This window comes from Neovison vison, chromosome 10 (assembly GCF_020171115.1).
Source record: "Neovison vison isolate M4711 chromosome 10, ASM_NN_V1, whole genome shotgun sequence".
NCBI lineage: Eukaryota > Metazoa > Chordata > Mammalia > Carnivora > Mustelidae > Neogale > Neogale vison.
The window spans coordinates 33,765,611-33,909,789 of NC_058100.1; the positions used below are offsets into that span (position 1 = coordinate 33,765,611).

Genomic DNA, 144,179 nt, shown 5'->3' on the forward strand with positions numbered 1-144,179 from the left:
ATGTCTTTAGCTAAAGCTGGCCCGGTGGCGTGTGCAACGTTAGTGTCAGTGGTTTGAGGAGCAGATAGCCCCTGTGAAACTGCACTGAGTCCCAACTGAGTATGTTGAACTTCCGGCCTATAATAGGATGGGCACGTTACCAGTGTACTACTTGGAAATGTGTTTTAGTCCTACTGTATTTCATTCTTGCAAAATTTCAATATCACTCAATAGGGCTCCTGGATGGAGGTGGGAGTCAGTGGAGGGCAGTCACCCATGCAAGGCAGGAATGGTCCTACAATGCCACTTACGATTACAAGAGCCAGAATTGAAAGGGTAAAGGAGAGTTTCTTTCAAGGCTGGCATTGGGTTTCCTTCTCAGAAACACTACAAGCCGGTGAGCCTGTGGAATTATCTTGCACTTCTCTGTTTTCCCCTGTTTCATCATTAATGAATATATATTGGATTGTGAACCGTGAACAGGAAAGCATTTCTACCCCCAAAGCATATTATTTGCACGAGGGTGGTATTGTCTTGCTTATGTGTCATGGAACCTGTGACCTGTCACATGTGATTATCATGTCAGCTTATTAACATGTCAGGGAAGGCAACTCCTGGTTTCCACCTCAGAGGGGAAGCTTCTTAGGGTGGGGGCACATTCTGCTAGCCAGATGAGGCCCAGTTCTGCGAGCTTCCTGTGCCAAGGAAACCCTGGACAGTAATCAATACCAAACCTAACTATGAATAGGACCACCCAAGGGCACATGGCTGTAAACCAAACCTCCTTGCTCCTTCCTACCTTGTTCTGATCTCTTGGCAATTTTCCTTGCTAGTCCCAGCTTTGCTCCCACTTATTTGTGGAAGAATCCAGAAACAGGAGTTATTTTTTAAAAGGGTGGGGCCGAAAGAAGGGTTGGAAAGGCACTCTCAGATGCTGGAAGGGTCATGAGGAAGAGGGTTCTGGTTACTGACATCACCCAGAGCTTCAGATTTTTAATAAATACTGATTGATGGATGGAAGTCAAAGTGAAAGCCAAGAAAGATCTACACATGTTCAGAGATTTTGAGTTAGAAATGCTCTCCTCCCAACTCTTCCCAAAAGGAAATCACATGGGGAAAGGAAAGTAGTGATTAAGGAACTAAACAGGCCACAGCGTTCTCTGGGGCCTTCTAAGTTCCCAGGCCAGACCTGCTGCCTGCTTGCTGGGACGGGCATATGCTCCCAGCCACAGCTTCCCTTCTCCTGACATCTTTTTGCCAGATGGTGGTTCTTGAATTCTAGAGGTACTTGGCCCTCCTGGTTCCTGCAACCTGAGCCGAAAGAACTTTGATCCACCAATTTCCCCCTCCCTCCACCCCTCTAGCGAGCAAGGCCTGGCGCCCGGACTGCAAGGAAAGGCCAGGCGGCCACCTTGGGCATTCTGAGAAGGCGTCTCCTACCCACCTTTGTGTGCCCAGAGTAGAGCAGTGGCGCTGGTTCTGAGGGTCCCTGAGAACCTTTTCCAGCTAGGCACAAGCCCGTGCTTTTCACCGTTTATTGGGTGACCAGAGCTCTCCAGTTGGTCTTTTGAATCTCCCTGTAGGGTTATCCGCATAGCTTTCAATTACAATCCAGCAAATCCAGAATCTCAGCAAATTACAAATGTTGTGTAAACATAATCAGGGTGTGGATCCAGCCCACTAGTAATTGTTAATAGGAAAAAAAAAAAAAAAGGAAAAGAAAAAACCTAAAAAGGTCTAAAAAAGCAACACCAAAAAAGCAATTCTACCCGGCCTCTGCCTTGGGGATTTATTTGCTTTCCTGGGGACCCTCCCAGAGCTTTCCTCCAGCCCACCCTGCTGTCCGGACTCCCCGCGGTGATTTTGGCTGAGGCTGAGGGACTCTGGGACTTGGCCGCGGAGGCCAAGGGGTGCCTGCCTGCCGGGGTGCTGAAGGGCCCCTTGAGCCTTCGGAGCCTTCCATCCGCTCTCCCGCGCCTCCGCAGGGTTCCAGGAAAAAACGCTCGGGTCGGTGAAAGGGGATCCTGCCGCTTGCCTCCAGACCCTGTCCCAACACTGGCTTCTCCCTTTCCCTGGACACCTTGTTAAGTCTGACCCTGAATTCGTTTTCGGGCTTGGAAGACATTCTGCCCACCTCTCCCTCCCCAAGGTCCTCAAAGGCCACCCCAATTGCTGGAGGAGGACCCCCAGGCTGGGCCTTGAGAGCCTTGGTGGGAGAGCTGCGGGGCCACGGCTGAGCTCACCCCGAAGTCTATACCTCTTCACCCAGAAGAGGTATTTGAATTCTCAGCCCCAGCAGCTGAGGATTTGGGGGAAGAGTGCATAGAAAAATTTATATAACTTACACACAGATACATATTCGGTCGACAAATGTTAAGCAAATGTGTCTGATGTTTTTGTTGAAACAGCGTCGTAGTTGGTATTGGTAGGACTGGTTGACATTATTACACGAATGACAAGTGGATAATGTTAAGGGAGTGCCTGATCCCTCCCGAGAACACGGCGAGTGCAGCGCAGACCTCCGACTGTGCTTCCGCGGAGGGCCCAGCTCCGATCTCTCCTCCCGGTCGCTGCCTCCCGGCCACTAACCAGACTGCCTGGCGGCCCTGCAGGGACCAGGCCGCTGTCTCCCGAAGGCGGGCTTCCCGGACGGACGGAGACCCTGGGTCTCCAGCGGAAGCGCGGCGCGTCCTGGGGGTGTCCGAAGCCCCTGGTCTCTGCCCCAGACCTTTGTCACAAAGGGCAGTTCGGTCAGTGTCGGGACAAAAAGAAACGTTAAATTCGACTGTCAGCGAGGGTGGAGGAGCAGGGCGAGGCTCGGGCCGGGTGCGGGTCTGAGCGGGGTCCGCGAGCCTGCAGGAGGCTGACCCGGCTGCGGAAAGCCGCGCTGCCTCGCTCGGCCTGCACGGAAGGGAGGGCCCCTCGGCCCTTTCAGCCCAGCCCGTCCGGCGGGACCCCTGGGGAGGACCTCTCTGTGCGACTGAGTCGCGTCCCTTCGAGCGAGCGGGTGGCACCGCCACGTGTGCCGCCCAGCGGAGGCTCGCGCGCGGCGGTGCGGGCGATCCCCGCGGAAGGCGTCCGCCTCGGTGCGGGCCCACGCGGGCGCGCGTCCGCCGCCCAGCAGAACCCAGCAGCACCCCGCTAGCCCCGCCGCTCGGCTCGCACCGGCCCAGACGCGGACAGATGTTTACTGCCTCGAGCCCCGACCGCTGGGGAGACGGAGCGGCGGGCGCGGCGCACCGCGCGGCGCTGGCGGGGCTTTGGGCTCCCGGTCGGGGGTGCGAGCGAGCGGGGGCGGGGGGGGGGGGCGAGGGGATGGAAATAGGGGGGGGAGTGGGTGGACTAATGATGAAAAAGTCTCCTCCATCCCGGCTCCTTAATTAAATGCATGGAAAGAACCGCGCGAGCACATCTGGTTTCAATCTGCAACCCTTTGATGGCATCAAATGTTCTTTTCCCAGATCGGGGCTGGGAGTTCTGGGCTAACTATGGCCGTTTGGAGCCCAGAAACCATTTACACACACTCGGACCTTCTTTCTCTCCAGTCGAGCCTCTCGGCTATAGGAGGGAAAAGAAGGGGGGAGAAAAAAAGTCTAGTAATCAAGCCAGCGGGAAAGTATGTGTGTGTGTGTGTTTGAAGAACATAAAATGCCACAAATAAGCACTTAATATTTTACTTACTCGTCATATAGTAACTCATTTCTAATGAGACTATTAAAGCTGTTACCAAATTCCAACAGGTCATGAAAAAATCCCTCAGCACCTCTCTGTTCCTTGTCAAGTTAGGGCTCGGCAGACGGGCGGCAGGGCATCATCCCTAGACCTGGGAGCTCCTCTCTCCCTCCCTGTCCCTCCTCCTACGGCCCCTCCCCCGCCCGCCCAGGCACCCGGGTCGGACGCTGTGCTCAGGACCCTGGCCTGGCCACTCGCTCCAGGAATGCCCCCGACTCCTGCGCATCTGGGCAACGCGACCCTCCCGGCTCAGCGTTGTCGCCTGGGGAAGCGACCTTGGCCGCACGGAAGAGGTTACGAAATTGGCCAGGGTGGGAGGAGGAGGGAGCAATTATGCCCCACTCCTCGAGTTCTTTCCTCCAGCTAAATAAATAGGTAAATTTCCTACTGCCCTGGCCCCGGGATTCCGAGCGGCGCGAGAGACTCGAATCGATTCGGCACCTTCCAGATCTCCCCTAAGCCGCCTTTGGTTCGCGGAAGAAGCGTGGGAGAGCCTCCCGTTATTACCGCTGCTGTTACTTTATTACATTATTTAATAGGCTGTCTCTACGGAGCCAACGGAGCCTTAATTTGCTTGCTCTCGCCTTCGTTCTCTCTCAGACACTCCCCCACCCCCCAAAACTGTTAGAACTACAGGAAACGCTAAAGAAAAAAAGGGCAGAGAGAAGAAAATTTGATTGAGATAGTTGTGGATTTTTTCCAACAAGTTTCCCCGCAGCTGTTATCAAAACATGCAAATGAGTTTTTCCAACAGGATCTTAAACAAATCTGGAGGAGTTAATGCCCAAGCAAAATAATCAGCCCGTTTGAAGTGACTGTGGGTTTCAGTTTGTCTTGTCTCCCCGCGATACTATTGCAGGGAATGATAATTAGACCTTTACTTTAAAAATCCAAAGGGGCTCTCTCGCTTTCTCTTCCCTCCCTTTTCGCTCCCTCCTCCCTCTCTAGCTCCCTCCCTCTCTCTTTCTCTCTGGCTCTGATGTTGGCAAAGGGGGTTTTCTTAATCAGACTGTTTTTTGGTCCGAAGGAAAGGAGGAAGAAGGAGATTGTGATGGAGAAAGGGGGTCTGTAAAACGTCAGGCACCGCACAAAGGCTTTGCCACGTAATTACAGGCTCCTATTAAGTGGAGATCTGCCCTCCCAGGGGTCTCCAATTTTCTTGTATTCCCTACAAAGCCTCCTCTGCATGCCAGTTTGTGCCTTTTGAAGTGCCAGAGAGCTTCTTGATCCAACTGAGAAGGAAAAAGGAGCTCAGCGAGAAGAGGGGGAGAGCGAGCGAGAAGGGAAAGGGGGGAAACCCACCACCACCCTCCTTCGGACTCTTGAAGCCCTTTTTTTTTTTTCTTCTTACGAAAAGTAAAGTGAGAATCCTGCTCTCCAATACATCTGCAAGACATCACCCTCTCCTCCTGAAACTTTAGTCACTCCTGAGAATCCACAGGAGTGCAGAGAGGGGGAACACGTTTTCTTGAAGATGTTTTAAAGCTGGAACAAGCCTTCTTCTGTTGGTGCTTGAACTCTTGCCTGGGAATAACTTTTTTAACCTTGAAAAAAAAAAAACCACTTTGATTCTTCTCTCCCACCCCTTCCTCTCTCTTCTTCTGTTTGCCTAACTCCCCCGCCCTGCTGGCCTCCCCTTTCCTTTCTCCCCCTTATTATTATTTTTAGTGTGTGCGTGTGGACGCTTTTGGAGAGCTAGAAGGAATTTTTTTTTTTCTCCTGACTTGAACATAGGGTGACTTTTTAATTTTATTTTTTGGTGTGGATTATCTCCTTGGACCGCGCCGGACTTGGCCTCAGGAAAGCAACCAAGGCTGTCGAAGGCTGTTGGTGCAGAACGCTTGCTCTGCAGAAGGGGGTCCCCCGCCCTCTTTCCTTTTTTTTTTTTTTTTTTTGTCCTTAGCCTCCTTCTCTCTCTCTCTCTCTCTCTCTCTCTCTCCCCTGCTCTCGCTCTCGCTCTCTCCACTCCCCCCTCTCTCTTCCCCACTCGGCTCCTCTCCCCCCTCGCGCCCACAGCGTTTGGTGTTGATTCGAGCGGGAAGAGGGGGGTGGGTGGGATCGGAGGGGGAGACCATGACCTCCAGCTACGGGCACGTTCTGGAGCGGCAACCGGCGCTGGGCGGCCGCTTGGACAGCCCCGGCAACCTCGACACCCTGCAGGCGAAAAAGAACTTCTCCGTCAGTCACCTGCTAGACCTGGAGGAAGCCGGGGACATGGTGGCGGCGCAGGCGGACGAGAGCGTGGGCGAGGCCGGCCGAAGCCTACTGGAGTCGCCGGGACTCACCAGCGGCAGCGACACCCCACAGCAGGACAGTGAGTGAGGGACGCATGCCCGCGGGAGTGTGTGTCCGGGACCGGCGTCCGGGGTCCCGGCTGGGCGCCTGGAACCCTCCCAGACCAGGGAGAGAAAGTCGGGGGCGAGGAGAGGTGGTGTCAGTGGCCAGAGGAAGGGCCAGGCACAGACGGGGGAGGAAAGGATGATGAAAAGGGATCTGCCGAGGGTGCAGCCGGGGCGGGCGCTACAGGGAGGTCCCGAGGCCCTGAGGTCGAGCTTAGGGACTCGGTCCGCTGAGGACGCTCGCCGAAGCCGACTGGGCTGCCGCTCAGCCCCGGGCGAGCCCCGCGGCCAGGTCCTCCTGCATGCGGGGCAGCCGTACTGGCAGGAAAGGAGGGGTGGAAAGTCGGGGAGCCTGCCCTGTTTGTGAAGGCAGCGGATTAACGATGCCGAGTTGGGTTGGGAGGGCTTCTCCCAGGTCTCGAGTGTGTGTTCGGGGGCAGGCGGGGCGGAGAGGCGGAGGGCACCGCGCACAGCGCCGAGACCCTCGCGGCTCCTGCGGCACAGCGCGCTCGGGGCCCGGATGGCCGGGGCGTGCGGGAGGGGCCGCGCGGGAGCGCCCAGCCCCAACCCCGGATCCGCTCTCCGTCCTCTGCTGTCGCCGCGCTCCACCTGCACATGGGTTTGAGACCCCCAGCAGAATCAAAGGTCCGTGCCCCGGGAAAACTCGGGCAAAGCAAAGGGGGCGTCCTTTGGGGTGAAACCCGGGCTCCTGCCCCGCTCCGTCCCGCGCAGGAGAGATGCGCAGGGAAAGCGAGGGCTCCAGTGCCGAGCCTGGTGTCACTTTCCACGAGCTCTCCCTGTTGGCCCTAAGTCCTCCCAGAAAAGTCCACGCAGTCTCCCTTTCCCATCCTTCCGGACTGATACCGTGCCCCCGCGGAAATCTCGACTGGCGTTGTTAACCGCGCCTTAAAAGGTGGCGGCAAGTGTATCCATACGTTCTGGAGTCTGTTACAGACCTGTCACCCGAATCAGCCCAGGTGACATGGGCCTTGGTATTTCCTCCTTGAGACTGCAGGAGTCTGCACTTGGCTGGAAGTTTTTTAAATGAGGCAAATTCTTTTCCATTTCATTATTTGTAGACTGTTATTTTGTCTTCAAATTTGGAACCTGTGAAAACAGGAGATCCCCTAGGCATGCCTTCATTCCAATAATAATAATAATAATAAATTGCCAATATCAGACTCTCAGGAAATAGTAAGGGAAGGAAACGGGACCCAGAAACAGCTGGAAGCAAGGCCCTAGCAAAGCCGTGGGAGCCCAGCAGCAAGCCTCAATGAAAGGAGAGGCAAGGAGACCCCCTCTCTCCCCAGGCCGCCTGCCCCTTGCCCACTTCCCCAGGTCCAGGCCTACAATCCCCTCAGGTTTTGTTTTGTTTCCTTTTGTTTTTAAAGCCAAAATCGAACTGGAGTCAATCCCCCTGTAGGTATTCCCAGAGGCAGAGGGCGATGGGGAATTTGGACAGGGTCATCTGGCCTGGCCTGGCCTGTCACTAGAGAAAGGCGGCTGAGGAATGAAGACCTGGTGTTCCCAAGTCCCCGCGTAATGGCTGAGCACAGACGCAGAAGCTTCCTTGTTGGAGATTTTGGTGCTGAGAGGGGGTGGGGGAGAGGAGGGTGGTTCGTGCAGCACGCGCTGTCCACAGCGTGAGTTAATTGTTTGCCTAGACACTTTGAACTCCGGGAAAATGCACCGCGAAATAATGTGATTGTTTTTAAACGCTTTTACTAGGGAAAATTTAAATGTGCAAAGCAGGGGGAGAATACTGTTCCGAATCTCCAAGTGCCTATCGCCCAGCTTCACTGATTTCTGCACTTTCTGCCGGTCTGGTTTCGCCATGGCTATTTATTAATCACGACACTTACCACTGTTGGGAGAACTGGAGGCCGGACCCACAACCGAAAACAGGGTCGTGAGGAAACGTAAAAGACCAGGGTGGGGCGGGAGGGACCAGCCATTGTTGCTTTACCCCTAAAACAAGCGGGGGGTGCGAAAAGCAGGCTCACGGGGGCCACAGCAAGCCCGGCGGGCGCCGGGCCTGATGCGCGCGGGATGCCGACCGTTCCTGCCTTGGCTCCGAGGAGACGCCTCGGAGAAGGGAGCTCGGGTTCACGGTGGCCTTCTAGTGCGGACCGAAGGAGATGGGCTTGGAGGCCGGCTGGCGGGCACCCTGGAAGCTGAGGCGGAGGTGGCCGGCGGTGGCGGGGAGGCAGCCCAGGGTTGACTCCCGTGAAACCCAGGCCTGGCGTGGCTAAGGTCGCGCCGTGCACGTGGCGTCCGCCGGTATGCGCGAGGACACGAAAAGGGCCGAGGGCGAAGTTGGGGACCATGTGTTCGAAGGGAAGGGGATGAAACCTCCGGGTACCTGCCTGATGCAGCCTTAAGTGCTTGCATCTCCGAGTTTCAAGGAGTAAGGAGGCCTGCCTAGTGGGGAGTGGGCCGGGGAAGGAAATTGAGGTTAGGATACCAGCCAGGAAAAGGATAGTTAAGGAAGGATGGTCGACAGACCCTTCAGAAGGAGGTAGCAGAAATGCAGACCCAGGTGGTGGGGACAAAGTGACTGACCGACACTTGGGAAACACGATAGGCCTTGCTTTCAGGCCTTGCTTTCGTGTGATGGCGGGGGCCTCTTCTAACAAAGGGTTGTTGCTTTAAAGAAACGATGTTTTCTCCACCTCCTCACTCATCTCTGAGATGAGGATAGGAAGGTCTGGTAAGTGGGGCACAGGGTGTCCAGGAGGAGCCTTGTCCTTAGCCCTTGCCCCCCCCCATCAGGTGTTGCGGAGGGGTCTGTTGTGAACTACTTGAGTGAGGACGGGCGGGCCCTGCTAGGCTTCCAATCTGCAGTGGACAGTAAGGCTCAGTCTGTGAGTCAGAGAGGAGAGTTGTTTTCAGTCTTCGGGACTAACTTGGGGCTCTGAACCGGAAGGGGACAGAGAGCCACATTGAGAGTCAGGTGCCCCTGTGGCCTGCTGGAGTCTATGGGGGGGGACCATAATCTCCTTTGGAAAACATGGGAAACACATAAAAGACATGGTTTACTCTTCCAACTCTATGGAAACGTTCTTCTTAAATTTTCTTTTCAGCCGAAATTAATGAGACATATTCCATCTACACTCATGCTGCAGAGTTTCCAGTTACCACCTGGCGTGATCTTAGCATGATCCGGATGGGAGCTTCTGTCTGCTCTCCCTCACTGCTTACCACAATTCTCTTTCCCCCTTGGTTCATGCTCATTCCACTTTCCTCTCTGTAGAACGATCCCTTTTCCCTTTTACTGATTTTCCCAGCCCAGTAAATGTCTCAGACTTCTGGGTTCAGATGCCTTAAGTGTTTAAAAGAAATGGTTCTTTAACTGTTAGGAATCCTGTGGCTAATGGGGGAGTATGGGGTGTGAAGGGGGGTAGAACAGGGGAAGCCTGGGAGAGGAAAGAGGAACAGGTCATAAAAATAGGCAGACCTACTCCTAAGAGGACGGTGCATCCGCTGTCATTTCTTAATCTGAACTTCTGCAAACTCTTAAAAAAAAAAAAAGCTCCTGCTTTCCACGTTCCCAACCTCTAAATTAGTGAAACCAGATTGTCCTAATAAGACCTTTTGTTGGAAACACATGTAGTCATAAAAAGGTAGACGGAAAGTCAATTAGACACGCGTGCACACACGCACACACTCCCAAACCAGTGCTAAGTGTGCACCAGGGCACAGCTGGGCCCAGGGCCTCTGGTGGGATGCGAATGCAGAACGGCGGCGCGGGAAATCGATTTGTCACAAAGGGAGAGGTGTAAACGCGGCGCGAAGGAATCCACGGCCCACAGTCCTCCCACCACACTCTGGGGGCCCAGCTCCGCGAGCTCTCCCCCACCCCGCCCCCCAGAGGTAAGCCCAGGGAGCTGGAACATCTCTAGGGGGCTCCCTAGTGGGAATACACGACAGAGTATCAGTTTCCCTGGATTTTCAGCATTTCTAACACCCAGGGCACCCTTAATTTCTGCGGCACCACCCGGGGCCCTGGAATCGGTGCTGGCACTCTGAATTTGGGCTTCAGTTATCTTGATTCAAAGGGGAGCCCACGATCTATATCATTTTAAGGGTAGCCTGGAAGTTTTTTCTCTTTACAGGAGGCAATGAAATCCAGAATGGAGGTAGGTCACTGAGTCCCCCACGGTCACCTGTCAAGTTCAGAGAAGAAGAGGTAAATCTTGTTTATATCACAGGCAGGAGCAGGGCACTGGATGGCCTCCTCTTAATATTTTGGGAAAACATGGACTGTCTGGCGACTCCCACCTGCACTGGGTAGAAGGGCTGCTTGGAGTGGGATCTGGGCTGTATAGTCAGAGGCCCCAGGCAGCCAATACTCGCTAGGGCTGCAGATCGCCCAACTCTAGAACAGTGAGCCCCTGCCTCCCCTGTTCATTTCTCCCAGGGAGCCCTTTCCAAGACTCCGGAGCGCCTCTGCCGCTCCTCAGATGTCACGCAGCCCTGCATTTTGGCAGAGTGGCTTTAAAGATCCCCCACATGCTTAGGTCAGAACATAGGGGCATCAGGTGGGCAGGCGTGGATCACAGGGAGCCCCGCAGAGCCTTCCTCCTCCCAGGGGCATCATTTTAGATTTCACTGCAGGAGCGAATAAATCATCTCCAACCCAACAAGATGTCACACACACCCCTCCCCTGCGGAAAAAATCACAGTATCTTCAGAACCAAAGATACCTTCCTATCCGACTGGCTCCGATCCACTCTGATCCGAGGGCGCTCCCCCCCACCAGAGATCCTTTCCCACTTTTAAACGGTATCTGTAGATTTTCAGCCAGAGGTCCATTTGATTAAGATGTGTTTCTTTTACAATCCCGCTTCTGTAATACCCTACTTACCTGCTCCCTCCTTCAGCAGGGCCCACCGCCCCCAAAGCAAGCCACTAGCTCCAGGAGAACTCAGCTCCTTCACAGGAGGGGGGCCCAGGGGACTTGGGGACTGGGGTGTTGCAAATCTGTGCGTGTCCACGTGTGCACGGCCATCCCTGCATGTCTCCTGCTCCTGGTGGTGCCAGCTTTCAAGGGTTCTGAGAAAATCTGTTTATTTTTTATTCTTTGAGAGATGGAGTTAGAAGAAGCCATAGGAAGTACTTTTTTTTTTTTTTTTTTTTAAATCAGGGAGCATTCTTTATTGAGGAGATGAGGCTTGCTTTTTGCTTCTTCTTCTTCTTCTTCTTCTTCTTCTTCTTTGCAGAGGGTGAAAGAGTTTCTTGGGGAAGAACTCTACCCCGAAGAAAGAGTAAAACTTGGGTGTTCAGCTTCCTCTATTCAAACCAATTCGTAAGGTCATTCAAGAGGATTCTTGCAGTATTCCTCTGAGCAAGAGATTAGACATTTACAGGAAATACTCGGGTAAGGGGCTAACTTCCTATGTCCACTGGGTGTGCAAACATTTACAGGACTACCTGTGAGTCCATGCCATTGTAATCTGATTAGTCTCAGCTTCCAATTCTGTTTTAATTTGATGCAGGGCCCAGTACCACCAGCCCCAGGCTTGGTGTCTTTTAACTCCCTTTTCAAGGATACAAAGAGGATGTCTATGTCAACAGCATTAATATTTATCCACGAGAATTTGGATTCTTGTACATTTAAATCGCTTGATGAGCAGACTAACAATACTCAATTAAAAATTAACTGAAATAGAAAAACAATTTCGACAAACTGCCACAATCTCCTTTTCTCTGAATGCCCTTTCTTATTAAATCGATAAATACGGAGATACATTGCCCAGACATCTGAGGAGAGACAGTCAGTGTTGTTTGGGGGTTAGCAGGTTTGTTTTCCACCTGTAGAAGTTTTTGAGTAAGATGTCTCTACTGTGGTCCGAATATGAGAAGATTCTTGGTGTGGTCATTTGTCTAACTTAGTGAGGCAGGCTTACAGAAGTAGTTGTACAGAAAACTGTGAACTATTGGTTTTAGGTTTCCACTTAAAATCACTACATTGCACTTGTCCTGGAACCACTTTTCTTGAAAAAATATTGGGAAGAGGAGTACAGGGGTGATAGTCACTTCAGGGCAAGGTGGGGGAACAGGCACAAACAGTGGTTGGTGGAGGAAATTTTGTAAAAGAAAATAAAGAAAACTTGTCAGAACAAATCCATCGCACACAAGAGTGACTTCTCAGGAGAGTCCAAGAACAATCAGAATCTTACGGATTCTGCTGCTCCTGTAAGGCTCCCAGATATAGGGACGAAGTCAGGCCCAGGATTCGTCCTCGCGTAAGGGATGGCCCAGCCCTTCTGCCGCGCCTCGGAACGAGAGCGCTCGAATCCCGGAGAACGGATTTTCCCGAGGCTGATTTTTGCCGCTGTCGATTTCCCCAGACTAGACTTCAAATGAGGAATGGATTTGAAAAATGCGTACTAATGTGGATCCCCAAGATTCGAGTTATTAGAAAGAGCAAGGGCCGGCCCGCTGGTTCCTATCTTGCGTGCGTGGAGCTGTCTGCGCGCGGCTGGACGTGTCCCTCGCGGGCGCGCGAGGAGCGACTGTGCCGGAACGTCCGGGCCGGGGCGGACCGCGCTCGGCCCGACGGAAGGTTCAGGCGGACCCTCGCCGTTGCGGGGTGGAGACAGGAGGGAGGACGGAGAGTTAATCCCGAACTGCAGTGTGGAGCAGACGTTGGATTGGACGGCAGCGCAGACGCTGGTGTCCCGCATCCCGCATCCCGCGTCCCGCATCCCGCATCCCGCATCCCGCATCCCGCATCCCGCATCCCGGCTGGGACACAGGTGCCGGCTCCCTCCCCGCTGCGGCTCTCGTCTCCCCGTGTCTTCCCGCGTCCGAGGAGCGTGTGGAGCGCGGCGCCCGCAGGGTGAGCGCGCGGCGAGCCGGGCCCCAGCGCCCCCGCTCTGCCTCCTCCTGCCGAGAGGGGGCGCCTCCTCCCCCGGGTCGGGGCCGCCCCGACCGCGCCCGCAGAGAGCCCGGGGCCCCGCGCCCTGCAGGGCCCCTACGCGAGCAGCCAACGACGGGGCGCGCGGGAGCCGCGAGGACCCTGCGGGGCCGCGTACGCGCCTGCGCCGCGCGCGTCTGGGCAGGAGCCCGGCGACCCCTGGTCGGGCCCGGCCTGCGGTGCCGCGACTGCGGGTGAGCCCCACCGCGAGGGGCGCTGCCAGGGCTCCCCGGTGGGACTGGCGACGCCGGGTCCGCGGGTGCCAGCGACGGCGCGTGGGAAGGGCAGGGCCCATCTCCGCGCAGGTGGGCGAGCCTCGTGTGCAGGGGACCCGGGGCTTGAAGAAGGGGCAGCGGACTGCGGAGCCGGCGCCGGAGTGTGAGGGCCCTGCGGGGACACCGCCTCTTCCCGGGGGGGGGGGGGGGGGCAGACACTGGCCGTCCTAGAATTGGGCCCTGCGGTTGGAGGAACCCTCTTTCCCTCGAAGGAAGGGCAGTACTTACCCCAGGTCTTGTGTGTGTGTCCCCAGATCGAACTCGTGGCTTCTACCCATCCTCCCTTTTGGGGCAAGAGTTTCAGGTGACTCACAGGACATAGGAGGAAAATTCTTAACCCCCTTCGGTAAATCTTGGGATTTTCTACTTCTCTCCTACCACACCCTGAATCTGGAGATCACCAAGTCAAGGCAACCGTGGGAGCAACCAAGGGGCAGAAGGAACACTGTCTTCTTCGCAGAGATGGTGGGTCATGCGGACCTTCCGGATAATCTGAGCTGGGGTGTTTCCGAGCAACAGAAGGGCCAGGCCAGGGCTGCAAGGGAAATTGCATTCCCACAGACGTTCATTCACCCCACTCACTTAATTTCTCATCATCAGTCATGTCATTATATTTTAGAGGACCTCACAGTGCTGGAAGGTGGTGTAGTTATAAATAAGCATAAAAACAGATGGGCGCTCTCCCAGTACTCTAAATGTATATGGGGAGGCCAGAGCTTCTTAAAGAAGATTCAGATACACAACTTAAGGGCCAAGGAGCCCAACTCAATCAAAATTTGAGTCAGGATATGCTAAGTTGAATCAGCTTGACTATGGGGCAAAGTGAAAGTCCTAGCCAGCACTTCGGTTGTATCTAGACAACCCCATTTGCTCAAGTTTCCACTGTATTTATGCACACAGATTCATGCTAGTGTGCAACAGGCTTGGAAGATATGGCCCAGGCTTGGTGGGTGGTGGGGAATCGGGTCCAGCTTCCTGCCTTTGTCAACCATCCTTCTTTGCACTCCTTGTGGCCTGGCTGGTTGTCCCAGAGGTGTCTGCTGCCAGGAAAACTGGTGCCTAGAGACCATGGAAGCCTCCTAAATGGTGTTTTCTAAAATCCTCAGAAAAGGAGAGAGCTGTTGAGCTCAATGAAACCAAGTATTTTCAAGTATTTTTCCTCTCTGATAATTCATTTTATAATAGCCCACTAAGAGACTTCTTGGAAGCAGAGGTTTGGGGAGCTGGTTACTGCTTCTTTCTAAGGTAACTCAGGAATACATGTAAGTTGAAAATTTCAATGGAAATAGGTATTGAGTCTAACCCTTTATACCCGAGTACTGACATGCAGCCATTCATCCAGAGCGGGAGGTGACTCTCAGGGATTATGCACACTGTGACTCTCACTCCATTTTCTACCAGGCCTACTTCCCTAAATCCTGGTCTGGATCACAGCAGTCCTCTACCACTGGGATGGCTGCTAAACTGTTGCCCTGGCTCAGTGAATGAGTCAGTGGGAGAATCACCTCCCCGTGTCTAGGGGATCCCCTTTCAAATCCAGCATAAGCACTGGGCCCCCTCTGCTCCCCTTCTGACTTTATACCATTTGCCTAGAAGCTCTCCTGCAGGCTCACCTTTTCTTTCTTTCCTTTTTTTTTTTTTTTTTAAGATTTTATGTATTTATTTGACAGACAGAGATCACAAGCAGGCAGAGAGGCAGGCAGAGAGAGAGAGGGGGAAGCAGGCTCCCCACTGAGCAGAGAGCCCGATGTGGGGCTCAATCCCAGGACCCTGGGATCATGACCTGAGCTGAAGGCAGAGACTTTAACCCACCGAACCACCCAGGCGCCCCACAGGCTCACCTTCTCAACAATACTCACCACCTGCATACTGAAGACCCCCAGGTTACGGCCACGCGCCCCGCCTTGGGACTGCAGGTCCATGTGCCGCACCGATTCAACATTTCCATGTGAACTTGGCAGAAGTGCTTCAGACTCCAAAACAACAAAGCGTGGCACCAAAGATCTCCCTTTGCCCAATCGGATCCTCTTACAGCTTTGCCTGTTTTTCTCTACCACAACATGGGGATACAAACCTCAGAAATTTCAGACTCATCCTGACTCCTTCCTTTCCGCCTCTGTCCAGTCCATGTCCAAATCTCAACAAGTTTACCTTCTAAGATCACCTGACTCCATCTCCTCTTAAAAATCTATAATATCTTCCCTGCATGGCTCTACCAGCCTCCTAACTAACGGGGTCTCCCTGAGTCCTTGCTTGCCCTCCCATCTGTAGGTGGCGCACAGGGTGGATATAATAGATCCTCAAGGAAAATTTGCTGAAGGAGAAAAGGGCATGTGAGTACATTCTTTTACAAACATATTTTTAAAAAATCATGGCCCTCTCCTTTAGAACTCACAATTGCTTTATATTTTTAAAATTTTTAAATTTAAATTTAATTATCATATACTATATTATTAGTTTCAGAGGTGGAATTTAATGAATCATCAGTTGCATACAACACCCCAGTGCTCATTTCATCAAGTGCCCTCCTTAATGCCCTTCAGCCAGTTACCCCCTCCTCCTCTCCACTCACCTTCTCTTGGGCAACCCTCAGTTGTTCCCTATAGTTAAAAGTCTCTCATGGTTTACCTCCCTCTCTGTTTTCATTTTATTTTATTATACCTCAGGACCAAATTTTTCCTGTTTGATTTTTTTTTTCTTAATTACCTTTCATAGTCTATATTTCCATCATGTCCCAGCAACCTGCCCATTCACACAGAGACCAGAACTGTTCCCTTACTTTTCCCTAGTATGCAAGTTAGGCTAGAACATTTGCCCATGTCCTCTAGTCCCCTTTCTGCTGCTCTGACTTCTCTTAGGAGATGTCCTTGCTCCGTACGTCGTCTTCTTGGCAAACCCAGCCATGCCACCTTTCAAGGTTCTGCTCCTTGTGACACGTTTCTTGACTGCTTCATTTTAGACCAAGCAAACCCCTTCCCTCAATGCTTTACTGTAGAAATAATCAGTGCTTTTTACAAGTATTGCTTAATTATTTTCTAAGTATGATATGGTTGTTAATATACCTAGAGGATTTTCTTAAGATGAGAGACTTTGAGGGGACAGGTAGGGGAAAGGCATAGTCCCACTATATATAGGAAAGCTGCAGTAAGCAAATTAAGTAGGTCGTTGTCTTCTTCTTTTTTAAAGAGTGTGGTTCTGCTGTTTTTGCAATTTCTAGCCGTGAGTAGTTTTTCTTAATATAAGCATAATGCTGAAGTGCAATACATGCTCATTTTAGAAAATGTATTATTTTACATTAAAAAAGTTTAAATTAGAAAGTAAAATCACCCATATTTCACCACCCCGAAATAGACACAGTTTGTAGTTTGGTATTAAAATATTTCCTTTTTATTTTTTATACAGTTTTTATATTAACATTTTCCATTACTGATTTTTCTTAAATTAACAGAGGAATTTTCATCCCATATTCAAAGATTGAGTTTCACCACAAATTAAGAAAATACACAAACATATAACCCATTTGCTCTCATCAGAAAATTACACACACACACACACAAACAACAAACAACAGCTCCGCAAGGATTGTGGGAGCTGTGATGTCACTCCCATTTCCCAGAGTTCCGGCTTCCGGTGGGCCGGCTCCCAGCAGTAAAGACCTTCAGAGTAAACAGCTTCTTTTTCTTTTCTGCTTGTTCTAGCTGGGAACCTTCCCTAGACATGAGCACATGTCTCCTTTTGAAATTGGAAAAGCCTGCATAATACTTAAAGGACATTCCAGGACCACAGTTGGAGAGCTACTGCTCAAAAAATTAGTTTTTACATGGTTTAGTAAGGAACTGCTCCATAAAACCGTTGAGGAGAAAGATGTCTTAAGGGAGTGTACATTTTCTGTTTTCGTAGATCTCTGGATCTTGACTTTTCATTTTATAAGATTTTTTTTTCTTTTTTAATGTCATAAAACTTACACAATGCTTTTGTTAAAAAGGAGAAGGAAAATGACATTTATTTATAACTTGTAGAGTGATGATCAGGTAGACTAGTGACACTAAACAGTAGAGTATTTTGGTAGGAGAAGCACTTCTAAAAATACAATGCATTTATTAGTATATGAAAGTCTACATTGCCACAGCCCTTATTTAAAGTGATAATTGCAGAGAAAATATAAATTGTTATTATGAAGTGTATTCAAAAATCATTCCCAGGCAAGTTGATGTTAAAATATTTGCCTGATGAATGCAAATATTTTCTTTAGGGAAAGTATTATTTAGTGATATAAAATTATGTAGAACAAAATCTTTAAATTATGAATTAGATATATCTTAGAAATTAATCTTTCTCTCACGGGGAAGGGTGAGCAGAGAATCGTGATTTTCAAGGATTAAAAAACCACATTTGTGCAATAAAAGTTTCTGCAGTTCCCTGCACTGCCTGTTTCTGAGGGAAGAAAGAACGCGAACCACCCAGAGAGCTCTTTGCCAGTAACCAGATGTGCTCTTCAGCAGCTCTGCTCAAGTTTGAGGAAAGACCACGGGATGAATCCTCAACACATTTAAGAAATAAAATGTAATTTAGTTCATTAATCATGAAACTGAAATCTGCAGTTTTGCTACACATATTTCAAAGGCTGAATCCCTCCTGACAAGAGAAACGGAACATAATATCACCGCACACTTGACTGTTAAGAGTCTGTTCTTAGTTTTCCTCAGGGAAGAGGAGATTTTTCTGGGTGTGATCATTTTTACTCAGAATATGTGGAGCACTATTTAAATTTATGCCTTTCTTATCCCCTTTCATCCCGACATTCTCCTTCCTCAGGGTGGTAAGAATATCTTTTTTCTGCTCTGTTTTGGATTTTTTTGGTTTGGAGAATCAGAGCTACCTTGAATAGCCAGGAAATTCCAGCTGTATCTGGGTAGGCCTTAAAGTCAATCATTTTAACTGACTGACTATATGTACTCAGACTGCTAGAGGATTTAATTCTTTTCCCTGATTACTTGTATAAATAATGCCCTACTTTGTCTTAAAGAATTAATAACATTAATAATATAAGTAATGAAGTGACATAAAATAAGAAACTGCTTCACAAACTCCAAGAACATTTACCAACACTATTGTGTTTTATAAAACCAGTTCGAAGAAACAGGTGGGGGTAGTGCAATTATTTTCATTTTACAGAGAAGAAAACTGGCTTGGAGAGTTTTGGGGACCTACCGTTAAGTGACTCAAGTATTTCCTTCCTGATCCTGTTTTATTTATTTTTTTCATTTTATCCTATCATCGTTGCCGTCAACCAAATTCTTGTGGATGCGATATAGTCTAGTGAAGCAATGCTGAATTAGGAGTAGAGAGACCAGTACACCACTTCACAACATACTACCATGCTGCACAATCTCTTTTATTTCCTTTGGCTCCTAGTCTTTGTTATAAAGTGGGCAGGGAACTGCTAAACCTGTCTTCCTCGAGGGAACACAGCAGGCCAAAAGGGTACTGCGTTTGCAAAAATACTTGAGGAATAAAGGGCCAATTTATTATTACACCACAGGAATCAAATGGAGATTTTTCTCAATTATGTTATCAAGCAAAAATTGAAAGGTAAGAATGTGTTTCAATAAATATATCCCCAGCCATCAAAAAGCAAGAATCTTTCATTTAGATTTAAGGCATCAGGGATTTTGAAGCATTTTACTTTGTATTTACAGAATTCTGTGTTAAGTTATGATTCTACAATTTACTTACTGGTTGACTTTAGATAACTCTCTGGGTCTTGATTTCCTTACCTGAAAACCTGGCACGTTAATAGCTATTACACGGGTTTGTTGCTTGGAATAATGAGGTAATGTGGACAAGACGTGGAACACCCTACTTCTGTCCCACTGAAGGCGTGCAAGGACATGTCTGCTCTTGTCCTGCTCCCACCTCAAGAATCTCTGAGATATGTCTCTGACAAATGTCACTTACTCCAGGCTCAGATGTATATTCGGTGTGGTTTCCCAGTCAATGTTGGAGGCCATGTTAATGTCATTAAAACTAGGAATACTCCCATACTCCAAAAGCCATGCTTTTAAGCCTGTCACTTACCAAGTGACTAAGTAGACAGATGTTTTTGATCTACAGTCAGGAACTGATGCCTTATGATCTCTAGTGACGCACATCTAAGTCACACCATGAGTGCCTGGCAGAGCTGGGAGTCTGGCTCAGAGGATCCCTCCCGTGCCCCTCCTTCAGGCCACCCTTCTCCTCGTTAGCGTGAACCGGTCATCCGAATCTTCTTGAACTCTGAGATGGCACCAGCCTTTCATGCTTCCACTGGCTTCATCCATCAGTGCAGACTGTGCAGGACCGAAGAAGACAGATGCCTTCCTCCAAACCTGACCCTGAATTTAATGGAGAGTATAGGACACTGGCTTCGGACCTCAGGGGTCGAGACCTCTTACCCCAGCCCTCCCGCAGCTGCTGTGTCTCCCAGAGACCAGCTGTGCCGGGTTTTCTCTGTGGTGTCGTGTCTGACAGCACCGTTCACCGCTCCCCTCAGACTTCTGTGGGGTCTAGTTAGACACGAATAATACTCGCCATGTTCTCTGTGATTGTGCATACAGTTGCCATTCTTGTGCCAACCTGGCTTTCCTAACCAGCAGAGGAAGATAAACATTCTGTTCCCCAGTTGGATATGTGACCTGCTCTCCCGTGTGTTGCTTTGAAATCTGGTCAACCTAGAAGATATACACACCACATTTCTGTATCATAAAGCATCCGAGACTCTCTGTTTTGCTGCCAGGCAATTGATGATTGAATCTCCTTGGCATCCTTTGGTAACAGGTGCGCCTCAGCTGTGGTACATGCGGAGAAAAAGGGTCACTGTGGGTGAGGCGACTGGACGAGCCCGTCACGTGGCTCTGCGTGGGGCCGGAGAGGCAGTTGCCGAGAGCTTTCTGCAAAGAGAGGCAGAGCTCTGAGCTTGCGTGGTGGTGGGCTGGAGACGAGGAACCGGCCTGTCGCAGCACCAGGTCTGACACACGGAGGAGGACGCGTGTGCTTGCTGAAACACTGGCTCTGCTTACGGGGTTACAGTCTCTGACTGGGGTGTGAGGAGCTGGATCGCCGTTCTCCTTTAGAGAGCAGGCACCTGTCCCTGTGCAGGAAAACCTTCCTTTGGTCCTTGTTGACTTTGTTTCCTCCTTCTCTGTGTCTCCTGTACGGTTCATGTCGAATGATCTAGAGGCAACAGACAAAGAGAAGTAACAGGTCATGGGATTCTTTCTCTACCAAGCTTATGGTCGAATCCTGTAGATCTTCAAGTGTGATGCCTGGTTTGTCTTCATCAGAATGAACTGAAATGTCTTGAAATGCAGATTCTGGGACCCCATCCATACCCAGCAAATCAGAATCTCCCCAAAACGTGCATTTTTACCCCAAATGATTTTCATATGCTGTCAAGTCTGTAGATATAGACGTAGACCACATTTTTTCATAGCAATTGGCATCGAATGATGTATTTTTGCCTGCTGTCCACTGGCCCGCTGTGTGGCCCGCTGTCATGCAACTCTCCCCTTACAAGCGTTGGTTTTCTCTCTTCAGCAGGTGGTGTATAAAGTTTTGAAGAGAAGGGCACACCGAAGGAGTCTTTAATACTTCAGTGCATGGTGGTGCTTTCCTATTGTAAATGACTTAAGCAGTCACTGACTGCGCAATGCATGGCGCGTTCACTCGCTGCAGGCACTGTTCTAAGTGCTTCACCTGAGGGGGGAGAAAAAGGAAAAGGCATTTAAGGCGATTACTGAAAGTTGTAAAAATCCTAACTGACTAATTTTAGGTGATTGTTATCTTAGCTCTTATTCTGGAAGAGAAAACGTGTACCAAAGAGAGGGCAGTCTATCACACAGATACTATTGTTTGCAATTTAACTTCAGTTTTAAGTATGTTTTCAGATGAAAAGTATGCCACATTTAGAAGTTACGATTCAGTATTTTGTGTATCTCTCTCTCTCTCTGTTTTTTTTTTTGTTTTTTTTTTTAAAGATTTTATTTATTTACTTGACAGACAGAGATCACCAGCAGGCAGAGAGAGAGAGGAGAAAGCAGGCTCCCCGCCGAGCAGAGAGCCCGATGTGGGGCTCGATCCCAGGACCCTGGGATCATGACCTGAGCTGAAGGCAGAGGCTTTAACCCACTGAGCCACCCAGGCGCCCCTCTCTCTCTGTTTTTTAACAAAGTCTTTCCTTCCTGTCTGATGGTTGATAAAGCACAGTTTTTCTATTTGTGCAATTTTGCTTACCTTTTTTTTTTTTTAAGATTTTATTTATTTGACAGAGAGAGACACAGCGAGAGAGGGAACACAAGCAAGGGGAGTGGGAGAGAGAGAACAGGCTTCCTGCCCAAGTAATAAGCCTGATGCTGGGGCTCGATCCCAGGACCCTGGGATCATGACCTGAGCCAAAGGCAGACATTTAAAGACTGAGCCACCCAGGGGCCCCTGCTTACTTATTTTATACACAGTTGGAAAAGCCCAGGTGTTTTTTTGTTTTTTGTTTTTTGTTTTTTGTTTTTTGCCAGCACATGGAATTTTATCAAAAACCATTCAATGAGTAGGATGGATCTCAGGATTTTCTAAACAAAACTCTAAAGCATGAGTTTATAAGTTCAGCATAACTTCATCAACTCATACTATGGAGGGAAAAGGTGGCTGGATATCACGTGGTGACTGAAGGACTGAACAGACTATTCATCGTCATGCGGGGACACCCCCGAGGACTTGCAGAAACTCTTGGGTGGATAAGGTCCTGAATTACCAAGTAGAAGCCAAGTCCAGACTCCACCTTGGGTCCCATTAGTTATAGACCAGTGGCTCCCAAACATTAGCACACATCAGAATCACCTGGGGGGGGCTGTAAAAACATGGATTCCTGGACTCCACTCCAAGAATTTTGATTCAGTAGCTTTTGGGTGGGGTCACTAAGTTTGCATTTACTGTCTTTTTCAGATACTGGCTGTGAGAAGGTTTTATTCGAAATTTTAGCATAACTTTTCCCCCTTGCCATGTTTAAAGACAAATTTATCCCACTAGTGGGGTACTAGGTTGGCACATACTCAAGTTACATCTGAAATATCTTCTTTTAAGGTATGCTCCAAGGTTTTTGTCCTAAATGGATTTTCTATTAAATATTAAGCTTTTTTTCCTAATGAAGTATATGCAATTCATAGATTGTTGTCCAAAGTGTGTGTGTGTGCAGGGGGAGGGGGAAGGATAGAAATAGCCTCTTAAATGACAGACCATTTAACTCATCAAACATCATTTGGAAAAGCACGGTCAGCAGACTGTAGAAAGCTCAGAGGAAGAGAACAAGAATGGAGATGGCAGAGATGAGAAGGGCCAAAAGCAAGGGGAAGGTCTTCTCGGGAGCTGTGTCTGCAGCAGAGACCACTGCTGAGTAACAGGCTCAGAGCCCGTCTGGGATCCTTTGGTGACATGAACTTCGCTCTCGTGGTTTATGACATCACTGGAACCCCCTTGGTGGAATTACAACTTCATAATTCACAGTTAGCTGTTGTTTATTTTATATTTAATCATTTGTGGAGCGCACTGGCAGCATACCCAGGGGAACTGTGTGGTTATGCTCCTGCAAATCTTGTTGTTGCATAATTAAGTACGTCAGAAGTAATTCACCAAGTGTCATAACATCCCATATTTCAGACTCGCAGATGCTGGCCTTGCTCGTGATTGTCCTGAAAGTTATCCCATCTGACTCACCTTCTCGATGAGTTTTCCTTTTGGAGGAACAGTTACCAAAGACAGCTGGGCTTCTGGGCTTAAATGCAGTTTTCTGCTTCCATAGAAACACAAACCCAAATGTGATATTGACTTTGATAATGTAACTGTAAAATGCAGTTTTATTTCTATTATCCCATAAGGATAAAAGATGAATCAATCAAATAACAAAGACAGTTTCTGGGTTCTACATTCTCCTAGGGAGTGGAGAGTAGTCCCAGTATTTCTTTGTGTTTGGCCCTTGGCTGCTCAGAAATGACCCCACTCATCTAGTGCCTTTGGGACTTTCAGAGGGAGAAGGGAGAAAGGGAAGGAAATTAAAATTTCCTCCATCTTTCCTAAAGGAAAGAAATGAAGATTTATTGACACCCAACATGACCAGGTCATGTGTTGGGTGATTTATACTACTTATGTTATGTTAAATTCTCAAAGTAATGTTGAGTGGTAGGTATTGTCACCCTCAAATTCACAGATAGGGCTTTGAGACTCCGAGGAGCTTAACAACTTGCCTGAAGCCTCAAAGTCGGTCTTGTTGAAACCAGCAGTTATCTCAATGCCTCTGGAACTTGGTATTCCATAATTCTCTCATTTACCTTCCAGTGGATAGATGGCTGGAAGGAGAAGTTGAGCTGAATGGCTTTTCTGCAGCATTTATTCAGTGAGACACAGAACTCCAGGAAATGTAGTCCTGGACTGTGTATTGGGATTGCAAATGAAAAAATGCAAATACCCCATCCGGAAATGATACCTTTGCAAAGAAAATGCCCCGATGGCACTGGATAGTTCAGTGAGTGGCAAAATGGAGGGTAATTACGGGGCTCAGTGAACTCGAATGAAAAAGTGAGTTGGGAGATAATATTAGAGAAGATAGGTGAGCCAGAGAGCTTTTCTGAAGGTGAAGAATTGATTTTGATCATGGTTCTGACCTTGAACATGCCACAAGGCCCTCTAACCTATAGTCTTATGAGACAGGAAGAACAGCAATGTATTTTTGACGAGTCTGTTGAAGATTAAATCAGGTATATGTGGACCTTCCTTACTTTATTTACCTCAAAGTACAAAGCTTCTCAATTGCATCAGTTCTAATACCGATGAGAATATTGGGGGAAAAAAAGACCCCAAATTTCTGCTTAAATTCCCTCCTTCTATGGGAGTGAGTTGTGTTTGTTTGTTTGCTTTTTTAAGTTAAGAATAGGATTTTATTCAAAAGATTCAGATAGTCTGATTTGTTTGGGGCTGGATTTTCATTTTTCAGATGCAATGTTACAAGGGGTAATTAGGTTCCCTGGAAGCCTAATAGACAGACGGACTATAGTGACCATGGAGGCAGCCAGAGTGTTGCTTCTGGAAGGAACTGGCTTAGTGGCTCAACAGTAAGGAAGAAGAGGGTGCCTGGGCCTCTTTTTGGTGTACGACCAGTGCTGGGCAAAATTGAGAACAAGATGAATTTAGTCTCTGCACGGTCTTCTGCAACACCCACCCCTGGCCACTACGGTCCAGGTGCCTATCATCCTACTCATCCCTCTTCTCTAGAGTTCCCAGGGAGGAGGACAAACACAGAGAGCAATAGCTGAGTGGGAAATAAGGCACTGATTTGTCATCATGTGGGCAAACAGGCAATGAGCCCTGGGCCCTCCAAGGCCCCATCTTTTGGGATTTGCTGATGAAACAAAGTTGGAGGCCTAGGTTTAAGTCTGTAATGATTGCAGAACAAACTCCCACTCTACTCTTTCTTTCTCTCGCTCACTTTCTCGTACTCTCAGCAAATTTGTGTTGAGTACTTGCTGTGCGCCCATCACTGTTCTAGGTGCCGGGGATTTGGCAGTGAAAAACTCCACTTGCTTCTGCTCACAACCTTATTTTCTCCTGAGAAAGAAAGGCAATAAGTAAACAAACAACTAGGTAAATAATGCAATTATAAATAATGATAAGTCCTATAAAGGAAATGAACCAGGCTTATTTGAGCAGGGATAGGGAGGAAAGGAAGGTGCTAACTATGTGGAGATCAGAGTAGAGACCACCAGAGCATTTTACCTCCCAGGTAAAATCAGGCAGCGAAGTGAACACATGTGGGGCCAGTAGGCATGAACAAACCTGGGAAGTCTGAGGAACCAATGAAGGACAGTGCGGCTGGAGGACAGCAAGTGATGTCAGAGAGCCACGCAGGGGTCAAGGGATCACAAGAGGGAGAGCTAGACTTACAGCCCAAGAATGACGGCAGTGGGCAGACGTGGGAGTGACTGAAAGTGGGGGGGGGGTCTTGTGATCTGATTTACACAGTGAAGAGAACGACCTGCTCTATCGAGAATGTTAGCAGATTTTCTCAGAAGAGAAAGGGGATGCAGTTCGGAGGTTCTTGCAGTGGGCCAGTGAGGGATTATGGTGATTCGAAGGCTGAGCGGCGGTGGTGGGCACCATCTGGGATGCTAGAGGGCCCAGGAGGCCAGTGAGTCGCCTCGTTTTGTCCATGCAACAGGCCTTGCCCTGGGGACTCACCCAGGGCACTTACTTTTCTTAGTTTCTTCTTTTCTGCATTTCTGTACCCAGGTTTTCTCTCGGACTCGCCGGCCTTCCCCTGGCGGGCTCCCTGGAAGCAGCTGACAGAGGAAAGGGAGTGGCTGGGTGCAGCGGGGTGTGAAATGGGAGCGATTTTTTCCTGAGTTTGTTATTTGAAAAGCCAGAGCCTGTAATTCAGGTACGGCCTATAATTTTCCCCAAAAGGAAGGGTTCTGTTCAATTCTGCAGAAGCGGCCTCTTTCTAATTTAGCAAGACATCGGAAGGCAGCGCCGCTAACAGCTACAATCCAGGGACCTGGAGGCTCCTGCAGCCGAAATGCCTCCAGAAGGGGTTCGTGTTCCCTGGGTCGAAGCCGCTCCCCTCCAGCGCGTCCGCGTCTACGCCGCCACCGGTCAGAGATGCCTCTGGTGTCTTCTCCCCGCGGCAGCCGGGCGACCCGTCCTCCAGGCTGCGGTCGGAGCGCGCTGCCCCCCGCCCGCCACTGCGCTGATAGACGGTCCCTGTGTCCCCTGTGCCGCGCTCCGGAGGACGCTGGGGGAGCCTCGGGCCTGGGCTCTTGCCGTAAGGGCCCGTTGTCCGGCTGCTGAGGCAAGTCCGGCGCTCGCTCACACACGGCTCACCTCGCGTCGTTTTAACTGGCCCCGTGCCGCGGTCCCCAAGCCCGAACACTCCCTCTCTTTTCCCTCTGACCCGACGGTGCCTCAGGCCCTGGCCGGACAGGCAGAAGCGACTTCCGGTCTTGACCGCAGCTCCGCCCCTTCCGGCTTCTGGCCGCACGCGCCTCTCGCGGGCGGACATGCTGCTCCGCCCCTTCCGGCCTCTTGCCGCACGCGCCTCTCGCGGGCGGACATGCTGCGTCACGAGGGTCGGTGCGCTCTCTCCCCTCGCGCCCGCCGGGAGCGCTCCGACCCGCAGGAGGAGCTGCCCCTGCAAGAGTCTGCCCGTCGGAAGACCGTCAGGAGGAAGGTTGAGCAGATCCGTCCGGCTCTTCAAAGAAGACTTCGAACCGCAAATAGTCGAAGCGTTTTCCAGCTCGTCGCACCCGGAGAGCCGAGCGCTGCCTCTGGCTCTCCTTCCCGAGCGCTCTGTGGGCGGCGCTTCTCGTGCGACGGCACGTCGTGGGGCAAACGACAAGTTGCAGTCGGCGGAGACGTGTAGTTGTGCAGTCGGGGACGCCGGCCCGACGCGACGGAGAAACCGGTCTGCACCGACAGCGAACCCGGGCGAGACGCCAGGCGCCGACTCCACAGCGGAGCTCCGAGGCTGTCGGTTTCTCAACTTCTTCACACAGGGGAGCCGAATCCGTATTTTCCCGAGGCGGAGACACTGGCTTTACCGCAGGGTTTATTTGGAGTTTTCTTAGGCTTATCTCTTCCGGCTTCCACTGATGTCTTCATAATGTGCCAAAAAAGAAAAACAGAACAAAACAAAAAGGCAGAGGAAACGGACTCACACGGTCCAGCGTCCGCCGGCTGTGGCCGAAACCACCGGCCTTTGCACCCCCTGATACCGGGGGACCCGCAGGGCCGTGAGGCGGGGAAGGCCGGTCCGAGTCGCTGCGGCGTGCGACGTGCCGTCAAAGGACGACTCAGGTCTGGACAAGCGGCCGAGCGGGGGTCAACTCGGCAGCCCTCCAAAGCCGACTCCCCGCCAGCGGCTGCCCCCGGCGACCTGCAGGACACGTTTGGAGGGAATCGAATTGGGGGATTATAGTACTTGCAGTCAGACTCGGAAGCTTAAAAGATATTTGTTTCAGAAGATGAAAAATAAAGAATTTGGAACCGGAAAAATCTAGATTTGGGGTCTGCCTTCATTTCTGCCTATGTGCAGTGGCCTCCGGGACGTGCTGATACGACGGAGTGATAACGTCTGCTTGTTTGTGGTCGTCGTGGGGTCTTGGGGCTGCGGCGGGGGAGGAGGGATGCGTGGTCCAGGTCTGACAGTACCGCCGTGGAGCCACAAGTGAGGGATGCGTTGCCGGGGGTTCGGAGGCGGGAGTTTTCACACCCCGCGGAGCACCTGGGGAGACGTTCCACGGAAGAAGAGCCACTCGAACGGGACTTCAGTGTCCTGGAATTGCTGATACGGGGCAGAGCGCTGCGAGTTAGCAACGGTGTGAGCACGAGGCATGCACACCGGGAATGCACGCGGGCCTGCTCGGTCGTGGAAGAGCCGCTCCAGGCAGCAGGGCGAGGCCTCTGCGTTTCCTTGCCAGTAGCTGACATTGCTTCACTCCGTCATCCTTAAAAATACCGACTCTCCGCCCCCAGACTGTCAATCTGGCCCCTTTCACCAGCATTAAACACATTTAAAAATGATTTGAAACATTACATTAAAAAAAAAAAAAAAAAAGCTGGTAGAGTTTTAGTCAAGGGTACAAAAAACAAGTTGCTGTTTGTGTCCCAGAGATTTTTTTTAAACACATCGTCTGCCCAGTGGAGGAGAATGGCAGCTTGGAAAACAGACTGGCTTGGGGGACCAGACGCCTAAGAGGGGGGAGGTGGGCAGCTCAGCGTTGCACATCCCAGCTTTTCTTCAGAAGGACTGATGGTGGCCTTGGAGAGGAGGGAAGCAGAAGGGGAAGAAGAGAAGTGGAGAAAAGAGTTTCTCATTCACATAATCCCATGGTTTTCAGCAAGGTCACAAGTCTGAGAGTTCTGTGGTGTGGTGGGGAGTGGGACTAAGGAAAATGTGATTTGCCAAGGTCAGCAGTGTCTGATACTCATTCAAATTCTGGCCTTAGGGGGTAGGTGTTTGATGAGAGCAGGAGGAAGAGGTGGCATGAATAGATGGCATCTGGCATCGGTGGGGGACAGGCGGCGGCTGCAGCTTGCTCACTCAGTTCCATGGGAGGCATTTCCAGAACAAACAGAGTCACCTCTTAATTGCCTGCATATGGATCTCCCACTTGGTGAATTCTTTTCACAATCTGCCATTGGTGTTTCTGAGGCACACACTCTAGACTTCCTTCGTTCTCAGAGAGACTACACTTGGAGACTCCAAGGTCATCTGCAAACTCAACCTAGGTGAGATTTGTTGGAAGTGTAAATGAGAGCAAGGAGACCACGTAATTTTCCAAGCATAAGAAAGGGCTATTACACCACCTTCTGTTTTGGGGAATGGAACGAGTGCTCATCACATATTTTGTAAACAGTTATGCCTTGCTTCTTTCCATTAGTTAGAATAATCAAGAATTGGTTGGCCACTTCCCCATCTCCACCCCAAACCCAACTCATTTAAGTTCTCCTGCTAACAGCAGCCTGTTTTAAGAGTAGCACAAAATAAAACAGAACGCACGATTTCTATGATATTAAGGGCTTTGTAAAAAAAGGTCACCTTGACCATTTGGGGATTGTGTTTCTGTTTTTGTTTTTACAACTCGGAATATTGAGTGGAGAACAATATCAGCACTAAACAGGCAGCTTTCAAACCCTCAGTGCGGAAGCTGGTCCTTAAATAATGAGAAACTTCTGGCATCAAACATTTCCAGTCCAGTGAGGTCATAGTTGGTGAAAACCCTACTGGACACAGGGACTCTGGGTCTACACACTTCCCTCTGCAGAGTCTTACAGGAAATTTCTTGGGATGCTCAGCAGTACCCCACGACTTTGGTGAATTCTTTCTGGCCTTTCTGGTCTGAGTTTTGCTCTGAGGGAGTGGTGGGACCCCCCGGAGCCAAGAACATGGGTTCCGTGGAGCCCCTCATTTCCCTCACCTGCTTGTTCTGTGCTGTTTCTCTGGAGCCTCAACTTTCTTTACTCTGAAACAAGGATCCACTCTGGGATTGTGAGCATAATGTATGTGTTGACCGTGGCTAGCCCTGTGCCTGGCATGTGGCAAATTCCAAATGGAAGTTGTTTTAGAGTAAGTGTTGCGTTCTTACTTTACAAGAGCAGACACTGTGGAGTCCTTTATCACTCAGCCATAAAACCATGTGCATATTTCCTTGAAATATTCGTAAACATCTGGAAACAGTTTAGTCTGAGGACACTTTAGGTAACTAAAGGGACTCATTCTGAAAATGAATATATAGTCTCCGGAGACTCTGGGGTCAAAGAGCAAGTGACCAAATACGTTGACTCGACCCAGAAAGTTTCATGGTGAGAGAAAGGGGGAAAGAGAAGAGGTCAGAGAGAAATAGATTTTGCTTAAAGATAAGCATCAAGAACATTTTGGGTGAGAAGCAACTTGGTGTTTACTGGAGGTACAGCACCTGGGCTGTACCTCTGTGCATTTGTTGAGTGACTTCGAAGTCGGTGGTCGCGCCTCTCTAAAACTTTGTCCTGTTAGGATTACTTTACCTATGAAAAGAGATCTTAGAAGGTAAAATCTAGAGCCCTCTACTAACTTGGAACCCAGAAAGCAGTATCAAATAATGTGAGAAAGGACTAACACTCAAGGTACAATATGGGTCAGGAGCATGTAATGTTACATAGCATTAAAAGATATCTCTGGAAATGGCCTATACTTGTGGCAAAATTAAGGTGTCTGGTTTGTTTTCTGTTTTTCTTAAAAATTGCTTTTATTAACCAATTTGTTTGAAAAAGCAATTCAATTTTTAAATTTGGTCTTAACAAGAACACAAAGTCAGGTATGTTACAAGGGTTCCAACTTTTAGCACAGATTTATGCTCAGGGTTATCTTGTCTTTAAAAATATATTTACCCAGTTAAGTTTTCTTTTAAAAAATATGGGTACCCTTACTTATTTAGCCAAGTAAGGATATTAAATAAACGTCCTACTATTTTCTGTGTATATTCTTTTAGGAAAGAAGGGGCATTATAGCACCAACATAACAAAATGATTATAATCTCAAAATAAAACAAATGGGTGCATTTAACTTAAGAAGAAACTCACTATGACATTCTTACTACCCCTCCATTTTATTCTGGGGTCTTGAAATCTTCGTTCTTTCTTCTGAGAACTGTTGACGGGGATCTCTGCTTTCTGCCTCCTATACTTCACTATGTAATTGCTGATTTCACTAATGAAACTCACTTGATGATTTTGTGGTGACCCAAGTTCAAGTAAAATTTATATTATTCCTCAGCTATACATCTTTTGGTTCCCAGTTCCATGACAACCAAATTATCATCAATGTACAGTAGCAACCAACCGTGGAGTTAAAACCAGATAAAAGACAATCCAAGCTAAAAGTAGACATTTGAGACATGAATTATTGATTTGCAGTTGTACTGAAGTTGTACTGCAAATATTGAATCCGTCAGGATATGTTGTTTCCTCATCTACTGATACCCAATCTCATAGTCCACAATTTCTTAGGGGTAGTAAAGGAAACCTTTACTAATCTTCAGTGTTTCAAGGCACCTAATACCAAAATATGTTTGTACTCTCTACAAACAACAACAACAAAACTTTAAGATTTTTCAGTTGCATCAATTTGAGTTTAGAATGACTCTGTGGATCCCCGTACAGTCCTTAGAACATAGTAGGGACTCCTCAAAGAGCTAGAGGAATGCAGGACTGAATGATGATATTCTCCACCACCACGGGTTAAAGTGTACCTTGGAAAGACAGTTTTAAATTTACTTGATGCAAATGACAAAATATGGTTTACTTGGTAGAAAAAGTTGTAAAACATGGAATCTATGGGAAGAAGAGGGTCCATGATGCTGAAAAGATTGAGAGCATTTATATTTTTTGGTGAAGATATGAGTGGAAATAAAATTGTAGGGGCACCTGGGTGGCTCAGTGGGTTAAAGCCTCTGCTTTCGGCTCAGGTTATGGCCCCAGGGTCCTGGGATCGAGCCCCGCATCGGGCTCTCTGCTCAGCGGGGAGCCTGCTTCCCTTCCTCTCTCTGCCTGCCTCTCTGCCTACTTGTGATCTCTGTCTGTCAAATAAATAAATAAAATCTTAAAAAAACAAAACAAAACTGTACTTTGAGGGAGGTTTTTGCACTTAATCTTTACGTTTATGACCAGAAGTCTATGCTGAGAGGGACATGGGGGTTTTTGTTGTTGTTGCTGTTTTGTTTTGTTTTAACTTTCAGTATTTAGTTCCAGGGTCCTAATGCTCAGCAGCTTAAAAAAAAAAAAAAAAAAAAAAAAAAAAAATTCATTTCTTAGGTATTTATCTTGCTTGCTTTAGGACACCAGGTGGCGATATGGGGCGAAGTGTGGGGAGCTTGGGGCACCGATATTGGATCTTATCCTATGAAAGGGGAAGCAAGCGTATGGTTGGAGATCTGGACAGCAGATTGATCAGCAAGTGTTTGAGAGACAGACAGATAAATAGATCAAAAAAGGGAGAACTTTTTAAAGATTTGGTTACCTTTTGGCTGAAAAAGACAAGGTTGACATTCATCATCTGTAGGAAACACTTGTATCATGAGGTTCTAGAAAATATTCTGCTTGGAAAATTCAGGAACTACCAGAAAGTCTCTAGCTCCTGCTAGCCTTTTTTTTAAAGTGTTTTTTGATATATAAGATGCTCCCTCCTCTCTACCCTTCCATTCGTTCAATTGCAGAGCATCTACAATGTTCCATGCACAGCACTAGAAGTATTGGAAATATAAGGTCTGGTCCCTGACCCCTATGAGCTCATAGTTTACAAGAAGCAGATGTGTGAATCCTAAATCATCAGTATGTTTTGGGTTCTAAAGTGGAGTCAGGATGGGGGCAGGATAAAGAAGGATTGCAAAGAATGGGGTTGTCGTCCAGTGGCCAAGGAAGAACTTCATGGAAGATAGGAACTTTGAGCTGGATAGTGAAAGATGAACACTTGTCCATCGTTTAGAATAGATCAGGGGAGGGAGATTATTATAATGTCCATCAGGCCACCACGAACAGTTCAAGTGTCTGTGGTGTGTATGAGAAAAGTTGGTTGGGTCTTAGCATTTATGCATAATTATACTCAAGGGGCGCCTGGGTGGCTCAGTCGGTTAAGCGTCTGCCTTTAGCTCAGGTCATGATCCCAGGACCCTGGGACTGAGACCCACCTCTGGCTCCCTGCTTAGCCAGGAGCCTGCTTCTCCCTCTCCCTTGACCCTTCCCCCTGCTCACGCTCTCTCTCTAGCATGCTATCTATCCTTCTCTCTCTCTCAGATAAGTAAAGTCTTTTAAAAAATAATCATACTCAAAAGCACAAACAGTAGTTACTATCAGGAGACTAATTTTTGAATTTGAAAATGAGAGAGAACACATGTTTGGCAAAACTTGACTTCCCCACAACCCATCATACATGAGAATTTGTGTAATGAGAGCAATTATAATATAGACTGAGCTCTAGATATGCAGGTGTTTTTTGGGTCAGGATGGATATATATGGGCTACCTAGATTAGGTGCCAGAGAGGTCTTAGAAGTATGATTCCAGGAAGAATACAGATAAAATAAAACTTAGAAAACAGATGGAAATTTCAAAAAATCTCAGAGCCTAGAAAGAGAATAGGAAGTTGACTTGACATGGGTAGTGCTGTCGGCATCAGAACAAAGGAATGCACGACCTGGTCAGAGGCAGCTGCTGGAAAAGCCATGACTGCAGCGAGCTTTTTCCAGGCAGACAAATTGAGGCTAGTGAAGATAATGTGATAAAAAGTTGTTTGCTTGACAACATTTGGGGGTGGGTAATAGCACAAGTCTGGGTTGTGGGTGCCTGTGGAGAAGGTAGGGTGAGCTTTCAGGTGAGAGAGGAATTTTAGTCAGCATTCTTTCTTCAGAGCCGATCCCCACCTGGAAAGTTGTTGGTCAAAGTTTTTGTTGAATGAATAGTGAAATAAAGCAGGTGGGTTGGGTGCCAGCCAGCAAGCAAAGATTGGGTCAAAATGTTTATCAGCCAAACTTGGAGTGAAATAAAAAGCGTCTTTTGGTGACTGCTGATGGGTTTGATCAGGTCGGACACACAGATAGTGGGAAACCGCTTGTTTTTATTGAGTGGGTCCCTCGGATGGAGTCTGACTTCACCGAGAAGAAATTCCCTTCCTCCCTCCCTCCCTCCCTCCCTTCCTCTCATCTTGCCTCTCTCCTTTTTTTCCCTTTTTCATGTTTCTGTCTTTATTTCAGGTACACTGCATTCTGTTTTCCTCAGCCTCCTTCCTTCCTCCTTCTCGCCCTTTCTTTTTCCCTCTCCTTTCTTTGAGTCCTCCCTTGCCCCTCTTTTCTTCTTTCCCCTTCCTCCTTCTCCCTCCCCCTTCCCTCCTGCTCTTGTCGCTCCCCATTCTTGTGTGAATGACAAGTATAGTATTGAAAATAAACAAAGTAAAGGAGCATAGTCCCAAGGGTTTAATGTAAAGTGGGAAAACCTTAACCCTTGTGCCCTGGGTGGTTCACAGAGTTCCAGCAGCAGGTTTCAGGGGCCTGTGGGACGTTCTGTTGAGGGGGGAGGCACAGTGCCTTATTATAACAGTCAAACCTGCCTTATTGCAACATTTCTTCAAGAAATATCTAATGTACAAAAATGTGTATGTGGTACTATGTTAAGCACTCTGAGGGGTATTAAGTTTTTTGTTCTTCAGATAACTTAAGACTTGGTTTATGGGTCTAGAATCTGGACTCTAGATTAGATATATAAACAAATATATATAAAATCAAGTGGAAAGGAACACTACAAGAGGAACAGATTATAGGAAACGGTAGTTATTTTCATCTTGGCAATTCAGAATTGGAGTGGGATCTATTCAGGAAACACGTCTCCAGGAAATACATTTCTATGCATTTCCAGGAAGGAATGTGTGTTTATATTAACAATTGTCCATGGTCAGGAAGTCCTTCCAATGACTGACGCTAATCGTATGGGTTAAGAGCTAATTTCTTATTTTCCCATAGTTTTAACACTTTTGATTAAATTATTATTTTGAAGGGTTTAACTCAAGAGAAGAGTCTTAACATTTCAATAAGTGAAGGTTAGTAAATGCATTGGAACATCCTTCCTTGGTTCACTGCTGAACTGTATAGTAGAATGTGGCTAACTTTTTAGAATGAAATTAAAGGATAACCTTGCATTATTGTGGATTATAACCTTGTATTATAATAAGCATTATAACCATACATTGTTATTAAGCTGTTGTAATACATGTATTTGATGAAAAACTAAAACTTTTTGTTTCAGACTATTAGTTTTCTCTTATTATTTAATAGTCAGATTTGTCCTAGTTGAAGAATCATTTTTTCAAGAGAAGAAATGATAGGCCATAACAAGTAGTGAAGATGGAAATGGATCCAACAGAGAATCTTTGGAAATAAGTGAAAGAAACCCCTAATTCCCACTCCCTCCCTTCTTCTCTCTCTCTCTCTCTCTCTCTCTCACACACACACACACACACCCTACTTTCTTACGTTTTTCTACATCTGGGGCTTTTGAAATTTTTATGTCATCAAGAAGGCTTACCTTCTGCAGAGAGCCCTTGACCCTGAGGTACTTGGGAAATTTTAGGAGGTGGCCTAATCCTATATATATTCCAGGCAAATTTTGACAGCCGTATTGCTTTTCATCATTAAGTGATCCTGGAACTTTTCCTAAATAGTTGAGCACATTAACACCGGCATCTTGATTCAGTTCCAACCCAGCCTTCAATTTATTCCATTCTGGCTAGTCACAGCATTCTTCCTGTTCCTCCTGTGACCTGAGCCATTCCAGGAGACTGATGTGTGTGTTGTTAATACATGTAGAGTTCTCAGGAGACAGAAGCTACAGAAAAGCCAAATACCATGGTTTTGTTATTATTACTAATCACAGGGCCCTGCCTCAGAGGAATGAAGGTGAGAAGAGATGAATTAGCATTGATAAATGACTTGCAAAATAGAGTATGCTGTAGAAAGGCTCTAAATATTACTATAAAGAGTGGAGACAGCATGCAAATGTGATTAAGGAGGTGGGGTCAGAGGGCAAGCGCTGGAATATGGGTGCACTTAGGGTCAGTGTGACCGAATTCTGGAATGATGTAATTTCCTGCACATACCAATCTCAGAGGCAGGCTTTCAGGAAACAGGATATTTGATATGGCGGTTCTGCCTTACTTCGGAAGGGCCCAGGGAAGAATAACAGTTGACTTTCTTGCTGGGCTACAATCCCCTATGCCCCCATCCCCCACACCCACTAAACTCAACAATTAAAATTGTAAATAATTTGAAAATTTGTGTTGCTGGGTAAAACGGGCTCAGCCAGACTCTTAAAGGGAAAATTTTTAGGAATAAGAAGTTCGATAAGACGGAGAGTATGGTGGAGAATGGCTAGTGGGGTTGACAGGTCCATTTGTTACTTGTAATTTCTTGGAAACTGAATTAAAAAGTTGAGAAACTCAGATCTTGAATTGGACTAAATTTCAAGATTAGACAGTGGATCAAGGAAAATATATTTTCCTAGAAATCTGATCTTACTGAAGGTGAGATACAATGGCCAAGCAATGCTCCTGCATCATATGAAACTCAGGGGCACTTTTGCTTGCAAAGTCAAATGGCTGGGAACAATAATTCCATCTTATTTACAAATATGTGATTCCTAGTTTTCATGTTTCCTGCTTGCGAGACGTGGGAATAGTATCATTTACCACACAGAGATTCCATGAGGCAAATGTAGTTTGTTTGTTTGTTTGTTTGAAGAATTTATTGATTTATTTGTCAGAGAGCGAGCGAGCACGAGAGAAAGCACAAGCAGGGGTGGGACAGGCCGAGGGAGGAGCAGACTCGCTTAACTGACTGAGCCACCCAGGCACCCTCCAAACGCAGTGTTAGTTTTCTAAAGCACTCTGCGGTTTTCTGGGAGGAAGGACACTACCACAAAGGAGTTTATTCCATTAATGGGAATTTATGGGTCCAACGTCCAAATTTCAGTACCACGAAGTTTCCATTTCTCGCTTGGGTTTGTTATACTTCAGGTCAGTGCGTGACATGCAGGAGAAAGGCTGGATCCATTTTTATAAAATGAATTTAGGGAAATATAGTGACTTAAGAGAATCTTTGAATTCAAAACTGAAAGCGTTTATAAGTTGTTGAATCAAATCTACTCTGGGATCCAGAGTGCCTACTCCGGTATTCTGGGCGGACAGAATCCAGGCTGCTCAAAGATTTCACAGAGAAAGAACCACATCTCAGGAACAGCTGTTCGCTTCGCAGGGTGCAAATTAGTTTCATCAAGTTTATATGAAAATCTTGTGTGTGCATATGCTTGTGTGTGCGTATAACACATGTGTCCTGTAAGAGGCATATTTTTTATGTAACTGCATTTTCTCTCTCAAAAGCTGGTCACATGGGCTAAGAAGTGCGAGCGCACTGATGGGGAAAATAAGGGAATTGGAACCGCACTTAAAATCTGGGAAACGTGCCCAAAGTGTTTACCAGTGTTTTAAGAAAGCATATTTATACTTCTAGAACCAAGCACATCTTTTTATTGATTCAGGATCTTCTACTATTTCACAATGAAAGCAGATTATACATAAAACTCAACTGATTTTCTTTTTTTTTTTTAAAGATTTTATTCATTTATTTGACAGAGAGAGATCATAGGTAGAGAGACAGGCAGAGAGAGAGAGAGGGAAGCAGGCCCCCCGCTGAGCAGAGAGCCTGATGCGGGACTCAGTCCCAGGACCCCGAGATCACGACCCGAGCCAAAGGCAGCGGCTTAACCCACTGAGCCACCCAGGCACCCCTCGACTGATTTTCTTTTTTCCTTATCCCGTAGAACCAAAGGCCCCGGCCGGGGCTCTAATGAACAGCAGCTGTGCTCCGAGGGTTTCTATAGATAAAAATTAAAGTAGGGGAACATCCGAGGGTTTCGTCATCGTTGTTGGAGTAACAACGGGTGTAGGAGTTCGAAGGTAGCTAAAGGCATCAGCTCTTCTAATTTGTCCTTCAGGCTCTTCATGCAATAGACTAGGAACCTGGCAGAGCCTGAGCATCCGCTGCGCTGCGGGGAGGCTGAGCCCCCAGCAGCCGCGGCCTGGGCTGGCCACGCGGGGCCCTGCAGGGAAGGGTGTCGCTCAGCCCCTCGGATGTCTCTGGAGACCTGGATCTTACAAGACAGCTGCCAGGGGAATGACTACGTTCATTTACTGCGTCTGATGGATTGGCAGAGCTGAGAAGGGGCCCGAGAGGGTCTCCTTGCAAACCTTGTCTTTGCAGACCAAGGAAACCGGGGCAATCAGCACGGGATCAGCTCGCTCATTGCAGAACTGGGGCCGGGAGGTGAGCTTTGTTCCCGCTCAGCGCCTGCTGCCTTCCACGGTGGCTTCCAGGGGCTGCATCATGGTTGTCGGCCCTCGGGGTGACGTGCTGGGTCAGGGTCACGCACCTGTGCATCAGTCACTTGGCCCCGTCCTCTCCCCCTTCTTTCAGCAACACTTTTCTGGAATGTATTTGATGCTAGTGTCGTCTGTCTGTCCAGACATGGTTGGGGGAGGGAACCAGCATCTGTGGCTGGAAAGGTCACTCTTTCCTGCTGGGAATGTGGACATTCCATGTGAGGGTCTCAGCCACAGCTGGGTATAGGAGAGCGTTTTCTTCTTCTGGGTCAGGACCAGAAGCTGCCAGTTGTGCCCGAGTTCTTTTCACTTGGGTATCAGCTCGCAACCAGTGATAGCTTCTGTTCGTGCACATCACCTCAAACTCATTTCTCTGGTCAGCAAGAAATCCACAAAACAAATAAACAAACAGAAATGAGAAACCCATCGGAGGTGTGAATCTGCATCTTCCCGTCCCCGCCGACTATCCTGACCCCATCTTCTCTTTTCACTCCGTTTTCTGGATACACCCTTTTCGGCTCTGTCCTCTGGGACTGTCGCTGAAACCTCAGTTGAACCCAGCACAGGCTTAGACCGACAGGTTGATTTTTCTGGGACCTTCTAGATGTGCAGTGTGGGGGAAATAAAACCTAAACATGCGGTCCTCTAGACTTCGGCCTGATAGGTTTGGCCCTTCAGTGTGCCCCATCGGCAGGGGAGCGCACGTCCAAAACCCGGTGCGAAAGACAGAGATCAACACCTCACACCTGGACCGGTCACTCATTCATGCTACAAGGTAGGCAGGAGCAGAGGAGAGAGTGACACATGAGAAGTCCCAGGGCCATACAGCAGTCAGACAAGCCCGGCATGCTGCTCTGTAGCTATCTGGGAGCTCAGTGGGCGTTAGTCCCACAGTGCGGGCGCGGTGGTAAAGGCACCATGATCCATGACCAGCAGCGACACATCCGCACGAGAGAAAAAGAGGCGACCTTGAATCTCAATATCATATTTTAAGCCTTTGGTTGCCCGTCCGCAGTGTGCTGTTCTCAGAGAGCAGTGAAACGCGGTATTCCTTATGAAGAGATAACACGAGCGGCAGCTGGCAGTCCAGAAGGGATGTGGTTAATGTTTGTCGAGCCATTTGAAATTCTTTCTAAGTAGAAATACTTCCCCCAATGACTCTTAGGAATCCAATTTTCCAGTTTAAAAAGGGCAAAGAACACATTTTGCCATTTTTGCTAGAGATTACTATCTTTATTTACATGCAAATTACTTTAGAAGCTAGGAAAACCTATAAAATTTTAAACGTCCCACACCAGGGGGCTTAAACTAAGAGTCTTTGTCAAATAAAATGAATTCTCCAAGATCTGCTTTGAGCTACTTTCTTTGCATCGAAGCACAGCCTCTCCCAGAGGAAGGAAACAGTAAAGTTCTCACGGAGAGAAAAGGTTTACCACTCAGTAAAAATGCCTGCGCCTCCCCTTTATGAAAGCTTTAATTTAGCTCAGCCCACTCCTCCACGAGTTAACTTAGAGCGCCAATAAAAGGAGATTATTTTTGGACTGAGAATCTGCCTGGCACATTCTTTGAACCTAATAGAGCTAAATAAAGCCATCCAAACCCCTGTGATTTTTAAAGGGGGTCGCCCACCAGTGATAGGCCTGTGATCGGTTTTGCACACGCAGCAGACCACATGTGGGAGAACATGATCTAATCTGGACACATCAGGAACTTTGTATATGAATACAGCCACTTCTTACACACACATTAACTGGAAAAGATACGGAACGTGAACATGCTGGTGTGTGTGAGTGTGAGTGCTCACGTACCCGTGCATACACACACACACACACACACACACAGGGCAAACCACTGAATCTCTTAGACCCTCAGTTACTTTATTGTAAAATGGGAACAGTTGTCTCCCATGAAGGGTTATCATATTGGGTATAAACAAGTTTGTACAATTATATGTATAATATTTAGTTTTGAAGTATAATATTTAAGTTTGATTTTTTTCCTTGCCTGTAACTTTTCTATTTTTGTATTCATTTTTTCCTATTTATTTGTCTCTCATAGTAAATGTAAGGCAAGCTCATCACAGACAATGAGAGTAGGCTATAGAAAAGACAGTAAGGGGAAAATATCCATTATTGCATTGCTTGGAGGTGACCACTCTTAACATTTTGATTTATTTCCTTCCGGTTTTTGGGGTTTTTTTTCTGAATATTATTTTATATAGTTAACAATATAACATATGCGTGACATATTCATGCATATGGACACATGTACACATACATGCATATCACAGGCATTCTTTCATATCATTGAAAGTCTTTATAAACAAACTTTTATCTCTAGATAAATCTCTAGAACAGGGCTGACATCATTTATTGGACACTCTGTACCAAACTATATAAGTAGTTTACATATGTTATTCCATTCTCATGAAATACTGAGGTTTGCATATGGAGATGCGTGTAGCCCATGAGACAAGAGAATAAGTCAGCCTCTGCTAGAGACTCTGGGACTATCTCAACTCATTTAAGTGGCAGCAAGGTAACTCGTGACACGGTGGCAGTGACTTGTAAAGCCCTCGTACTTTGGGAAGTTAAAGCCAAAGTGTTTTGGGTGGCTCGGTTGGTTAAGCAGCTGACTCCTGATTTAGGCTCAAGTCTTGATCTCGGGGCGCTGGGACTGCGTCGCTGTCGGGCTCCACGCTCGGCACAGAGTCTGAGAGTTTCTCTCTCCTTCTCCCTCTGCCCCTTCCCCCACTCCCACTCTCTCTCTCTCTCTCTGTAAACAAATAAACAAAATCCCAAAAAGGGAGAGACAGAAAGATCTCTTGCCACTTATATAAGCACTTGAGAATTTTTTTTTTTTTTTTTTTAAATTTTAAAGCCTGGAGAACAAGGCATCTTTTTGTTTTCTGTTCCTAGGGGGTGCAGTCCTTTAGAGATGGGCCGAGGCCTCGGGGGAACGCGGGAAGCCTTCCTGCCAGACTACATAGGCCCCATTCAGTGTTCGGGAGCGTGTCTCAGCGCCACAGTGGAGGCCTTTGCTTATTAGAATCCACTATGCTTCTGACCCTGGAGCCTCTAAATGGAGCAGCTGAGAGGAGTAAGACCATAGTACTGCTTGAGCGGTCAAACTCCGTCTCGGAATGCCCATGCTCATCAACAGCGCGCATTCAGGGCCCAACCGGGGCCACGTCACTGCTGACTTGCCTCGGCCAAGGCTCCTTCGGCGCTGACCCCGCAGCCACCACAGCTTTCTCGGGAGCTTGCGGGGCCGCCCGCCTCCTGCTGGCCCAGGCGCAGGAGAGAAGGTGCTAGAAGGGCGAGAGTTAGCCGGCACAGGGCACAAGACGGGTGAGGGCGGCGGGGGCGGGGGTCCCTGGAGAAGGGGCTGCTCCTGGCCCTTAACGTTCCTGTCCCCCTCCGAGAGGCCCGCGGGCCCCCAGCCTGCTGCTCCCCGGTGCGCGCCGCGGCCGGTCTGGAACCTTCTGTCAGAGTCACTGACGGCGAAGTCTGCACTTGGGCAGCTCGAGATAAATAGGGCTTTTAACGTCGTGATTTCTTGTTTCACCAACGCCAGTTGCACGAACTCGGTGTGAGGACGGACTCGTCTCTGCCAAGCGAAACACAGTGGGGGTCTGTGGCGCGTTGTGCCGGCGTCGTCAGCCACGGGCTGCCCCACAGAGCGCGGTCTGTGCGGGGCCGGCGCTGCGGCGTCCGGCTGCCAACTTCTGCACAGAAAGGACTTCTCTTGTGGAAAAAGCTTTTCCGTTTCCCGGCAAACATTAATAAGGTTTTGTATATTTTTTTCACTGTTAATTTTTATTCTTGCACAAAACTCTTTGAGAGGGGTGCGCGCTCGGTTGCCTGCAATGAGAAGGCGTCTGTGAGTTTTCCCGCGTGGCCCCTCGTCTCTCGGCCCCGCTCCGCAGCCCGGCCCCGCGCACGGCCCCGCGGCGGTTCGCGGGGAGTCGTCCCGGGCGCGGCGGTGCCGGGACGAGGAGACCAGGGGGTCCGTCCACGGCCAGACGGCGCGACCCCGCGACCCCGTAGACGAAGGGGCTGGAGACGGCCAGGAGGGGAATAGGGGTTCCCGGGGGCTCACACGGACGCGGCCTCGCTTAGACTCGCCTCGGGATTATCTGCCTTTAAAAATGAAGCAAAGTGACCCCAAAACACCATGAAAGCACCGGCTCGCCCCCGGGCACCAGCGGGTGCGTCCGGAGACGTCACACGCACGGGCTTACATTTGGAAAGCCCCAGCCGGGTGAGCAATGGTAACACATCCTCAGGCCGATTTTTGTCCTGATACTGTGTTTCCGGAAGTATTCCTTTCTGATCAATCCGGTGCCTTCAAGGGAGGCTTCCGGGGCCCCGGGACGCGCGGCCGGTCCCCGGTGGAAGGTCGGGGGTGGCTGGGGTTTGTGTCCGCGAGTTTCCAACGCGGCTGCGCGGACTCTCGGCCGGACGGCGGGACGCTGGGCGACCCCTTCGGCGCGCCACGGCCCCGGAAAGGGGTGCCTCGTCCCGTCCTGAATCTGCGCGTCGTTAGTGATTAGATGCGTGGACGCTCCGTCGCTTGAGAGAAAGACGACAGGACGGTTGAAAAGAGCCCCAGGCCGGAGGGACGGGGCGGTGACGCGCGGCGACAGGGACAGGCCGGCGCTCGGAGGATCTCGTCCTTCGGGCGGACCTTCCGGATCCGCGGGCTCCGATGCTGGCCTCGTGCGCGGCGCGAACCGAGCTCCACGCGGCTCCCGGAGGCGGCCTGGGATTCCGGCCCCCGCTGAGGGGTCCGTCACGGCTTCCCTCGCGCCGAGGAATGGCGCCCCGAGGTCCGCGGCGAGAGGCGCGCGGCTTTCCCCACAGCGTCGTCGTTCTCGCCAAGGGTCCCTTGCCAGCCCCGCGGTCCTGCGGCGTCTGCTTCTGCGAACCTCCGGCATCAGGACGACGACTCGCTCCCGCGCGCGACGCGGCGCTGGGGAGAGACTGAGGTGAACGTCCTCCGTGAGGAGGAGCGATTCCGCTCCCGTCGCTCTGCGCGCGGGTTCCAGGCCCTTCCCGCCCCGCCCCCACCCCCTGATCAAAATGCGGGTTTTTCCTTCAAAACTCCGTGCAGTCGCTTCCTCTTTCGCTGGACTCTTTTCTCACGTAGGAAGATGCGGTGGGTTCCCTCCTTTGTGCCACAACGTGACAGTCTGCGCTGCCATTATTTTACTTAGTTCGTTAAGAACTTACTTGTGGCTGTATCTGTGTTTCTTACTAACCTGTGAGATCCTGGCGGGGGGAGGCCGCTGGCCTCGTGTCCGCGCCAGCCCGCAGGCAGGCAGGAAGCACGCGCCGCCTTGAACCGCAAGCAGCAGCAGCAGATCGAAATGGACTCATCATTGCAACTTCATTTCAGCCCAGGGTTTAAAAGCTCAAATTTGTGGCCACTGAGCGTCCTGTCTCCCCTCAGACCAAAGGCTCTGCTTGCTTCGCTCAAGAACTACACATGGTCAGACGGCCCCCCATGGAGTCGGCAGGCGCGTGAGGCGCGTGTGAGGGAAAAGCAGGCCCGCACTCCTGCTAACCAACTAAGGCTCATCGCGAACGGACTGAAGACAGCCTTACCCACTTAATTCCCTAACTGCTTAACCATGTCCTTACATTGAGGTGCTTGCCCAGGTGGACATCAGAAGATTCCAAATTCTGAACTGTTTTCTCGTGTTTCCAGCGTCCTATCACAGGAACACCCTCGGAAGGGTAAAACACTCCAGTTCGAAATTTTATTTCGATAGCACTTAAGGCAAAGACAGTATAATATGGTTCTTCCATAAATGGCAAGCGTAGAATGTTTCAGACAACTCGGGGATTCCAGAAGGCTGAGGCTGTGGCGGCTCAGTGATGTACGACGCGCGCCTAAGGGATGGGCTCTAGAGCTCTGCAGTCCTCTTGTTCCCGCTGGCCTTGTGCATAATCGGATTCGTGCTCCCACGATTCGGGGAGGGTCTGTAACTAGAGGATGGGGAAGAGTAGAGAGCTTGCACGCTGCAACTGCAGTTCCCAATTTGTTGCCAAATCAAATGCTTAGAAGTGTTTCTCTGCACGAAACACCTCTTATAAAAGCCATGTGATTGCAACCCAACCATAGCAAGAAGTTGGTGTCTTTGCCCATTTTAATTTCCGGGTTAAAACTGTACCCAACACATTCTCTCAAATTCCTACCCACTTCTTAGAAGTTCTTCCCCTTTTTAGTAGTTTAGGAAGCAGATTTCTTAACCTCTACATCCTTTCAGGACCTCTGTTTGTGTGAGAGGCAAGTGGAGCCAAGCGTTTCCAAGTTGGGCTCTGTGGCCGGACTGGCAGGAGTCAGGGAGCCCAGCTCTGTGCCGTTGGTCAGGCTGCCCATCGTCTCTCTGCCTCAGCCTCTTCATCTGCATCGTGGGGCTAATAATTACATAACCTCCCAGGGATGCAATATGGAATATTCCACATAATGCACTTAACCTGGCAAACAGCAAGTACTCAGTGATTGTTAATCAAGGAATGTTTATTAAGCACCTACTTGGGAAGCCATATTTATCCAACATTAGATCCTAGAAAGTATGTAAAGGGTTACAAAATGTTGTCACTGCCTTCAGAGTTTACAATGATGATGCCTTACTTATATGCCTAGTATTTTTAGAAAAGTCATCTTATTTGAACCTCACTTACCATCCTTTCTGACATTTTGGACTTTGATTTTCTTTCACTGTTAAGTAAAACAAAACAAAACAAAACAAAAAAACCCTGGAGCTTAGGAAGGATGAGGGACTTTGCTGAGAGATGATGCGTGACAGAGACAGGACTGGCTCTTGGAGCTCTGCCTTCTTGCTGCCATTTCCAGTACACACCAGGGTCTCCATTTAGTAGCTCCTGAGACAAACATGTAGAAAACAAAGATAAGAAGACAGTGCATGACAATGTGCTAAATTGTATAAATCAAGCACTTTGTGCAATTAGGAATAAAAAAAAGACTAATTTGTTCTGGAGAAGCTGAGAAAAGTAAGATAAAATTTTTAAAAATTTTTAAAGATTTAATTTTTTATTTGAAAGAGAGAGGGAGAGAGAGAGAGAGAGAGAGAGAGAACATGAGTGTGAAGGACAGAGGGAGAGAGACCCTCAAGCAGATGCCGTGCTGAATGTGGAGCCCAACATGGGGCTTGTTCCCACAACCCTGAGATCACAAACTGGGCCAAAACCAAGAGTCAGACACACAAGTGCCTGTGCCACCGAGACACCCAAAATTAAAATTTTAATTAAAGGTTAAAGATAATGTATATGCCTACTGATCACTCTTTTTCTGAATGTTACTAGAAGTTGGTTTCCCCTATATATGAAATTAAAGGTTACTTTGCTTAGTTTTGCTAGCCACTATTAAATTATTAATGTTTTTTGTTACAACTATATTGTGCTCTTTTCTTATACCAAAAAGAGATTTGAAATATAGGTGACATAGCGTCTGTGAGGTGTTTTATGATCTTTGGAAGAAAGACTCCGTAGAAATGCAAACTTTCAGCTCAAAAGTTATGAGCACAATTACATTGTCTCTCTCTAATGGAATTCTATTCTCTCCAACTACACTGAAAATAGAGTGGGGAACATAGATTTCTAGTTGTTTTCCTGAGGTTCAACAATCTCTAGGGTGTGGTTAACTCCTGGCTTGAGACCACAGGAACACACTCCAAATACCCGTCGTCTCCAAAGTTTATGTAGGGTGCACGAGATGTAATTGATTCATTGGTCATTGGTCACGGTGGTCATTGCACAGCACCGTATGTATGCAAACATGCCTTCTTGGCTGTACTGTGCTCTTCAAGGAACCCTGAAAGGCAGGATAGACTTCAGAAAGCCAGTGACATACACCTTCCTGTCTTTTGTTTTAAGCTCCCACAAGGGATGATCTTGGCAAAACTCACCTTCGTGATAGTCTTTGTTGAAACAAATAAAATTAAACAGATTTGCATCAACAGATCTTCATCCTCTGTCCAGTAGACTATATACCAAACTTTTCTTAACCCTAAATGTTGGACTTTCTCACTTGGTCTGGATAATATATTGTTTTTCTGGATGTTCTCTTGGAAGAGGCTTCGACTTGGATCTAATGAACAGGCCTAGATTCTGTTGTTCCTGGATCCTTTGTAACATTATTTTCCAGCCCTGTCATGAAACTGCTTTCTAGAGGGACCAATAAAACTTACCTAGTAGCTTGGTCTGGACTTTGAAACAGATACAGCAAATGGTTCTAAAGGTTCACAGGTTACTTGGGTCCGAGTGAGCTGCTGTCACTTTGTAAGCGCTCAGAGTTTAATGGAAGAGTATCCTTCTGAATTTACCTTTAATGCCCTCTCACTCTTTTTTGGGGGGGCGGGGGAGGCACATTTCCTCCTCTGTGTCTGCATTATGCAGCAGTGTGTGACTCCTTTGATAAAGTACTTGTACCAACCGGCACACCGTGGTGGTTGACTTCACTTGGAGCAGTACACTCTGCCTTGTTTTATTTTTTTAAATTTTTTTAATGTATTTCATGGCTTTTTAAAAAACTTTTATTTTATTTTTGTGTGTGTGGTTCCAAAATTCATTGTTTATGCCCCACACCCAGTGCTCCATGCCATCCATGCCCTCCTTGATACCCACCACCAGGCTCATCCTCCCCTTGCCCCCTCCCCTCCAAAACCCTCAGTTTGTTTCTCAGAGTCCACAGTCTCTCATGGTTCGTCTCCTCCTCTGATTTCCCCCAACTTCCTTCTCCTCTCATCTCCCCTTGTCCTCCATGCTATTTGTTATGCTCCACAAATAAGTGAAACCATATGATAATTGACTCTCTCTGCTTGACTTATTTCACTCAGCATAATCTCTTCCAGTCCCGTCCATGTTGAAACAAAAGTTGGGTATTCATCCTTCCTGATGGAGGCATAATACTCCATAGTGTATATGGACCACATCTTCTTGATCTCTTCGTCCGTTGAAGGGCATCTTGGTTCTTTCCATAGTTTGGCGACTGTGGCCATTGCTGCTATGAACACTGGGGTACAGGTGGCCCTTCTGTTCACTACGTCTGTATTTTTGGGGTAAATACTCAGTAGTGCAATTTTAGGGTCATAGGGAAGCTCTATTTCAACTTTCTGAGGAATCTCCACACTGTTTTTCAAAGTGGCTGCACCAACTTGCATTTGTTTAAATCTTAAACATCTGAAATATCTATTTAAGATACTGTGGAGTTTTGGGGTTTTTTTTGGCTTGCAGCTGACTCCAGCTGGCACTGACCTCCCATGAGCCATTGTCTGGGAGCTTCTAACCTAGAAACTGATACGTCAGAGCGAGTTACCAGACATCGCTGGCGTGAGACTAGGCAATGACGATAGGTCTCAGCAGTTTCAGTGGGCTCTCCGGAAAGCCCAAAGCGGCCAGACCTTTCACAATGCCACAGGTTTGTCCTTTTCCCTGTGGGCCATTGGATCTGCTTCTCGTTCTCATGTTCATGGCACTGTTATAGGTCAACCCAGGATTTTCTGAGCTGAGTCACACGTCCACCAGTATGGACACCCACATATACCATGTACACACACATGCACACTGACATTTTATGAGAAATATGTCCTCCATCTTTCAGCGTAAAAGTATTTTAAAATTCCAGAACTTTGCAAAAGTGTTTTTCATCTTTGCTGCCTTCTCGATTGCTTGCATAACTGTCAAATCTGATTATTTTCTTTAAAAACTATTTAAAAGAAAATAAGCATCCATACAGTGTTGAAATGACTCTGATATCCACAAAAATGCCCAGTAATGTTATTTAGCTTTTTTTTAGTTTTTTTTTTTTTTAAGATTTTATTTATTTATTTGAGAGAGAATCAGTGAGAGAGAACATGAGAGAGGAGAAGGTCAGAGGGAGAAGCAGACTCCCCAAGGAGCTGGGAGCCTGATGCGGGACTCGATCCTGGAAGTCCAGGATCATGACCTGAGCCAAAGGCAGCTGCTCAACCAACTGAACCACCCAGGCGCCCCAGTAATGTTATTTAAAACATCAAGAACATTACACATTTGACTATAGAATTCTGTAGCCATTGAATTATATAAACTGTAGTTAATCTGTGTTAAACTAATAGATGATAAAAATGGAGTTAAGTAATAAGTATATTGTTATTTACTCTGCAAGTGTACAGATATATCTATTGGTCAAGTATTTGAAGAAGAATTTGTAAATTAAAATCCAGAAGAGATATTTGAAACAGTCTACTTCAGTGCCCCGTTTGACAGCAATAGAAATGGAAACGCATTTGGCCAAGTTACCTTTTTTTTTAAAGATTTATTTATTTATTTGAGAGAGAGAGAGAGCGAGCATGAGTGGGGGGGCAGAGGGAGAGGAGGGAGAATCTCAAGCAGACTCAGTGCGGAGCACACAGCCGGCCTCACGGCTTGATCTCGAGATCCCGAGATCATGACCTGAGCTGAGACCAAGAGTCGCCTCCTTCACCAAATACACCCCCTAGGCGCCCCCCGCAAAGCTACCTTCTTGAGATGGCAGGACTTGGGGGGGGAATCATGTGACTTTTTAGGGACAGACAGGATGAAACTCACCTTGTTTGACTTCTAATCCACTGGAGTGCCTCCCCTACCCCCGCTATATAAAGTTGTCTTAATGATAAAATTCTTGAAAAAAATTTTAAAACTATTGAATTGTAGAAAATGTGATAAAGGGTATAAAATCACTATTATACAAGTCTGCTGCGGGGCTCTGACAAATTAAAGAAAGTCTTTGATATTAGAAGAATGGGCTCCCTCCAGTCAGGTTAACGTGGAGTGTTACCTGACCCCCACGCACCCCCGGTGGCCAGCAAAGCCAGAGCCCGCTGGTCTTGGGAAGAGCTGGGAACGGTCCTAAAACTAAAATGTCAAGGAAGGAAAGTCAAAATCATAATAAATCAGCCCGAGACTAACAGATCTGTAATAAAGGAAGATGTTTCCTGCTGCTGTCAAAGGAGGTATGATCACTGCCCCTAGGCAACCTTAGTATAGGAGTAACCAAACGAACAAATTGAAGGAGCCCAGCAAAGGTCTGCAGACATGTCTGGAGAGCAAAAAAGGAGCAGATTTCCTCATAAGTAACTCGCTTGGGCTAGATAAAAAATCGTAAATACGTAGTTTAGGATGTCCCCACTTTTGCCTAAATCCACTATCATATATATACTTTCTTTTAACCAATTTATGGCAAACATTTTGTTTGTAAAATCTGATTTTCCAAAATCTCTTCCCCCACCGGCCCTCCTAATTAGGGTATGTCTTATAGGGTCCCCTGAATTCATAGAATCTTCCAGTTTATCCGTAAGATACTCTATTTTAAAGGTATTGGCCTCCGAGTAAGGTCATCAGGTCATCAAGCGCTGCGCTGCTTGAGTTAGAGACACAGAGGAGAGAGAAGCTGCCGACAAAAGTTCTATCAGTGCTTGGGAATGGCTCTGCCGTGGAATGACAGACCAGGCTGCCCCCTTTTGTCCTTCCTCTTGCTTCAACATACTGCTCTCAAAGTCCTTTAATGAAAGTAATTTACAAATTTGAAAAAAGTCTAAAACTAGGAGAAACCTGAAATAAATAAATCACTCACTCAAGGAGGTGGAGGGCAGGATGCCTGCGTTGACCCAGAAGGCACATTGGAAGCAGATGCCAAGGAAGAGAATCTTTTAAGTGGATTGTTCTTACCCTTGGTTATCCTGCTTTTCTGGGTATCTCGTCCTTCCTTCCCTCTTCCTTCCTCACTCCCTCCCTCCCTTCTTTTTCTTCCCTTCTTTCTTCCTTCCTTCCTCCCTCCCTCCCTTCCTTCCTCTTTCTTTCTTCTTTCTTTTAGTAGACTCCAATCCTAGTGTGGAGCCCAGCGTGGGGCTTGAACTCACAACCCCGAGAGCAGACCTGAGCTGAGGCCAAGAGTCAGAGGCTCAACCAACTGAACCACCCAGGCGCCTCTGGTTATCTTTTCTTTTAATCAATAAGATTTGTCATTAGGTCTTTCCTCCATGCTGGCTTCTGCCCATTATGAGTTGAGGCATGACTTCTTCCTGCCAACACTCAGGAAGGGGGAGCTGGAAATGGTGGCCATGACATGAGTCATAGTGACACACAGATTACTCATAGGTTTCCACCCCAGGCAGACAGAATCACCTAATGACAAGGAGTTCTTGAGGGCTGTTCAACAACAGGGACATGATTCAGTAGAATAAGATTATTCCACATGGATTTTTGAGTGTTTTGCCTGAAACCTTTTTTTTTCCCCTCATGTGACCTTAGTGCATCAGCTTCCTTCCTAGTTAAAAGAGTCACACATCCTTGGAGGGGAAATCACTATATAATTAAGGTTTAGGTGTGCTTGGCAGGCAGTCATGTCACTGTAGGCTGGAGAATGAAGTCGCCGGCTTTTGCCCAAGCTCCTTTGCCAGTGAAAGGGAACAGAAAACACAGTGACTAGAAAGGACTAATTACAAGAAAATACAACCTGAAGCTAAACATAATTTTTGGCACATAGAAACGAGTGTGCCAGGACACGTCTAAAATGGTCAGGAGTTCCATAGGTGTCATCATTATCAAAGCCAAACGTTTGTTGGGGGCTGCTACGAAGTACGGGACGCCATTCTCTAGGCTTTGCTCACCTGCCTCCGAGGCTCGCCTTCTAATTTGGGGAGGTAATTACTGATGTAAAGTCTTGCACAGAGAAAGTACATGAAAAACCTGGGTAACACATGCTCCTGGGATTTATGCGTCTTATAAACAATGCAGTAAACCTTCATTTCAGGAAAATTTGTGTGCCAGCGCTTTCCAGAAACTCACCCCAGAAGGGGTTGTCAGATTTGGTGGCTGCATGTGAGTTGATCAGGGTGTGTCGAATAGGCATTTTCTCTGTTCTTTTTTAGATTTTATTTATTTATTTGAGAGAGAGAGCATGAGCAGGGGAGGGGCGAGGGAGAGGGAGAAGCCAACTCCCCAGCAAGCAGGGAGCCCAAGATCATGATTGGAGCTGAAGGCAGACGCTTAACCGACTGAGCCCCCCCAGGTGCCCCCCAGGTAGGCATCTCACCCGGCACCACTGACCTATCCATTCTGTCATTCCAAAGAAGGGTCTCGGTGTGCCAGGATGCTGGGATATGCAGTTAATAAGTCAGAGAAGGTTCACCACGGAGCTCGTAGTCTAGTGTGACGGTCAGCAGCCGTAATCGCATTTGGTCAGAAGTGTTGTTAGAAGGCAGGGGGTTCAGATGCTGGACAGAGGACCACGAGGGGAAGGCTGCTTCTGGTTGGTGATCAGAGAAGGTCCCTGGGATTGCTGACGGGTGACTGAGGCTTGGAGGAGGACAAGGAACCATCGAGATAAAGACTCAATGGCTACAACTAAGGCCTAGGATGTGTTGTGAGGTGGAATCAAGGCCAAAGGAGAACAGAAGGGAAAGACAAAAGGTCACCACGGTCCGCAGCACAACTAGAGTGGGGTGATTGGAGGGACATGTCACAGCATGGCTGAGAGAGGGACGCTGGACTTCAGCGAGATGGAGGAAGCCTCGGCAGACCATCTTCTGACCTACCTCCCGTGCCGCTGTCTCTGCCCTCCTCCCTGGCCCATTACTGGCTCTGACGGCCGCCACCCCTACTGGGGTATTTTTTTGTTACCATCACTTCACTTTTCAAGTACTTGTGACTTCTTTCACCACACCAGTTATAAAGTTCTTGAAGGCAGACTACACGTACGATCATTTCTCTGTATCTTCTCTACCCAGCATGCTTCATGCGCTCAAATGCATGAACCAGGTGTGAAAGTTCAGGATTGATGTGACCACCGTTAGTGACCTCACTTTGGGGATTAGCCTAAGCTGGTTGATGCAGACACTGTCGGCTCACCCGTGGTCAGGAGGTCGAGGCTGGTAGGAGAAAGAAGAGAAATAGTCATTCTCATTTCTGTCTGCTAATTTCAAGTCTCTTAGAAACCTTCTGGTTTCCTCTTTCTCTCCACTGTGTTTATAGGTGAACTTGGTTCTTTTAAAATGGAGTCATGCTGCTTCCAGCTTGGAGACTGATCTCTGTAGGGGGCTCTGGGTGTGGAGGAACAGGCCAGTCACCTGGGCTGTTCCCAAGCATGGGTGACAATAGCCCTCATCCACTCTGTCCCCAGCCAAAGGTGTTCTCAAACGAAGACAAATCGAGACAAAGCAAACCAAAAACACAACAATAACCACAAAAGGACAAGATTCAGCCACTGCCTTAAATAAGCTATGATTGAAAGTTTTCTGTTGGACTAGTTACGGAAAATACAAAACAATCCTACAAACCCGCGGTGCTGGATCTGGAGGAGATCTTAGTCACTGGGTCCAAACTTGTGATTTTGCCATAAGGACGCTGAGGCCCAATGTCACAGATTTGACCAGTAATCCTGCTGGGTCAGAATCTGAGCCTCCTGATCGCCGCCCCCGCACCCCGCCAAAGCCCTTTCTACGTTGTTCCACAGAGAATTTAAAACAAAATAGAAGAAGTGTGTATGTCTGATTGTGACAATTTTAAAGACATGTGTTGTTCCTATCTTGTATTTTACAACCCGGTTTACAGACAAGATTGAAATGCAGAGATGTTATGGTGCGGCCTCTTCCTCCACAAAATACTGAGCTTAAATCGCTCTTTACATTTGGCTCTTCTTATTCCTAAAAGGGAATTTTAGAGGTTTCTGGGTGGCCCAGTCGGTTAAGTGTCCGACTCTCAGCTTTGGCTCAGGCCTTGACCTCGGAGTCCCGGATCAGAGCACAGTGTCGGGGAGTCTGCGGGAGATTCTCCCTCTTCCTCTCCCTTGGCCCCCACTCAGGGGCACGCTGTCTCTCGCTGAAATAAATACACGAACCGGAAGAAGAGAGAGACAGAATTTGATTTCCTTCCACTTAGGCGTCATTGAAAAACAGCAAGCCTCTTCTGCTGCCTGCGCTAGCGGAGTCCGGGCTCCACAGCGGTCCGACGTCAAAGACCGGGAGAACTGCCGCGAGGGGCTGCAGTCCTCTACGGGCCCCTCTTGGACTCTGTCTGGTGTCAGCACAAAATCCCCCTGGTGCCTTCCCCTGTTGCAGGGAGAAGTGAATTCCCGTCCCTGCGGCTTTCTGTGCCGCAGGCTGCTTGTGCTACAGTTACAACTTGAGCTGAAAGAAAAAGAGAGAAACAACTAGAGATGGAGAAGTTAAGGAAGTGAAGTCCTGTCTCTCTTCTCGGGTTTTCAAATGGCCCACGACAGCCTCTCCGTTGCGTTCCTCCGGCGAAGAGTCTTGTTGCGTCACCGCGGCTCCTCCGAGCCCGAGCCTCGCCACTAACTGCGCGTCTCTCCGCTGCTCTCGCTTCCAGCTGTGCTTTTGTAAAACCTGCTTTTCCCCCAGATTTGTCTTTAGAACCTTAAAATTGATTACCCCTCTCCCCCCAAAACTGAATCATTAAAAAATACGACTCAGAGTGGTTACCTCCCATGAAGACACCAATTTCTGCGGCTAATGTCGAGACTGATGTTGTGTCTCTTTCCAAGTGACAACAGTCTCGCTACAGGAGAACGGCCACCGGCAGAAGGCCGGGCCTTACTCATCCAGAGCTCGGTATCCTGCTCGAATACCCGGGCTCTCGTGGGGACCACACACCTGGAATATGGCAAGTTTAGAAAGCTCTTAAAATCTGTCAGAGCTCACTCTTTTCCCAGAGCTTTGCCTTTCTTGGTTTTCTTCTTATCCCGTTGGCATTTACCAAAGGGCTCAGATATTTAGGGGGAAAAAAATCACTGAATAAATATTGAGTAATATGACCCAAGATTCGTGTTTTTACACATGTGGCAACCAAATTAGTCAACCCAAGGCACACAGGCTGGGAAATCACTGAATTTTCATAGCCTGGCTTTAGCCCTTGGCCTTCTTCCATTTCCTGTCTTTTATTTTTTTTCCTTTCTAATTCATTTCTAGTGAGATTACTTGTTAAAAGTGCCCGTGGCTTACCTGTCTTTGAGTGTAGAATCTGCCTGCTTTCTGAACATTTCCCCCAAATCTGAACTGAGAAAGGAAAATTGTCTTGTTAGAAAGCCAGGAGTTGACTAGCAGAAAGAATGTCCCAAATGGGGCTTTTCAGACAAACGTCTGTGCATGACTTCTGTGGTGCAATTTTGGATCAACCACCACATCCCAGATCTTGACTCTTAAAGCTTTTGTTCGTTTGTCAAGCTCCGTAGATCTCACTCCTGGTCCAGTAGCCAAAATCAAACCAACGAAGCCGCGTCACATATGTGGGTGGTTTTCTCACTTTCTCTGCAGTTTTGCTGTGATAGAAATCTTCCCGATTAAATACCAACAAACAGTGAAAAGAAGGAAAAAAAGAAACAACAGCAGTGGCTTTGAGCAGTCAGTCTGTCTCTGAGGAGAAACCGCGCTAGCGGCGGTGGCCATGAAGCCTGCCCTTGCCCGGGGCCTCTCGGGTGCCAGACCGCGTGCCCGCCGCGTGCGCATCGCGCTGTCCGATGGCCCGAGAAAGCAGGTTGTCTTACCTCCGCTTTACTGTTTTGTAAACTGAGGCTCAGAGAAGGAAGGTGGCTTATCCAAGGCCACGCAGTCGTCAGTAGCTGGGCCTGTGGGAGAGCACAGGTCGTCTCGGTTCCCAAGCCGGTTCACCTTCCCTTCTCCTCCCGCCCCCTTGCCAATGGCTGTTCAGTTGGCGCTGATGGAAAGACTCTCATTTTCCGGTTGTTTTGTTTTGTTTTTTGACATCTAGAAATGACTTGAAAGTAGGTAAATAGGTAATTCATCCATAAAGAAATTGGGAGTAGGTTACATATCTGAAGCCAGGATTTCATGTTATTTTTCATACAAGAGAACGTGTTTGTTGGGTAATTGAAGTCCTGTAATAATAATTCCGGTCCATGAGTATTTTACATCTGACCCTCCGTTCGTGGTTACTGAGCACTGAATGCAAACATACATGCTGTACTTCGAGTTTACAGTGAGAGTCACGCGGCAGGTCCCTGCATGAGGGAAACGATGCATCGAGTCCCAGGAGACAGCCAGGGTTCCAGCACGGGGCTGCCTGGGGAGGCTTTACGTGGGCTCTCCTCGGGGTTCCGATCAGGAACCCTTTCAGAAAAACGTCCTAAGAGAGTTAAAGTGGATGAGCTGATCCCCAGCTGTGGCTCTCTGGGAAAGGCTCTGGCCTGGAGGCGGCGAGCGAACCCGTGAGACAGAGTCAAAAGCAGCACAGGACCCACGAGGACACCTCTGGCCCTGCAGGCTTCCGTCTTCCGAAGGGTCGTCCGCTGCGCTGAGAGCGCTGAACTCGGAGCTGTCTCCGCGTGAAACCACGCTAGCTTTACACAGAGCGACTGACTCAGCTTTGGGCGCAATACTATTACAAATAATATTGTACACTTTTAAGAGCATTTTATTCTCCTAAGGATGTATGTCCCCCAAATTACACCTGAAGTGTTTTCATGCTATCTTCTAAGGCTTAGGACTGACACTTGACTAAAAATAAATAGTGTTATTTGCCAAGTTGACTGTAAAGAAAGAAATTTGCACGTCAAGGACCATGACGCGAAGTTCAAGGTCCGGCAGCTGCAATGTGACCAGCGCTGCCCCACAGCCGGGCCTCCGCGTCGGGACTCCGTGGGGGAGGAGCTCAGCTGTGCTGTTGACAAGGCGTGGGTGCTCCGTTAAACTCGGCTTTGGTCATCGTGATGCGCTAGGCTTGGTCTACACTGCAACAGCCATCCCAGTGAAATGACCCCTGTGCCATTTATCGGGCACATATTAAAAGGACACAGACCTAATTGTAATTGGAGCTTAGTGTAACCAAAGAAACTCAAATGAACGCCGCCGCTGTATCTTGCTGCTTTTCATAGGCCTTGCAAGAAAAGCTAAGCAGTTTTTAGTGGCTTTTGCAATTACACTTCCCTTCAATTTTCCAAAGGTTGCAGGGCCCGAACCACACAAATCCCATTAAAGTAAGTAGTTGTTGTGCAATGTAAGTTCCTTTGAACACATTCTTCAATGCCCATAAAATGATCGGCGGGCTGCTCTGTAGATCCGCTCGCCTGCCATGTTTTCAACCGAAAGGAAGAAGGCAGGCTTTGATGTGGTGGTTGGTCTCTGCTACTGAAGCTGGCGTTTTATCTTCTTGCATCAGATTTCTTTCCAAATTGATGTGACTCAGGCATACGAAACACATTTTTCTTCAGATTTTATTCCTAAAATATGTTTTTGCTGTACCTTTAAATTACATTTGGCTGACCTATTTGGAATTTCCAAGGCTTCTCCCACCAGATGCAGAGCAGAAGAGGGTCGGGGTCTTTGGGAGCTAAGGGAAGCCCGCCTGGCGAGTGCGAGGCCTTCCGGAGCTGGGGTCGCCCGTGCTACCCGGTCCCCGGTCAGAGGACGGACCTCCTCACGCCGTCTTCCCCACGCAGCCTTCAGGGCAGCTTTGGCAGCCAGATGCGGGGTCCCCTGGGATTGCAGCCCTGGGGACGCACAGACCTATTGTTCCCTTTACCTTGTACTTGACCGCACGGGGGCCTCCCACTGAGGACTGGGGAGCGACGCTCCCATGCGTTCTCATCCGCATCCATCTCAAGGGCCGTTCCCTTTAACATCTCGTTCTCACCAGTGCTTCTCCTGGTTGGAACCCGTCCTTTCTCTTGGAGCCTCTTTTCTACTATGGAATAAAAGTGAAGGACGAATTTCTTCATTGACGAAGGAATCAGAACCACGCAGCTCCTCCCATCTCTACGAACCTGTCGGAGGGAGAGAGTGAAGGTTCTGTCCTCCACGGGTAACGTTATCCGGAAACTAAAGATACCGTTAACCTAGTAATTTGCTAGAAACTGTTAAAAAGAATAATTGGGAATTCAGAAATTATTCAGCCTTCAAAACTTCAGGGGAATCACCAAAGTTCCAAGTTTCTGGGACTGCATTTATGCCACAACACTACCACGACTGTTTCAAGATTTTATTGTCTCATCATTTATCAAGAGACCCTCAGTCATTTCCACAGGAATACTATAGGAGCGCACAGAGGTGACATGACATTGACGCTGAGAGAACTGAACCATCATTTTTTTAAGTATTTGATTACACAGGAAAATATATGTAGGGATTAAGAGAATGGAGAGATCAGTGTGGATGGAAATTATCTCAGCGTCTTAGAGGAGGTCACATTGGGACGCATCATACAAAACAGGGGTTTTGAACTGTGTCCTGAAATGAACGAAAGTGAAGGGCTAATAAGGATGCAGAGAGAAGATGGAAAACCGGGTTTGCTACTTCATAAAAACCTGCTCCTGTTTAATTGATGAAGTGGAGAGGAGCGGAGGCCAGGGAGAAAGAAACTTCGAGAACATTTGGATCAAAGTCGCTCTTCCAGATGAGAGAGCTGGCAGTTCTGTGACTCTTCTGGTAGGAATGACAACGCGGGACACACAGGGACCCGCGATCTGAGACCCTCTTTGTAGAATTCATGTGGAAAAGCCTGCATTTCCTATAACATCTCCCCAGGGTCGTGGTTTCCTCTGTGTCTCTGACGCTTCACGCGCGTGACCGCGGTCACTTGCCCTTGAGGCTGCAGCGGCCTTAGCAGGGCAGGCGTCCAGCTCCGGCTCCGGCACACCGGGGCCGTGATTTGCGGGAATTCTCACTTCCTTCTTCGGGCCGTCATGTCCCTCCTCTGTAAAATAAGAGGGTGGAAGCCGACAGTGTCTTTGGCTTCCTGTGGTGCCAGTGTTCTGTGACCCATGATTCCACGTGAAAATACACCTGCTCACAGGGCCATTTTGCTTAAATTAGAAATCGTGGCCGGGGCGCCTGGGTGGCTCAGTGGGTTAAGCCTCTGCCTTCGGCTCAGGTCATGATCTCGGGGTCCTGGGGTCGAGTCCCGCATTGGGCTCTCTGCTCAGCAGGGAGCCTGCTTCCTCATCTCTCTCTGCCTGCCTCTCTGCCTACTTGTGATCTCTCTCTGTCAAATAAATAAATAAAATATTTAAAAAAAAAAAGAAAAAGAAATCGTGGCCGTAACTGTACACTGGCAATGTACTCAGTCATCCACAACACGCGTAAAAATACATAATCATTCACAAAACCCAGAAACGCCTGGCATCAGAAATACCACGACTTTGATAAGGTCGCACCCGCGCCCTCTGTGGTTATCCCGCAGCTCGCTGGTCCCGCCCACGCCAGAACCCCAAAGCCTGAGACGCCCCCATGCCCAGTTGGACACCGGTGTCCTTGGGCAGCGTGTGTTGAAACCGACCTGCCCCGTGACTGGTTTTACGGGAAATACGACCCCCTCCAACGACACACGCGACCTTCTCCCCGACCCCCTCCATCGACACACGCGACCTTCTCCCCGGCCCTCAGCGGCGTCCAGAATCTGCGAGAAAGGGCTTCTCCGAGGCGCAGCGAACGGGGCCTCTGTGAAGCTCTGTGACCTGCGCCTCTCTTCCCGGGCGCCCGGGGACTGGGCTGGGTCCCGTCTTCTGGGTTCTTGGAGGAAGAGAGCTTGCGGCTGGCGAGCAAACAGCCGAGCCCGCGGGCTGCCGTGGAGCTGCCCCTGCTGCCGGCGCATCGGCTCGTCCCGTTAGGCCGGCGCGAGGGAGGGCGTTTGCCAGATCCAGGCTCCTCGGACCCGTTATTTGTGTGTCTTTTCTCACCTTCAGCATGGCCCGGGCCGGTGTTTTCACTTGTTAAAAACAACAAGAACATTCACTGGGAAACGTTTGCTGGCCTCGTTTCAGGTCATCCTAGCTATTTACTCTGCGTCATAAACTAGAATTCTCCATTTCCCTTCCTCCCACGGCAGGGAGCTGGTGGTTTCTCGTGGACAGTCGGTGGAATTGGAGAGAACCGAGGAAGGTTTTAAAGAACTACCAAGACGTTATGTAGCAGGTTGTAGGGCTAAGAACAAAACATAAAATATTCTTGTTCTTGATCACGGTTTGGCAGCACAAAAAGAAAAGGCTCATAAAACAGCGTAAAGAATTTAGAATGTGTGGCTCTATCAGAGAAAGACTTCTCTTTGAGGGAAACAAACCAACCGTAGGATTGGCTTAATAAGGGGTTTCCTTCATGTGATAAACGTAATCGTCCAGGGTCTGTCCGGTCGGTCTCAGTCTGGGGCAGGATGGAATCTGCAGGTTTTTTCCAGAGCCCTGTTTCAGAGGAGCACGAACTGCACATTGTGCTGCCGTCAGAAAGGCCCGATGACCTAGAGAGACTGAAGTACAAGCCAGATAAAGCTGTAGACAGAAAGATTGGGGAAAGAGAATGGAAACCACAGGAAAGACTCCAAATATTTAAGTACGAAGGAGAACACAGAGGTAAGGCCCCTGCGGGGCACTGTCTGACCCAGACTTTGGTTCTAGTGTGGATGTGGCTGTGGCTGGTTCTGCTGATAGGTGAACCGTGGTACAATCGGGCTGTGGGCTGGAATGTTCCAGGCCTCGATCGGTCCCCGAATCCGCACTAGTTCAACTGGCTCTCGTGTCAGGATGCTGCGGAAATGACATTCTTACCCAAAGGTCACAGCAGCTTCTTTGACGCAAGGCTCCTGGGAAAACAAAGGGAACAAAGCCAGGGAGGTGGTCGACGGTGAACACGACCCTAAAACAGTGGAGTAAGTGTCAGTCCTTCTTAGCCGGGGGAATGGAATTGGGATTATATGGGTTTTTCAGCAGAAACCCAAAAAGACAAGGACATTTCAAGTTCAACAAGCACGTGCTCTCTCCGGGTGCTTGAAACACCCCGAGGAAACGTGCGGTCTCCGCTCAGCCCTCGGGGAGAAGGGGTCTCTGAGCAAAACCACTTGGAGGCCTCAGTTGTCAGGCACTGAGGGATCCGGGCTGGGGGATCCTGGATATAAGCTACACTTGGAATCCACACCCAAATGTAGATGGTGCGGTCAGTTTGTGACAAGAATAATATTACAGCCCAGGCAGGTACCAGTTCTCTTGAGGATGCGGATTCATGCTAATTGCCTTTACTTATTTTGTAAGTAGGCTCTGGCCCCGCCCGGGAGCCCAGTGCTGGGCTTGAACTCCTGTCCCTGAGATCAGGACCCGAGCTGAGATCAGGAGTCCAGCTTCAGTGACTGAGCGGGGGCTTTCTTGAGTGTGTTGTGTGTCTCTGGCCAGAGGATCAGGAGACGTCCAGTGCTGGGAAAAGGCTCAGGAGCTCCTCCAGCGTGCGGAGACGGGGCCAAGCTCTTCTCTCCGTCGGTCCCCGCTCTCGTCCGTCTGTCTCCGGCCAGGCTGGGAGTCCGTGGGGAGGGCCGCGGGAGTGTAAGTCCAGCTCCCCCGGCGGAGCACGTGTCTCAGGCTCCGCACCCCTGCGCTGGACATCTCTGGGCGCGGCATGGCCCGGCCTCCCCGACGGCTCGCTGGTGGCGGCGGTGCCGCTGGTGTTGGCTCAGCTTCCCGCATCCATCGTTCCTGTGGGTGCCGGCTCGGGCGGGGGAGGGAGGCGCCCAACCCGCCACCCTTTCGCCCCATGCGCGGGCTGGGTGAGCCGCTTGCCAAGGTGTGTTTGGGGGAATCGACAGGAAAACAGGTGAAAATTTGGGGTCACGATTCCCCAGAGGTCCTGGGTGAGACTGTTTCAGAGATCTTGAGGTCCGTTCCGGGCGGGGTCCTCATCCGGGGAGCCTCAGGCCCGTGCTGGCTGGGGGGCGGGTGTGGGGGCGCCTCCCTGATCTGGGCCCAGGCTTCGGCCGCCGCACTTAGCAGAGCACGGAGCCTCGAGCACAGGAGTTAGGAATGACTCGGTGTCCCCTGGAGAAGGCGTGGGGAAACGGGAATCCTCCTCACCAGTTTGAGTCACTCTGCATTCGTTTGGTTTGTTTTTAAGGTTTTATTTATTTGACAGAGATCACAGGCAGGCAGAGAGGCAGGCAGAGAGAGAGGGAGGAGGAGGCAGGCTCCCCGCTGAGCAGAGAGCCCGACGCGGGCCTCGATCCCAGGACCCTGAGATCATGACCTGAGCCAAAGGCAGCGGCTTAACCCACTGAGCCACCCAGGCGCCCCTCTGGGCTCGTGTCTATGTGGTACGTTGACGAGAAGGAGCCAGAGTTGCTGATTGCCTTGGTAGGACACTGTGCTGAGGATCACGAGACAGCACCAGGCAGCTCAGGCCCCCGGCAACGTTCTGTCCTCCGGCATCTCCGCAGAAGCCCCGGGAACGGGCGCGGCAGGGCGGTGTCCCCGGCCGCGGGGGCAGGGCCGGCGTCGGGGAGCGCGCGGTCTCCCTGTCGGCTGGGGCTGGGCCGGGTTTGCAGGCGGCCCGGACGGCAGGACCGCGGGGCTCGCCGGCGCCCGAACTCACGGCCCCGGGGCCCGCCGCGGCCGCACGCTGGGAGGGACGTTGGGCTCCAACAGGGCGCGGCGCAGGGCGCAGGGCGCAGGGCGCGGCGTCTCCCCGTGGGCGCCCCGGAGCGGGTGGCCGGGGCCCCCGCCGCGACCGTCGCTGCTCAGCCTCGGTTTCTCCCGCCGCAGGTGACCCGCTGAACTCGGAGGAGAAGAAGAAGAGGAAGCAGCGGCGGAACCGCACCACGTTCAACAGCAGCCAGCTGCAGGCGCTGGAGCGCGTGTTCGAGCGCACGCACTACCCCGACGCCTTCGTGCGCGAGGACCTGGCGCGGCGCGTCAACCTCACCGAGGCCCGCGTGCAGGTACCGCGGCTGCGGCGGCCGCTCCGGGGGCCGCCGGGGGCGCGACCAGACCCGGCTTCTGGGGGGCAGCGGAGCGTTTTTATTTGCTCTTAAGGTTTTATTCATTGATTTGCGAGAGGGCGGGGGCGGGGGCGGCGGGCGCGGGGGGCGCGGGGGGCGCGGCGGGCGGGGGGAGGCGGCGGCGGAGGGGGAGGCGGGGCCGAACCCCGCGTGGGCCCGACCGCAGGGCCCCGGGATCGTGGCCCCAGTGGACGGCAGACGCTTTGCCGACGGAGCCACGGGCGTCCCGCGCAGGATTTCTACAGACCGGCTGCGAGCCCTTGGGTGGGCGGACCGTGCCCCGCTTCGGGGCGCGCCCCGCGTTGTTTTCCGAGCGACGGACTCGACACCCGCCCCCCGCGCCTCATCTCCTGCTGCTGCTTTCGGGGTGTCCAGACCTGCGGGAGACTTGGGGGTGCGCCCTGCTGGGAGCGGACGCGAGCGCAGCGGGAGCCGCCCTGGGAGCCCGTGTCGGGGCGACTCCGTGCTCTGTGCAGGGGGAAGGCGGCGCGCGGGCCAGCGCAGGGGGCAGCGCGGCCTACGACGTCCACGCGGGGCCGGCTCGGCCGCCCTGACCTCACGCGGCGGGATTAGTGACAAGGACAATCGCTCGTCGCCAGCACTTCTGGAGCCCTCTGTGCCAAGTGCGGTTCTAAGGCCTTTACGTGACCTGGTCTGCTGACTCGTCAGGGCGCTGACGGACACCCCTCGCCTTGCAGATGTGGACACTGAGGCACAGAGAGCTTCGAGCGTCTCCCTGGTGTCGCACAGCCGGCGACCGGCTCGGCTGGGACCTGAGAGCAGACCCAGCTCAGGCTTGCAAGCCCCAGAGGAGACGCGGAGTGAGGCGGCGTCTGCCAGCCGAGGGCTCCTTGTCCGGCTGCGTCGCTATCGCGGCCGCAGGTGACGACCTCGGTGTCCTCCGTAGCGGGCCGCGCTGCGGGCTGACAAGGGCGGGCGCGGATCGAGCCCATCCGTCCTGTCCGCTCGAGGAAATGGTCCCTAGTGTTTGTGCTCAGTCCCGGCTTGAGGGATTTCTTTCTGCGTGTGACACATCTCTGGACCGACAGGATTGGGGCGAGACCCCCAGAGCATGGAGGTGGCAACTGTGTCTGTGCCACGAGGCGCCGTATACCTCGAGGGACGCTTGAGTCGATGGAGAGGGCCCTGGAGGGCCCTTCGTCGAGGGGAACCTTGGCCAGAGCCGCCCCCTAGGGAAGCAGTGACCTCACCTTGAAGGGCTTCCCTGAGAGGAGACAGGTCCCCGACAGGGAAGATTGTCTAGACTCCTGCCGGCGTGGGGGCGAGGCCCTCAGCACTGCCTGGCGGTCCCTCCTGCTGGGGTGAGAGGGACCCACGGGGTCTGCAGGGAGGAGACTCAGTTGTGTCGTCCCTGTTCCGCCATCCGAAGCACACCCCGAGGTTTGCCTTCCCCACGGCCTCTTCCCCACGCTGCCATCCGCGGTGCTCCAGACCCGCTCTGCGTTTCCACCTGAAATCCCTTCCTCTCCCTTCACAGCCGCTGCATCTTCTGTGCCCTGGGGCCTTGGCCTGTTGCGGTGCAGTGAGTCATTTTAGACCCGCAGCTCCTGGAAGCGCCACTTTGACTGGCACAGAAGGGCACCCGGACAGGCCGTGCTTGGCATCGTCCTTTCTTCAACGCGGAAGAGCGGTTCGTGAGCCGGTCTTGCTCCCGTTACAGGGACAAACAAATGCTTTCTTAGACGCTGAAACTATTTTCTCTTCCTCCTTTCTCACCCCACTGTGTTCGGATCCCTCTGGGGGCTGTGGACATTTCAGATGTGAGCGGACAGAACTCTCCCTCCGCCACGTTGTTCCTCCTCCGGGAGGTCCCCTTTCCCCAGTCCGCACCGCTCCCTTTTGGCCTTGGCCTTCTTTACGGCATCCGTCACAACATGACACCGTTCTGTTGAGTCGTATGTGGGCCGACTTCCCCACGAGTCTGTGAATCCTCTCGGATGGAAGCCGTATCTTCTCACTTTTGCAAAAATTCTTCCCCCCCTTTCTTTTTCCTCTTCTTTTTCTCCCCCTCGAACATCTATCAAGCACCTATTATACTCTTGGAAGTGTTTCACTTTGTGGGGATGAGTAAGTCACTGGCCCTCTCCTCCAGGGTGTGGTCGGTGGGAGACGGAGACCATAGATGGGCCCACCACCCTGTTCGGACGCAGGAGACGATTCCTCCACTCAAGGAATACACGAGAATTCGTGATAGACCGGAGGAAGGGACGATCAAATCTGCCCCGGGAAAAGGGGTAAAAATTCACTTAAATGAAGCACCCATTCTGTGCCATTCTCACGACAGCCCCATGCGAATTAGTGTCCCCGCGCGGTGCGGAGCCGCTGAGGACGGCATTTTAAAGCAGCGGGGCCGGTGCTTTGATCCAACTCCATCAGACTTTAAAATCATGTTCTTTCCACCACGATTCTTCACAAAAAGGGGTTATTAAAGTCAGATCTTGAAAAGCAAGTCGTTGGATGCCTGGACGGAGAGGGGGGACTGTCACAGGCAGAGGGAGCCTTTGGTTGACTATTCAGAGGTGGGAACAACTGAACACCTCGGGTAGTCCCGAGCCCGAGGCGGGAGCTGGAACAACGGAGGGTCCATGCGTGAGGCCCGTGAGATGCAGGACGTGGCTGGGTTGGTGGACCAAGAGCTCATTCCCGAGCAGACTCTGTTCTATGGTAAGAAGTTTCGGTTCTGTTCGGTGAGCAATGGAGAGCCGTGGATGACAGCGGATTCCATTTACATTTAAGAAGATCAAGGTAACAGTAGTGCCAAGGACACATGAGCAAGAAAAGAGCGGGACGCGTGCGGACCCAGAAAGCAAGCGCGAGTCACCTTCTCTGACTTCTGCCCGGCCCTTCCACCCACACGACCCACGGGGCACTAGCCGTGTGGTGGTTTACACCAGCATTGCTCCCAGCAGCCGCGCGGCTGTCCCACTCCACACCACGGGATGGCTTTTTCCCAGGCCTCGTCCTGCATTTCCCGTTAATTGTACCTGAAAGATTTGTTTCGCAGTTTGTCAAAGGTACGTGCCGGTCTTCTTTTACTTGACTGGGAGCTGCTATGAGCAGAAAATAAGCCTCAACCCCCTACTCCCGGCAATTAGCACAGACTCTGGAACACGGCAGGGACCTCGAAAAGCTTTCTCGAATGAGTGAACGACTGCATACGAATCCGTGGCCCTCTGGACGACTGGAGTGGTCACGAGCCAGATGTCCACGAGCCCAGGAACGCAGCCGCTTCCGATCCCAGTGAACGCCAACAAATTACTTACTCTTGTCGAACCTGTTTCCTCGACTCTGAAATAGAAAAAGGAAAACCCAGTATATGGAATGAGCATGATCAGTAGAAGCAATGAATGCAGTGCGCTTCTGGAAGTTTCTAGCCCTGGCAGCTCTTGATAAATGAGAGGGGTGCGGCGAGCGGGGACGGGTCCTCTCGCTGTAACTTCCTGCCCCTGCCCTGGTGCTCTTCGCAAGGCCCCAGTAAACCACTTGCTTTGTAGATTCTTGCCGCAGGCACCAGTGGATCTGGACACGGAGAACTTTCTTTAAATGTCCAATAAGCATTTCAAAAGTGGATGATATTTTCACATTTTGGAGAATTCTGAAAAAGACTTCTAAAAAAGCCAGTCTTCATGGTCTAACGAGGTTTTTCTCTTTTCCTTGATTACAAAGCAACAAGACCACATTTTGCTGCCTTATGGGCTGGTCTTGGATCGCCTCTTCGGGGGGTGGTGATGGAGGCCCCGCAGGGGCCTGTCGTGATGGTCTCTGACACGAGGGCGGTGAGCTCACGCGCCCCTCCAGGGAAGGACTGGGGCATCTTTGTATGGCTCTGGGAAGAAGGCTGTACCTGACCCGTCTCTTCCTTGGGGAGGCGTTATAGGGTGACCTTGGCCAGGACGTTGGCGTGATTCGTGTAACCTCTTCTTCTTTGTTTCCCTCTCCCCGCTGTGCCCTGCTCCTCCCCACACTCTTCCAGGTGTGGTTTCAGAACCGAAGAGCCAAATTCCGCAGGAACGAGAGAGCCATGCTGGCCAACAAAAACGCTTCCCTCCTCAAATCCTACTCAGGGGACGTGACTGCTGTGGAGCAGCCCATCGTACCTCGTCCTGCTCCGCGGCCCACCGATTATCTCTCCTGGGGGACGGCCTCTCCGTACAGGTGAATGGCGCCCGCCCTCCCTTGCTCCACTTCCACACGTGTCTCAGCGGTCGGCCCCGCTCAGAGCTGCTGGTGCGGCCGGCTGACATTTCTTACTGGGTTAACCTCTTCAGAGACTTTCAACTTGCTGACACCCCCAGATTTTCACGGGAGATTACTAGTTGCCCCAGGAGCAGGGTTTGGGGCAGAAGAGAGAGGGACGGGCCATCAGCAATCTCCTCTTGGACTCAGGAACTCTTGCAAAGGTTTCAAAGATGGGGAAGAATCTAAAAGAAAAGATCATTAAGCTTTGCCCAGAGTCCCTCTTGCGACCCTTCAGGAACAAAACTTGACGCCACTTCCAAATTTAAGAGAGATGGGTTTCATTACGCTGAAGGAGAAATTTAACTCGTAAGGCCCCAAGTGTAGGCTCAAAGGTGAACGTTATGGTAAAACTGATTTTGAATTAAAAGACAAGAAGGAAGAAAATGAAAAGGAAGGGAGGGAGGAACGAGAGAGACACAGAGACACAGAGCCAGAGAGGGAAGGAAGGGGCATCCACGACCGTTCTGACCACGCTCATGGCCACAGTCCCTTGTTAGCAAGTGGGGATGGTTTATGATCCAAATACCTTCCTGTTCTATTGCGAATTCTCACTTCTCTGGAGTGCTTTGGGAGCCAGTTTGTCCGTGTGGGGTTTTTAAAAGATAAAAACAATGTGTGATTCACACTAAACTTTTATATTAAAAAGGTGAAAATTTTTCAAGAAGCAAGTAACAGAGTACTATTTCAATTTCTTGGAAAGACTTTTAACCTCCATTTATTATGCTGTTCCCATAACACAGATTAATTTGGCCCAAGGGAAGTTGAACCTAAGCATCATTACTGTTCTTAAGTGCCTTTCTTTGAACCTAACCCTGAGTACTCTTAGACACAGGGTCAAGGCTGCGTGTTCCCTCTGGCCAGCTGCAGTGGAGAAGTATTCACAAATTCATTTATGTTTTTATTTGCCTTTTTATTGTGAAGGTTAATCAACGCTTTCAAGAGAGGTCTTAAACTAATTATAGGAGATTATCCCCCAGCTAAAGTTCAGCTCCTAACGTGAAAAGCCATGTTCATGAAATGTAAATACTTTTCAAAATTGGTGGTTTTAATCAAAGCGTAAGGCCTCACCTCATTGTTCTTTCTGTTCCAAATCAATTCCTTAAAAGAAATGCCACAATTGTATTTGGATTTTTTTAATCCCCCATTGTGCAATTAGCCTGAATTATGTTGGTTTTAGCACTTAGAGACCCCATACCTGGGAAACTGGAAATTTCTCCAGCTCTCAGATATAGTAAGCCTTGCTGATTTCAAAAGATTAGTCCTATCTCTATGTCCGATTTAAAATTTAGACTCTTTTCCCATTGGAAAACTTACTAAAAACACATCTTGAAGACCACTGTGAAATCACGTATCTTTTAATGTTTTAAAGAAGTAGAAGACTGCTTTGTTTGTCCGATAAATATTGATCGCTCACAGACTCATTCAGTGGCTTGGGCAATGGATGTGGTTCAACACTTAATGTTGCAAGGTCTCTGGTTTGAATTTGGTCCTGACCAGGAAGTCCTGCTCCTTTCCCTACCTGGGTCCCAGTTAGGAACGTTTCACACCGGCTCTCAGCCATCCAGACGGCTGCCGTGTAGTCCTTGGCAGCCTGAGAGAGAGTCTGAGGGCACCACACTGCAGGGGTGAGGCTGAGAGCCTCCCTGAGTTAGTGCAGGACCAGACCGCCCGCCCCTACGTGGGGTCACGCCCCAGCGCCCGCCTCACACACGTGTGGAACGGGGGCGTCATGCTGCAATCCCCAACATGCAATTGGTGTGTGCCTTTTTGGGAAATGTTCTATTTTATTTTAAAAGATTTATGTAGAAATACTAGATACATTTTTTAAGAAGCATTCATAATGCCACCATCTTGATATAACTCGTTTATTTTTGCAATTAGAGTTCAGTATTTTATATAGTGTAGCCTTAGTGTACATACCCTGTATTCTGCTGTTTTCATTTAAAAATCATAGAAGTTAGTGCTTTTGACTCATTTCATGGTATACTTTTATATAGTTGTTTCTCTTAGATACAGAGTTTGTAAAAAAAATAATTAAAAATCGCATAGAATCTGATTGTTCATATTCTGTATGAAGAATAAATTAATCTCCAGATAGAAGTAGAAGAATGATGGTTTAAAACACTAATTTAATCAATATCAATGTTTTTGACCCAATGTTGACTGAAGTGTTTATATTTTGGTTAATTTCTAAAAGTGGCAAGGCTATTCTGTTACTCGGAGATTTTTCTGCTCTGTTTAGGACCAAAATACATTATGGTTTCACAATTTGAAGCTTGGTAGGAAATGTGTCTTGTTTAGGAAACATAAAGCAGAAACGAGTGTTGAAAAGCAAAGGAAATGAGAGACCTTTTGTGTTATAAAAAAATTAACTGGCTATTTCTGTTGGTACATTTATGTCAAGTTAGTTATCTCACATGTGACATTCATTAAAAGGCATTTCTTTTGGTTAATCCTTGGAACGCTCCTGTGTGCTAGCTCCATCCTTGCTCTGGTTCCAAAGAAGAAACTGAACACTTGCCCAAGTGTAAGCCTTCAGCCAGCAGAGTAAGACCCGGTGCCCGTGGTGCCTGTGTCTGTCTGTCCAGCATACTAGGCCACGTCACCATGTTCTCATTCAGATTCAGGCTTCCATTACACTGAATGCAGTAAAAAGAGTAAGACCGGGAAACTGTAAACATGCCCTTTGATTCAGTGTCTGTCTCAGATCAGGGCTGCATGCGTGCAACTCAGGGCCGCCTTCTGGGGTGTGTGAGCATCCCCTGAAGGACTGATGTGGCTTGGTCATGCGACCAGGCAGAGTGGGCGGTTTTGCCAGAAAGGATGGCTCACTGGCTTCCACCGCCCTCCCCTGGAAGAGGAGGGGAGGGAACCAAGACTCAAAGCAATCGTTTGCATGTGGTCAGAATCATGGGATGGGAGAGAGCCAACACATTTTTTTCTGGGTGTCTTTTATATCCAGCATGGTGGCTGTATAATTTATCGTCCAAGCTGGGATGCTTCGGAAAGTGAAAGGGGAGTGCTATTAATAATGACACCACAACAACAGGCATCACCGGGGACATATGGTTCCCCCTATTTATAGCACGACATGGCCCCGTCCGTTCCCTTGAGCATGTTACGGGTGATGACGTCAGGCAGGCAACTGAACCACCAGGAGGAGCAAAGCGTCCTCCGACACAGACGCTGCTGTCCCGGCAGGTGTCTGCTTCATCTACCCATCGCCCGTGGGGGGAAGCTGGTTTTTGGCACATGCGCCCACTGCTTAGATCAGAACTGGGCAAAGGAGGGTGCACACGGCACCGGAGAGGTATTAAGTCCAACAAATCGCGTGGGGGCTTCAACTCCTGGGGAGCAGTGACCGACCAAATCCTAGACTTTGACCTGTTATTCTAGATGAGGCAGTCTAGAAGCTTCTCCCTAGAGACATCCTTTCCTATGGGAGCTGGAGAATGGCCTGGACCATCAGTGCCACTTCCAGAGGGAGGACTGGGCTTCCAAGAAAACTAGTCACAGGCGAGAGAGCGGCCAGCTGTCCCTGTCCACAGCTCCCCTCCCCGTCCTGCTCCTCCTCCCCGTTTGATCGTGGTCAGGTGCTGCCTGACATCCACTGAATGCATTTGGCTCATTTCTCCCTTTCACGCTTTCAAAAATAGATCCTCGTCCCTCCCAAGATGTTGTTTACACGAGGGGCTTCATAACGGATTCTAACGGAAGACACTGAAAAGGTAACTTGTCAGAGGGGGACGAGGGTGGCTGCTGGGGGTAGGGTTTAAGTGGGAACGAAGTGTGTTCGAGAAAGCGGGTCTTGGCAGTTTTTAGCAATGCCACCAGGGAAGTCCTCAAGTGGGGATACGAGGGGGAAGCAGAGCCGCGGGCGTGTGTGTCCTTGGAGTTAAGGGGAGTCGCAGAGCCGAGAGCAGGGCTCCTCCAAGATGACTGAGCACGGGCGTCTCCTGGGATCAGGCTGCAGTGCAGACGCGTTCTGTACGTCCGGCTCAGGACGCGGCTGCATCTCTAACCTGCTTCCCCGTGGTGCTGAGGCTACGACCCTAGGAGTAGGGGACTGTAGGATATGGGGCAGGGGTCAGAAGAACCGTGTTCTTGTCCTGGCTCCGGCCGCTCCCCAGGCTGTCGGGGTGTCAGGCTCTCACGCAGCCTTGCATCTCAGGCCGAGCGAGCGGCGTTTCCCTTCCCCACACCTCCCAGGGCGTCCGAGTCCCGGTCGCGGACGTGCATGTGGAAGAAGAGACACGAAAGTCCTCGGGACGAGAGAGAGATGCAGGCCCCGTGTGTAAAACGTTCCTAGGAGGGGAAGTTAGATACGGCAGAAGGATCGTGAGCGAACAGTGCACGCCACGGCTAATGCAGAAAATCAGCTTCCGAATTTCAGAAATGCTTATTTAGCACAAAGGATCACCTCCAGAAGGATTTATGGGGTCTCTCTTTAAAGGTAAACGTCCACAGGAGAGCGGGTACGGCGTGGGCTTAGGTAGAGCGGGTACACCTGGTTCTCGCACTGCAAAAGCCGCAGCCGGAGCCTGGCCTCCGCCCGCCGGCCCCGCGCCGCAGCGGGCTCCCGCCCACCGCCTTTGGAAAAACCCCAATAAGCTGGTGAAACCTCAGGGTCTCAGGACGACACCCAGACTGCTCGGGCCGACAGATTTGTCTTTGGGGGGAAGTTTTCAACAGCTTGTCATCGTCTGTCCAAGAGGGCCAAAGAGAAAGCGAAGTTACGTTGAGAACAGAGGCAGGCGCGGTTTCCCCCAAGCGCTCCTCGAGTGTTCGGTGATCTGTGGGGCGTTTCGAAAAGCAGAGGGGCAGGTGCCCGTAAGTCTCCTGGTTTAGAATCACACCATATATAGAATTTTCCACGCTTCCTTGGTGTTTGGCAGTGATCTGAACACGCTCCTCCTCCCGACAACCTTCCCGGGTAGGTTGAAATGATCAAAAATGATCTGTCCCCAGTGCAAGTGGAGCCGAACCCCGCCGCGGGTAGCATTCTGCCGTCTGTGGCTGGTCCCCATCTGTTAAGAATCTCCAAACAAGGAGACGGAAAGATTTCAAGCTTGCTTAAACGTGTCAGCTCCGTCCACGTCCGGGCGCAGAGCTGCTGAATCAACAGATGGGACCCAAGCATTTCTGTTCCCTCTCCGCTTCCGCAGCGCACTTCACTTGGCAAAGCAGTTTCTCGGTCACAGACACACAGAACCGACATTCTTCAAAACTCGAGAGAAAAGATGCTTTCGCCAAACCCTATTAACCCAGTTCCTGTGCTCAGCTCATGTCCATGTCCTGTTAGAGGGGCAGGTGGCTCTTAGAAGGCAGGACCAGCGGGTCGGGTCTGTCGGTGCCGCTAAGCTCTTGACGTTACCACGTGCGTCATCGATACGGATCACTTAGTCTCTGTCTCACTTTCTGATCCCGGCAAGTGTCCTCTTGTGTAGGAATGAATGCTTGTTTCACATTTTGAACGGTCCTATAAAATTGGTCGAAAATACCTAATTAACCCTCTTTGGTTTCGTCTTGGGAGAAAACGTTTCAAGATCCTCTCTCTCTGCCTAACATAGACCTTTATAAGTTTTGGTGGCCTGGGAAACAGGTGGTCACAACAGTCTTTCGCACTGGCGGCCAGCCAAGGCTCTCACGTCTATTGTCGCTTTGGGAAGTGGGTCCTCTCCAACTTACTTTTCATGCTTTCTTTAAAGCGTGACAAAGCGGCTCTGGAGGACCCACGCATTAGTTGTCTTCTCTGACCTGTCACACGTCTTGCTTGTCGCTGGTGTGTCAACGGACTGCCGCTCCTTGCCTCCATGGCTCTTTCAGTGCAAGCTGAGGAACTAGAACCATGTCCAACTACCAGACGGAGCACAGACTTGTAATTCTTTAGTGCAGGCGCTATTCCAAACCCTGCTTAGTCGTCTATGAAGTAAGACGGGCTCTGTTCTTGTGTCCTACTTCTTAGAGCTGTGCAATGTGCTAGACTAAATTTTTGAAAATTTATAATTTCCTAAACATTTACCAAGGGCAAATGTTATCATTTGTTGTGCTCCTAGGAAACTGCAAAACTCATTCATTGAGAGCAGCTGCTGTTCTAATCTTCATGCCCCACTAACTTGAGGGCTACCTACAAAGCATCGCATAGGGTCATGAATGCAGTGATACGCTTACAACAGCACACAGTACAATTGGACAAGGGTACTTTCTCGACTCTAGAAACTCAGGCTTCCATTTAGGGGAAAGTGTCCCAATGAAAATCCAATTTCCTGTGCAATATATAACTAATTTGCATTGATTTGGTTTTGAGATGGAAAATGGATTATTTTCTGGACACATTAGGGAAATCTCAGTATTTCCAAAAGATGTGTTACCATATGAAGTCTTCAGACTAGAATATCAGATGAAATTAGTCAACTACAAAGCAGCTCTATAAAAATTGTCTGTAAAATAGATAATATTGAAGTCAAAGCTATAGTAGACATTTTTAGAAAACAGCGATGATGTCTTCAGTAAACAAAAACAATCCCCAAAGGTTCCAGTCCCCTTTGTCTACTATGGAAAATGGACTAGATCTCTGACCATCAAAAAAGGAGAAAACCAGGATGCCTGGGTGGCTCAGTGGGTTAAGCCTCTGCCTTTGGCTCAGGTCATGGTCTCAGGGTCCTGGGATCGAGCCCCGCATCGGGCTCTCTGCTCAGTGGGGAGCCTGCTTCCCCCTCTTTCTCTGCCTGCCTCTCTGCCTACTTGTGGTCTCTCTCTCTGTCAAATAAATAAATAAAAATCTTTAAAAAAAAAAAAAAAGGAAAAAATCTCTATGAAATAGGACTTTGCTTGCCTAGAGCCTCAAAGGAAAATAGAACCTCAAGAGAATTAGGTCAAGTACTTGAAAGAGTGATACTCCATGACCATCCACAATTTACCGTCAGAGAATTTTTTCTTTATGCTCTCTCATAAAATTTTAGCCTTCTGTTTCCAGGAGCCGTTCAATTTTATTCAGTTTAACCAATAACATAGATAATGTGCCATTTCAGCTCCTCTCTAATGCATTTTAAATGGTACTATGGACCACCTTCAGGATTTAATTCTCTTGCTAAAACCTGGCTAAGAAAGGTGGACTGGGTTCATTTCATGATCTGTAACTTAGAAGCATTTCCCAAACCCAGTGGTCTCTTATCCTAACAAATAACATCTTTGATTTCCTTGAAACCTTGGGTTTCAGTATATACTAGCAATTTTTTGAATGTAGGATTTACGGGTTTGTATACATTTCTGGTAGTGCCTTGAATGGAAGCAAGTAATTCATATAGAAATTAAATGAGAGTACTATATGGGTTTCAAGAATAAATGAAAATTTTTGATATATCACTAAAAAAAACAAAACAAAACAAAGAAACAAAAAACCTTGTCCTATTTTAACAGGGTTTCTGATCATTTACCTCACTCCTAATTGAAACCTATCTTAACTGGGGACTCTCTTTCTGCTCTGTTGGTAGATAGTAGGAAAGTGATAGTCTGTTGTTAGATCTGTACTAATCTATGCTAATATTTGTTCATTTTTTAAAGATATTTTTGATGGATCAAGAATATGTAGTCATCGGTCCTGGCTTTTGTCCCATCCCTTTGATTTTGCTCCTTCTATCAAGAGAGCAAATGTAATAGGAAGGACTACTTCCTAATGATAAAAGAATATTGGTAAATTTTTTAAAAAGATTTTATTTATTTTTTTGAGAGAAAGTGTGAGTGAGAAAGAGTGAGAGCTCAAGCAGGGGGAGGGGCAGAGGGAGAGGGAGAAGCCACGCTGAGCAGGGAACCTGCCATGGGGCTCCATCCGAGGACCCCGGGATCCTGACCTGAGCCGAAGGCAGAGGCTTTAACCCACTGAGCCCTGCAGGCGCCCCTGGTAAAACATTTTTGAAAAATCATTACTCACAGCAGGAGACCGACCGAGATCATTGACATTGAGCAGGAATTCCTTTAATCATAGTAGATCTCTCAGTTATCTATTCATTAAATACTTTCTTGAGTGTCGGTATGTGCCAGATACGAGGTTAGCTCTACCTGAGGGTATAGTGGCGAACGGGGTCAGATGTGGTGTCGGATCTGTGCGCTTACAGCTGAGGCACTGACGTAAGTGCTGAAAGGGAAATTCCTGGGTGCTCTAGGAGAACCTAACTTTGCACAGACGGTTGAGAGCTTCTTCCCGGATATGGGTAAGAGTGAAGCAGGTAAAAATGAGATGGAAGAACGTAGGATTCTTTTGGAACACTACGGAGTCTTCCTTTTTCTGCCTTAAGACACACACACACACACACACACACACACACCAGTGCTATAAGAATTTTAAATTAAGGATGCGTGTTTCTGGAGAGACTTAGTGATCTGGGACTAATTATACTTCATTAACTGAATTTTCCTGGGTTAATTGCTAGTAAGTGAGCTGAAACAGGCTATTGTGAGTCTTGACCGTAAGTCTCAACTGTATGGTCTCCCGGACAGGGACGCACGGCACAGGCGGTCTATTTGGAGAGCAGCTTTACTTTTCTCTCTCTCTGGTCTGTCACTTGATCCCCAGAACCACAAACTCCCGCGTGGCTGGTCGATCGCCCCGAGTGCAGTCAGCAGGGAGCTCCCGGCGTCCCATTTATAGTCTACCTCATTCCAGGCCTCCGTTGAAAGGGATTTTGCTAATGTTAGAAACAACTAGAAACATTTTTAACTCTTTAGTAGACAGTAAAGAATAATTTGCTTCCAAGTCTGAGAGACCCTTACTTTTTCCTTTAAAAGAAATTCATGGATTCCATTCACGGAAAACCACCAAGTGCCCATTTCTGTCCAGCTGCTTTTCTGGGTCTCAGTTACCATTTCTGACAATGAAAAACCACTTCAGGTTTCTCTCAGGAATAAGGACAAAGAGAGAAAGTTATCTCTGAGGCCAGGAAGCCTGAACCTGGACAGAGCCTTTGCTCGTTCATGTAGGGGATTTAAACAGTTCCCAAAAACTAAGCTAAAGGCATCCTGAGCTACTCAAGTCCTCTTGAGAAGAAGCTACAAAGTCAAGGCCGGTCGGACAGGAAGCTGCGGCAGCACCTGGTGCTCCGGGCCGCGGTGTCAGGGACGCGGGCTCTGCTGTCCAGCAGCTCCCGGCGCGGCCCCCGCCCACGGCCCGCGGCGTGGTGGGCGCGGAGCGACGAGGCCACGGTGCCCCCCTCCCCAGATGCCGCGTGTGTCGCTCCCAGCTCCAGGGGCTGTGACGGACGCAGAGAGGCCACCGGCCGGGAAACGTCCTGCTCTTCCGCAGAAGCAGCTTTCTCCTCTCGGCCCAGAAGTCCGCTGTGCCTCCCTGTGTCCCCCACAGCAGGTGCCTCTGCCCGCCCTGTCCCCGCTCTCCCCTGCCCTTCCGGACGCTGCCAGCCTTGCCCGAGTGTCCTAGACCCATGCAGATCCGGGGCTGAAAGGGACCTCAGAGGTCACCCCGGCAGCCCGCCGGCCCCGCCCGCCCCGTGCTGAGACTCGTGTCTTCCCGGGCGCCGACCTGCGGCTTCGTGAAACTAATGCCTGTTGTTCTCCCCGCTCTCTCCTTTGTCCCTGCAGCGCCATGGCTACTTATTCTGCCACATGTGCCAACTCTAGCCCTGCACAGGGCATCCACATGGCCAACAGCATTGCCAACCTGAGACTGAAGGCCAAGGAATATAGTTTACAGAGGAACCAGGTGCCAACAGTCAACTGAGGAGAAAAAAACCATTAAACAGGCCTACGAAGAAATCAAACACCATAAGACACCTTTCCTGCTCTGTCATTTCTTCATCTGTTGGGGAAAAAATAAATAAAACAAACAAACAAACAAGCAAAAAACCTGAACTCAAACATTGGGACCATGGCAGAGAAAAGCCGGAGAGGAGCAAAATGAAAATTAGTTCACCAATGTTTCTCCTCCCTCCGGGGTACCACCACCACCACGTGCTTCTGCGTGTGTTGATTTGTTTTTCCTTCTCCTCGTGTGCTTTGCTTTAATATACTCCAGGCTTCTTCAGTTAGGTTCAGCCCACCCACCCCCATGGCCATATGAGTTTCAAAACAAAACAAAAAAACTAGAGCAGCCAAAGAAACCACATACACATTCAGAGTCATTGTCTAGCATCTCCTCGGTGACCTGTTTGACCCTCAGTGCCTTGCCCCTATCCTTCTTCCCAGTTCTCTGTATAAAAGCTCTAGGAGCTTCTGAGAAGCCAAAGTCTCTCTGAAAAATCTGTGCCAGACACGATTTCCTGTCTTGTGGTCTCCATCTCTGTCGGTCATGGCAAGGCCTTTCCATCAGCTACTGTTCAGAAAGCAATTATGTACAACATCTGGTCACTGGCTTGTGTCTGGCTAATTCTGAGCTCTAAGCTGTAGATCGAAGCTCTCCTTATCAGCTAGAGATGTAAGCTCTGAGCTATAGATGATGGTATCGCCATCACCACCACCCCTGACCCCCACCCAGGCAATCAGCCATCGTAAGTCAAAAGTATTTGTTGTTTTTGAATGATTCGTTGTCATGGGCTTGACATTCGAGAGAGGGAGAGAGATTTCTTTAGGAAAACAAAGGCTGAGTTGTGAAAGGCATGGCCTACATCTCTTTAGTGCCTTAAGGATAGTCAGATGCACACTTATATATATATACTGTATATATTTATATATTTTATGTATATATATCTAAAATATTCTTGCAAGCTTGAGTTTGCAGTTTCTCGAACACTACCAAAAGCAAATCTCACACCATCACCACTGTCCTTAATCTCTACAGTGATGAGATGTTTTGGGGGATCTCGCTTCCTTTCTTTCTTGACACAAAATTCTCATCAAGGCCACAGAGCACTTCACAGGGCATCTGTTTCAGAACAGGTCTCATTTTCACATTTGAGCTTTGAATAAATTAGAGCCTACTCGAGGCTATAAAAATGTTCTTGAGTTTGAAGACAGCTCTGGTGGAACAGGAGTATATCCTGATACGTCATGGGGATTACATTTAGAGGAGGGAAAGCCATGTTTCCATCTGCCCCTTCTCCTCTCAACAGGAATCTGAAAGACACATGTTTGAATGGAATCCTTAATGTCTTGTCTAAATTCCAAAAATTTAAGAGGCGACTGTGGGCTATTCTTTTACTAATATTTTGAAATAAAGTTTAGTGCCTAGGGCTGCGAGCCAGGACTGACCTGTCTTTGTTTCTTTCTTTTTGTCTCCAGCTGTGCTTTTGTAACTTGTCGGGTGGACAAGACCAAACCACACCACCATGCTGTGCCTCAGTTTACCTTTTTGTAAAATGGGTTTAACAATACTTACCTACCTCACAGGGGTGTTGTGAGGCTCTATTCATTTGCTCCTTCATTCTTTCCTGTGTTCTCTGCTTGTGCAGCACTTGGTAGCCACGGGAGGAAAGGGACTACAAAAGTATACAATGTTAATGGAAGGATAAGGTACCTGGAAGCCTTGTTTTCTAGCAAGGAAGTGCTACCTTGCTGTAAATACTTACAGCCTTGTATTTGGAAATGAGAAATAGGTTTATATTTACAGACCTCTCAAAAATCACATCACTTGACCAAAGAATAAGATACACAGAACAGACATATTTTTGACCTATTTTTATCCTGACCAGGTTGGTTCTAATACCTTTAGTTATCAGTAATTAAAAAGCTTTAGATTGGTTTTGGCCAAACATGCCAACTCTGAGTGACCGGCATGGACTGCTGAGTTTAAGATGCACTTTCAGCACACACTTGTTCCCCCCTCGGCCTAGCAAGTTGAACCAATGGTGGAACTTTTTCAACCAATCGGAAAATGTAATTTTAAATGTTGAATCTATACTTCTTTTAGTAACAAGAAGAAAGCCCATCTTGTGCATTTTGCTTCCATCCACTGATTCCCTCTTCCTCTAGCGTATTATTAAAATATTTCTTACTGATGTTTTATGTGGGCTGGCTGAATACCACATACTACTTGCTTCCTAAGGATTCCCTCGACTAATTCTTTGGTCCCACTAGCTGCTGCGGATTATCAAGATTCAAAGGAACAGTGTAAACTAACAGATGAAAACGTTCTTTGTGAAATGAGTGAAATCCAAGAAATTGGTGAACATCTGGAGTTTGGACTCTGGGCTACAGTGCAGGGAACAGAACTCATACAAGACAAGGTGTTGCTAGGAAAGGGGAATTTTTGAAAAGGGAGGAAAGGAATAGGTCATGTGAAACAAAGTCATTTGAAGCTTTCGTCCTGACATCCGTTTTCAGTAGTGAACAGAAAAGCCTGAACCCAAAACCCAAACGCTATGTGAAACTGGGCAGTTTTGCCACCAATGCCTGGGAAGCGATGTCTGGGAAATCCAAGAGTAGCCAGTGCTGGTCAGCCATAGGAATTTTCATTGCTAGTGACTCAACACCACAAACATTTATTATCTAAGCACCTGATCAAGAAGTATACACATGAGACAAGCACTCAGTATTGTTCATTTATTATTGATTTTTTTTAAAGTAGAAGTTCGATATATGATTTAGAGGAGTAGCCTTTTGGCTTCCAAGCCAGGTCTCCACAGAGGGCCTCAGGCCAACAACGTTCCAAGGCATCCTCCCTGTTCCTTCCCATCATTATACCCAGATACAGATGAAAACGTGCAAACTATCTGTCTGTGTCCCCAGTCCCTTCCCAAATGAGATGCTGATCTGTAGGACACTTGGCAGGTTAAGTCAAACCAGAAGAGGTGACTGAATAAAAAAGGGAATGAATGACACTTAGGGTATAAAGATCTCCTAACAAATGTAATATGTAAATTATATCTTGCTTTATGATGTAAAATATACATTGTTTGCGCTAGAATAGAAATGATTCCTTTTCAATAAAAAGAAGAAGGATGCTACTATGCGGTCTTTTGTTATATACATTTGAGTCTGCTGATTCTTTTCTCTTAGAGCTTCAAAAATAAGTCTGCTAGGACCTAAGGGTACTTGCCGGGAAGAGTGAAGGTAGGAGGGATTTGTGAACAGAACTTTCATCGGAGTGTGGTAGTATTTCTTAAAAATGCAAATAGTCTATTCCTCAAAAGCAAAGACAATGGTGGGAGGGAGAGGGGATATTTATTGGCATAATGCGTAAAGGGACACTTTTATGAGAATTTAGTTAATTTTCACCCATTTCTTTAGAATCCATAATACCAGCTCTATATGACAAAACAGACAAAATAGCGCACACATTTATTTTAGAATAAAGAAGTAACAGAGTAAAATGTAAGCACCTACTGTGTTTAGCACTGGGTGTATGGAATGGGGGTGGGGATGGAAAACCAAACTGGGAGGCATATGTTCTGTTTTCATATAGATTAAGATCCGACTTAAAAGGGAAGTCCGTGATGAACCAACGTATGCAACAGTCAAGACAACAAGTGAAGATGTCAAACGAATAGAGTAGAAACCCTGCGCTGAAGCGAGAGAGGGTCTCACGGAAGATCTGGGGTTCGTTTAATCCTCTAGGACTGGGAAGACAGGAGGTGCTGCCTTCAAGTCAGAGAACAGAAAACGGACGAACGTGGGGACACAGGAAGGAGGAATTTGTGTTCGGGGACCATGACAATACAAGCCCAGATGGAACGGAGGCTTGTTTTGAATCCACGTGGAGGAAAACACTGGAGATTGAAACTGAGCCTTCATCTAGCAGAGTATGGTGTGTCGGGACAGAGGAGTTTGGAATTTTGCTCAGGCCATAGAAATACACTAAAATTTATTAAGTAGGAAAAAAGTCATGCAAAAAATACTACTACAGCAGGATTGCTGTGGTAAAAGAATGAAGAGAAGCCAGAACAGAACAGGAGCTAGAAGCAGAACAGTTAGCAGGGAGACAAAAAGCAAAGGTTGAATAGGGAACATCTTGCAAGGAAAGAATCAACAAGACTTTATGGCAGGAAAAAGAGAATAGAGTCTAAGATAAAAATAAATTAAAAAGTGGGAACGAGGAGAAGGGATCACAGACAAAACTGACAAAAACCAACAGAAATGTGAGACCCTGTGAAAGAAGGCAGTAATGGCAGTTTTAAGTACGTAACTGAATTTGAAAACAACAAAATGTAAGTCAAGGTATGAAAGCTTGGCTTGAAACCAAGGTCAAGGATGGAGATAGGACGTTGGGATTCATCTTTAAGGAGGTGATAGCTTGAGGTACGAGAATGAATGAGTTTGTGGAGAGGAGAGAGTCTTGTGTGTCCACTGGAAGCGTAGTGGACCCTTGAACAACACACTTTTGAACTGCCCAGGTTCACACCAATGCAGATTTTTTACAGCACAGTACCATAGCTGTATTTTCTCTTCCTTATGATTTTCTTCCTTTAAAAGACTTCATTTATTTGAGAAAGAGACAGAGAGCACAAGGAGGTGGGACAAGGGATAGAGGGAGAAGGAGACGCAGACTCCCCACTAGCAGGGAGCCCAGTGCAGGGTTCAGTCCCAGGACCCTGAGATCGTGACCTGAGCCAAAGCCGATCCTTAACCAACTGAGCCACCCAGGTGGCCCTTTATGATTTTCGTAATAACATTTTCTTCTGTCTAGCTTACTTTATTATAAAGATACGGCATCGAATACATGCACAGAATTTGTGTGCAAAGACTTTTGTGCCCTTGGTAAGGCTTGTGGTCAAGAGCAGGTGTTAGTGGCTAAGTTTTAGGGCAGTGGAAGGTTTCACATGGATTATTGACAGCGCCAGGGCTGGCGCCCCGACCCCATGTGGTTCAGAGGGTCATCTGTACTTTCAGCCCAGGGAGGAAGGTCTGACTCTGCAGAACACGTAGCGAGGAGACAGCTGCTGAAGGCCGTTGGAAGGAGCTGTTTGAGAAGCAGGAGGAGGACCAGCTTGTTGGCTGCCCCAGAGTTAAGGAAAAGGAGTCTCCAAAGGGGAGAGCTGGGTATGGTCAGATGCTGGGGAGCAGACCCGCTTCACTGCGGGTGGAGGAGAGGCCACTGGATGCGTGACTTTCTCGAGGATGCTTACTGCAGTGCTGCGGGAAGGAGACACATTTTGACCAGTCGTGGTGGGAGTGAGTTCCTTGACAAATGGAAGTGGAAGCCGTGGCTCATAGACTACTTGCTCGAGACCCTTTGGCATCGGAAGTCTATGAATAAGGATTCTTTGAGCTGCAGGTGGCAACTGGTTCAAATCGCAGGGCCGTATTTAAAACCCACGGGGGTGCCCACTGGACCCAAAGTACGACTGCCGGGGCCGAGCCGCTCCTGGGGTCCCAGCGGCTGGAATGAGGCCGCACCCCTAGACAAGCCAAGGTCCGCACGCCCTGCCCCGGAGCCCACTGGCGCTCCTCCGACGGTGTCCGGCCTCTGGGCAACGAGTCTGCAGTGCCAGCCAGATGTGCGGACCTGGAACCCGCTGTCCTCACCGTAGACCCCGCTTCGGGCATTTCTGATTGAGGCTCCCTGTCCCGGTAGTCTGGAGCCCACTTTCAGGGCCCCAGGGGCCTCTCTTCCTGCGACTGCTGTTGCGGGGGGGGGGGGTGTCAGGGTGTGTAGCCGGAGCTCGGTGAGCACAATGCCATTGCCACCCTTGTGGGTGGAAGTCTACTTTGGGTGCAGGATGGGCTGACGTGGAAAGGGAGGTGAGTGGGACACAGGTTGGGGTCCTAGGATCTGACCATCCCCGCAGTGCCATATTCTGGGAAGGAATTCCAAATAGTTCAAGAATTCTACATGTCAGCCTGGGTCTCCAGGTCAGTATGGAAGTATGTTCATTAAGAGAAGAGTGTCGGACATAATTTGTTGAATAGTTTGTTAGCGTGACTGATAACAAATGTCTGCAGATAAACCTGGATTTTCACTTGCACTCCTGCCCCGACGGCGCCCGGGGAGGAGCACCACACACCTCTTTTAAGATCTGGCCTGGTTAGCTTTTGGGTCACTTTCTGGATATCCCATTAAACAGAAACCAATACCAGAAATCTAGTTGGGACGTAGATCCATCTCAGCCCCGCTATTTTTTTTTTCCTCTCTGAACAGGACTCCGAGCTCTGCTTACTCCTAAGACCTCAGTTTACCTCTCCCACAGGACAGGCTGAGAAGAGTTTTGGAAAAAGTTAACTTGCCTCCTCTACTCAGCATCATCTCAGTATAAAGGGCTTCACAGTCGACGGGTCCTGACACTCGGCATCGGGCTTGTGGGGGGATGGGACAGCAGGAAGGTTTGGGAAGGGGCCGAGAACGAAGACTTCCAGTCATTTCTCTAGCTCCTTTTAAGCCCCTGTAATTCCCACTGTGTCTCAAACCTTCTGACTCTGCTAGAAAAGAGGGAAGTCTTACATTTTGCAGAGTTTGCTGCTATCTGAGGCTGGGAGGCCTGGCATTGGGTAAAGATCCTCCCCGGTCTACCGAGGACCTCCAGTCTCCTGGGTCTCGATTTCAGGGCCTGTAACAAACAAGGCTCCGCTTTTACGCATCAGTTTCTACATTTCAGTCGACTACATTTCAGTTGCAAGTGGCAGAAACCCAACTCAAATTAGGCGGTGATGGTTTAATCAGGGGATTTGTTGCGTGGATGGGGGGTAAGTCAAAGAAGAAAGGAGGAGATCTAGGCCCTGGGGTAGCTCTGAGAACCCCAGGCAGCAGAACTGAGAACTGACATCCCCAGAACTCTGTCTGCCTCTCACCTCTGCGGGCGAGTTTTCTCCACGTCGCAGGGAAAGCAGCTACCGCCAGACGCAGCCCTCGATCCATTTCTCGTGGGAAGAAAGATGAGAGAAACAAGCTCCTGTTACGAAAATCCTGGGGGAGGACTCTCTCGTCCTGATCTGTTTCGTGGACACCCGTGACCCAGACATCGTGTCCTGTGGGTTGAGAGGTACTGGACACCCAAAGCGGGGCGCCTGCTTGTTTCAGGTACTGCTCGGGCACCGACACGAGTCCTCCTGTCCCGCATCTCCAGCTCCGGGCACTGCCGGGGCGCCCCGTCACCAGGCCATTTCAACTGTGGAGGCTGTATTTTAAAAACGGTAAAGCAGCAGTGAGCCTTGGACCCTGAAAAGTGACTGTGGGAAGCAAATGTACAACCCTTGCTGGGCAGGAAGCATCTTGGAGTGTTAGAGGACAGAGAAATGAAGTTCCGCTATGTTGAACCATTACACAACAGGCCCTATTTCTTTTTCTTTTCTTTTTTTTTTAAGATTTTGTTTATTTATTTGACAGACAGCAAGTAGGCAGAGAGGCAGGCAGAGAGCCCGATGTGGGGCTCGATCCCAGGACCCTGGGATCATGACGACCCGAGGCGAAGGCAGAGGCCCTAACCCACTGAGCCACCCAGGCGCCCCACAACAGGGCCTATTTCTAACTGCAGCCTCGCCTCACCCAACTGGTAGACCTCCTTCCTCTTTCTCCTCTCTACCTGCATTTCAAGATGTTTCTTGTATCTCATAGCCTTATAGCTCTCCCTGACCACATATGCTAATTCTCCCACACTGGACGTATGGTTATCCATATAATGGATCTTGTGCCTTTTGGATTACTCCTAATAAAGTAATTAAATGTAATAGTAAATTAATACACCAAAAAACATTTTCAGTAAATTAATGCCTAACACTGTGGGCTTCCTGGAAAATAACTTCCAAAATGTTATTCTAGTTGTAAAACGGCAGCATTCCTGAAAGGAAGATAGCCAGGTCTTCTACAGATTGAAGGCATCTGAAAACTATTTCTTAGAGTCGTATATTTATTTGCTCAGTGTCACTCAGTTAAGAATAGGTAAACTAAGGCCAGCAAAACTGGACAGCTAGAGAAACTCACACATGAGCATGGGAAGACAGGAACAAAAATGTTCATTGCAGAATGGTTTGTGAAAACAAAATTTTGGAAATAAACGAAATGTCCATCAATGGGAGAATAAATAAGCTGTGATATATTCATATAATGGAAAACTATTCAGAAATAAAAAATGAATGAGTGAACCATGGCTACACATGTCCACTTGCATAGCTCTCAGAAACGTAGCTTTGAGGGAAAAAGTAAGTTACAGAAGACTGTGTGACACTATTTTATGAAGTTTAAAAGCAGTCTAAAGGGCGCCTGGGTGGCTCAGTGGGTTAAGCCGCTGCCTTCGGCTCAGGTCATGATCTCAGGGTCCTGGGATCGAGTCCCGCATCGGGCTCTCTTCTCGGCAGGGAGCCTGCTTCCCTCTCTCTCTCTCTGCCTGCCTCTCCATCTACTTGTGATTCCTCTCTGTCAAATTAATAAATAAAATCTTTAAAAAAAAATAAAAGCAGTCTAAAATATATATTGTTTGTGAACATGAATGTATTTGGTAAAAATATAAAAAGATGCATAGGAATGAAAAGCAATTTCAGAATAATAATTTCAGAAAAAGCAACTTCTGAGTAAGGAGACAAGGGACTGGATTGGAAAGGGCACCCTGGGTGCTCCAAACATATCTGAAATATCTTATTTCTTTAAAAAAATATGAGAAACAAAGAGGACAAGTATTAAAGTTTGACGAAAGCTGAGTGGTAAGGACAGTATGTCCCCATCTCTAGCTCCGGGCACTGCTAGGTCATGATATTGATCTCTCTACTTTTCTGTGAATATTCTATTTCAAAACTTGTTAAATGTGGAAAGAGAAGAACGCGTATGTGTATCATACCGCCTCCGCAGGCGGAGATGGGAGATTGAGGTGGGCGTGTTTGTATAATCCCAGATTTTGCTGTAGCCAAGTAGAGAGGAAAGTGGTCACAGTACATTTTCTTAGAGGACTAAAAAAAAAAATCCCGCATATAACTTAACTCACCTAATCGAGCTTCGAGGTATAGAAGCGTTGATGTCTCTGAAAGATTTCTAGCAAAAATATCTCCCTCGGTTTACTATTGGCCCTAAATTTGTACCTTCAGAGTATGGGTTTCCAGGAGTCTCCCATGGTCTGGGCTGTATGAGGTGACCCATGCCCTGAAGTTATCATTAGCCATTTTTTATCATTCCTGCATGATCTTGAAAGAACAGGACACGGAATGGGGGAAAAGACGGAAGAAGAGAAGTGTGTGTGTATGTGTGTGTGAAGGGGGGGGTCTGAGAGGCCCGCTGCAGAACAGCCCACGGACAGGTCTCTGCAGAGGGGACCCGAAAGGGGTAACATGATGCAGTGACCCAGAGCGGGCCGTGTTTCCGGCCATGGAATCTCGGGAAGTTGCTCCTGTCCTGTGTGTATTTTTCTTCTTTGTAAAGTGATGATCCGCCTCACAGATTGGGGAGGGATTAAAGAAAACAGAGGCACAAAGCCCTGATAGCGTACTTGAATCACGTTGTGGATTTCCTTGTCTTTCTGTACGATCAAGGGACAGCTCAGGTACAGGGAAGAGAGCCCGGGGATGTCATCAGTGGCCCAGGCTCTCTGTGTGGCACCAAAGCAGAAGAAATTCAAGGATCAGTAAAGTGTGGCAGCAAGAAACGGAGGAGGGAAAATGCAGAAAGGAAAAGAAGGAACATGTCGTTTAGAATGTGTGTGACTGCCCTGCTCTTCCCAGAAGTATACACAAGATGGTTTTCCCTTTGCCTAGATACTCTTACAGCTGAGGTATCTTGGGGTGCCCGGGTGGCTCAGTCGGTTAAGCTGCTGCTTGGACTCAGGTCATGATCTCAGGGTCCTGGGATTGAGCCCTGCATTGGGCTCTCTGCTCAGCGGGGAGTCTGCTACTCCCCCTCCTTCTGCCTGCCGCTCCCCCTGCTTGTGTAGGAGCTCGCTCTGTCTGTCAAATAAATAAAGACGGAAAATCCTTTAAAAAAAATTGAGGGGTCTTTACAGGCAATAATGTAGCAACTTCTTTCTAGACATGTCTTCTGAGGCAAGAGAAACAAAAGCAAAAATAAACTATTGGGACTTCATCAAAATAAAAACTTCTACACAACAAAGGGAGCAATCAATAAAGCTGAAAGACAACCTACAAAATGGGAGAAAATTTTTGCAAATAATGTGTCTGATAAAGGGCTAGTATCCAAAATATTTTTTTTAAAAGTACACAACTCAACACCCAAGAAACAATAATCCAATTAAAAAATGGGCAGAAGACATGAATAGGTGTTTCTCCAAAGACATACAGATGACCAAAAGACACATGAAAGGATGCTCAGCATCACTGATCAGCCCACACCTTTCGGAATGGCTAAAATCAACAACACAAGAAAATAAATTTTGGCAGGGATGTGGAGAAAGGGAAACGCTCTCACGTTGTTGATGGGAATGCAAACTGGTGCAGCCACTGGGGAAAAAAAGTGTGGAGGTTCCACGGAAAGTTAAAAAAAGAGCTACCTACGACCCAGCATTTGTACCGCTGGGTATTTAGTCAAATACAAAAGTACTAATTCAAAGGGATACATGTACCCTGATGGTTATAGCAACATTCTCTGCAATAGCCACATTATGGAAACAGCCCAAGTGTCCATCAATTGAAGAATGGATAAAGAAGATGTGGTATATATATATATATATATATATATATATATATATATAATGTAGCAACTTCTTTCTAGACATGTGTGTCTTTCTAGACACACACACATATACATATACGTATGTAATTTCATATTCCATTGTGTGTGTGTGTGTGTATATATATAATGGAATATTACCCAGCCATAAAAAAGAATGCAATCTTGACATTTGCAATGACATGAAGAGAGCTAGAGAGTATCATGTTAAGCAAAATAAATCCATCAGAGAAAGACAAATACTATATGATTTCACTAATATTGGAATTTAAGAAACGAAGCAAATGCACAAAGGACAAAAAAAAGGAGAGAGAGAGGCAGACCAAGAGACGGACTCTTAATCGTGAAGGACGAACCGGGGGTTAGCAGCAGGAAGGGGAGTGGGGGTTGGGTCGGGTGGTCGGCAGGGCCTGTGCGTGCACCTGCCGCGATGAGCACAGGGGACCCACGGAAGTGGTGAGCCACTACAGACACCTGAAATGAATGTTGCATTGTGTGTTCACTGAAATTTGAATAAAAACTTTTTAAAAATTGACTTTTTTTTTGGTGTGTGGTTTTTTGTTTTTGTCCTTTGGAATTGTTTGTTTTTGTGTTTGCCTTGAATACAAAAATGGCACTCAGAAGTTTAGAAGCCCTTTCTCCCGCCCCAGCGGAAATCCGGCAGAACAAGGACTGAGGAGTTACGATGACTTCCTCTTTCCTCTTCGGTTACACAAAGAGCTCAGACACAAAGCAGCAGGGCACAGAGCTCGTTTTTGAGGGAAGACTGCCTTTTACTTCAGTTCCTTCTCCTCACTGTCTCCTGACTGAGCGAGGCTCCTTCTCCTCAGGGAGGAGGTGTCTGCTGACCTGCTAGAGACTTCCCTCAGCCTGGATGGCCCTCCCTATTTCTCCTGATTCCCAACCTCTCCCTTCCTGACTCCAAGCGAGTTTCAAAGAGTCTGTTTGGAATTTACTGTTTTTGAGTCAGCAAGGGAAAAGGCAGTCACCACAGAGGCCGAGAAGTGATTGTGGAATGTCCCTCTCCAAGACTCAAAAAACTGAAGTCTGGGCTGTTTCCCATATGACCTGCTGTCTCTGTCACCGGGAGCACAGCTCAGGCCCTACCCTCTCAGGAGACAATGTGCCTCTTTCCCATCTCACCCCAACATCAAATGAATGGCCGGTGGTCAGATGGGATTGCATTTCCTGCAAATACACGCTGTTGACAGGAGATGCATAAAACACAAGGATATTTTGAAGAGAATAGAAGTGAGATGAGTATTAGACCAAAGAAACTCGGCTTTTCCATATTAATAAGAGATAACATAGACGTTAAGGCAAAGAGCACCATTAGGGAGAAGAAGGGCTATCACATAATGCTAAAAAGAACAATTCAACATGAAGCCATCACAATTTTAGATAACACTTAGCAACATGGAATGATGTAGCCTTAAAATTTATAGTATATAAAATGACAGAACTATAAAAAGAATGTAAAAATCTACAATCACAATTGGAAATTTTAACATACTCTCTCGGTAAATGATAAAGAAGATTAAAAACTAGAAAGCTTATAGAACAAGACAGCTACCAAGCTTGATCTTTATGAATATTGAAAATATAATTTTTAAATAGCACAGAACTCATTATATAGACTACCTTTTTATCAGAAATTGATTACATTGATTAAACAATATCATTAACTAAAGAAATATGATGGGGAAATATCATGGGCCGTGTATGAAAGTCATAGATATCAGAGGTATTCCAGAAGTATAGGTCTAGAAAAGCCAGGAGACACTTTAGGTAAAACCACCGACTGATTCTTACTGATTCTGCTGAAATTTTCTCTGCTAAGAGACAGTTGGTTCTAGGAGCAAGCCCAAAACAGGAAATGTTCTCTTATCCTGTCTCCAGATGGAGCCTCACCAATCTGAGTGATGTTTATTGTTGTAAGTGATTTCTACATTTCGTTCTAAGTTTGAGTCAGATAGCTACATGAGGATAATTTTTAAATGTAGTTTTTACATGACTCTGATGTATTTTCACTGCCTGAGTGGCACGGCCCCAAAATAAGCAAGGTGCCAGCTTCTGGTAGCTAGCTGGGTACACCAGGGGGACATGCCAGCTCTCAAGTTTCTTTGAGTTTCCAAGCCTTTTATGGAAAAATGCAACTCAGAAAAGAAAAAGAGACCAACATATTTTGCTGACTGGGCAGTTCTATCACATGGATTTCAGGACAAAGCCATCAGTGTTGATGAATTTCCCTAATGATGCTTTAGACCCTGACACACCATTTTGAGAGTGGCCCCACATCGTGCTGGCCAGTTTGAACTCTAAAAATTGTCCAATTGCTAAAGCAAACATGCTCCAGGTTTTCCAAGGAAAATAATCTATTTTCCGATTTCCTGTGCTCCATCAGGGTGCAAAACATAAAATAAGCCAAAATTCCTCCACAGTGGGCTTGCAGTCTTAAGAAGACCATTATTTTCTACACAGAAAGTCAAATATTTTTTCCAGAACCAATTTTCTTGCTGACCACATTGGGTATTGAGAAATCATGGAGAGCCTTCTTGGGAAAGACTGAACCAAAGGAGGAATTTGGCTTTAGAAAACAGGAAGTGGGTTTCTACTGCTGTGCGTGGCCAAGAGAGAATAGGACTTCAAGACCGCATTGTCACAGGTGTGTGAACTGCCTCTAAAGACAGTCCGTACTCCTGAGTCTGACCTAAACCAAGGCAAGTTTTACCCATTACTCCTCCTTTAAGGACAAAGCTCTCGGATAATCCTGACGGACTTCACGGCAGCTTCTCTCTTTTCAAGGAAAAGGAGATCAAGTTGGGAAAGATCAGTTCAACACTTCTAAGAAGTCTTTAGTACAAACATATTTCATCCATTAGGGTAATGTTTTCCTCAGGCTTGTCCAGGAATAAATCCCAACCTTCTCCCCTTCAGATCCCAAAGACACAGCTGATTTGTTTTCAGTTGGGGCAATGAAATGTTGAAATGGGAAACACATGTCCATTTGGTCTGGAGAGGACAGGCTAGGAAGCGTCTTGTTTATGAGGCCCCCACTCAGCAATAATCTGACGGCCCCAGAAAGACTGAACGAGCAACCAGCAATTAACTCCTAAATAATAGCTCTTCCTGGGAAGACAGTGGATTTTAAGTCCATGTAGAACCCTCATTATCTAATATGAGGCTTAACGGGTTCCTTATTTAAAAACAGGAAGTGCTTTTAGAAACCTTCCTTAATTGTTGCCCTTCTCTTTCTTGGAACACAAATAATTGGATCAAGAGCTCCACCCGGACGCTTGTGACCCTGGATCCCTGCCCGTCGCAGGTAGAGCGTCACTAAAATTTCCACCGAAAGTTCTCCCAGTGTGTTGCTTACCTTTATAGTCTTTTCTAAATGCATCCCAAAGAAAATCGGCCGAGCAGTCGGGAAAATGGAAAGAAAAGTATTATCTCCTGAGAGAATTAAAATTAGTAAGCCACGCAGAGAAGTTGCTGAGTCAAAGAAATCTCAGGAAATGGGGACCTGTGGGGGGAGGTGGTGTAAGGCCAACATCCTCTGTACCAGGACGGGAGCGTGCAGGAGGGATCACCATCCGATCAGACTTGTGTCCCCTGCACGGGACAAGTGTGTGTGTGGCCCCCTGTGCTGCCGACAGAGACTCACTCCTGGGAACAGTGCAAATACGGAAAGTTTAATCATATAGAATATTTTATGCAAATCCTACAAATAGTGTTTACAGAAACAACAAGCGGGGAGCTGAAACAGGTCCTTCCGTTGATAATTCTGACACATGATTCTGTGTACTGCTGCTGTCCTTGTGAGAAGAGCTAATGTCACATTACTCAAATAATTCCCAATAGTGTTTTCTGGTGTTTCCTACTGTTTAACTATTTGCTAAACACTGTGGATCTTCCTGGTACCACCAAACTTAATATCTCTTATTTATTAACAATAAATATTGATAAATTAATAATCAATAATGAATACATTTATTAAACGAACACTTTTTAGAGATCCACGATGAGTAAAGAGTGTAAAGAATGTTGGAAGGATTTTAAGAATAACTTATGACTATCAGAATTCCCAGGAATTCCGATTTCTTGTTCCCAAATCCCTAAGATTAATACTTGTTGGGAAGGTAGACCACTGGCCGTGGATAAATTTAGGAAGAAATCACATCTAGAATGGAATCCTGGGGCTCCGGTGTTCAACGCTCTAGCAAAGAATGGTGGAAACGTTATGAATTTGGGAACGGGAAAAGTTGGATACAAGCCTTCCCACAGAAACCGGCAGGCAGTCCCAGGCAAGCCACTGGGCAGTAGAGATAAACCAATACTTTACTGGAATGTTGAGAAGATCATATAAGAATAGGAATTCCGGGGCGCCTGGGTGGCTCAGAGGGTTAAAGCCTCTGCCTTCGGCTCAGGTCATGATCCCGGGGTCCTGGGATCAAGCCCCGCATCAGGCTCTCTCCTTGGTGGGGAGCCTGCTTCCACCTCTCTCTCTCTGCCTCTCTGCCTACCTGTGATCTCTCTCTCTGTCAAATAAATAAATAAAATCTTTAAAAAAAAAAAAGAATAGGAATTCCACTTTGCGCTTTTAAAAGAACTTTAAATAAATTTAAATGTAAATTTAAATTTAAAGTGTAAATTTGGGCAATTGTCTCTAGTGATCTTTGCTGAAATTCTGCATGCACATGCATAAACCTGGGAAGGGCAAAAATGGGTGGAAAGTTGACTGGAAATTGGTAGAAGCAGCTTTGTGTCTACCTCCAAGTTCTCTGGCCCTCGCAAGGCATCTTCTCCCTCTGCACCATAGGGTCAGGAGAGGGTGTGGTGAGCAGCTGCTGGCGGGACTGTGAGGTCCTGGTGATTCCTGGAGACGGCCTCCAACCAGGCTCCAGGTTCGGCAGACTTTCCTTCTCACTACTAGGAAATCTTGTACCAGATGAGCAGGAAAGCACAAAAAAGGGATCAGCCAAAACAGAAAATCAAAGGTCAGATGTGGCCCAAGGATGCTACCCAAATAGTAGGGGCGTTAGGACGACGTAACCATCCAGCGTTTCCACTGCTTCCAAACTTCTGTCACGTGAGCAACCATTTTATGCTTTCTACAACATCTGCATACCATCCCTACTCTTATTTACTTAATATTTTTCTTTAATTCGATCCATTTTTTAACTTAGCCTTGTCCCAAACAATAATAAACATGAAGTTATTGATTGATGTGCAAATTGTATTTCCCTAAAGCGTACTTGCATAACTATTACATGCATCATAACACGCGGGTACATGACCACCACACTACACAAGTGTCCATCTGCGCACCGTCTCAGATCAGCTTGTCTGGGGTGCCTGGGTGGCTCAGTGGTTAAGCCTGTGCCTTCAGCTCAGGTCATGATCTCAGGGTCCGGGGATCGAGCCCCACATCAGGCTCTCTGCTTCGCGGGGAGCCTGCTTCCTCCTCTCTGTCTCTCTGCCTGCCTGCCTACTTGTGATCTCTGTCAAATAAATAAATAAAATCTTTAAAAATAGAATAAAATCAGCTTGTCTACCACTGAGCCATACTTTGGGAAAGAGTCATAAAGACGACTTGGCCCAGTTTACGAACAAAACCTGGAGGAAAGCACCTATCTTCAGCGGGTGAAGGGAACCCCTCTAGGCTGACACACAGGCCATGCTCAGAAGGGCCCACATTTGGCTTAATGCTCTGCTCTCACCTTCTTGGAATTCTTAATTTTTAAACAAGAAGCCTCATATTTTTGTTTTGCACCAGGTACTGCAAATCATAGAGCCGGTTCCAAAGGGACAGAGGAATAGGAAAGGGTTGGCTCAGAGCATGGCTCATCAACAATTTCGCTTTTCATCAACAATTTTTTGCAATGAATCACTAAGTAGTTACTAGAAAAACCACCACCTAAAACTATGCAAGACATCCATGGGTGACAAAAACGAAATGCTGCAAATGGGGGTTTTGGAAGGGAGGGGCGGGGGGTGGGTGAGGCCGGCAGTGGGGACTAAGGAGGGCACGTGTTGTGCGGAGCGCGGGTGTTATACCTAAAAAACAAATCATGGAACACTACATCCGAAACGAATGATGTACTGCATGGTGGCTAACATAACATAGTTAAAAAAAGAAAAAAGAAAAATAATTTAAGAAGATGCTAGATATTTATTATCTTGCATTAGAGCTTACAGTCAGGTGGGGGGGTCAAGATGAAATTCAGTAAACAATTTGATAATCTATGATTAAGAGCTAAACTCCATGTAGTGGATAATTACAACAGTATTTTGGAAAAGAAAGCCATCTCTGAGGAGGTCATCGTGGAGAAGATGTGAAAGGGAAAGTTCTGAGCCATTCGACATCACAAAAATCTATTTTTAGACATGTCTGTGTCGCCCTCTCATATAAAACCCTTCACAGTCTAGATTCAGCCTTTCTTTCTGGTTTCTTCTCTGACCAGTTTCCCCAAATACAGACTTGTCTCTGAAGTTTATAAAGCCCAGGCCAAGGGCATCCGTGGAGGCTCACACCGCGTGCATTCAGATGTTCAAAAGTTATCAGGCAAGGTAACGGTCTGTGAAATAATGCACGACACTGGCATCCGACCTTCATAAGATCCGCCGGCTGGCTTCCAAACGACATTTCCTGGACCCTTGGGAGTCCCACTCTGAAGTGGGGTGGGGCGGGGACAGCTGGCTCCCAGCCCCAGCGGCAGCCCGCGCCCTTCTGTTACTGCGTCCGGCCCCGCCGCCGTGCCCGTGACCTCAGCCGCGCGGCGGGGACTCGAGGCCGCATCCACGCTTGTCCGCACGCTCCCCAGTAGCTGCCTCCGGCCTCGTCTCCGCGCGGGGGTGCTGGCCGCAAGGGCATGCTTTGCCTTTGGAAGGGTAGATTTTGGGGAGAGGACCTTGCAAGCTCTCCACTAGGCTGGGGGGCCATTTGGACAGGGGATGTTGGATCCTAAGAAAGCGGACTCTGTGGTCTGTGAGGGACAACCGTGGGGCGGCGGGCAGGGGTGAGCGCGGGCTCCGGGGCAGCGAGTCCTCTTGGCTCCTTGGTGCATGGAAGGTGTCAGCCGGAGGCGGACTGCAGCCGGGTCCTCGCACGCACAGGACCTGGAGAGGGCACAGCCAAAGGACCTCATGTCTACGCCCCCTCCTGAGGGGTCAATTTCCCCGAAAAGCACTTTTTTCAGTATGTCTGTTGTCTTTCCGCACGTCACTCTGCCTTTCTTTTTCAGCTGGAGCACCACGTGCCCTGCTGGGGTACGATAAGACCTTGTTCCAACGCCGTCGCGTCCCCGAGGCGTCGCAGACGTTCAGGCAGGGCCAGTGCCTTCGCGCTTTGCTTCCCCTTGGCACTTCGCGTCTGTCCCTGGGACAGATCTCACTACGTCGCATCATAGCTACTGTCTGCCCTGCTGGGCGCGAAGGGCCTTGGCTGCGTTCGGTCCCTTGTGCAAAACAGTGGCCGCTGACACATCGTTTTGCCTCTCAGAAAGGTATTTGCTGAGGGGATGAAGGAACGAGCCAGTCCTGCGAGCCCGGCGCGCATGTTACCCGAGACGTTGTTCACCTTGTGGCATCACCAGTCTCGGCGGGTCTGCGAGTCCCGCACCGACCCGCGAGCACTGCAAGCACTCAGTCCTCCAACGTGCGGCGCCGCGGGTGACTGGCGGAGCTTCCCGCGTTCGTCGGAATGACTGGCATCGCGCGTGCACGGCCTGCGCCCGCACCACACCGTGTCCAAGGTGCCCCTGCGGACTGGAGCGCTCCGCCGGCTGCCGACGGGACGCAGCCGCCTCATCACACGCGGCCCTGGCCGAAGCTGAAGTCCGGGGCCAAAGGTGACTCCAGCCCATCAGTCCTCAGGGTCCTTAGCAAGTCGCATTTATTAGGCACCCACATGTGCAAAACACACTTTCAAATGAAAGACATCATGACAAACATTAGCTGATGAGATTTTTCTCAAGCCATGGAATCCACTTTCCTGCCGCCTACCAAGCTGTTTTATGAGAATTCTGCCGAAAGGGAGTTGAAAGCGTATACTACATTTAGGTTATTGAAGTTTCCCGCACTTCATGGAAGTCCTCTGTTTCCCCAACTGCCGGCCTCTTGGTATACTTCTTCCTTGCCTTTTATCCCAAACTCCATGCACTGAGCGCGCTTGTTTGTCAGTGTCCGCTGCCCGGCAGGGCTCCTGGGACGGAGTGGAAACACGGCGCCCAGAGAACCAGTAGCCCCAGCTCCCACTTGCCTGTGCCACTGCTGACTGGAAGAAAATCACTGACCTTCGATGCGTTCCAGAGCTGCTGGGAGAATGAACGAGTCATGCCTGAGGAAAAACACTTTGAAAACTCTTCGGGAATACAAAAGCAGTAGGGCTGCATTGAGGTACACCTTTCCATGTGACCTGGGGTGTTGGTTCTCTTCTGAAACAATCCGAGATGGTGTCAGAGCCGCTGTGCTCTAGGGTGTCCAAACGTAACAACAGAATAATGTAGTCAGTAAGAGCTGAATGGTGATTGTGGGGGTAGAAAACAGGATACCCTTAATCTCTGGACACAGACTGAGGGCTGCTGGGGGCTGGGGGGGAGGGACGGGCTGTCTGGGTGATGGACACTGGGGAGGGTCTGTGCTATGGTGAGTGCGGCGAAGTGTGTGAGGCTGATGAGTCACAGACCTGCACCCCGAAACCAATAATACTTTGTATGTTAATAAAAAAATCAATAGTATATTTAAAAGAAAGAAAATACGATCATCTTTTAAGCACAGATGGGAAGTTAGAGACTCAACCTTCTCCATAGGTTTCCGAAGAGATTCCAGGACTTCTGATGCAGATTCCAAAGCTCAGTGCCGCGCGCTCCTTCCAGATTCCAGCCGTCTGCACTGTCCTCCCCCAGCCATAGCTTTCCCTTAGGGGTTTTTTAAACACGAGACTTAATTTTTCATGTGCTTTTATGTGGCTTTCATGATGGAAAAGCTGCAGAGCATCAAAGAACCAGCTTAAGCCGGTGCATCCGAGTGGGGCTATCCACGCGCTGGCCGTGGGGTCGCCCCGATGGAGCAGGCCAAGCGCCGCTCTCCCGTGTGGCACGGCGACGAAAGTGGCCGGCCAGCAAACACAGGAGGGCTCTTCTTTGATGCAGTGACATGGGTACATGTGCCCTACTGATTTTTTCTGAACACACATATTTGGCCAGCTGGTTTCCTCACCCTCCAGAGAAATCTAACAACACAGACTTTTTTTTTTTTTTTAAAGATTTTATTTATTTATTTGACAGAAGAGAGATCACAAGTAGGCAGAGAGGGAGGGGGAGGCAGGCTTCCTGCTGAGCAGAGAGCCCAATGCGGGGCTCGATCCCAGGACCCTGAGATCATGACCTGAGCTGAAGGCAGAGGCTCAACCCACTGAGCCACCCAGGCGCCCCGTCCTTTTTTTTTTTTTAAACACAGACGTTTATAAAGCCCTACGTCAGGGGAAAGATAGAAGCACCTAGAAGAGAACAAACAGGTAAGATGCAGAAAAGATACTTCTTAGTTGAGAACTGGTCAGCGGAAGGCGGGGGCACTGGTGCGCTCTTTTAATCGCACAGCAATACCACACGGTGGCTCCAGAAAGAACTGCACAAGAGGGCAGAGAGTCTAAAACCAGTTTCCGTCCCACAGTACCTTTCTCCGAGGCATTGGGAGAATTTCACAAAAACAAGTGCCATTCAAAATAGAAACTGTGCTGAAGATTTGAAACAGCTTCTTAAATTTTGCAAAGAAATACTTTAAACTGTTACATTTTATCGGACCTTCTCTGATAGTCCCCAGGTGGATGGAGGCCTCGCAGCCCCCAGTGTGTCTGGTAATTGCCCACTTCACGTGTCTTGCTGGCCCACTGGGTGGTACATCCTCTGAAGGACAGGCTAATGTGCTGGAAAGATCTGTGAGCCAGCTGCCTTTCCCCGGGTTTAGCGGGAAATCACGTATGTATTAGACTCAGTTTCCCAACCAGAAAAGTGGAGATCAAAATAAGTACTTCAGAGCGCCATTGCCAGGAAGTTAAGGTCAAGGGCAAACAGTGCCTACTGTAAGCAGGTACTTAATCCACAGTTGTTGAATGAAGAGAAGATACGTCTGCAGAACACCTGCATGCACTTTTCAGTTTGAAATATGTGACTTCAAGGTGTTTTCAAAAATGCAATTTAAAGAGAGCTAGTAGGATAAAATTCCTTCTTTTTATACCCTTTTTGTCCTGTCTTTTGCTCTTCTCTCTCAACATTTTTTTTTAAGATTATTTATTTATTTGACAGAGAGAGATCACAAGTAGGCAGAGAGGCAGGCACAGAGAGAGGAGGAAGCAGGCTCCCCGCTGAGCAGAGAGCCAAATGCGGGGCTCGATCCCAGGACCCTGGGGATCATGACCCCAGCCAAAGGCAGAGGCTTAACCCACTGAGCCACCCAGGCGCCCCACTCTCAACACCTCTTCAGGAAGAATCTCCTTATACTGGGCCTACATAACTCTTCTAACCTGTGTTTTTGCTCTTTCCTCTGACTACACATGCAAATATGCTCATTGATTCATGACTTAAAAATGTTCTCTTGATCTGCCACTCCACCAAACTGATCTTTTAACTTTCTTCTTCCATCTCTTTACTGTGAAGACATACTACAAACTTCAAAATCACTTTATTACTCACTATACCACAGAAACTATACTCCTGAATGACTCTGTAATCACTAGCTTTCATGGACTTTCAAAATCGTATTATTATTTTATTTTTTAACCTTGGTAGGAATAGATTTTATGTTCTAGATCCAGAGTCACAGCTTATTTGATTTAAGATATCAAATGAATCCACTAAGATATCAAATTTGGGTCTGAAGACCCAAATCTTCAGACCCAAATTTCTAATACATATATACTTTTCCAACTTGTGAAAATACAGTGAAATTGGGGTATAAGAACATTCTTTGAAAATGGTAAGGTTGGGGCACCTGGGTGGCTAAATGGGTTAAGCCGCTGCCTTCGGCTCAGGTCATGATCTCAGAGTCCTGGGATCGAGCCCCGCATCGGGCTCTCTGCTCAGCGGGGAGCCTGCTTCCTCCTCTCTCTCTGCCTGCCTCTCTGCCTGCTTGTGATCTCCGTCTGTCAAATAAATAAAATCTTTTTAAAAAGAAAATGGTAAGGTATTGTACTCATATTAAGAATTATTCATGAGTAAATTATTCACAATAATTAGTAATTATTCACAAGAAAAAGATCTGGAAAGAACAAAAATACATGGAGGTTAAATAATATGGTATAAGACAATTAATGAATCAACTAAGAAATCAAAGATGAAATCAAAGCATACATGAAGACAAATGAAAATGAAGACACAATGGTCCAAAATCTTTGGGATGAAGCAAAATCTGGTCTAGGAGGGGAGTTTAGAGCAATAAATGCCTACTTCAGGAAACAAGAAAAATCTCAAAAATAAAACAAAAAACCAAACCAAACCAAACCCCCAAAAACCAAACCTTACACCTAAAAGAGCCAGACACAGAGTGTACTCAAATGAACAAAATCATAAATGAAAGAGAATAACTCACACTACAGAAATATAAAGGATTATAAGAGAAAATTATGAAAAAGCGTATGTCAACAAATTAGACAACCTACAAGAAATGGATAAATTGCTAAAAATATATAAACTTCAAAACTGTCAGGAAGAAATAGAAAATTTGAGCACACCAATTACCAGCAATGAAAATGAATCAAAAAATCAAAAAAGTCCCAACAAACGAAAGTCCAGGACCAGACAGCTTCACAGGTGAATTCTATCAAACATTTAAAGAAGTTAATACCTATTCTACCCAAACTATTTCAAAAAAATAGAAGAGGAGGGGAAGTTTCCAAACTCATTCTGTGAAGCCAGCATTGCCCTGAACAATACTGGATAAAGTTTACTGATAATGATCATAAAAAGAGAACTATAGGCCAATATCTCTGATGAACAGAGATGCAAAAATCCTCAACAAAATATTAGCAAACCAAATCTATCAATACATTAAAAAATCATTCACTATGATCAAGTGGGATTCATTCTAGTGGATACAAGGGTGGCTAAATATTTGCAAATCAATCATTATGATACATGACATCAATAAGAAAAACAATAGGAGCCATATGATCGTCTCAATAGATGCAGAAAAAGCATTTGGCAAAGTGCAACATCCACTCATGATAAAAGCCCTCAACAAAGTAGGTTTAAAGGGAACATACCTCAACATAATAAAGGTCATTTATGAAAAATCCAGAGCGAACATCATACCCCACAGGGAAAAATTGAGAGCTTTTCCCCTAAGGCCAAGAACAAGACCAAGATGTACATTCTGAGCACTTTTATTCATCATAGTTCTGAAAATCCTAGCCACAGCTATCAGACAACAAAAAGTAATAGAATGCATCCAGATTGGTAAGGAGAAAGTAAAATTTTCACTATTTGCAGCTGATATTATATATAGAAAACTCTCAAGACTCCACCAAAGGACTACTAGGACTGATAAATTATTCATTAAGGTTGAAGGATACAAAATCAAAACACAAAAATCCATTGCATTTCTATACAATGATAATGAAGCAGCAGAAAGAGAAATGAAGAAAACAATCCCACTTCCAATTCTACCCAAAATAATAAAATACCTAAGAGTAAACTTAACCAAGGAGATGAAAGACCTGTACTCTGAAAAATACAAAACATTAATGAAAGAAACTGAAGATAACACAGATAAATGGAAAGATATCCCATGCTCATGGATTGGAAGAATCAATATTGTTAAAATGTTCATACTACCCAAAGAATTTACAGATTGAATGCAATCCCTATCAAACCACCAACAACCTTCTCCACAGAACTAGAACAAAAATGTTAACATGTGACAGAACCACAAAAGACCCTCAGAAGCTAAAGCAATTTTGAAAGCAGAACAAAGCTGGAGGGGCACCTGTGTTGTTCAGTCAGTTGAACATCTGACTCTTGATTTTGGCTCAGGTCATGATCTCAGTAGCCCACCTCAGACTCCATGCTTCTCTCTATCTGTCTCCCTCTCCCTGTACCCCTCCCCTTGGTTCATGCATGCTTTCTCTCTAAAATAAATAAATGCATCTTAAAAAAAGAAAGAAAGAGAAGAACAAAGCTGAAGGAATCCTAGATATCAGGATATACTTCAAAGCTATAATAATCAAAACAGTACGGCACTGGCTCAAGATAGATGTACAGATCAATAGACCAAAATCGAGAGCCCAGAAATAAACCTGTAATTACATGGTCAATTAATCTTAGCAAAGGGAGCAAGAATACGCAATGAGAGAAAGACAGCCTCTTTAACAAACGGTGTTGTGAAAACTGGACAGCTACATACAAAAGAATGAAACCGGACCATTTTCTTTCACTATACACTAAAGTAAACTCAAAATGGATTAAAGGTCTAAATGTGAGACCTGAAACCATAAAAACCTAGAATAAAGCACAGGCAGTAATTTCCCTGACATCAGCCATAGCAACATTTTTCTAGATATGTCTCCTGAGGCAAGGGAAATAAAAGGAAAAATAAACTTTTAGGACTATATCAAAATAAAAAATAAGGAAACAATCAACAAAACCAAAGGCAACCTACTGAATGGAAGTGTCCATCAATAGATGAATGGATAAAGATATGATGTATGTGCACACACACACACACACACACAGGAATATTACTCATAAAAAAGAATAAAATCTTACCATTGCAACAACATGGATGGATGGGGGGTGTTATATTGCGAAGTGAAGTAAGTCCATCAGTGAACACAAATATTATACGATATCACTCAAAGGTGGAATTTAAGAAGCAAAACCAATGAACGGAGAAAAAAAGAGTCAAACCAAAAAACAGACTCTTAACTCTAGAGAACAAACTGATGGTTACCAGAGGGGGAGTGGGTAGGGGGTGCGTGAAATAGGTGAAGGGGACTAAGCTCCCTTATCATGATGAGCCCTGGGTGCTGAATGAAGTGCTGAATCACTATACTGTATCCCTGAAACTAATGTAACACTGTTAACTATACTGGGATTAAAATAAAAATTCAAAAAAGAATTATTGTTCCTATTACTATTATTAGGAACACAAGATTAATTAGAAAGAGATCCTGCTCAAGGATACACTATCATCTACTGGTGAAGAAAGATCTTGTGGGACGGTTTAGAAGCAGGTAAATGGGTGCCCAAAGAGCCAGTTTAAAAAGTGTTTTGGAAACCTAGGATGTAGCAGAAGTGTGACTTTTTATGGGACATTGGTATGTTTAAGAAAAAGAAAGCATTTTCTGATTTGCTAAATAGAAAATTAATTGAAGAGAAACTTTCGTGGCTTATTATAATTTAACTCAAGAGACTTGACCCCAAGGTAAGGCCCTCTGAAGGAGAGTTTTTACCCTCTTCTACTTTTATTTTGCAGCTGTCACGGCTCTTTGTCACCCAGCTAGAATGGAATCCCCAAGGTTAGAGATTAGTTGGTCACTGAGAAGACAGGAGTATCTTGTGGTCTGGAAAGCTGCTTAAGGTCCTCCACACAGCTCTGATGGCTGGAAGTGCGCATGCGTGGGGCTGGATCACAGCCTGGGAAGTGAAATGAAATGTGGGAAGTGAATGCTCTGCTGGGCACGCTCGGAGAAAGGGATCCTGGTACTTCTTCATACCTAGTATGGGTACACAGAAATCAATGCCTGTCTGCGAGATTGGAAAGGTGGGTTGTAGCTTGTGGAAATATTTTGGAATTTAAGAGAGAAAACAGTATTTGGTTACAATAGAAAACATAGTTACATATTAAAAACATATGTCATTTATGTATTTATAGACTGTGTTTATATATTAGCAATACACATTAGCAACACGTGCTAATTAAAGTGGCCGATGAAGCATCGATACTTAACCACTTCTAAACTTAGTTTTTGTTATCATCGGATTTTGAAAATAATCTGTCAAAAATAGTTTATTATTCTCAGTAGTCATCTCCTTCGCCCTTGAGTCAAATTATTCAGATTTTTATTGTGTCTTCTCACTGTGGCCAATTTTATTTGGAGGAGCAGCTCTACTTTCTACAGAAAGATGAAGGCGATATGATCAAAAGGGCACTGGATAGAGCAGGATGTCCAAGTTTCCATCCTGATGCTTGCCATGTCAGGGCTATTTTTGAACTGGATTAAACTGTCCTGCCCCCTGGACTTCAGCATTCTCATTACTGAATGAGAACTGCTCAGCCTCTAGGTTCCTGCCGGCTCTGATGTTCTGAGAAGAGTCCACTTTCCCTCTCGCTCTGGCTCCTCTGCTCCCATTGCTCTGATTCTTTCACATAAGAATTTCGCCAATCTTGTTCATTAACTTGTTCTTTTTTTCTGTACATTTACGAAGCTCAGCTTTTTGAGGAGTGAAATTCATACAGGATGTCCCCCTCTGCCCATGTTACTGAAGGGAGCGGTCACGCAAACCTGCAGCCCGGACTGAAGATATAAATAGGGGAGTCACTGGCCCACAGATTATATTTGAAGTCATGCGGCTGGGTGAGATCACCAAAAAAATCACCAAAAAATAAATGAGCGCAGTTAAAGAAAAAGAGACAAAGGACTGAACTCTGGAGCTCTGCAACACTGAGTAAGGGAGAACGGGAGAAACCAACAAAAACAGGTTGAAAGGAGCAATACAGGAGAAAATACAGGGAAGTTAAGGTTTTGAAAGAGGGATAAAGAAAATATATCAAGGAGAAGTGATCAACAGTGTCAAATATTGTTGATGGTGTAAGGAAGATGAAGCCCGAGAATTGACCACTGAGCTTAGGCATGGGGAAGCCATTAGTGACCTTGTTTTTGTTTTTTTTTAAATTAATTAATTAATTAATTTTTAAAGACTTTATTTATTTATTTGACAGACAGAGATCACAAGTAGGCAGAGCGGCAGGCAGAGAGGGAGGGGGAAGCAGGCTCCCCGCTGAGCAGAGAGCCTGATGCGGGGCTCGATCCCAGGACCCTGAGATCATGACCTGGGCCGAAGGCAGAGGCTTTAACCCACTGAGCCACCCAGGTGCCCCAGTGACCTTGTTTTTAATAGGGAGGAGATAATTAAAATGAGTTTCGGACCTGAGAGAATTCGGAAGCACCAAGTATAGACAAGACTGTGCTGCAGAGGGAAGCAGAGGAATGGTGCCATGTTGAAAGATGTAGCAGTATCTTTCTTTTTGGTCTTCAGATGGAAGAAACAATGAGGTGTTTGTAAGCTGATTGGAATTGTCCTGTACAGAGGGAGAAACTGATGTTGTGGGAGAGGGGAGAACTTCTTAATGTCCTTAGGCAGGTGAGAGGGGATGGAATCTCTTCTGGCACATAGATAGCTTGGCTTATGTGGGAGCAAGGAGAGAGTTTATGTTTAGTAACAGGAGGAAGGAAGAGTATGTGCCTGCATGTGCTGATAGGTAATCTGATGGGATCATGGGAGTCTAAAACTTCTATTTGTTTCAGTTTTCTCAGTAAAGCAGGACACAAGGTCATCAGCTGCGAACGGGTATTAGGGAGGGAGTGTTGGACATCTGAGGAGAGAAGAGAAGGTGTGTTAGATAGTCATCTACAATAGTGATGCAGTAAATGGACTCGCCCATAATTTGGCTTATGAGCTGTGGCTTTGACACAGTGAGAAGGCAAGGTTATTAAGAATGTGTAAAATGGGGAGAGTCTAATGATTAGCTATGAATTTATGCTATGTAAGGGAAGGGAAGAGACATCAAAGGAATGACATCCAGGGAGAAAAGGGTAGGGTTACTTATTGTAGCGAGGTTGAAAGATGACTGAGGCTGGACTGACAATGAGAGTGAGTGGAAAAATAGGATAAGAATGAAAAAAATATGGAGATGTTACACTTATTTGTAGTGACAAAGTCAGAGAATGACCATGGGAGGATGTGGCTGAGGTCCGGGAGGACAATGTCATTGGAGAAGAGAAGTCAAGGACCTGGAGGGTCACTTCTATTTACCAGATGTGTGAACTTAGAGAAGGGGAGGGTTGGAATAACATAATAGGCCCTCAAAAAGTTGACCTTAGTCTTTCTGAGCCTTTATTTTATCATCTATAAAATGAAGATATTAACCTCTTCCTGTCTCAATTTTGAAGATCGAATGGAACAATGTTTTAGAAAGCATCTTGTAGATAATGCACCAGTGCACAAACATAAAGATTTTATTGCGTTTGGTTTTGTTCATGGTGTGGGATAGGAATCTGGTGAAGAGCTGAAGATTTTAGATTTTAAAGGTTTAACAACATAGGATCTTAAATGAGAAAGTGGCATAATCAAACACGATCAGTGAGATTACCTAATTTACACTGGGTGGAGATAAATTTGTAATTATTTAATATCTCTCTCCTCTTGGCTTTCCAGTACAACGTACACACTGTCCCCAAACATACAGATTGGATCATCTTAGTGCCCTCAGGCTAGTATTCCCACTGTTCATGTGGTAACATCTACCTTCCTGGGTCTGTTATCCAGGAACCACCAAGAGCTGATGTCATTTTACCTTTCTACTCCCCATCTTGCTCCTATCCCCTTCTGTGATTTCAGAATATCACATCTTTCCATTCGTCTGTGCCTTTGCCCATGCTCTTTTCTCTATAACCTATAGTGTTATTCCTCACATTGGATTCTATTGATAACATTATTTGATTCCATATGCTACCTACTCAGTAAGGCTTTTTGTAAAAGTTCATCTTTCTGTAGTGCTTTTATTATGCCTTTGTCCTTGAATATATTTTTGCTTGTAATTATTAATTAAACAACTAGTAATTATTTATATGTAAATACATACAATTATAATTTCATTTATAATTAATTATAATAAATTAATTTATTATAATTATAATATAGAATCACTGCTATATAAATAATGTATAATTAATTATAAATATATAAACACTTACTAACTGTTTAATTATATACATGATTAACATACATACATGTGTGTTCCATTGGACTGTAAGCTCCTTTAGGGCAGGAATCGGCTCTTAGTAGAAATGAACAATGGACTCTATCTTCATATGCATCCATTATTTGTGCTCAATATAGCTCTGTTGACTGAATAAATGGATAGAAGAATGATTGAAAGCTATTTATGTAAAAGTACCATGCTGAATGCTGTGTTAAGTATTTTTTTTAAACCCAGTAAGTATATGCTCAATAAAACTTGATTTGTTTCCATGTCCCTACTTCAAAGCGCTTCCCTCCTGCATTGGAAACTGCTGGCAGAGTGAGAGCAAAGGAAGTCTGACACGTCAACTAAGTAAAAGAGGCAGCCGTAGAGTCATGGAAAGAGAACTAAACTGGGATCAGAAGCTCTGATTTCCAGGACTAGCTCATATGCTAGCTTTATGACTCTTGCCACCTTGAAACATCTTTGAACATCAATGTCCTCCTCTGTAAAATGAGGTATTTGGATTATGTGATCTCCAAAGTCCTTTCCAATGTTAACACTTCATGATTCTAAAATGCTATGAAATCATCAGCATTGCTGTCAAACCCAAAATCAAATTTTGCCAAGGAGAACCACTTGCAAATTTCTGGATGGCTAATACCCTCGACTGGACAATGTAACTGTTCACAAGAGAGAAAAACAAATTATAATGCTTTTTTCCATTGTCTCAGGCAAGATGATTGGTTCTGCAAATTATGCACTGTTGTGAGCTCAAAGTCCCAACAAGCATTGTGCCTCAGCTCTGGCTTAGGGGGCGTAAATAAAAGTCTATCTTCCATCTCGATGGAAAATGTGTGTCCCAGCTCTGCTTCAGAAGGCACGAATAAACGCACATCTTCTTCAATCTAGACGGAAAATATGACGTGCTTCAGGTTAGGCTCCAACCAGTGCACAGAGAATCACTTCTGGAACCATGAAAACTGGAAAGAAAAAAAAAAAACCAACCCTGCACAACTTCAACCAAATTGGAATCGATATTTGTTGCAGAGCCTGGAGAGTTGCCTCTTGGCAGAAGGAGATTTTTCCCAGTTGGTTTCAAAAGTCTAATGATCTCAAACAACAGCCTTGTAACCCCTAATAGGCCGCATCGGCCCCGACACTAGAGAGTCACGGTGACTGCGCTGCCAGCAGGGCTCACCAGGTCTCAGAAGAGCCTCGTTCTTTTTAAAGATCGTATCTTGTGTCGCTCGCACATGCCTGATTGGAGGATCCGGGATAAACAGGGGAGACATGCAGAGAAAGCAAGAGTAAGGTTTTATTTGCTTAGGGCAAAACCGAAACATCTTATAATCCAACTCTTGAGTCCAATGACTTCGTGTTTTTTTCCATTGCCACAAAAAAGGCAGCACGGCATAATGGAAAAACTGCAGGCTTTGGAGGCAGGTGGCCCTGGGCTTAACTAGTAGCTCCTAAAATTTATTCATAAGTGATCTTACAGAAATTGCTTAATCTCTCTCCATCTCTCTATTCAGCAGCAAAATAGGAGCCCTTATTTCTATCACACAGAGTTGCAAAGGTGTTTTGTGGGTAAGATGCAGTAATACTTTATAGGTACCAGGTTCCCAATTTGATTACAAAAGTTCTGCGATGTGGAAATGGTAGTGAGGATTACTACCTATTACTACTACCTTATTACGAAACTATTAGTTTATTTATTTTTTTTAGTAACCTCTGCACCCAACAAGGGCTGGGCTCCAAGATCGAGTCACGTGCTCTACCAACTGAGCCAGCCAGGCGCCCTCGATATTTTAAACAACTTACAGGTGTTGTTTTAAAGTGGAGGATAGAATTTTTAGGTTTTTTTTTTCTTTTTTAAGATTTTATTTATTTATTTGACAGACAGAGATCTCAAGTAGGCAGAGAGGTAGGTAGAGAGAGAGAGAGAGAAGAAGCAGGCTCCCTGCTGAGCAGAGAGAAGGATGGATGCGGGGCTCAATCCCCGGACATGAGATCATGACCTGAGCCGAAGGCAGAGGCTTTAACCCACTGAACCACCCAGGTGCCCCGAATTTTTAGTCTTATATACAGAAAAGCTAAGCAGTATTGTTGCCAACTGATTGTCAAGTGTAGGTAAGAGATTCGTTTTCATCGCCTCTTAGAAAAGGGAGTGAGCAGGGCTGGTTGCATGGGTGAGTTTCCCGCGCAGTTGCAAAGGCCCTTGTGTTTAGAAAAGCCCCATGCTTGGTTTAATGCTCTGCTGTCGACACCTTAAAGTTCTTAGTAATTTTTAGACAAGGAGTCCTGCATTTTCATTTTGCACTGGTTCCTGCAAATGACATGGTCAGTCCTGAGACTTAGAAAGGAAATTCAGTGCTATATACACACATGCTCAAATTTATGGAAAAGAATGTGCACATGTGGAGGCATTACTCTACCTTATAATAGTAACAAGTATTAGCACTTGTGCTTTGGTTTCAAAGGATGGAATTAATTCTGAGTTGGTTGTGAAGACTCTAGAGGGAATAGATCCACATTTGCATATGTTATCATAGCCATGACTGGAAGGTGAATCAAAGGGTAGCAAGAGAATTCGTACACAAATCCCAGCTCTGCTTGTTAACTGTGTAACTTCGGGGAAGTTATTAAATCTAACTATGCCTCAAATTATCACCTATAAAATGGGACAGTAGCAATTTTATTGGGTTGTTGTGAGTATTCAGTAATTTATCACATGTAAATTAGTAAGAACAGTAACACAGGGTGAGTGTTCAGTAAGTATGACCGATTATTATCATCTACAAAGGAGAACTTAACAACGTTCCACTTTCGTTTGGGAAGAGTGTGTCCCTGCTACTTCAAAGGACTCGAAAATCTTTTGGGCTAAGATAACGGAGTTAACTCTGACTTTTATTTACATTGTTTTAAGGTCAGACCCACCTGAGAAGGATGTTCATTTGTTTTTTAATAAATGAAGGGAAGTATCAGTAGAGAGCTTAACAACTTGGGGATAAACGTTTGAACGTAAGTCACTCGTTTGTAGGTGTCTGCGTGTAATTACCCACGTGTTTAGCAGTTATTCACTGTCATATGCCGGGTTCTAAGTAAGTGGTAGTGACAAGTTGTGAAGATGTCTTCTCTCTCAAAAAACTCATCATCTCCCATGGTTCACCTCCCCTTCCAATTTACCCAAAAGCAGAGGTGAATCATGGGAGACTATGGACTCTGAAAAACAATCTGAGGGGTTTGAAGTGGCGGGGGGGGGGGGAGGTTGGGGTACCAGGTGGTGGGTATTATAGAGGGCACGGCTTGCATGGAGCACTGGGTGTGATGAAAAAATAATGAATACTGTTTTTCTGAAAATAAATAAATTGGAAAAAAAACTCATCATCTCATAGAGGATATATAACAGTAATTTTATTCTAAGTACAGTATGAAAAGCTCTACGGGAAGGATAAGAACCAGGTGTATGGAATCAGAGGGAAGTATCCCCAATTATTTTCAAGGCAGTAGTGGATCAGAAAGGCCTTCAGAGATGTCAGAAGATCTAAGATGAGTCCTAAAAGGTCATGGGAATGACCTATGAGAGAAGAAGGCAGGAACTATGAACAAAGTCCCAGAATTGTTTATAAAAATTGCACAAATTTCAGGGTGCCTGGATGGCTCGGTTGTTAAGTGTCTGCCTTTGGCTCTGGTCAAGATCCCACAGTCCTAGAATCAAGGCCCATATTGGGCTCCCTGCTCAGCAGGAAGCCTGCTTCTCCCTCTCCCACTCCTCCTGCTTGTGTTCCCTCCCTCGCTGTGTCTCTCTCTTTCAAATAAATAAATAAAATATTTTTTTAAAAATTGAGCAAATTGGGGTGCCTGAGTGGCTCAGTGGGTTAAGCCTCTGCCTTCCGCTCAGGTCATGATCTCAGGTCCTGGGATCCAGCCTCATATCGGGCTCTCTGCTTGACAGGGAGCCTGCTTCCCCCTCTCTCTCTGCCTGCCTCTCTGTCTACTTGTGATTTCTGTCTGTCAAATAAATAAATAAAAAATAAAATCCTTTTAAAAAATTGAACAAATTTTGGTATTACTAGAATGTAGAGTATACCATGAAAGAGTAGTGAGATAAAATGCTGAATGAGGAAGGGGTTAAATTATTGACTTTGTAAGCCATGTTAAGGAGTGTAGACCTTATCCCGAGAACATATTGAGTCCTTTTAAGCGGTGAAGGATGTGATTTAGTTATATTTTTGAAAATTTACTTGGACTACAGTATGAGTCATACACTGGAAGGAGAAAATTATTGTAGGGCAGATAGAAGGTTGTGCTATAATCCAGGTGAGAGATGGTAAGGACTTGCACTAAGGTGATGGCGATAGGAACTGTAACGGGTGGACTGAGTCGGCAGATGGCAGAGGGGGAATCATCAGGACTCTGAGGAGTAGAGAAGGGAGAGAAACAGGAAGGAGAACCAATTTGGGGCTTGGCTAGTTGCATGATGGTAATAAATCATTGATAGCTGTGCTTAAGAGGATGAGTAGGATTGCAAAGGAGGAAAACTTAGAAAGTAATGAATTAACGAATTCAAATTGGGATTCATGAGTTTAAGGTGTCTTTGGAACACAAAAAAGAAATGTTCAAATAGGCAGTTAGGTACATAATGTGAACTCTGAGTAAAAGATCTTGGTTTAGGAAACTATTTGAGAATCACTGTCATAGAGATGAAAAGTGAAGCTATTAAAGGAAGAGAATATGTTTAGAGTAAAAAAGAATCTGGATTTAGAAAAGAACTCTCTAGAGTAGATAGAAGAGAGATTGTTCACAACACCAAGATGTAGGCAAGAAGACAAAAGCAAAACCAGGAAATGCTGTGTCAAAGAATGTAAAAGGAAAAGTTTCAAGAACTGGAGTATCTGAAAACTTCTATAACTTGAGGGGAAAAAAAATAAACACCCAGATTTAGGAAGCCCAAAGAATACTATATAAAATTAATTCAAGAGATTCACAGTAAGACACATTGTAATTATTGTCAGAAGTTAAAGGCAAGGAGAGAATCTTAAAAATAGCAAGGGAAAAGCAACATGTTAAATACAAAGGAACCTTTAATACATTCAGCAGATTTTTCAGCAGAAGCTTTGCCAGCCAGAAGAGTAGGGCGATATTTTCAAAATGATGAAAGAAAAAAAACTGTCAACTACTTGGCAAAGTGGTTCATAATTGAGGGAGATTATGATAAAGCATTCTGTAGATAACCTGAAAAGAAACATCACTACCAGACTGACCTTACAAGAGACATTAAGGAGAGTTTTTCAAGCTGAAAAAAAGGGACACATCAAAAGCATTAAACTCACTGGTAAAAATAAATATATAGTTAAATTCAAAACACTCCAATATTGTAGATGGGTAAATAATTTATAGCTCTGGTATTATTAAACTCTAGTATTAATTATTAAAAATAATTACAGCTACAATAATGGATATACAGTGTAAAACAATGTAAACTGACATCAAAACATAAAATGTTGGGATGCCTGCGTGGCCCAGTCGGTTGGACCCCTGCCTTCAGCTCAGGCTCTCTGTTGCCTGTGCTCATGAACAAGGATGGGAGTAACAGTCCCAGTGTCCGAGAAACACATCTGCCATGGGCTCTCAGCATGGCTTAAAGAGCCTCACACTCATTATTCCAATCAGATTCAAGTTATCAGTCTTGCAAAATGGGTATTCACATCCTCATTTTACAGAGAACTGAGGCTCAAAAAGATTCACAGACCGCCAAAGACACAGGTGTAAGTGCTTGAGCAAGAATTTGTAGGGACGTCTACCTCACTCCAAAGGCATGTTCTTTCCATATGTTATGCTGCTTCATTAAATTCTGCTTTGAGCTCTACAGACACCCTACATTAAATCACATTTATGTAAAAAAAAAAAAATCTCAGGGTCCTGGGATCAGATCTGTACCTTGGGCTCCTGGCTCAGCAGGAGGCCTTCTTCTCCCACCGCCTACCGCTCCCTCCGGCTTGTGCTCTCTCTCTCTGACAAATAAATAAATAACATCTAAAAAAAAAAACCTCATAAAATGTTGGGAGTGCTGTAAAACTGTAGTGCTTTTCTATACATTTAAAGTTATTATCAACTTAAAATAGGCTATAATAAATATGTTTTATGTAAGACTTATTATAACCACAAAGCAGAAAACATAGACAGACAAAAGATCAAGAGAGAGGTGTTCAAGCAGACACTACAGAAAATCATCAAATCACTGAAGAAGAAAGCAAAAAAGAAAAAAGGAACAAGGAATTATAAAACAGCGAGAAAATAATAAAATGGCAAGAGTAAATCCATATTTATCAATAGTTAATTTAATTGTGAATGAACCAAACTCTCCAATTCTAAGACCTAGAGTGAACTGAATATATTTTTAAAAAAAGGAAAAAGAAGAAGACCCAACTCGATGCTGCCCACAAAAGGCACACTTCAGCTTTAAGAAAACATATAGACTGAAAATGAAGGGACGGAAAAAGATATTCTATGTAAATAAAAATCAAAAGAAAGCAGGGGGGCACCTGGGTGGTTCAGTGGGTTAGAGCTTCTGCCTTGGGCTCAGATCATGATCTCAGGGTCCTGGGATCGAGCCCCACGTCGGGCTCTCTGCTCGGCTGGGAACGTGCTTCCCCCTCTCTCTCTGCCTGCCTCTCTGCCTATTTGTGATACCTGTCTGTCAAATAAATAAATAAAATCTTAAAAAAAAAAAAAGTCGTTGCCTTTGGCTCAGGTCATGATCTCAGGGTCCTGGGATCAAGCCCTGCATCGGGCTCTCTGCTCAGCAGGGAGCATGCTTCCCCCCCCCTCCTCTCTCTCTCTCTGCTTGCCTCTCTGCCTACTTCTGGGCTCTGTCAAATAAATAAATCAAATCTTTAAAAAAAAGAAAGAAAGAAAGAAAGAAAGCAGGGGTAGCTATACTTACATCAGATATCCTTATGTCAGACAAAATAGACTTTAAGCGAAAAATTATAACAAGAGAAAAATAAGGTCAAATTTAGTAGAAAGAAGAAAATAACAGGTCAGAGTAGAAACCAATGAAATAGAAACTAAAAAGACAATAGAAGAGACCAATGACGAGTTAGTTTTTAAAAAGCTCAACAGAATTGACAAGCTGTCAGCTAGACTAAGAAAGAAGATGCAAATCAATAACATTAGAAACAAAGAGGAGACAAGTGACATCACACAAACAGAAAGGTCATGAGAGACACTATGCACAATTACACAGCAAATAGACAACCTGGAAGAAATGGATGAATTCCTGGAAACATACAACCTACAAAGACTGTCTCATGAGGAAATAGAAAACCTGAATAGACAAGTTACTTTTAAGGAGATTGAATCAAGAATGCAAAACCTCCCAGCAAAGAAAAGTCCAGGACCAGATGGCTTCCTGGTGAATTCTACCGAACATTTAGAAAAGAATCAGTATCAGTCTTTCTCAAATTCTTCCAAAAACAAAAACAAAAAAAAAAAAAAGAAGGAACACTTCCAAAGTAATTTTATGAGTCCATCATTACCATGATAACAAAACCAGACAAGGATACTTTCAAGATATGAAGCCAAAAATACATGATATGTTAATTTAAAAAAAGAAAATGATAAGCCAATATCCCCCTTGAACATAAATGTAATATTCTCAACAAAATAGTAGTGAACTGAACTCAATAGTACATTGAAAGGATCATACACCAGGATCAAGTGGGATTTATTCTAGGGATACAATGGTTCACCATTAACAAATCAATAAATGTCATAAACTCCATTAATAGAATGAAAGATAATATAATTTGGTATTGGCATAAAAACAGACACATAGATCAATGGAACAGAAATAAATTCATGGTCAACTAATGGTCAGCTAACATATGGTCAATATATTATGTATATATATATTGGTGTATATCTTTTGCAACTAATTTTTGACAAAGGAGCCAAGAATATACAAGAAAAAGGATAGTGTCTTCAGCCGAGAATATACAAGAGGGCTCCTGGGTGGCTCAGCTGGTTGAGTGACTGCCTTCCGCTCAGGCCATGATCCCAGAGTCCCAGGATCAAGTCCCACATCGGGCTGCCAGCTCCATGGGGAGTCTGCTTCTCCCTCCGACCTTCTCCCCTCTCATGCTCTCTCTCTCATTCTCTCTCTCTCAAATGAATAAATAAAATAAAAAAGAAAAAAAAAGAATATACAAGAGAAAGGATAGTGTCTTCAACAAATGATGTTGGGAAGACCAAAGAGCCACGTACAAAAAAAAAAAAAAAAAAGAAAGAAAGAAAGAAAAAAAAAAAGAAACAAGATCCCTATCTTACACCATACACAAAAATCAAAATGGATTAAAGACTTGAATAGTAAGACCTGAAACCATAAAATGCCTAGAAATAAACAGCAGAAATAATCTCCTTCAAATTCATCTCGGAAATGAGTTTTTGAATTTGACACCAAAAGTTAAGGAAACAAAAGCCAAATAAAGCCAAGTTATATTACAACAAGTTTAAAATTTTCTGCACAGAAAAAGAAATTATCAACAAAATGAAACGGCAACCTATAAAATGGAAGAAAATATTTGCAAACCACATATTCACTAAGGGGTTAATATCCAAAATATTCAGAACTCCTACAACTTCACAGCAAAACAAAACAAAACAAAAACCCACAAATAGCCCAAATTAAAAATGGACCAAAGACCTGGGTAGACATTTTCCTAAAGAAGATACACACATGGCCAACAGGCACGTGAAAAGGTCCTGAACATCAGTAATCACCAGGGATATGCAAGTCAACACTGCAGTGAGATTCCACGTCGTACCTGTTAGGATGTCTGTTACCAAAAGACAAGAGATAACCAGCGCCGGGAGGACCTGGACAAACGGAAGCCTCGTGCGCTCTGGGTGCAGCCACTGTGGAAAGCAGTGTGGAGGGGGCACCTGGGTGGCTCAGTGGGTTAAAGCCTCTGTCTTTGGCTTTAAAAAAGAAAAAAAAAGAAAAAGAAAGCAGTGTGGAGGTTTCTCAGGAAAGGGAAGACAGAGCTATGATGTGATCCTGCAATCCCGCTTCAGGGGACACCTCCAAAGGAAGCGACATCACTATCTGGAGGAGATACCTGTGCTCTGGATTTACGGCAGCATCATTTCTAACAGTCAAGTACTGAAACCACCCAAGGATCCGTCAACAGGTGAATGGATAAAGAAAATGTGGCGCGTGCATACACAACGGGATGCCTTTCAGCCTTTAAAAAAGGAAACCCTGCCACGTGCGGCAACACGGATGAAGCTGGGTGGTATTCTGCTTTGTGAAATAAGCCAGACAGATACAGACAAGTACTGTTTGGTATCAATGATATGTGGGATCTGAAAAAACAAAGTTGAATTCATGAAAACAGAGAGGAGAAGAGTTGTTGCTAGGGGCCGGGGTGGGAGACACAGGGAGAGCACAGCTACCGGGTAACAGACTGAATTTTAAGATGAATCAGTTCTGAGGATCTAATAATGTATAACACGGTGACTAGAGTTGAGAATACTGTGTTGTTTAACTGAAACTCGCTAAGAGTAGGACTTGTGTTTTCACACACACACACGTAAATATGTGAAGTAAGGGATGTGCCAGTACTTGCTGGTGGAAACCTTTCACAGTGCAGTGTATATGTAAACCAAATCATCACGCTGTGTACTTCAAGTGCCTTACAGTTGCATTTGTTAATTGTACCTCAATAAAGCTGAAAAAAATAAAAAAGGATCTATTCACAGGAAGCCAAACGACCTCCTCACGTTTAACTTTCTAATTGCAAGGATGAAAACATACATGACTTTACAACGGTTACAACGGAAAGATCTGACTCTCGCCCTCTTAAGTGCTCAAATTTGACATCTCCAAGAGTAAGACAATTTGATTTTATATGCCACCTGATGTAACTTAATACGAAGTGAATAGCATTCCCTATAAAGTACCCTTATTGAACATGTTTGACCTGAAGCTAATTATTCCTTTAAACCAGACTTCCAGTTTACAGCAATACAGGGGATAAAAGAAGGTCTCTAATTGACAGCCAGATGGAAGCAATCAGTCCGGCAAATTCAGGCTAGAGCAGTTCTCCAAGACAACTGCCCCAGTCTTTTCAAAATTTGATGTTGTTTAAAAAAAAAAAATAAAAGTATTGAGACGTTCTTGAGAGAAACTAAAGAGATACACAATCAAATATGATGGATAAACTTTAAGTGGATTTTTTTTTTCATAAGAAAACCAGCTAATTAAGATACTTTGTGGACAACTGGAGGATATTTAAATATGGACTGACACTATGTTATATTAGAGGTTTATGGTTAATTTTATCTCAGGTAATACTAGTATTGTGGTTATAAAAAATTCTTTTATTTTTAAAAGATGTAGGGAGTGTCAATGTCTATAGCTTTGAAATGGCAAAATGTTGATAGCTGCTCCACCTAGACGTTTGATACCTGAAATGTATTTTGTTATTCTTTCAAACTACTCTGTACGTTTAAAAAAAAAATTATAACACGATGTTTGGTGGGGGAGAGAACATAATTTACTCCACAGTTTGCTACCTAGAAAATTGTCTCAAGGAATTAGTGATAAATTCAAGACAACAGTGATAGAATAGTCCCCACAAAATAACTGTGTAGCAATTATAGATGAATGAGTCCATATTCGCAAGGAACAAAATTAGTCCCAACAGGACTTTTTGTCAGGTCGATTTGTAAATTTATGCAGAGCAGCAAAAGGCAAAGAACAGCGAATTCATTTCTGAAAAGGGAAAACAGGAGATCTGTGGCTCTCAAGAGAAAGATCAGAAAGCTGTGTTCCGAAGCTGTGGGGTGAGGACGGACTCGCTGGGCTCAGACTAGCTCAGAAACGGTGCGTGAGGGTGCGGCGTCCACACGGGCGGCTGACGAGGCGCCCCAGGGGATGGTGCGCAGCCGGGGAAGTCCAAGTGCAGCCCCATCTCGGGGCAGATCAGTTCTGGGTCTGAACCGGTTTGGCTTGAATCAGTTCCGCGCACAGTGAGGACCCAGAGGAAGGTCCCTCGCTGGAGGAGAACCTTAGGCTGAGGGATTTTTTGTGTTTTTAAGACAGGAGAGGCCCGCAGTCCCGAGCCGCAGGCGTCAGGCGGGAAGGGGAGCTGCGCCTGCGGTGGCCCTGGGGCTGGCGGGGTGCCTCGTGCCTCGATGAGCCGGGCCGAGAGGATGGGCCGGCTTAGCGGGCAGGTGCAGAAATGGGGTCGCCCGGAGCAGGCTTCATTCACCTGCAGGTGTGGGAGGGGCGTTAGCAGGTGCGGCGACGGGACGGGCGCGTGGCTTTAGGACTTCTCCCCTCGGGCTTCAGCAGCAGGAAAGGACCCTCTGTGGCTAAAAATCAAATTTCTTAAACTCAGAAGGCATGGGGAATGGCGCGTCGGTATGAAAACACGTGCTACGCCCAGAGAGAGTTTTCCAAGAGATGCCATTTGCGTCCTTGTCCGTCCGAGTTGTTCTCCTACCCGGCACCAGTGCGCGCCGCCGGAGCACCCGGGGACCTTCCTGAAGCCCGGATCTCAACAGATGCACAGTGGCATGTGTGGCAAGAGCCAGTGGCAGAAGGGAGCGAATTCTACAATTAAAGTGTCCAGGGTCATATCCCGGGCGTAGCACACGGGCTACGAAAACCTCCTGCGGGCTCCCGGGCTTCCCCTTCCCGAGTCCGGGTTCTGCTCGTCCAAGCTCTTCTTTGCGGGTTAGAGAAGTGGACCCTGGCTGACCTGAGCTCATTGGCAGGGTACAGGACAGTCCGTGAATCAAAGGGAAAGCTGCAGGGCCAGGCTCGGGAAGCCCAGAACCCAGGGTGGCTCCAGACCTCATCCACGCAGCAGGAAAAGACGCTGGCTCTCCCCGCGTCGCCCCTCCACGCTTAACACTCAGTTCCCAGCCGTTCTCAGTGTGCTTAAGATTGGACTCTAGAAAATCTAGGTACAAATAGCCTGACGTATTAATATAACACTGTAGGGTGACTACACTGGAATTAATAAAATAAAATAGCCCGATTTAGACTCATTGCTTATCTTCCAGCTAGAGGAGGACAGAACATCTTTCACACGGTTCCATCAAACTGTGCAAGAGTACTGTTAGCAAGCGCATGGAATTACTCTACAAAACAAAAATAAAGGGGCACCTGGGTGGCTCAGTGGGTTAAGCCGCTGCCTTCAGCTCAGGTCATGATCCCAGGGTCCTGGGATCGAGTCCCGCATCGGGCTCTCTGCTCTGCAGGGAGCCTGCTTCCTCCTCTCTCTCTGCCTGCCTCTCTGCCTACTTGTGATCTCTCTCTGTCAAATAAATAAATAAAATCTTTAAAAAAAAAAAAAAAGAGAAATCACGAAAAAATAAAAAAATAAAAACACACTTAAGTATACTCCATGCCTTTGGCTCTGCAGTTACCTACATCCTCATTTCCATTCACGAACTGTCAGTACTGCTATGGCCAACATCCTGTAACTGTTCCATAGTGAAAATACATTCACCTTCTCTCCGAAGACGAGCAGCCCCAAACTGCCCACCTCCAAGGCCAGGGTCTCCGAGCAACCTGTGTCTGTGCTGTTGTGTAGACCTGTCTCAAGGGTCTGCAGCCCGTAGACAAAGCAAACTCACACAACAACAACAACAACCACCGTGGCTCTCTACTAGAAAGTGGTACATTTACATTAGACCTAATATTCTTATGTCTCAGAGATCCCCACTGGACAGATACGGAAAGTGAGGTCCCGAGTGGCCATGCAAGTGTGCAAAGCCACCAACGGCTACGTAATTAAGCCAACATCGGAAACTGGGTTTGTCCAACTCCAAAGCCACCTCCTTCCCATCACAGAAGGGTCAGAACAACATGACGTAAATGTTCTTCTCGGAGAATTTTAATGGGAAACAACGCTCTGGTATGTGAAGACAGAGGTCTGAGGACAGTTTTATCTTATGGGAAGCAAGGGAGGAAGGCTCAAGGTTGGAGATGCATGAGGAGGGGATGAGAAGCATAGTTATTTAAGGGGGAGGAGGATAAACAGGACTTTCCTGTTCTTAAAACCATTTCGCAAAGACGTTAACACTCCGTACTTTGTGAGGGGCTTACATAGCTGTTTCCTCAACCATTTTTGCATCACTATATAGTTGTTTGGATTATTTTATTAGTAAGGGCTTTGACTGACATACGTTAGCAGTTCGCTTAGAAATCTGATTACCCAATTACTGATTTTTTTAACCTCTGTACCTGTAGAATAAAAATACTATTCAATTAGAGGTAGGGGGGGTGTTGAAATGGACTGTTTAGAGAAAAAACAAATTAGATTTTCACCTTACCTCGTACAGCAAAACAAATGCTAGATGCATTTAAAAGTTAATGTTTTTTTCAAAGAAACTATTAGAAAAAATAACTTAGAAGAAAATATAGGACATATCTTAGAATGGGAAAAAACAAAACAAACAACCTCTTAAAGCATGAAGGCAATGAAGTGTCCCTGCTAGCTGGGGGTCAGGAATGCTCAGGAATTGCTCAAGTTTTAGTGAGCAGAAGTTAGTGATGATGGAGGTATTCAGAAGGCGGTGGAGCGGTCAGTGTCCAAAATGCGAATTCCCTTTACCCTCTCCCAAGAGCTTTCCCACCCACACTTCTTTATACCCAGAAAGAAACAGTGCCAGACATTTTATCCCGCTAAGATTTATTCCCAATTTAAATCTTGGAAACTGCACATAGGCATAATAATTTTGGTCAATCAGGAGAAAGCTTATTGTGTTTCAAAACAAGTCATGCAAGGAAAGACTTAAGGAATTTCATTTTAGCCTGAAGATGTGAAATTTAAACTTCCACTAAAGGACGCTTGGAGGAAATGTTTAGAGAAAGTCATGGTGTTGGCTAGACTCTTTCTGAGTGACTTGTTCTGATGTCAGGTATGCGGTAAGGGTTAGTAAGAATCTCACATTTGGCACTGTCTAGGTTCTCACAGTCTCAAATAACAAGTTCGTCGTACTCAGATTTTATTTTCCTTGAATGTTTAGATTGCATTCCACTGCTGGCTTGGTAGCTATTATTCAACTTACACTTTTAAAATGAACATTTATCTGTTGGTAAGCAAGAAGACCACAGAGTATGTTTTTCTTTGTTTTTAAGTTTTTGGTCAGAATATTTAGGACAAAATGAATTCCAAGAGAAACAAACTACAGATCTAAGTTAACGACTGTAGTCGCTTCTACAGCGTTCGAATTCTTGTGTGTCATCTTGGACTATAATTTTTAAATTAGTGATTATATGGTGTAAATAATGTGAGAGCTTCTGCCAAGCAAAGCAAAGCTAAAGGATAATGTCACAGTGGGGAGCACTGCCAATCAGTTGGATGAGCTCTGAGCAATTAGAGATATGTTTTAAGTGGCAAGAGTCAGAGTTGGTGGGATCTCAAGAAGACTGGTGAGTTGATAAGCTATCAAGTGTCCATCCCAATCAGTATGGCCTGGCCTTGAAGATGAAGCTCAGCTTGGCCATGTCAACTGACACTGCCTGAAGTTAGATTAAAGAACCAAAGGGCATCCGTTGCATTGCTCAAGAAACAGTATTAGGAATATTTCAAAGCTACAGACACAAACAGATGTGAACCTCACTTATATGTGAATAAATGAACAAATAAAAATGGAAAAAAAAGGTAGAAGGCTTTCAGAAGTTCATTCTCTCAAGCTTTACAGTATAGCTGACTTCTCTTTATCCTGTTTATCCAACAAGAAATTTGGGTTATGGAAAGTATATATGGATTCCATCAGAAAGAAAATAAGTCAACACTTGATACATCAGTAAAGACATTGCTCAGCTTTGGGGAAGAAGTAGGGACCTGCCAATGACGCACTGCATAGGAGAGGTTTACGCATCAGGCACCTCGACGCCACAGAGATGTTGGTAATCAGTGGAGAATGTGTAGGCAAGCAGGAGGGCTCGGAAGGACGGCAAGCAGGGCTGAAGAAACAGTGAGAGATTTGACTCTGCCTGGTGCAACCGTAATTCAGAAGGGATATGAGTAATGATGCATGAATGTTTCTAAGTTCTAAAGGCCTACGAAAGATGAAAATTTAATGCTTTTAGAGCAATAAATTCAAGCTAATTATTAGGATAAACTTTCTGACAGTGTTATTTGTTTTATGCAAGAGATAAACTGCTCCTGGAGTAGAGAAGTGGAAAAGGGTGAGCCCAAACCCAGCTGAGGGAAACACATCTTATAACGGGACAGGAGTGTGGTGTCTAACACACCAGCTCACAACAGGCATATGACCACAAAATCAGGGTCTACTGTGGGCTGATTTTCACACGAACCCTTGGGCATTGAATTCAGGAGGAAGTAAGCATAGCATCCTCCCTGACTGAGGCCACATCTGTAAAGAGGGAGGAGTGGGTTTTTCTCCATCTCACATGGGAAGGTCCTCTGCAGAAGCCTGAGCCAGGAATGGGTGACTATAGAAAGCATCCATAAAGCAAAAAAATGGCTTATTTGGAGGTCTAATGCTTTTGCTTGTGCTTTTGGGTGACATTTGGTGGTCACTTTCATTTGCACCTGGGTGAACTTCATGGGCTACTGGATGTCTCTTTCAGTGTCTTATTTTGAGATCTGCTTCTAAGTGACAGTGGATGTATTTCTGAATATTTCTTAAATTTATTTTTTCCTGGAGTATCACAAAACAAACCTTGGTCTTAAATTCAAACTCAAGTCTTCAGAGTCACTCAGATTTTGCCTTCACTGTCATATTTGTAACATCTTTGACTTTAATCTTGATTCCTTGTGTGTAAGAACCTTAGGTCACCAGTATTCCTTGTTTGACACGATGCTTTTCTGACCTTCTCTTGGGATCTTCCTTTAGGATGACAGAACTTTAATTCCTTTTCTGTGTTGTTCAGGCCCAACTATTCAGGATCTTTACAAATCTCACATTTTCTCATATGGTTCTTTTTAGCCATGCAAATCAGGTGGAAAATGGCCCAAGTTTGCAACAATATCCAGAGTGAAGACTGTCCGTACCAAGACGGCAAATGCCAGTGGGAAAGGGGTTGAGGGATGGGCACGGTGGATGAAGAGCTTTGAGAGGTACGAGCAGGCGGTATAGGATGAATAAGGCATGGGGACCCAGGCATGGCGAGACAATACAGTCGGGGTATAGTCATGGCACTGCATGGAGACAGATGGTAGCTGCTGTTGTGTTGAGTCTAGCACCATGTTCAGAAACGGTGAATCACTATGTCTACAATTGAAAGTATGTAACACTATGTATCAACTATTCTCTTAAATAATTTTTTTTAAAAAGCGGGCAAGTGTTTGGCGGAAGTAGGGAAATAGAAGGCATTTTTTCTTAAACTGTGATAGGGAGAAAGAGATAAGCTCAAAAGGTAAAGAGGAATAAACAAGTTTTAAATAGATTGTGTTAGTGTAAGTCAACAAGTATTTCTTATTTGCTGATGTACACATTGCCCTGGGAGAGAAAGTTCAGAGTATGTAAAACAATGAATGAAATATAAAACTAGATATTAGAGAACTTAACATCTTATGGAGGGGGATTGGACACAACACGTGGCATCTTTGATGTAAACTGGGGAGTGATGTGATCCTCTGATCTCTCAGACTGGGGTAAACTGTGACAAGGCAAGGAATGATAGGTCATGTTTTCAAGGTCAGCTTGGCACCCCTGGCTTATCAAGGGGTCCCTCGGCACCCCTGCCCTCACCTGCTAGAGAGTGAAACTATGGCTTTAAGTGAAAAATAACACTTTTATTAAATGGTCTAAAACTATTCTTAAGGATATCTCACATTCCACTCTCGCCCCTTTATAAACTATTTCTGTCACCTCCTGAGAGATGAACCCTGATTACCCTCCTCCTCTGAGTTTTTCATGACAACTTGGCCCTTTGTGGCTTTCACCATTAACCCAGGGAGTCTTTATTTATGTAAGTTCCATGATAGTTTGGGACTTCCCTCTCGTGTCCAACACTATATCCTCGGAGCCTTGTACAGCATCTGGAACAAACACCTACACACAGTCAAGCATCGCACTTCACACTGGGGATACAGAAACGAACTCAATAAAATGTCATAATTGCAAACGGATGTGTTATCTCTTTAGTTTTGTTGCCTGATCTATAAGTGATGCGACCAGTTACTCCCTCTCAGACGTCCCTGATCGGACAGATGGTCCCTTTGGATTTATGGGTTTTGTTATACTTGGTCAGGGAACTGTTCTGTTTCTTCACGTTAGCTTTACGGAGATCCGACAGTGCTGTGCTGTGTTACTTTTATGAGTCACCTTCCGTGCTGAATTACGAACCTGCTTTTCTTATTGTCGCTTTACGTGTTTCAGTTCTTCTTAACTGGACCACCAATTCTGTATTTTGTATTTATCTCATTTCATCATATTGCTCAATATCTAGTAACGCACCTGATAAATGCTTTTCAGGTTGATTTTTCAACATTATCTTCTTATAATGATTATAGTCTCCAAATGTGACTATCGGGAAAAGTGATATTTTGTTACTTAATCTGTTGTTTTCTTTTCAGAAAATAGAAAAGAAAAAAGAAAAAGTGCCTTGGGGAAAATCTTCATTTGTAGCATTTACCCAACGAGAATAAGCCGCTGAGTCTAAGGGGCAAGGCTGGTGGCTTCATTTTCGTTTCGGTTTGGGATTTTTCTTTAACCAGCCCGCAGCAAACAAAGTGAGAATGCTGGTAAGGAAACTTTAAAAATAATCCCTTGAAATGAAAATGTATCTTTAATTAACTTTTGCTCTATGTATTTCTTTGTAATAAAGATGTAATAAAGATGGCCGCAATTTGATCCTCTACCATTTCCAGGACACTCTGAAGAGCATAAATCCTAACCAGATTTTAATTCATTTCTTTAAGGAAACTTCCTTCCTTATGTCTCATTTCCTGAACCCTGCGATGTGGTCCAATTTCTTGCTATCCTGAGTGCCATTTTCAAAACTGGTTTAACTGCAAAAGCTGGAGACCATGTGAACTGTGGACACTTACTGCCCATGAGAATGTGTTCTTGCTTATTAAAAAGACGATATAGTGAATATAATTCATCTTATATGTTCAAATATATACCTTATATTACCTATTACGTTCAAAATATAGTAATTATAATAATAGTAATGAATTAATCTGTAACAGTTGCCATTTCTTGAGGAAGCATTACATTTTGGGGACAGGACTGGAGACCTGGCATGGCGACTCCTTTCTCCTCTTTAGCAATTCTGTGGGGCAGTTCTTATTATCTCTATTTAGCATGCAGGAAAATGAGGCTTAACAAGTTTAAGAAATGTACCCTAAGTAAGTGGAAAAGGGAGAATTCAAATAGGGTTCTTCATGGCTACAATGTCTGTAGCTTTAATTTCTTTGCCAGGTAAATGTTCACTGATGGTCTGGACAAGTATTCCCAACCTGCTCTATGTTTACAGCCTATCAGCACGCAACGGCGAGCTGGAATGACTCGTAGCACGCCCTAGCATTGCAGACAGGCTGGAAGATGATCACCAGGGATGGTTTCTAAACCTCTGTCATAGTTTGATGGAAGGAGTAATAATATTTGGAGCCACAAAACCTGTATTTCAATGCTAAATCTAGGAATCCCTTTGGCAAACTACTTAATGAGTTGAAGGCTTAGCCTTCTTGCCTACAGAGTTGATAGTATTAATAATTTCCTCCCAGAGATGTTTCAGTCATTATGTTATATGAAATTGTACTGGGCATAGGGATATCTCAGCTTGAAGTCCAAACGGACTGGCAAACACATGGGAGGGATTTACCAGAAACCCGCTTGCATGGGTAATTTGGAATCTTCTGGCATGTCTAGGAATAGGGTGGGATGGGCCCAACCTAAGTCCTTTTGCAGAGAAAAAGAGGACCCTTCAGGAAGAAAACATCTCCAGGGAAGAAGGATCCAGCGGTAATAAATCTGACCAAATAATAAAAACTTAATTATTATAAAGGAAGAAAGATTCTAAATAACGTTTGGTGTTCATCAGTAGAAATGTGTCCCATCCTAGTCTTCACTGAACTTTAGACCAAAAACTAAGTGGACCATAAAGACAGAGGAGCTGTTTACTAAACTCTTTATAGAACTTTATGGGACAAGAAGAAGTTGCTTGGGATTCCTCTGACAGAGGGAAACACAAGAAAAGCATCTCCTTTGTTTTGCCAAAAACCATTGTAGAAGTTTGGAAACTTGGGGTTTTTAGGAAATCATGTCAAAAGCCTAGGAAGTGCTAGTGGCACCAGGAAAAAAAAAAAAAACCAAAAACACAGTATAACTGGCTAATTTTCTGTGTCAACTTGACTAGGCTAAGGTGTGCCCAGATGGCGAAAATATTTGTAGTTGTGCCTGTGTTTCCAGAAGAGATTAGCATTTGGAGCTGGTGAAGTGGGTAGAGTGGATGACCCTCCTCTGGGTAGGGGGGCTGGGTGCCATCCAGTCCCTTCAGGGCCCAAGCGAAACAAGAAGGGAGGAGGCGGCTGAATCTGTTCTCACTCTGCCTGAGGGGAGCCGTCCGTTGTCTCGCACCCTCACATCCTGACACTCTTTCCTGAGTCTTGGGCTCTCAGACTCAGGCGTAATGGCGACTCTGTGGAGGAAGAAATAGTCTTTCCAATAAATGGTACAACTGAACATCCATATCCAAAAAGTAATGAACTTGAATTTCAGCCTCACGACTTTTGCAAAAATGAATTCGAGCTGATTCATAGACCTAAATGTAAAAAGTAAAATTTAAAAACATTCAGAGGACAAGTAGAAGAAAACCTTCGTGACGTGGGATTAGGTAAAGAATTCTTAGACATTACAACAAACGCCGATGCCTTAAAGAAAACAAATGGATAAAATGGGCTTCAAAAAATTTTTAAGTATTTGCCATGCCAAAAACACGTTCAAAGACAAACTTCAAGCTGGAAGAAAGCATTTGCAAATGACCCTTTGACAAAAGTCCTTTACCCAGAATATATAAAGCACCCTCAAAACTCAACAGTCAAACCACAAACACCCAATTTAACCCACTGAGCCACCCAGGTGCCCCCAAACAACCCAATTTAAAAATGAGTAAACAACTCGGACATTTCATCAAAGAGGACATGTTGACGTCAAACAGGCACACGAAAGAATGCTCCAGGTCCTTAGCCACTGAACTAAAGTGAATTAGAACTATGATGAGACAACACCATAGAGCTAGGAAGGATGCCGAACAATCAGAAGTCTCCGACCTCGCTGCTGGTGATGCAAAATGGCACAGCCACTCTCCGCCACAGCACAGCAGCTGTTCCAAAGTGAAACACACACCTAACACAGGACCCAACAAATTCACTTCAAGGAATTTACTTTAGAGAAATGAAAACCTGTGTTCACACAAAAACGTAGGCATGAGTGTTTGTAACAGCTGCATTCCCAATCACCAAAGAGCTGGAAACAACGAATCGTCCCTTAACAACTCAATGGATGAACAAACCAAGAGAGACCCACACAGTGGAAACCTACCCAGCAATGAAAAGGAATGAGCTAGAGGCATTAGCTGGAGACTTTCAAAGACATTATGCTCACTGAAGGAACCCAGGCTCAAAATGTGGCGTAGTGTATGATTCTGTGACTATAATATTTATGAAAAGGCAAACCTACGAGGACCCACAGATCCGTGGTTGCCAGGGCTGGGGGTGGGGAGAGGGAATGCTTGCAACGAGGCATCACTAAGACTTACTTAGGATGAAGGAACAGTTCTGTGTCCTGACTATGATCAGGTGGTTACATGAATTTCTGCAGAACTACCCATGAAAAAAGTCAGTTTTACTGTATGTTAATAATAAAAAAAATTACTAGGGCCAGTACCCTCCCAGGCGCTCTCTGTCACCAAATACTCTGCTTCTCCTTGCTTTCGCATTCTATTGCAAAAAAAAAAAAAAAAAAGTGACCTATGCAGATTTCTTGTACCTACTCCGTAATATCTGGCATATTCTCTGCCTCGCTGCAACTGCCCCCCAAAGGAACTCATGATCCTTATTCTCCTCCCCACACGGAATTCCTTAATAATTCTGGCTCACTCTGCCCTTCCATGTCTCGACTCCTATAACTCTTCCTGTGTCCTTCTTCTTGGCACATATTCTAACACTTAGATTATTCAAAAAATGTTTCAGGTGCATATATTGGTCTGTCATGACCAAAAGACTTTTTCCTCACAAAGCAGATAGAGGACAAACCCCAGACTTGCTGGAGCCTGAGTAATGAAAACGTCATGTCGAAACAAGAGCCAATACAATTTCTGTTAGTGAGAGACTTTCAGAAGGATAGCTTAGGAAAAAGCCCCAGTGCACATGAAACTCTGATTGTCTACAAAATGATTAATCACGAAATTTCATTGACTAATATATAGACACTTAATCACACCTGTACGTGCCCTCACTCACACCCCGGAACCAAGTCTATGATCGCCACTATCCACTCGAAATGACTGGTCGTGATCACAGGGAAGTGGGGGGGTAGTGCTCTTTTTTCTTTCAGACTGAAATACTCATATAATTTCATTTTCACATCTCTTTGTACAACACAACAGTCTGCTTTGGCCTCTCTTCAAATTTAGTCATCTCGATTATCTATATTTTTGAAGTCAAGTTCTGGACGGAGCGAGGATACTCTGACGTTGGTGAAGCTGCAAAATATTTTTACCCCAAACATTGTCTTTAGCCAGATTTGTCTTTCTGTGGTTTTCTCTGCTGGGGATGTTCATTCCACATTCATTCAATAAACACTGATTGACGACTTACTGTGTGCCGGGTATGGTGTTAGATGTTGTGAACTGAGTGATTAATAGGACAGACATGGCTCCAGCATTCACAGGATCCACAGACCAGTGACTGTAGGCAGACAAAGGAACCAATATTTATAGGACATGCATAGGAATGTGTACATTATTAGTGCACACAGAAGAGGGGCCTGACCCAGTCAATGAAAGTCAGAGAAGGTTTCCTGGAGGGAATAATGCTTGGTTGCGTTTTCAGAATAAATAGCAGTTAGACAGGCTAAGAAAGATGGGAAAGAACTGACAGAATAAAATTCTTGTGACAACATTATATCCAAATACTCTGGGATTCTGGTACCGTTGTAATCTGATATCGTAGAAATGCGGCCTCTTTCTCTTAAAAAGCCTTCCCTTGCTTCTCTGAAACACAGAGCTCTCCCGTCCTGTGCACTCAGCAGAATGCGTTGTCTGCATCTGTCTTGTGGCAGCTGTACGATAACCCCAGAAAGCAGAGAGCCAGTTAGGATCGCAGGCTTTGGGGTGAGAGCCCCCGGGTTTGTTCTGGATTTGGATTCCAACTGCATTATATTTCGCTACTTACTATTCTCTCTAGAAACTTCCATTTCCTCATCGACAAAATATGAATAATAATACCTACTTTGCAGAGTTGCTACATAGGTTAGATGAGCTAATAGATGCAGTGTGTATTATTTAGAATGATGCAGGAGATATGATCACGCATCAACAGGAAGGTTACCTATTACCAATATGTGTGTATGCCAGTTTGCCAACTAAACTGTATGTTGCAGGAGGGCAGAACCAACTTTGAATTTTAAAAGAAAGCCAGGAATTTTGCATATAAAGTTCCATTTGATTCTTTCAGTGAATCTCCGAGTTTGCTATCATTTTCCCTTTGTTTCTTTTGCAAGGACTGAGTCTCAGACATGTTAACTCAATTGCCCAAGAATTTGTCCTCATGCCCCTCTCCCCTAAAGACCCTGCCTTTTCCACAGGATAATGCAATAAAAGAAGCAAAATGTGCCATGCTGGGTTTTTTAGTTGCAAACAACAGAAAGAGAGATCGGCTGACTTAAGCAAAAATAAATGATTGGAGGAGTCCCTTACAGTTCCTGGATTCATTGATGGCTAGAAAGCAAGGTCTGAGAAGCAAAGCTGAATGTCCAGAAGAGTACTACCATGGCCCCGGTCTGGTCTGCTTAGTGTGCTGCCATGGCCCCCATCTGGGGACACTGAACTCTGCATCATGGCCACCAAAGCAGGTTCTAAACAGTCCTGGCTTCTTCATAAAGCTGTATTGTACGCTGTAGGCTTGGCTGTCCCCTAGTGGCTGGAGATCAGGGAAACCAGATACCTGGCCTTTGGGGGCATTACACCCCAAACCTATAGTGCCAGATTCCCCAGCACAGGGAGGAGGTTCTGTGGCTGGGCAATCTGAGTAAGTAAATAAATAATAAACAAATGAATAAACCAAATTCCACTAATCCCCCTACAGGGTTTCTCTTCGAAGCCATGTTGACATACTCTGCAATCTGAAGCAAGAGTTGCACTTTAAGTCTAAGAACTGTCAATGCCAGCTCTATCTGTTGTGCCCGCCTGCGCCTGGATTCGGTGCCAACTTGCCAGCGTAAATGCAGAAAGGAAAGATTCAGGTTTCTGGTTTGGGGGATTTCTGTGCAGACTTCTGGGAAACTGAGATGAAACAGAGTAAGCACAAAAAGGAAAAGGTGGCTGAGAATTGTAGTTACAATTAAAGAAATGAAGGAAAAGTTCAAGTGTAAGGCAAAGCAAGGAAAAAAAGGAAACAAACACAAGGAAGGGATCCTAATGAAAGTTAAGAAAATAAGACAATTTTATATAAAATTTGGAATAGGAAAAAGCAGGGAACATGTAATAATGCAGACGATCCTGATTGATAGATCATAATAGAAATAATAGGGCTATTGGCAGGAAGAACTTAGAGGGGGCAAAGGAACAGACTTTGGGGGACTGTGTCAAAAAGAGTTGTTCTAGAAGGAAATTAAGAGGTCCAGTTCCTCTACCCCCTCAACTGCCAAAATTTAAAAAGCACTTCAGGCCTCACATTTTCCTGCAAGACAACAGATTCCTCCCTGGGTCACATGAACACAAGGTCCCTTTATGTGTGAGTGTATGTACTGGGCTGTCCAGACTCTGTGTGGACCCTCAGCTTCAGGGACAGAAACACAGAGAACGGAAAGGCACGAGAACGACCAGCTGCCCAGAGTCGTGGAATTTAAAAATAACACCCCAGTGAGGTTTTTATTCGGATCCACCGACGGTGAGCTGTGTCTGTATCAGTCAAGAGGTAATCCGCGTTTTCTGCCTGTGAATTAGGGGGACTGTTAAAATCATTTTAACTATCATTTACTCAGCCCGTCCTAGCAAACGCTATTCTTTGTGTGTTTTTGAGTCCTCCTATCAGTCAGTTGTTGGGTAAAATCACTGGCTCCATTATACAGAAGGTCGTTAATCCATTTTGAGTTTATTTTTATGTATGATGTACAAAAGTGAGCCAGTTTTATTCTTCTGCATTAGCTGCCCAGTTTTTCTAACATCATTTATAGAAGAGATATCTTTTTTCCATTACAACAGATTTCCTTATGTCCATTTTGTATCCTACAACTCTAGTGAATTTCTTTTTTAGTTTTAGTAGTTTTTTTGGTGGATTCTTAAGGATTTTCTATATATAATATCGTGTCATCTAGAAGTACTGAAAGTTTGGATGCCTTTTATTCCCTTTTCTTGTCTGATTGCTATTGCTAGAAGTTCCAGTACCACGTTGAACAGAAGTGATGAGAGTGGACATCCTTGTCTTTTCCTGCTTTTAGAGGAAAGCTCTCAGTTTTTAACCATTGAGAATGATGTTAGCTGTGCATTTTTCATACATGGCCTTTGAGGTATGTATGTTCCCTCTCCACCTACTTTGTTGAAAGTTTTTATCATAAATGGATGTGGTACTTTATCAAATGCTTTTACTATGTCTGTTGAGATGATCATATGTTTTTTATCTTTTCATTTGTTAACATGATGTATCAAGTCGATTAATTTGCAAATATAGAACCATACTTGCATCACTGGAATCAATCCCATTTGGTTGGAATGATTTTTTTTTCCAATTTATTTATTTTCAGAAAAACAGTATTCATTATTTTTTCACCACACCCAGTGCTCCATGCAAGCCGTGCCCTCTATAATACCCACCACCTGGTACCCCAACCTCCCACCCCCCGCCACTTCAAACCCCTCAGATTGTTTTTCAGAGTCCATAGTCTCTCATGGTTCACCTCCCCTTCCAATTGATTTTTTTAAATGTATTGTTGGATTCAGTTTGATAATATTTTTTTGAGAATTTCTGCATCTCTGCTCATCAGAGCTATTGGCCTATAGTTTTCTTTTTTTTGTATTATCTTTATTTGGTTTTGGCATTAAGGTAATGCTGGCCAGAAAAAGACTGGAAGTTTTCCTTCCTATTCTTTTTGAAATAGTTTCAAAGAATAGGTATTAACTCTTCTTTAAATATTTGGTAGAATTCACTAGTGAAGCCATCTGTTCCTTGACTTTTGTTTGGGAATTTTTTTGATTACTGATTCAATTTCTTTTCTAGTAATAGGTCTGTTCAAATTTTCTAATTCATGTTGGGAAGTTATATGCTTCTAAGAACTTATCCATTTCTTGTAGATTGTCCAATTTGTTCACCTGTAATTTTTCATAATATTCTCTTTTAATTCTTTGTATTTCTGTGGTATTATTTCTCCTCTTTCATTTCTGATTTTGGTTATTTGAGTCCTCTCCTCTCTCACTCTCTCTGTTTTTGTTGTTGTCATTGATGATCTTTAAAAAAAAAAAAATCTCTTGGTTTCATTGATCTGTTGGTTGTTTACTTGAGATTTTTCTTTCTTCTGAGGTAGGCCTGCATTGCTATAATCTTCCCTCTTAAAAGAGCTTTTGCTGCATCTCAAAGATTTTTGGATGTTCATGTTTTTATTTTGGTTTCTCTCCATATATTTTTTTATTTCCTCTTTGACTTCTTGGTTGATCCATTCAATGTTTATAGTAGCATGTTATTTAGCCTCCATATATTTGTATTCTTGCCACATTTTTTTTTGTGATTGATTTCTAGTTTTATACCATTGTGCCTGGAAAAGATGCATGTATATTATTTCAATCTTTTTGAACTTGTTAAGACTTGTTTTGTGGTCTAATATGTGATCTATCCTGGAGAATGTTTCATGTGCAGTTGAAAAGAAGGTATGTTGTGCTGTTTTTGGTTGGAATATTCTAAAACTGTTAGATCTATGTGGTCCTATGTGTCATTTAAAGTGACTGTTTCCTTGTTTGATTTTCTATTTGAAGGATCTACTTCATCTATATTAATATGATGGTCACAGTTTGAACCCATTCTGGAAGCACTAAATTTTTTCTTCCTTCCCTTCAATTTATGTGTATGATGTTATACTTTACATCCTTTTATTTTGTGACTCCCTTGACTGATTTTTATTTTTTTAAAGACTTATTTATTCATTTTAGAGAAAGAGAGGGCATGCATGCATGCATGGGGGGAGGGGCAGCAGGAGAGGGAGAAAGAATCTTCAAGTAGAACCCCCACTGAGTGCAGAGCCTCAATCCCAGTACCTCAAGATCATGACCTGAGCCAAAATCAAGAAGGCTTCTCAACCAACTGAGCTGCCCAGACACTCCCTGACTGGTTTTTATAGTTGCAATTGATTTTAATGTTTTTATCCCATAATCTCCATCCTGGTTTTCTAAGTAATTAACCTATTACTTTTATTATGTTTGTATTTACCTGTGAATATATTTTCATGATTTTCATATCATGATTTTCATGATTTTCTTACTCCTGATTATGGCCTTTTCTTTCCACCCAAAAAATTCCCTTTAATGTTTCCTGTTTATCTGGCTTATTGGTGATCTCCTTTAACTTTTATTTGTCTGGAAAACTCTATTTCTCCTTCTATTCTGAATGATAGCCTTGCTGGCTAGATTATACTTAGTTGTAGGTTTTTCCTTACAGCACTTTCAATTTATCATGGCATTCACTCTGGCCTGCAAAATTTCTGCTGAAAAATCAGTTGATATGGGGTTTCCCTTGTATGCAACTGCTTTCTTTTGCCTTTTTAAAAAAGATCTTATTTGTTTATTTATTTGGCAGAGAGAGAGGGAGAGAGAAAGAAAATAAGCATGAGCAGGAGAAGTTGCAGAGGGAAGGTAGCAATAGGCTCCCCACTGAGCAGAGAGCCCAACATGGGTCTCCATCCTAGGACCTTCAGATCATGACCTGAGCCAAAGGCAGAAGCTTAACTGACGGAGTCACCCAGGCGCCCCTTTTCTATTACTTTTAAAATTCTCTCTTCATCATTAATTTTTGACATTTTAATTATTATGTGTCTTGGTGTGGACCTCCTTGGGCTGATTTTATGGAGAGCTCTTTGTGCCTCCTGGATCTGGGTGGTTGTTTCCTTTCCTTGGATTTTGGAAGTTTTTAGCTATTTCTTCAAGTAAGTTTTCTGCTCCCCTTTCTCTATCTTCCTGGAATCCGTATAATGTGAATGACATTATGTTTGATGATGTTACTGAGTTCCCTTAACCTAGCCCATTTTTTATTCTTTTTTTTTTCTTTTTGCTGTTTTGCTTGGTTTCTTTCCAGTAATCTATCTTCCAGATCACTGATCAATTCCTCCTCCTGCTCTAATCTATTATAGATTGTTTTTAGTGCATCTTTAATTTCAGCTATTGAGTTCTTCATCTCTGATTGGTTCTATTTCATGTTGTCTGTCTCTCTGTTGATGCTCTCGCTGATACCCTCCACTCTTCTCAAGTCCAGTATCTTATAATCATTACTTTGAAATTTTATCAGTCATATTGCTTATCTCTGTTTCACTTTTGTTATTTTGTTGTGCTTCTGTCCTGTTCTTTCATTGGGAACATATTCCTCTCTCTCAGATTTTGTCTAAATCTCTGCATTTGTTTCTCTGTGCTAGAAAAGTCTGCCATGTCTCCTGATCTTATGAAGAAGAAGTCCTGCAGTACCCTGTAGCACAGTGTCTTCTGTTCACCAGAACCAGGCACTTCAAGGGTATCTCTTATGTGGGTTTTGTGTGCCCTACTATTGTATTTGCCTTCAGTCCAGTTGGCTACAATGGCTCTCTTTGCCTGTTGTGGGCCAGGTTTGGTCCCTATGCTGTTAAGATGTCAGTCTGGGGCTGCCATGGGCTTGTAGTTGGGTGATGTCAGCCTTTAGACCAGATGCCTGCCCTCAATCCATTGCCAGCACTGTAGCAACACTACAATGGAAGGCACTCTCTGTTGTTCTCTGAGAGGTTTTTGTTGATGGGGAGGCTGGCAGTTGAATCAGATGCCTGCCACAAGCATCTTTTGGGGCTGTCATAGCACTAACCCAAAGGGAACTCTCCCTATGGTGTCCCCTGAGAAGCTCTTGTTCATAGACAGGGCTGGCAGTCAGATCAGATGCTTGCCCCCTGTTGGTGTGCTGGGGCTACAGATGCCCTGATCAGTAATGCTCTCTCTCCTCACTGCTGGTTATAAGGCCCAGCTGCTGGGGTTATGGCCAAACTGGTATTTGTGGTTATCTACCTGTCTCATGAGGGAAGGAGTCACTTTGAGGTGGCACTGGTCCCCTGCTGCTGCTTGCAGAGTGAAATGCAGCAGGAGCTGCTTTGGTGGGCCTCTGGTGGGGTCGGGTGGGTTAGATGGGGCAGATCAGAGAACCGCAGGGCATCAAGTGTCAGCACGGTTGGAGGAGGATGTTCTAGATGGTTCCCACAAGTGTCTAGCTACCTGGGCTGGGTGTGGGGGTGAGATAAATGACACCTGCTAGTTCTTTGGTTCTTGGAGAAGTCTCCTAAAGATCCCTGCCCTGCCAGCCTACGTTCTGGGATTAGTAAATAAATTTCCTTTACATGTAACCCAGGTACTTTTCAAATTGCTTCTTCTATGTTGTATTTCTGTGGCGTTATTTGTTATGCTGTCTCTTTAAGGGTCAGGACTCTTTGAGGGTCAGGTTTCCTATCACCCACTGGTTCTTCCAGGGGCAAGCCCACTAATTTCTAATGTATTCAGATTTAAGTCCCACTGGTTGTGAAAAAACAAACAAACAAAACTCACAGAATTAAAGCGCACTGGTTTTCAAAGACAAATGTTATGGGGACTCATCTTCCCAGCGCCTGTCCCATGTGCCTGGATTACCTGCTCTGGGGTCTGCTTCTCTCCCTCCTTTGTGACTGTGGTGCCCCTCGCCCCTCCCTTTAATGGTCAGCCTCACTGTGAGTTTGGTTCCTGAGTGCGTTGCTGCCTCTCCTACCCTTTTGATGTGGCCTCCCCTGTAACATTAACTGTGGAAAGTCTGTTCTACCAAACCTGGGGGCATTTTCTAGGTGGATGCACTGATGTGGCTCTTATCTAGGTATGTCTGTGGGACAAGGTGAGTTTAGGTTCCTCCTACTCTGACATCTTCTCAGAAATCTCCCCAAAATCTTTACATTAATGAGAAAATCTTTCCCTGATGTCCCCAGTAGCTTTTTCTGCATGTACTACTGATTAGCACTGAGCCAGGTGTCTATGCCTAAATCCAGTCACCTTCCAAGATTACCACAACTGGCTTGTTTCAGTCATGTTCCCCTGCCCAAGGCTGTTGCAGGAATCAACCTCCCTTAGCAAACAAAAGAAGGCGGTGCGTTCGAGCGGGGTGGTGGAGATGGCCGTCGGGAAGACAAGCCAATGTGTCTGCCACAGATCCTGCAACAAACTTGGTGTTTTAGGACTGAATTTTGTTTACAACGGCTGGAATGGAGGAGAGGGTAGGAAAGGAAAACAGGGGAGGGGAGGGGAGGGCAGGGAACATTTATTGAGACTATATTATGTAAATCATGTTACTCTATTTCACATATTCCACTACTTTTTCTTCTTCAGGTACTTACTTTGATGATACCTACTTTCTAGAAGTTCTATAAAGATCTTCAAATCACAGAGCCAAAACGCAGTGCAGTGATGATTTTAATCCAGATTGATTGATTAGAATCTTAGGCTTTTAGGGGAGAATGATTAGAAGTTATTTTAGATGCAAGTTTCAAGGAGACCAACAGTAAAGGAAAAGTGCCATCTTCTAGAAAACTAACCCTATATTTCTTTGTGTACTTTCGAGCTTCTCAAAACCCCAAATTTAGTTTGTTAATTGTACACACAGCCTGTTGTGTTCATGTCTATGGTGTTTGATAATCAAGTAAGAGGAAATTCTTCTGACACCCCACTGGACCCCTAGTTCCACATATCAGAGGCCATGACAATCCAAGACAGCACTGGTGGGAAACCAGGGAGAAAAGAAAAGAAAAACAGAAAAACAAAACAAAACAAAACAACAACAACAAAAAAACCACCACCACAGGCAGGAATGGAACAAGGAATTCCAAGAGGGGCTTCTAATATTTCATTGTTATTGAAAATTACACTTCATAAAAAGTCTTGTTCATTTAAAGTTTGAAGAGTGACAGAAAAATGGCTTTCATACTTAGGTCTGCTAAATGTATGATAAATCAAAAAAGATGGAACAAGGAGAAACTTTAAAAACAAAGCAGAAAATCAGTGTGTAGTATAAATAACACTTCATTAGGGCTGTAGAGCCTTGCAAAACAGCCTAGAGAATTCCACAGAGAAATTGTAGTATATGGCGCAGGAGAGAATAATTTACTATCATTAGGGGTTTGTAATCCTTACAATGGAAAGGGGAATGTATGCATGTAACTCTTTAATGATAGTGGGCTTGCAGGCATAAATCCCTAAATGATGAGATGTGAATACATTCTAGAAATTCAAGTTTCTATTGGGTAGGAAAAAGTCAGGCTGTCTGGTTTGCTCGGCTTGCTGACCCAAGTCTGTTACAACCCACCGAGAAGTGCAGCCGTGGGAGAGTACTTCATCCGCTCCACGTCTGAAGCGGGGCCATGCTCGGGGCAGAGGAGGTGGTTAAGTCTCTCGCTCATCGGACACACATCAACACTGGACACACAGTTTTTGGTTAGCAGTAGTTGATGCCAAAGGCTGGCAGAATGCCGCACCCTCCAAAACACTCTCAGCCATAACCCAAGTGTTTTCTGTCTGAGAAGCCTTTTCTGTACTAAGTTTTAGGCATCCAGCTTAGTGTGGGTCCCAAGCAAAAATGAGCAACAGGAAAAATTAATAATTTTCCTCTCCACCCTCACGCTCCCTGTCCCTCCCTTAGGACGGTTTCCTCCTGGATGCTGTTCTCAAACTCCCTTCAACAAATTCTCTGAAACAAAGAAATGCAAATGAAAGGCAAGAGTTTAAGGGTTACTTGGCCCACAGGCATTTTTTTTTTTTTAACTTTAACCTAGATCCAATCCTTAAACTAAGCATGATTTAGAAAGATTTTCAAAGAGGTGTTCTCCAGACAAAGATGCTTGGATGTTGGCTGGGAGGCGGGACATTTCCAGAATCTGGAGTAGACTGTGGTGGGTGGGGGGGTCATTAAGTCTGAACCAGGGGAGCTATAGACTCAAATGGGATTCCAGGTCAGATGTCAGGAGGAAGGGATCCAGCCTGGGAAGCGCGAGCATGAAGTTGGTGTTCCAAGACCAGCGGTTCTGACAGCGGCTGAGAATGACGCACAGAAGGCCCGGAACCAGCTGGTGAATGGTGCTGCCTACAAGCGGTTGGCTGGGTTACATCAGGGGTCCTTTACCTGGTAGGACACATGGCAGAGGAGGAGTCAACAGTGGTCCATGAGCAGCCTTCAAGAGGTCTGGAAACACCCTTAAATCTCATTTAAAATTCTCTGCAAGACGGAGTGTTGAAGCTTGGATTAAATAGTGTGTCCCCCCTAAAATGTCTAAGTGCAGCAGACCAATCAAAGGGGACTCTGGGACCCCCTGGAATCCATCATAGCAGCACTGGTCTGTAGCCAACTATGCCGTTCAGCCTGGTCCCCACTCTGTGGGTGCATCTGCTTTCAGCGCCTGCCGCAGAGTGGCTGAAGCATTTGTTGTCTGCCATGATCTAGTTCCCTGAAAAGGGGCCAAGAAGTTTACTTGACTAGTACTGTAGTGACATCCCTCTCTCTCTCTCTTTCTCGTGACCCATGGGAATAATGCACCATACCACTGTCACCCCCGGGGAGTACAGGTCACCAAGATGTCTGATGGCTCTGCTCTGCTGGCCGACGAGCTAGTCCGCTTCAATCTCTTGCCTTTTGGGTTTCTTGGATGGAACTGAGATGCCATTATATGTCCTGTGCACCGGGGGATGCACGTCAAACTCTCCCAACGGCCCCCTTCCCCAGGATTCTCTAGCTGGGGACAAGTAAAATCAAATAAATAAAACAAATAAAAAAATATTTATTTATAAATAAATATTTATAATAATTTACTTATTTATATTTATTAAATTTTAATTATTAAATTTATTAAAATTTAATATTAAATAAAATATAAAAATAAAGATTATTAAATTTATTATTATTATAAATGAGTATTTATTTATTTATTATTTATTGATCATAAATCAATAAAAAACAAATAAATAAAACAAATAAAATCAAATATTTTATACTTTCGAGGAGGTAACAGGCCAAGGTATCAAGGCCTGCAATTAGGCCTCCTCTTGGCAATCCCTGTATGGACAACCTTACTTTGGGGGGTGGGAGAAGTTAGAATCTATTTGGGGAGGGTCATAGGCAAAATTAAGACTGAAATAGTTGCATTTTGACCATCTGTTTCTTAGGGGTACGTGAGAGGGTAGCAGAGGGCCCATGAAGATTAGTAGTGTCCACGGGAGACCTGAACCAGCCTGTCAACTCACAAAGTATCTGAGGGAAATCAGTCCTGGAAGAACCATGGCTCCCTCTGGTTCTTTGAAAAATTAGCCAAACATTTAGGTCACTCTGAAGAGGAGGTTTCTCGGTCTGATCTTTCTGTGTCGTGTTGGTAAACCTGTGTCAGGGCACGCGTCGCTCTCTGTGCTGGGTGCGCCGAGGGACGCGCCCCTGCTGAGGGCCTACACACGTGGCAGGAAGCAGAGGGGACGAATCCAGAGGGAAGAGAGGCACACGAGTTTCCAAATGGTTCCTTTTTGGAAACTTTTATGTTAACCACCAGGAGCAGCAAAAATGATGTACTTTCATGCAGGGGGCTGGTGCAGGTTTATGTTATGAAGAGAAGAACTTGCCCTTCAGTTTTTCATATACTGGTCTGCAGTGGGAGTGGCTCGTGGCCAGGCACGACATTTTAGAGAAGCCCAGAGGGTTTTCTCGAAAGTCCCAGATTGTTTGTGTTCTTTGTAAAATAGACTCGAGTACAGAGGAGCTCACTTATCCAGCCCCATGGGGCGTAGGCGGTCCCACATAAATGCCCTTTCCAGATGCCATTTTGAGTTGTGCTATGACGGAATGACATCTGCAGGAAGCGGATCCTCACAACGACCCATACGATAGGACACAGGAGGCTTTACTGACCCCACCGTAGCCTGCCTGGGCCCAGGACACACGTCGCATAAATGCTCGCCTCGCCTCTTCCCCTTGGCTCCAAGCATTCTGAACCGAGCTACGGATCGGTCCAATATTTTACATATAGGATAATTTGGGAAATCCTAGTCGTATTCACTATTAATAAAGATAAGAGCTAAATTAAATTCCTTTAGTGTTTTTAAGCAGCTTTCTAAGTGCCAAGCTCTGCTAGGTCCTGTCGGAGTTACTTGGATTCGGTCGAGAACCGAGAAAGATGCCCGATTTAGAAAACTCCAGAAGCAGTCCGCGTGCTGCTGGGCCGCGGCGAGAGGCTGGGAGGCAGGGCACTACCGGGAGGACCAAGCAGGAAGGAAAGACAGAAGTGTGGGCTGGAGGGGCAGACCTCGAATCCAAGAGAGTGGGTCCGAGGAGGACGGCGTCCTCTGCAAGGCAAAGCTGGAGCTGGGCAAGGTCATGTCAGCAATCTCTTGCTCTACAGGAGTACCCGGCCCAGCCTCCATCTTTCTGGGGTTTTAAGAAAGTACTAACATACTGAGAGACATGATAGCTCATCTCAAAATCTTACTATGCTCAGTTTACCCGGAATTTCTTATTTCCTTTATCGTCAAGTTTCATCAGCTTTTGCAAAAATGAAATTACCCTGCTGGAATTTTTTGGAGGTCCGCTGCTATGTTAAAGCATGTGCGATTAGGAGAGCTGTAGATCCCACTCGATTAAATACTTCAGAGAGAAGCTGGGGCTATCACTGCCCTTTGAGAGCTGGAGAGCAGACTTGCTGAGGGAGGAAAAGGCGCATCACACCGCAAAGTCAGTATATTCCTGAGACGGTCTAACTAGTAAGAAACCGGACTGCGCATCCCCTGAGCGTGCAAAGTCCCCTTCCCTTGTTCTGGGTCTCTCTCTCCCAAACTAAGGAAATCCATCCTGACCATCTCTGGACTCATCTTCCTGTGTTTGTCTTCTCCTGGGCCTATCCCCACCTTGAATAACTGGACGCAGCCAGCTCTGGGGCTGGCCCAGCGAGTTCCCACATCTGTGGATGCCTGGCTCCTTCTAGCGGTGACCTTGTCCTGACAATGGGGCTTTGAGAGCCCGAGGTTCTTGTCTCGGAGCGTGAGACGGTGCTGGCCCCTGAGCCGTCACACACACTCGCTCGCAGCCGCTGCAGGAAAACTACCAGCTGCCCCGGCTCCCACCAGAGCTTCTGTTCTGGGCCCCCTTCCTAGAAACGAGGTCCTCCCTTCAGCTCTCGTCTTTCGCTTCTCCAGACAACGGGGGTCCCGCGGCACCTGGGTCAGGGGCTGTGCCTGGGTCCCCAGGCACCTTGACTAGCACCTGCGGGTCAGCCCAGACTCCAGCACCTGATGTCACCTGCTGCCAGGACGCCAGCGGCTGGGTCCTACTTTCCGACAGAGAGCTGCACTGTTGTGGGGGGTCCCTGGTGCCAAGCATGTGCCTGAAGCTTCCCTGAAGACCACAGCACTGCTAGCCTCCCTGCCTGGGTCACGAGGAGCCCCTGTCTTCGCCCCGACGCTGGCCCAGCCTCACGTCTACTCCCGGCCCCGGAACCTTCTCCTTCCGGCTCCGATCTTACTCGGTTCCTTACAAATCTGATGGGAAACAGCCTTTATGGGTTATTAAAAACCTCTTTCAGGTATCTTTTTAAGAAGTACAAAGACTTTCAGGAAGACATAAAACAGTGTTACTTGAGCGTTAATTGACATACTGGATTACTTTTCATAGAAAAATGCAGGCAGCATTGAAGGATAGTGAGAAATTTGGGTCTCTTGAGTTTGTGTTGAGGGTCGAAGGAAATCCAACAAGACAAAAAACTGCAAGTACAGAAGATTAACTTTTCTCAATTTTGCCAACACTGGTATGAGGCAGTTAAATCTCTTCCTAATAAATGTATTAAATTATAAAAATATTTTTCTTGCCAGTTAACTTATTCTGGAAATTCTAAAGGGAGACTTTCAAATAAGCACAATGAATCACTCCACATTTAGCCATTCTGAAACCCTTTTTAAACAAGTGTTTCTGAAATAATGGAATGGTCCTATGATGCCTTTAATGTAAATTTTTAATACACATTTCTGTGCCTGATATTGTAAACTACTTTAGAAAAAAAGAAAATTTCATGAAATTTTGCATCCTGAGAACTCTGGAACTGAATAAATCAATTTTGATGTTGCAACGTGGGAATTGTTTTCCGGTTCTATTCTATACTTTGCATTTTAGCTTTTCCCTTCTCTCCGTTCTATCCATTTCTGAGGTCATTGCTTATTTATTTAAATCCTCGTATAGCACCTAGACCTTGATGTGAACATGGTGGGTGCTGAATGGCGTTTGTTAAATTGAATTGAAGTCAACATGACCACATATGGGCCCATTTTACCTATAATTCTAGGGCAAGATTGACTTTTTGTTTTCCTATTGTGTGATGAAAGCAAGTTGGCAGGAAGCTAGCAACTTTTCATTCCCTGGAATCACTTTTATTATTTATTTACTATTTGTAGTACAAACATGTTTCCAGGAACTTGAGCCACTAGAATGTAGTTTTCTACTTAAATTCAATCCCTCTGTTTAGGAACCTTCTCTCTATCGGGAGAGTTTGGCAAAACTCAGAACCCAGTAAGGAAAAAAAAATGACTACAACTATTCTTGGGATAGTAGAGAAAAGAAAGGAGAAATATTTATTGAATCCCTTCATGCCTAACAGACTCATAACTGTTTCCAGAACCAGTTCAAACTAATTTTGCATCTTGTGCGATTTTATTTCAGGCTTAATGAACTTTAGGACCACAGAAAGGGGAACTGGTTTGGCAAAACATTTCAAACTATTCTTTTCTCTACTCTCTTATCCCCTCTTTTTCTTAAATGGTTTGGGTCTTGGCAAAACCAAAAAGTGTTTTTCTCTCATGCTTTTTATTTTTTTTTTAATTTTTAACTAAATGTGCATTTCAAAGGAAATGTAACCCAGCTGTTTCTTATTCTTTTACACTCAACAAAATGGTACTTTGCAAAAACCATTCCATGTCCAAGAAGCCTGAACCCCTTAAAAAAAAAAAAAAAGCCTTTCTTTTCTTTAAACCAAGAATGCAAACTTCACCAAAAGAGAAGAATTGGAGCCAAGAAAGATGGGGATTTGGTTTAATTTAAATTTAGAATTTATAAGTGAGAGAATGATTGCAGCCTTGGATGGAGGTATTTCCAGGTAACGTATTTTGTTTATGAGCCCTGACCACATTGGATGGTGGCACGTGATGTTCTCCTTCCCTGGGGCCTTCCTCGAAGGAAAAACCGTGTCTGGGGGGTGCGTGTGGCTTTGGCAGTGGGGAGTTATCAGGAGGGTGTATCAGGAGGGATGGTAATGCTACAAGGTCATTGGGGAAGAAAAGTAGAAATGACCCCTGATTATCTGAGACTTCAGGATTTAAGAAAATGATTACTTTTAGAGAAGTGAAGATGAAAGGTCCTTTTAAACTGTTAACCAATAATTTACTAAATGAATATAACTCTCGAGAAAAATACAAAGAGAGATGCTTAATTTACTCGCGAGAGAGGAAATGTCCAAGTCCTGGAACGATTTATTTGCAGTACAGAAATCTGTATGTTAATTACAATCTTTTAAAACTTTTGTGCAGTTGCTAGAAGAGACTGCTGAAGTTCTTCCACTTGGCAACGCACTGTTTTCTTAATTGGAAGTTATTGAGTACTTGGAAGTAGCACAATGTATTTCTCTAAAGCTAGGTTATAATTCAGACTTTCACTAATGGAGGGCAAACTCCCCATTTTCCTACTGCTCTGAATTACACTTTGTTGATAGTTAAACGGAGATGTATAATAAATATTCCTACAGATTTTGCTGTGAAAAAAATTGTACATGTGATAAAGTCGAAATTTAGTAGGAATTATGTTGACGTTGCAGCACATTTTGCCAAGACACATAATTCCTACAGGCATCAGAGAAGGGCATTTAAAAAAATCATACTACTTTCTATTTATAAGACTACTTTGCATTTGCTGTCACAGATATTCTTTTGGTACTGACCGATACTTGTTTCTTACTTGAAAACGTTTTATTATACATGCGATTCGGTTTGACAGACAAGATCAGAGAGGGCGGAGAAGCACCAGGGTCTCTACCTCAGCAGAACTTCTGTGGGAAGCAGGAGAAGGTCTCTATTCAAGTGAGATGGGCTGGAGGCACGGTAGGCAAAGTGGAGAACGCCTGCATGCAAAGAAAAGCAGTTTGTTCCTTTGATGAGGGCCCAGAGAGCAGCATGGCTGGGTTTCAGGCACCACGGACCCCTCCTGAAACAGCTTCTCAGATCTGAGAACCGATGGAGATGGAAGGGATTTGGAGAAGAACCCACAACTGATGAAGAACTTTTAAGAGGTTTGCTTACGGGCTTTAAGAGTCTCTGAATCCCCATCTCAATCTCTCCGGCAAAAACCTTAAGAAAGTCTCTGTGGTTTGATAATGCCCTTGGTCCTGAGCATTGTTTTTCCTCTAGGGATACTGATTTGTGTTGAATTCTGCATCAACCTGGATTTTAAGTGTCAACAGAAGTTCATTGAGCCACTTCCCTGCTCACTGTCCAGGGGAGGGAAACGGACACGCTGGCCAGGTAATTTAAATCAACCTGGGAAGATTCTTGCAGTCCACGTGGGAAGGGCATGCCCTCTCAGAGGGCAGAAGCCAGGTCTGAACCTCATCCGGAACACTCCCCAGCTCCGTGCCCCACACGCGGTCAGTAAGTACTTGCAGAGAGGAATGAAGGAACTAGGGCAACTCTGGATCTACGCGCTCATCCATTTCTCTCACCTTTAAAAACTGTCCTGGAGATAACTAAATTGTAATTTTATTTACTTTCCCTCAGATCCAAAGGAAATGAAATATTTTGGTAAAAATGGGCAACTCGGGCACTTTTGCAAACCGTGTGTGTTTCCCCTTCCGATTCCTGTTGCTGAGGAAGCAAACCCCTGCGTCACTTCGAGATCGGCGTGAGCAGGTTTGTCTTCAACCGGGAATAGGAAGCCCGGCGGGAGCTCCGCGTGGGGAGCAGCGTGGGGCGGTCTGGGCGCGTGTTCGCGGTAGTGAGTGCGTGGACAGGAGGTGACAAAGAGCCGAGGCAACACGGGCCTGTCATCGCCGGGTGGCTGAGCGACAAGTAGTGAAGGACAGCATCTGTGACGCGGGGCCGGGGCTGGGGGCCGCGGGAGGGGAGCAGAGCGGCGGGAGCAGGCTGAGCGAGTCACGCAGGGCTGGAGGACACCGAGCCTCGGGCTGCCGGCTGGGTTGCACCGTGGGACAGAGGGGAAAGCTACAGGGACCCGCACACGGAGTCTTTCTAGAACGTCCTCCGTATCCCTGCAGAGCCCCCCGCGTCTTCAAGGCTTTCCTTTCCTCCTTGAGGCTTTGAAATCACATTCTGGAGCCCTGACTCTCGTGACCCTTTCGGCCACTACTAGTTCCCGGCTAAGCACGGCTCTGTCCCCGGGGCATCGGAGGAAGCAAGTCCGCGTGGATGCCGGAGGCGGGCGTGCCGGGCAGCAGGAGGAGCGGGGCAAGCGGCCTGTCCCGGGAACCTGCACCCACGGCCCGAGCGCGCAAGGCTCGCTCCCCCGCAAAGTGGACACCAGCCTGGCGAGCCCACGCTTGAGGCCGGGGCGCATCCAATTCTCCCTGCTCGCCTGGTAAGGACGAGGAAAACGCACGCCGGTGCGGTCCCGCAAGTGTTAAGGTGTTTTGCTCGATGATCTCTTGCGCATTTCTCACGCCAGCCCCGGGCTTACCCCCGGGCTCTGTTCGCGCAGGAGGCGCTGCAGTTGGCGCCGGCCCCGCGCCGCAGGCCGGTCCTCGGCGTGACCCGGGGGCCCTGGTGCTGCGCGAGCCAAGCCGGTTCTCTTCTGCCTCTGCGCGTCTTCTCTCTCGGTGATTCCGCGACGGACCTCTGGGCTCTTCCCAGGGTCACATTCTCAGAACAATCCCCTGAATTGGGTATTATTATCCCCATTTACAGGGGAGGCCCCCGAGGCCCAGGTTTCAGAGCCGGATAACGGCGCAGTCGGGTGCGGGTCGGCGCCTGCGGACGCTGAGCCACGGGGGCTTCCTCCTCGGCGCCGCTGCCCCTGGGGAGCCACCAGACGATCGACTGTGGCCTCTGTGGCCGCCCGGGGACTCCGTGGCCGACAGCTTGTGGGTATCAGTGGGGCTGGAGACTTTGGCGCTGAGGCAGTCGGCTCGGGCCACGCAGTGTGGCCCCTGGACTGTCCCTTCCGGAAGGCCGCGTTAGGGACGGGAAAACGGAGGGACCCGGTCTGGCGCTGAGTTCCCGCCGCGGCGTCCATCCCCGTGTTGTCCAAGACCGACTCGGAGTTTAATGGGAACCAGAGCGACTGGAAACATTTCGCAAGGACAGACTTCTCATTTTTCCCAAGGATGCAACGATCAGGGAGACATGGGGGTGAGCACGGCCGGCCCCTGTCCGCCCCCGCGCACAGCCGTCCCGCGGCCCGGACGCAGCCTGTCTTCGCCGAGTGTCTCATTACTGCGCGCCTCGCTCGGGCGTGAATCATTCCCTAATTGCAGATCCCGCGTGACTCGTTCTGGGAACAGGCGCTCACTCACGGTCACCGTGTTCCT

General features: G+C 46.3%; 1 protein-coding gene across 2 annotated transcripts; it reads left to right on the forward strand.

Moving 5' to 3' along the window:
- The first annotated feature begins 5,645 nt into the window (after positions 1-5,645).
- On the forward strand, positions 5,646-78,630 carry PRRX1 (paired related homeobox 1). Of its 2 annotated transcripts, XM_044266951.1 has the most exons (5): positions 5,646-6,025; positions 61,245-61,420; positions 65,475-65,656; positions 69,397-69,468; positions 75,332-75,417. In XM_044266951.1, the coding sequence occupies exons 1-4, from the start codon at positions 5,785-5,787 to the stop codon at positions 69,449-69,451; spliced, it is 654 nt and encodes a 217-aa protein (XP_044122886.1). In that variant the 5' UTR covers positions 5,646-5,784; the 3' UTR covers positions 69,452-69,468; positions 75,332-75,417. The 2 variants fall into 2 exon arrangements, with proteins under 2 accessions (XP_044122886.1, XP_044122885.1); XM_044266950.1 differs by lacking the exon at positions 69,397-69,468 and having other exon boundaries at positions 75,332-78,630.
- The last annotated feature ends 65,549 nt before the right edge of the window (positions 78,631-144,179 follow it).

Coding starts and splice junctions, on each gene's coding strand:
- PRRX1 (XM_044266950.1), top strand. CDS start 5,785: ATGACCTCCAGCTACGGGCACGTTCTGGAGCGGCAACCGGCGCTGGGC. Junction 6,026..61,244: donor CGACACCCCACAGCAGGACA/GTGAGTGAGGGA, acceptor CTCCCGCCGCAG/GTGACCCGCTGAACTCGGAG. Junction 65,657..75,331: donor GGGACGGCCTCTCCGTACAG/GTGAATGGCGCC, acceptor TTGTCCCTGCAG/CGCCATGGCTACTTATTCTG.